The sequence below is a fragment of the Podarcis vaucheri genome, assembly GCF_965113315.1.
Source record: "Podarcis vaucheri genome assembly, chromosome: 9".
NCBI classification, from domain to species: domain Eukaryota; kingdom Metazoa; phylum Chordata; class Lepidosauria; order Squamata; family Lacertidae; genus Podarcis; species Podarcis vaucheri.
In genome coordinates this window covers 49,255,081-49,376,684 of record NC_138767.1, presented here as the reverse complement: position 1 = coordinate 49,376,684, position 121,604 = coordinate 49,255,081, and the positions used below count along the sequence as shown (strand labels likewise).

The 121,604-nt window shown below is 41.2% G+C and overlaps 1 long non-coding RNA gene across 1 annotated transcript; it reads left to right on the top strand.

Moving 5' to 3' along the window:
• The first annotated feature begins 26,441 nt into the window (after window positions 1-26,441).
• LOC309540468 lies at window positions 26,442-99,070 on the top strand. Its single transcript, XR_014223322.1, has 3 exons — window positions 26,442-26,488; window positions 55,343-55,427; window positions 98,999-99,070. It is a non-coding gene; the product is annotated as an uncharacterized lncRNA (long non-coding RNA).
• Window positions 99,071-121,604: the final 22,534 nt, after the last annotated feature.

Here is a 121,604-nt window from a genome sequence, read left to right as displayed (position 1 = left end):
TTCTATGTGTAATTCCTCTGCGCCAGACAAGAGTTGGAATAATTGCACAACTAGGCTTAATGTGCAGGCACCATTTGTTTTAAAATTGCATGCATGTCCCGTCTCGCCTTTAAGGACCGTGCATGGTATTCTACCTCCCATTTCATGCATGTGACAAGCTGAGAAGGCATGATTGGCTCAAGATGACCCAGTGAGCCTTGCAGCCTTGTTAGGATCTGAACCCGGGTCATCCAAATTCTAGTCTGCTCTAGCTCCTTTTTTTCATCCAAAGATTTTACAGTATAATGAAGGGAGCCCAAAAAACTTTCTCTCTCTCTTGCTTGAGCTCTGCTGTAGGTTAGCCAGTCAGCATATTGGAAAATATTAGCATGGAAGACATCAGCAAGTGAAGGATTCTCTGCCTTTCCTCTTAGTTTTCTGCTGCCAAGACGTGCCTCTTCTCTTTGCCACTGCTGCTATCCAAATGCCAGGATTCCAGGTGCCTTGTTGCAAGCCTTTATCAGCTGCTTGCATATGTGCAGCACTTCATTTTAATTAGCCTCGAGATCCAAGTCTCTGATGGAATAGCAGGGGTCCCTAATTATCTTCACAAACTAGTGATCTGCCCAGAAAATGAGGAATGAATAAGGCATTAGGCAGTCAGAGGCCAGTAGTACAATCAAGGAGAAAAGCAGAAAAAGTGGAGGATAAGGAAATCAGTTTTTCAATGACTTGTCGGATATCAAATTAGTTTTAACCATCTTTGCATTTATTAAAAAATTGGCTGATTTTAAACATTGTATGTCTGTCTTCTAAACATATTTATCTGTTGACACACATAACACACATGCAGGTAGCATCAATATCTATTATATAACTTTTAATAATTATATTCATTTAGCAATTCACATTGTCTCAAATATATAACTATATTAGCCTTGTTTTTAACAACTTGTCTAGTAGCCATAGGCAGAGAATGCAGATATAATACTGAAAAAAATAGCTGTTTGGGTGAAATAATCCTAAAATATTTTTATTTAAAGTGATAACCACATTGTCATCTGACAGAATCTGATGTCTCTCTTAGACACAGCAATCAGCTTGGATAAATTTGCTAAGTGAGACTGGTTTTACCCATTTAAGTCTAGCAGGCGTTAAGATGCAACCTGTTCTGTTGATATTGAGAGATCTGTAAGTCAGATGATCAATAAGCGCTACTCAAGAGGTCTGGTGTCCGTTGTTGTCAGAAACCATTAATATATATTTTCTCCTGTAAAATTATAGAGCCAGCTCTTTCCAATAAAACATCTGCTACACTTTGAAAGTAATCTGTTGTTTTTGTCTTTTTCAAACTGATTTCTTTTTCCGCTGTCAGATCCATGTGGGCCTTTGCTACTTTATTCCTGATTACCATGGGAACATCAGGTAGAAAACAGTAAGATTATTGGCTTATTTTAATTTTTTCTGGACATAATAGTCCAATCCTGTGCATATTTACTTCAAAAGACATATAATCACAATCAATTGGGCCTACACCACATAGGTGTGCCTGAAGTTTCTACAAGACTGGAGGGGGGGGGGAGAGAGAGAGAGAGAGAGATGATAGATAGATAGATAGATAGATAGATAGATAGATAGATAGATAGAGGGCAACTACTTGCAGGCTCATATTTACAGATTATGAGATGGCCTATTTTGCAGTGTGCAAACATTCAGGGGTAGCTAAAATGGCACTAGTAAAATAGCCACCCATTGGTGTAGTAATGTAATTTTAGATTCTGAACTTAATCATCTAATGACCCAGGTATATAAAGGGGTCTTTGAGTGGCAGTGTATAATATAGTACTTCACTCACTTCAGACTCTGATCATAATGGTCTTATGCATCCTACCCACCCTTCAGATGATAATGTGCATACTACATCCTTTCAAAAGGTAATGCAGCCCTGCTGAAATTGGGTGTGCTCCTGTCCATCCTGCTTAAGTGGGTCTCTGGACCTCTGTCCCAAAGCGCTACTCTCTGCAGTACTGGTGTGGGAGCAATGAACTCACCCATTCCTCTAATAAGTGTGTGCCATAGTGAGAGAAATCTGGCTAAATTAAACAGCCACGGTGTTAATCATTTTAAAAGGCTTTGGGAATCTGAGCGGGGTTTTTTTTTTAAGCATCTCCTCATGTGATGGCTGATCATTATAAATAGAATTCATTTTAAATGAATGAAGACTCTGGAGTTTTAATTATTGGTATTCACAGGCTGGACTTGACAAAGGGCCTGCATGCTCTCAGAAGCAACTAAGAATCAAAGCCATGTTATTGATAATGAAGCTTAAAAGGCTTAGCCATTCTTTATGTAATCAAAAGTAACTGTTACAGACATATCACAACATAGAGGTTGTGTAATTTTTTTGTGGGGGGAACCAGTGTAAACTCAGTAATCCCTTTAAAATGTCTGACATGCCATTGGAAGAGAAGCTGGGGAGGTAGATAATTTCCATAGGTAATTTTCAATTACCTTCATTTTTATCAGCAGACCAGTGATGATACACTGTAAAAGTTAAATGCATACACTTCCTCAGTGCTCTTCAGTTGCCATTTCTTCAGCAGGTGCAAAGCAGGCGTGGTGATGCTGTTTATCGGGCCATATTGGATTACTGCAGTGTACTTTATGTGGGGATGTCCTTGAAGATAACTTGGAAACTTCAATTAGCCCCAAATGCAGCAGCCAGATTACTGGCTGAGATTTCATTTAGATCTCATATAAGCTGTTTTAAAACAGCCACACTGGCTGCCGCCTTTTCTGGGCCCAATTCAAGGTGTTCACGTTAGGTTATAAAGTCCTAAATAACTCAGGTCCCAAATACCTAAAAGTCTGTCCCTTCACCACAGAGCTTCTCAGATGCTGAGATCGGCATAGGGGGGCCTCCTGGTCATTCCTTTGTCCTCAGAGGTTCAGGGAAATGGCAGCCTGGGAGACAACATTCTCTGCAGTGGACCCTAAGCTGCAGAACTCCATCCCATAGTGCATGGCCCCTGGATCATAGTCATGACACCTTGCACAATCAGCCCTTCACACAGCCCAGTTCACAGCATTGTGGTGAAAGGGAGCAACTTGTCTCACCCATCCACCAAGCTGTTTTGGTGCAACCTTCAGATGAATGGATGAAGCAGACATTGCCTTTGTAATCTGATGGGCACAAGGCTGCCATTATGGCCTGGCTGTAGGTTATAGCTATGTGGATAGACAAGTGCCAGTCCCAGTAACCTTTTCCTGGAATTAGCTTCCTCTATCCCTACTTTCCTCCCCCCCTTTGCCTATTTAGCCCTCTTTAAGCCTCTGCTTCAATCCTCTTCCATTCCTTATTTCTTGCTACAGTGGTGCCCCGCAAGACGAATGCCTCGCAAAACGAAAGGGTTTTTCGGTTTTGCGTTGCTTCGCTAGACGAATTTCCCTATGGACTTGCTTCGCAAGATGAAAACGTCTTGCGCTTTTTTTTTAAAGCCGCTTGAAGAGGCGCAGTTGCGATGGACCGTGCTTCGCAAGACGAAAAACATCGCAAGACGAAAAGACTCGCGGAATGAATTATTTTCGTCTTGCGAGGCACCATTGTACCTAGCTTCGCTGCCCTTAGCCCTTGTTTCATCTACTCTTTCTTTCCAGCCTCGGCCTACTGCCTCTTTTGCCCTTTTCCTTTGATCTCTCCCTGCCTCCTTCCTCCTGTCCTTTCCTGGGGCATCTTTATCTGCGCTCCTGTGATACCTGAGCAGCCCAAGGAGGAGATGTTGAGTCCCAGACCTTCTGTGACAGATCGGCATACATCAGACTGACTGCCAAAGACTTGGTTAATATATGGGCATCCTTGTTAAAAGACTTTCCATTAAATGTATGCACATGTATAAGCTCTTGTTGTTGTTGTTGTTGTTGTTGTTGTTGTTGTTGTTGTTGTTGTTCCCATCTGGCTGAGTTGTCCCATCCACTCTGGGTGGTTTCCAACACATATAAAAACATAATAAATAAATAATTATTAGTAAAGAGGGGTACAATTTCAGGAAGCCCTAGCACTTGTGCTTGCTTCTCCATCACATTCAGTTTACTGCGGTCACCTGATGGATGCATTCATCCAACAATGAAGAATGTACCCACCCCAATTTGTAGGCAAGCTGTTTCTTTGTGTTGTGGTCATTCTGATAAGTAAAGGTAAAGGTACCCCTGCCCGAACGGGCCAGTCTTGACAGACTCTGGGGTTTGTGCGCCCATCTCACTCAAGAGGCCGGGGGCCAACGCTGTCCGGAGACACTTCCGGGTCACGTGGCCAGCGTGACAAAGCTGCATCTGGCGAGCCAGCGCAGCACACGGAACGCCGTTTACCTTCCCGCTGGTAAGCGGTACCTATTTATCTACTTGCACCCGGGGGTGCTTTCGAACTGCTAGGTTGGCAGGCGCTGGGACCGAGCAGCGGGAGCGCACCCCGCCGCGGGGATTCGAACCACCGACCTTTCGATCGGCAAGCCCTAGGCGCTGAGGCTTTAACCCACAGCGCCACCCGCGTCCCTGGTCATTCTGATAGTTGTCATTCAAATTCCATGCCCATTATAAAGAAAGCAATAACTTAACAATGAATGGAGAAGGTCACATTCATCCCTTCACAGCCCTTTTTTGAAACGGGAACTACTGTATTGGTTTTGAGCTGCATCTAATCAAGCTGAAACTGAACAAATGGATACATCAGATGGACTAACACGGTCAGACTCATATGTGGATGGTTGGTTTATGAGTTAGTTTTCTTATATCTTCGAGCCTGTATGGTTTCTGTATGACTGTGAATTCTATAAAGGTGACAGTGTCCCCCCCCCCTCTCTCACACACACTGCTCTCTGGTCTTTGGATTTATGCTTTCATTTCATTTACTTACATTATTTCTTTGGGGGGGGGGGGAATTCACGAAAATGTCATTTTGGAAGACACTTTCGGAAGACACTTAAATTTTGTGTTACACAGAGCACGTGTCCACTCAACAGATTGCTTTGTATGTTTGGCACTTTGCCTAAAAATCTGGGCTTAGCCTTTCAAGTGAATAAGATGCAAAACCTTGAGGTGATCCATCGCTCATTGTCAACAATCTGAGTATCCTGAGTTGCAGCCAGAGACAAATAAGAACGTGGTGAAGATTTAAAATAATTGGTGTAATATGCTCCCTGTAGTTAATACAACTAAGCAGGTGGGTTGGCTTGTTGTGTATCAGCTGTATCTTCCAAGTAATTTCCAAGCAAAGAGTGGTGATAAATTGAGCTGCAAAGAGATGTCTAGTGAAGTTCCAGGGGGAGCAGTGTTAGTGATGGTCTTATTTAACACCTTCATTAATGATCTAGAAGATGGATTAGGCAGCTCATTCATTAAATTGGCATATGCTTCAGAGAAGTAATAGCCAGGTAAAAGTTCCCAGACAAATTTCAAAGCGTGAGCATATAACAGTAAGCTGGCAAACTCATTTTGTGTGTATATCAAGCATGTTTTAGCTATTATCATTAAATATTATGTAATTAAATATTTAATTATCATTAAATATTATAATTTAATATTTCCAGTGTCTTCCCATTTAAAAGTAGAAAATATGTATGTTTGTTATGAAGGAGGAGGGGAACACACCCCTGTATCCCAGTCCAGTGTTGCATATGGGTGTCTATACTATGAGATGCATATGCACTTCTGTATGCAAATGGCACCGTGAGTGCTTGGGTTTCCCCATTCTTCGTAGAAGGAATGGCTTCATATGTGCTCTGAGAACTGCTTCTGTGGTTGATCTGAAGGGGAGAAACTCTCAAGACAGGGAAGATCTATCTAGGCATTCAGAGAAGCAAGTGAGAAGCTCCATATTGCAGTACATGAGACTATATACAGTAAGCTGCTACAACTTTCTCCCTACCCACCCCCAAAATTATTGCACTTGAACCAAGCATGTATTGCAACAGTTGTATTCTCTCTCTCTCTCTCTCTGTGGTTTGAATTGTCTTGTTCCTTGCAAATCTTTTAGGAGAAAAACATTAAACAAGATCAGAAGAGTTTGCTCCTTTTTATCCCTACAGCCCCATCCTCTGTGTGTTTACTTGGAAACAAGTTCAAACAAGCTCAGACTCACTCCCTGCTAAGTGTGCATAGAGTTACAAGCTTCTTAATATAATTTCACAAAAGCAGGGTGGTTGTTTTGGTTTTCTAAAAAGGTGGCGGTTTTTTGCTTTTGTTAGTTTAATAAGTATAAACTCTGTTGCGATTTTTGCATTGGGAATAAGTCCAGCCTGCCCCCTGAAGTGTGTTTTTTCGTTTTTATTTCCTTCACTCCCGCCATTCTCATTTGTCTCGACTGGAGTAGTACGTATTTGGCAGCTCTGAAATGCAGACCCATGCAGTCTTCAAGATAGGATGCAAAGCTTCCTGACTGCTTCCTGCTCATGAATATATGGAAGATGCGACTCTCATCATGTACACACTGACTGATAATGTGAGGGGCTTAATACCGAAAAGAACAGGAAGAAGTACATTCTCTGCAGGGGGAGAAAAATGTATCACCTTAGACACAGAGCTCTCTGGTATATTGCAGTTTTAATGTGCAGTGTCTATATTTTTGCTCAGGGTAATAAATGGTCTCTGTGAATAAAAGTACAAAATCCACATCCTCCAGAGTGAGCTAACGTTCGTGTGTGTGTGTGTGTGTGTGTGTGTGTGTGTGTGTGTGTGTGTGTACAGCAAGCAGTTTTTATGCTGGGCCCTGATGCCTACCGTGGCTTTGGTTATGAGCAGAAGCTCAAGATGATGCAGCAGCGCCCTCGAGAGGAGGTTTGCATTATAGCACGAGCAAAGCTATGGAAAACCGGGGGGGGGGGGGGAGAGAATGCAGCCGAGGTTTCCTTGAGTGCATCTGTCAAGGAGGAGGCTAGAAAAAGCAAGAGAGGTGACAGGCTGGGCAGCAAGAGGAATGGCATAATATAAAGTGCGTTAATGATGCCAGCAATTTGAGCAGGTGAGGCGCATGAAGACAAGGTGGCACCTAGTGATTTATAGGAACAGTGGAGGCAAAGCAATCTTTATAATGCGTAGGTTTCAGGCCAGAGGGAGAAGCCCATGCATTAAGGGTTGTTGTTTTTTTGCCCAGGTGCTGCCCATCATTGCAATATTTCCCAAGATTCTGCAGTGATTTGCTTGGGCCTCTTTAAAAAAAAAATAAAAAAAATGGATGCCATTCACATGTAATAAACGTACTCACACTGTGGCCACATTCACACCCTGTGTTTAAAGCGCTATGATGCCACTTTGAATAGTTATGGCTTCCCCCAAAGGTTGCTGGGAGCTGTAGTTCGCTAAGGGTGCTGAGCATTGTCAGGAAACCCCTCTGCTATTCCCCCCACAGGGCTACACTTTCCAGATTTCCCTGGGGACCGGTTGTTAAACCGTTCTGAGAACAGTAGCTCTGGGAGGGAAATAGCAGGTCTCCAAAGAACTCTCAACACACTTAAGAAACCACAACCCCCAGAAATTATTTGAGAGAAGCCATGACTAAAGTGGTGCCATAGGGCTTTAAATGCATGCCATTTAAATGTGGCCATACGGAATGTGATAGACAGTACACTTCAATAAGTGTAACATATCTCATTCTCCTGTAATACAGGACCCAGAGCCAGAGAGATCCCTGTTTCCACGAATACGGCAGGCTCTGAGGCATAGGGAGAAGCAGGAGGGGCACTCTAGGAGGCTGAGGTAGGCAAAGGCTCACAGCCCAGTTCATTAGCAGGCCAGGTGGGACTCGTTAGTTTTGGGAGGAGGTGTGTGATTCCTCAGCTGGAGTAGGCTCAGAACAGGTGAGGGTCACTTGCCTCATCAAGCCCAGGTGCTGCAATCAGCATGCAGAAGAGCTGAGGTGCTGTGTCTGCTCAACTGCCTCTGTTGCTGGACCTTGACTTGGATGCTCCTGGGCCTCCACAGACTGTGCTTTTAGTGTGTTGAATGCTGGACTTCAGACTTGGCTACTTAGATTGACCCTGAACCTCTTTTCCTGAACTTCACACTTGGGATTTTGGACTCTGAACTTTGCTTGTGTGGATTGACCCTCAGACTTTGAACTTTGCTGCAAGGTGGGCCAGGGGTTCGGGACACCAGCATATCTTGAAGGCACCCTGTTCTGGATAATGTCCATAAGCACTGTTACATTGCTACAGAGATATCCACCTGGCAAGAGAAAAATATCTCATTTTTAAGTATTCAGAAGCAGTAATGAATGGTTTGCGAACCTCTTTTCAGGTAAGAAGTGCAAAAGCCATTTATCATACAGCATAGCAAGTGAGAGTGTGAGAAATGATTTATTGCGGTCACCAGTCACTTCAGCGAAAGTGGTTTTCACAATGACCAAAAAAATGTGGCTTGCATTCAGCAGGCAGTTACAGAGACGCTGGCATCATATTTAATTATAGTTCAGTTGTGTGAACATAAGGATACTGCTTCATTGTAAGGGAGTGTGGGCTCACCTCAACTGTTTGTGAGGAAAAATTCAAAGCTCATATTTTCCAGGAGGATTTTTTTTTAATGAGACTGTTGAAGAATTGTTAAGTGTCAAATCAAATCAAGAATTCTCAAGATCAGTGTAATCAGACGAGGCAAAGTATATATTTGCTCAGAGAAACATCTGTTGAATTTCTCCTGAGTGTCATCAGCAAGATGGCAAGCTTTATTGCTCTAACAGTGTTTTCTTTCCTGATAGGTCTTTGAAAGTATACAGTGTATTACACTGCTTCACTTTGATTCTCATTTTCCAAAAAGTGTAACTGCCTGCTTGTATTATGATAGCACACGCTTAAGTACCATTTATCTATATTCATAAGTGTGTAATCTATCAATCTATAATGGAAAAGGCGTTCTAATAACATGATCAGGTCCTATCAGACTGGGACCCAAAAGAGCCATTAAGCCTGAGGGCTTTATGCTCAAATGGCACCTCAGATTTCTGCACTTCTTAATTATTTGGTGTTCAATAAGTTTCACAATATGTTTTTATGCACCTTATATCGAAATGTGACACTCTCCCAGCTTAGAACTACAAATTTAAGGGAATAAGAAATGTGATTTGATAACTTACAAATTTTTGTTAAGTCATATGGATTTAGTCATATTAAAGAGCTTAAAATATTAACGACTGTGTATAAGGCCTCACGGCCTTCAAGGTTTTAATGTGCAGGGCTAGGTTAAATGTACCACTTGTGCCAGCCCTTCCCTTAAACAGTGAGGGCTAGCCAAATGCAGTTTGCAGTTGTACTGAAATGCAACTTGCATATCCATCCCATTTAGCTCTTTGCTGCAAATATTGCTCATTGTGGTCAACTGTACCCCACGAAAAGATCATGACATAAGAGCAAGAAAAGCCTTTAATTGAACCTCCTTTACAAATGCAAGTAAATAGACAAATCCCACAAGGAACTCTTCAAAGTTCATTGGGCTTGCATGAGGGATCGCTTTGGCCCATGCTTCTGGTGCTCAGCGCCAACCTATGCTTGCTGATTCCTTTATTAAGTTAATTGTTTGGGTCATCAATCTGTGTCAAAGAAGCTTTCGGAGGGCTTGATGAGATTTCAGGCACCAAGCTGGGAGGCATTAAAAAATGATAAATTTACATCCAGGTAAAAACGATGCCCTTCAGCTTCAATAATGAATCACCATTTTGTTTACAAATGAGGATTCCGTTTGAGACGCAGCGAGCAGAGACAGTTTTAAAGGGGAAATGGCACCACCGTTGTAAATGATATTGGAACTCAAGAAAAATGTGACAAGGAGAGAGTGGGAGAGATTGGGTACAATTATGTTTTTATGCAGGGAATTATGGATGCACATTTGAATTGATACTGCCTGCCCCATATTTAAACACTAATAATGAGGGAACTTGCGCATAAAATGCGTTCAGTGGAAATACTTTATCTGTGCTATTTTCCTTTTATAAGTGTTCATTATTACTTAGGACCTAATGAAAAGAACCTTTACAACCTGTAGTTAAATACTTGTCCTGTTCTTTATGTCCGCCTTCAGTGGCCCAGCAGAGATCGTTCTGTCACTGTAATAATGCCTCGGTCCAAGGCAGGATTCCAAAACTAAAAGTTTTCAAACCGAGTAAGCTGTTTTGAACTTTTCCTTTGCTGTTATATCATTGCTGGTCAGTACTATTTTTCTAGAAAAAGAAGTGCCGGAACTCACCTCGTTCTCTTACAATGGCAATGGTGCCCATCTGAAAGGTGCTGGAACTGTGTTCCAGTGAGTTCCAGTTGTGGGGGGGGGACAGTGTTTCCGGTACTAACTCCTGTAAGGGACAACATCTGCAACATCCACCAATAGAGGACCAATAGCGGTGAACTGGTGTGCCAGATATATTCTACTCTGAAGTTGTACATATTTGTAAACCAGTTTGGTTTTTTTTTTAAAAAAGACAGCTTTATAAAGTCATTTATAACTGCTGTTACCTGCCTTTCTTGCAAGGTCGAACAGGCTGAGAGATGTTCCCTCCTTCAATAATCAATAGTTACCACCAACACATTAAGTATTACTGAAGTCTGGACTTGTGGAATACAGAATATTCTTGAAAGGGGGCTGGACCTTATCACACCTCCTTAGGTCAGGGATGGGCTACCAGTGGCTCACCAGATGTTTCTGGACTACAGTTCCCATCAGCATTGGCTGTATTAACTGGGGCTGATGGAAGTTGGAGTCCAGCAACAGGTTCTCCAGTCAGATGCAAGCAGAATTCTGTGAGCGGAAAAAGCGTCTTCCTTTCCTGAGTGGCAACTGCTTCCATTCACAGAATGTAACCTTTGAGCCAAACTATGGTTGACACAATGCAGGCGGCAGGGGGAGGAAGCAGGAATGCAAGAAATGAAGTATGCACACATGTTCATATTTAAAACACTATATAAAAGTATTAATGCTAGTTTTAAGAAAGAAATCAGTGCTATCAAATCAGAGAGAAAACAGCATAGGTTCTGACATACTCATGGTGTTTGTACCGTATTTTTTGCACCATAACACTCACTTTTTTCCTCCTAAAAAGTAAGGGGAAATGTCTGTGCGTGTTATGGAGGGAATGCCTACGGGTGGCATGCCTACGGATTTTCCTCCTCTAAAAACTATGTCCGTGTTATGGTCGGGTGCGTGTTATAGAGTGAAAAATACGGTAATTATTCCTGAACATTTCAAGCATAGCTCATTTCGGAGGAGGTTTATTTTGTGAAGCATGTCCTTCATGTGCAATGTTTATAACTATATTCCATATCCTATAAAGCTATTCACATAAAGAAGATAGTTTTCTTCTAGTAGTGGGCAAGTGACTTCCAAATCAGTTTCATCCAGTACTATTTTTCTAGAAAAGGAGGTGCCAGAATTCACCATGAATGCCTCCCTCGTTCTCTTAGAATGGCAATGGCGTCCACCTGAGAGATGCCAGAACTGGTTTCAACTACCACTTGATTAAGGAAATGTAAAACAAAAACCACTAATATGCTAACTGGAGCATTTGAGATTTAATAGCAAATGACTGGATGAATATACCACAAGAGAGTTTTCCAAAATCTATACATTTCCAAAATCATTTTAAGAAACCTCAAGTTTTATGGCTGAAGAGATCGCAGGGATCAGGCATACACCCTACAGCACATGTTATGCCATGCGATCAGGATTTCTATAATAAGGCATCTGTGAAAGAGTCAAAAGGTTCATTTGAATTTAGCAAGTATGTGATTACAAATTTTAAAGCCCATTACTTGCCTGATCATAATAGAACACAAGGCTTGTTCATTGATATTTTTAATATAGTTGTTGTTGTTTAGTCATTTAGTTGTGTCTGACTCTTCGTGATCCCATGGACCAGAGCACGCCAGGCACTCCTGTCTTCCACTGCCTCCCGCAGTTTGGTCAGACTCATGCTAGTAGCTTCGAGAACACTGTCTAACCATCTCGTCCTCTGTCATCCCCTTCTCCTTGTGCCCTCAATCTTTCCCAACATCAGGGTCTTTTCCAGGGAGTCTTCTCTTCTCATGAGGTGGCCAAAGTATTGGAGCCTCAGCTTCAGGATCTGTCCTTCCAGTGAGCACTCAGGACTGATTTCCTTCAGAATAGATAGGTTTGATCTTCTTGCAGTCCATGGGACTCTCAAGAGTCTCCTCCAGCACCATAATTCAAAAGCATCAATTCTTCGGCCATCAGCCTTCTTTATGGTCCAGCTCTCACTTTCATACATCACTACTGGGAAAACCATAGCTTTAACTATACGGACCTTTAATATAGTACAGAAGGCTAAACTGAAAAGTAGATCCAGCTTAGCAATTTTTGAGATTTGTAATTCTTGCCATTGTTTTTGTATGATAACTGGACAAAATGCATCCAATGTATGTGTTTCTATGGATATAAATGAGCTTCTCTACAACAGCTGCAGCACCATTTGAAACATGCCTTCGTTGCTTTATTGTATTTCCTTCAAAATCATTTTTTTTTTTGGTAAAATATTTGCATTACTTGGTGTGATATCAAATAAAATATTTAAATGGGTAATTAAGCAAAAAAAGAAAATCTCGCTGTGAAGAAGCCTTAATCAGTCATTACAAGTCTAGTGGTCCATTGAAGCAATAAATGGTATAATATATAGTGACATTTATTGGATGAGAGAAACTGGGTAACGGCATTTACTGCTGCGTTGTCAGGAATTCTTTAATTTAGCAAACAACTCTGTTGGCGGAAAATTTCCTGGTAGAGATGTGCATGGGAAGATTCCCCCACCCGCCTCTGCTCATTTTATTAAAAGACCACAAGGCAGGCTTTGATGTACTCTATATAATTCCTACATTATACAGTATATCAAAGAAATTACTCAGACAGGACCGATGCATAAATTAGTTACTCAGTCACAAAAAGTTTTAAAAAACACAGAAACTTTGCTTATGGTTTGCTACAACTGACCATACTTAGTAAAACATAGTGTTGTCATAATGTCCAACTTTTCTCCTTAGTTTATCAGTTCATAAATACTATGAAAGAAGAACCATTGCTTGAGAAGATGCTGTGAGATAGTCGGTACAAGTAACACCCCTGGATCTCTGCTGGTTTCACTCCTATGACTTCTGCTCATCTTGAAGCAGGGACAGGATGTGGAACTAGAGATTTTCTGGCTTGTGGAGATGCATTTCTGCTCAGCACTGCCACTTGTAGTGTGGCACAGGGTGTGTTTTTCAGCCAGAACTCACCGGAACCCAGTTACGGCACCTCTCAGGTACACATGCCATTGCCATTAGAACAAGGGAGGTATTCGTGGTGAGTTCCGGCACCTCTTTCTCTAGAAAAATGACACTGATCTACACTGTACACACACACACAAGTTTTACACCCTTTGAGTGTCATTGTTTCCACAAAAGAATACTGGGAACTGTAGTTTGTTACGAGGGCTGAGAATTGTTACAAAATTTTACAATCCCTCGAGTCCCCTAAGATTGATCAGCTGATTGGTAAACCAGTTTATGTCTGTGGTATGGATGTGTTGTAGTAATAGCAGGTTTGAAGCAACAGAGATTTTCAGTCAGCTGTAGGCTCGCTGCCTGGAATGCAGTAAACAGGTGTGGCAGACTCCTTTCTAGAGCCAACCAGTCATTAAGAAAATCCAGGAACCAAAACATTGTTATTTTTATTATTTATTCTTCAGGGGATTTGTTGCCTGCCTTTTAGGGTTTATACCAGTGGTGGGGAACCTTTTTAAGACCGAGGGCCACATTTCCATTCAGGCAACCTTCTGGAGGCCACATGGCAGCACTAGTGGGTGAGGCCAGAAGCAATTGTCATACCCCCCAACACACTGTGATGAAAAGCACATGCCGTCACGTGTGATGACCCAGAATGGAACCCTTGCTCAAACCACAGGATTGCCTGTGTTTTAATTTATTGGTTCATTTCGTAACAGACTAAGTTGTTGTCTTCAAATGTATTTTCACAAGTTAAAGTTGACTGCTTTGGGGGTTGTTTACTGTGGGCAAGTGGCATATATATATTGATAAACCAAACCATGTCAGCAGCACATGGCAGTAAGGCAACTCTTGGCTCTACCCCCATGAACTCCTCCCACTGGTGGCAGCACTGGGCTCACCAGGATGGACATGGAGCAGGATGAGGCAGTGGTACGAGCAGGGGAGTCCCAAGGGACACCAGCTCCGCCTGTCCCCATCCCAGGGAACTCAGAGCCACCAGGAGGTGCTTCACCCACCACTGCTGCTTAGTGAAAATACTGGGTGCAGAAACCCCTTTCCTGCTCAGGGCCTATTTAGCATTTCCACAATCCAGAAGAGTGTCAGGAGGCAAAGCTTGCCTTAGTCCAGCCTTTCTCAACCTGTGGGTGAACTACAACTCCCATCACCCCTAGCTAGCAAGGCCAGAGCTCAGTTGTAGTCCAACAACATCTGGGGACCCACAGGTTGAGAACCACTGCCTTAGTCCATCACCAAGAGCTTCTGTTCTTTACTTGTCTCCCAGCTGCTAGACACTACCATGACTGCTGTGTCTTGGGCCTGCTGCTCATCCCTGGCCAATGCATATGTCTGGACTGCCAAGATCATGTTCCAAGACCCTAATTAAATCAGCTTGTCACCTAACCATCGCTTTTATTATGTGGTCTGCTTCTTTGATTTTGTGTTTCAACAATAATGCAACCACCTCAAGAGGGGATCTGCAGTGCAATTGTACAGTGGTCTTGGCTTCATGCGTTATCATCACTCCCTGTATTTGCTGCCTGCACAGAACAATCTTAATTCTTCTTGAAACTATGGAAGTGGTTTTATGATCTAGTCCATGTTTATTAGGATCTCCTGGGAGAACCTCTGTGTGATTCAAATGTATTTTGAATCACCCAGATATATACCAATATATATATGCCCAGTCTTATTCAACATCTTTATCAACGACTTGGATGATGGACTCAAGGGCATCCTGATCAAATTTGCAGATGACACCAAACTGGGAGGGTGGCTAACACCCCAGAGGACAGGATCACACTTCAAAACGACCTTGACAGATTAGAGAACTGGGCCAAAACAAACAAGATGAACTTTAACAGGGAGTTACAGATAGGTAGCCATGTTGGTCTGCCATAGTAAAAAAATAAAAAAATAAAAAATCCTTCCAGTAGCACCTTAAAGACCAACTAAGTTAGTTCTTGGTATGAGCTTTCGTGTGTATCTGAAGAAGTGTGCATGCACACGAAAGCTCATACCAAGAACTAACTTAGTTGGTCTTTAAGGTGCTACTGGAAGGAATTTTTTTATTTTAACAGGGAGAAATGTAAAGTATTGCACTTGGGCAAAAAAAATGAGAGGCACAGATACAAGATGGGTGACACCTGGCTTGAGAACAGTACATGTGAAAAGGATCTAGGAGTCTTGGTTGACCACAAACTTGACATGAGCCAACAGTGTGACGCGGCAGCTAAAAAAGCCAATGTGGTCTATTCCAACTCTATGATTCTATGATTCTATGATTTGAAGTGATGATTTCTGACTCACAGGGGTAACAACAAAATGAGCCACCACCTCCACCCCCAAATATACTTCTGATATAAAGTCAGTATGGTAGTAATAGTATCTGGATTGGATATAGCAAGAAACTGAGCTTTTAGTGTCATCAGCCAAGCCCTGTGGAATACTCTTCCAACAGAGGTTCAGCAGGTACCTTCTGTGTCAACGTTTAAATGTCTGCTGAAAACTTTTCTAGTCTGCCAGGGCTATGTAGGCAATTAAGACTACATATTTCCCCAGTGGTTAATTGATATATGTTTTTAGCTTTCTAATTAGGTTTTTATTTATGTATTATTGCTGTAAATTGCTCTGATATTTTTCTTTTTATGGCATAGTGCTATATAAATATTTTAATTAAGAAATCAATACGTTTCTGTGTGGAAGGACTACAAGCTCAGTTCAGTATTCACAGAACAAATTTCTAGGCTAATAATTCCTTAATTCCAAGTGTATGTGCCCTGTGCTAAGCTCTGGTTGGCAGATCTCAGGGTTCAAGTAAAAATGAAAACAAAAATAGATCTGGGCAGATGCTAGATGAGTTATCGTGCAATGGGATTTGCTCTCAGGTAAGTCTTAATATGTCTGCCATGCTAGCCTCATTATGATTTGGTTACATACAGGGTATACAAAATCTAAGTTGAAAGAATACCAGCCTGCAGCTGCAGTTGTCATCATAAAAGAAATAGGGGGAAAACTCAAGTAATACAGTAAAGTCTACACAGAGGGAGCTCCTGCTTCATATTTGAAAATTCTGTCTAAAGGAAGTTTCCCAGTAACTGTAAAGAAGCCCCAACTGCATGAAAAATAACCTAAACGGGGAACAATAGGAATATGGAAAATTGTATACAAAGCTACTATTGCTATTGTCTTTCTCATAATTTAAAACCAACATGATTAATTTATATAGGTAGCCTGAAAGTAAGAACAAAAAAGGTGAGTTTTATTTATTTATGCAATATTGTATTGCATTGAACTTCCTAAAGGACTGGGTAAGTAACATTGCTTCACTTGTGCACATACAAGTAAGTGTTCACCTAGCCTCACCCTTGGGAGTAAAAATTTGGCTTTACCCTCAGTTATCTGGAAAGCATCAGAGGACACATGAAGAGAAGGAAGGGCAACAGTTTTTCCGACAAAAGTCTACAGCCCTTCTAGGATGATACTCTGAACTTATATGGAATCACAGATTTGGAAGGGGCATAAAGAGTCATTGAGTCTAACTTCCTGACAATGCATCCCAGATAGGTGACCATCCAGCTTCTGCTTTGAAATGTAAGAAAGAAGGTTCCTGCCTGTTTCTTCCACTGTAAAAGTAACATGTATTATTGTCTATGTGACAGCATTCAAATATTTGAAGATGACTATCATATAGCTTCTGAAGCATCTCTTCTCTAGGTTATTTACCTAGCACTTTCAACTTGTCCTCATAGGTCTTCGGACCTTTCACCATATTGGCCACATTCTCATGTTCCAGTTTGTCAATATCCACCCTGAATGATAGTTCCCACAATTTTAAACAACTCTAGGTGTGTTCTAACAGAATAGTGAAGTATTATTACTATTAATGATCTGAGCTCAATACTTCTACTGATGCAACCTAGATTTTCCATAGTCCTTTTGTTGCTGCACCACAATGCTGACATGGTCAGCTAGTCTACTAAAACTCCTAGATCATCTTCAGATGTCAAGCCACTTGCCACCCATCCTAAGAACAGAGGAAGAGCCATTCTAGCCTGTCTAGTCACACCTAATCCAGCATGCTTTTCTCACAGTGGCTAACCAGATACCTATGGGAATCCTGCAAACTGGACCTGAGTGCAACAGTTGGGATTCATAGCAACTGGTATTCAGAGGTCTACTGTCTCCAACAGTGGAGGTAGAACATAGCTATTGTGGCTAGTAGCTAGCCTGTATTTGATTCCCCCCCCCCTACTTAAATACAGAACTTTAGGGCTGTTGAAATGAATGTTGGTCCAACTCTCCATCCTATTAACATCAACTTGAATCCTGCTCCTATCTTTTAAGGAGTAAGCTAACCCACTTGGTTTTGTTTCAGCTGCAGATTTGATGACCATCCAGGCAGAAACTGGTTGCATTCCACTTGAAACCCCCCAGATTGACAAAGAACCATTGATTTGCACTTTGGGGGTACAATCCTTCAACCTGTTACAACTCTCACTGAGAGCAAGTAGCTGGTTGTAACACCAGTGATATTCCACTAGCAGGGGTGGCGTGTCCTGTTTCGCTGCTTGAGGTGAAATGGGAAGTGCTGCCCCACTCTGCCCCCACCATGCCTCCACATCCCTTACCTAGGTTGTGTGGTGACAGCACAAAGCGAAGATGACATTGGCAGATTCTGGTGAAATCTCAGGGGAAATCAGCACCAAACCTGGTGCCATTTCTCTGCTGTGGCGGAGACGATGAGTCACCCATGGGTGGCTGCTTCACCCCCATGAGATGGGGGTGGGACAGGCTCTGCCATCAGGGTTCTTTTTTTCTGCAAAGCTCTCAGTGATGAGGGATAAAGCTGACATGTTGAGTGAATTTGGTGCGACCTCTGAATTTTTCTCATCTGCAAAATTATATCCCATACCTGCCTGAAACTGGGTGGGATATTCCTACTGCTGAATGTAAGAGTTGCCACTGTTGTGTTTGTAGTAGGGCAGGGTATGGTCCCTGATGCAATCCATGTTTGGGAACAAATTCTCAAAGACTGTACACAAACGGAAGCCATTTGTTTTCATTTTCATCCTTGGTACATACTTAGTGCAAAATATTCACATGGCCATCCATGTGTCAAATTAGACTTCTTTAAGAAACTTGGCAGAGCTGAGCTGAGCAGCTGCTTCTGAGTTTTTAGCTAATTCCACTTCTGTGCACCATCCACACGTCACAGGGTATTATTCTGTGCTAACATGAACCTGAGTATAAAAAGTAAAGTGAAAATTTGATCTTAAGACCACTCCACATAATCCGTACTTCTCTGTTCCACATGTAGCCCATTCCTCCCTTCTTTGTCTCATCCCATATGAAAAGTTATGATTTTTCTCTCCTTCCCTTCCTTCCCAGAAAATTGTGCTGTTCATCAACTTTCATTTATGTGCCTTCATTACCTGTTGGTTACATAAGGAATCATGTTCAGCAGCCAGTTTCTTTTGTTTCATAAATAGCCTTTTGTGAAATAGTTGGGAGAATGGGGTTTTGCATAACTAAAGAGCTGGCCAAATATAGGTTATTTGTTGCCATAATAGGTAATGGTCAGAGATTTCATTTGGAAGGATTAATATCAGCATATGGCATCTTAATGAATAATTTAAAAATCCCCTTTTTTGCAGAGCCAAAAATCTTTCAGTAATGCTCCACAAATATAATGGAGCATAGCAGATAAGGGGTTTCACTTCAAGGTGCCAGAGCACACCTATTTGTGTATAAATGCAAATTTCAATTGTTTGTCCAACATCCCTACTTCATGAATAATGCTTTAATTGCAGCAGTTGGGGGGGGGGAGCTTTTACACCATTTCATGAAATTGTATGCATCCGTAGTCACATATACACACCATAATAAAACACTACCAATTAAGGCTTTCCAGCGTTTGTAAAATAGATACGTGTGTTTCAGATTATACTAGACAGAACAACTATTCGTCCTATGCTTGAACACAAGGAAGGATTCTCAAGGAAAAGAGGGGGTACTCTTAAAATCTAAATAAGAGACTGGGGCGGCACAGCCATTAGGCAAGGTGAGGCCCCCTTCTCAGGCAGCAGAAGCCTGTGAGGGGCATCCCTAAGGGCTCCCTGGCTGCCCTACTGCCTCCACTGATTTCTGCTGGTATGCCCCGCGGAGGACCTTAAGTTCCACAAATGACAACATTTTGGAGGCCCCAGGTCACAGGGTGGTTAGATTGGTCTCGACTATGGCCAGGGCCTTTACAGTACTGCCCCGACTTGGTGGAACGCTCTGTCACAAGAGACTAGGGCCCTGCGGGACTTGACATCTTTCTGGAGGGCTTGCAAGACAGAGCTGTTCCACCTGGCCTTTCGTTTGGACTCAGTCTGACCCTTTTGTTTCCCTCCCCGTGTGGTTTTGATCTATGGACTACTTTTAAAATGAGGCTGCATTTTAAATTGCATTTTAACCTGTATTTTAAATTGGTGGGGTTTTTTTCCTATTACGTTTTTACTGTAATTTTACTGGTGTTAGCCGCCCTGAGCCCATCTCTGGCCGGGGAGGGTGGGGTATAAATTAAATTATTATTATTATTATTATTATTATTATTATTATTATTATTATTATTATTATTATTAATTTTATTATTTTATGCTGGCACAGTTTTTCCACCAGTGGTAGGGGTGGCAGAATAGGTGGTTCAGGTGGCAGCAGCAGGGCAGGGGGCTATTTTCCATTTTGCCTCAAAGGGGATGTAGCTCCCCTGTAAGAGACACTACTGTTTATTACTATTTGTTTCTTATGGAAGTTGTTTTTGTTAGCTGTTGAATTCTTTATTACTGCATAGTTTATTGATTAATTTTTAGATGTGTAATACATTTGCATTCAATCATAACTTCAGAAGGCTAGGATCATTCTCACATTGATCTATTGTTGTTCTTGGGGAAGAGAATCCACCATGATCCCAGTGCCACAACACTTAACTTATTCAGAAGAGAACAATGACTGGCACACACCCAAACTCAAACATGTTCCTAGTGGAGGCATGTTGTCAGCATGAAACGTTGCAAGAATACCACATCCCCGAGGGAGTGGTGACCCCACTCTCCCGTAGCACATGGCTGCTTTCTCATGTGAAGAAGGAGAAAGGAATGCTTTAGTAGATTTAGTTACACATCAAAAGTTATACATGATTTTTTAATCCTGTTTCTCAAGTGAGATGCTCATCCATAAATCTTCAAGAGTGCTTGTCTTGTTGCTTAAGCATTTGTCTTCAGCCATTCTGGCAGCTTTTCTTAGTGTAGTACCTCCTTCTTTTCTGTCCATTTTTAAAAAAAATTCTCACATCCCCCCTTTTTTCAGTCAATGAGTCTATTAATTATGTTTGTTCTGAACTTGCCATCTGAAGCTGAACAATGAATGAAATAGTTGGAAAGAAATATCTTCTCCCTCACTTTAACCAAACCAGAAAATCTAACATACTGATTATGAAGGAGCCATTTATTTTACAATGTCAGGGCCCTCTTCTAATGGATAAAGTTAACATGCTGCATCTAGGCACCTATCATGGAGGGGCCCCCACAACACTTGCAACCCTTTAGGTTTAATGTTCCTGGTGTTAGTGCAAAGTGACATAATTTACAAATAAAGTATTATTGTCAAAGAAAGCCCAGGCTACATGGATCCCTAGTGTCAACGAACAGGAGACTTGAACTGATGTAGAACAAGCTATAAGATTAATATGGAAAGCCATTGGCACCAGATCTGAGATGATCCATGTTTTGGGATGGGATTTGGGTGTATTATTCAGATCTTTTCAAGATGATCTCACTGAATACAGTAAGAAGCACCAACATCCGAGTATGGATGCAGGAGAAATTCAGCTGAGTTTGCATTTAAGGGCAAACCAACCTAAGCTGCACTTTCTGAAACAATACAGGAACTGGAACATTCTTGGAAATTCACAGTTCTCTTTAGTTTTCCAGTGCAGTCTGCCAGCCCAGTAATGTATAAGAAATGCATGCACTATGGTAAACTATGCATAAAAATGTATATATTAGTTGAAACTGCACAAAAATATGCATCAAATTAGGGGAAATTGCTTTGCAAAATTGTATATGTTGTACAAAATTGTACAAACATGGAAAAATCTGAAGGAGAAAATGTTTACAGTATTGACCCAAAGGAACATTTTGGACAGATTAATAGAGATTTGCTGATGAATTTTCATGAGGGCTTTTTATTTTTTAAGTAAACTGGTGTGTAAATGTGGAGAATTGAATTTAAGACTGGAAAAATGAGAAACCAAAATTGATAGACATGCCCATCCCTACACCTGTGCTACCATCCTGGAGGTTCTCCCACCATATAAAACTAGTAGGAATTGAATTTCCAGGCATTTATGAATATTAACCTTTGAATATAATGTCACACACTTGCAGAAAATCCAAGTCCTCTGTTAGCTGCCATGTAGCTTGATCCTGTGCAGATTTAGGTGCACCTAAACCTGCTAGAATCTGTGGGATTAAGCATACCAAAGTCCGCACAGGACTGCAGCCTTAGTCAGCGCTGTGAGAAGTCAGTATCAGACTGTCTTCATCAATATCTCTTATTTATACACCCTTTCTTTACAAAGAAGTATCTCTGAATAAACAGTGTGTATCTTAATGGTGATAAACATGCAATGAGGATGAGACAACATAACAAGCCGCTAATTCATTATTTCTGGGACTTGGAGAATCTGAGAGAGAGAATGTTTATCTTACTGCCCATAAGGAACAGTTTGGACATGTCAGTTATATTAGCAGAGTTAATAGGTGGATATGACCCAGGGTCCCTTCAGTTTAATTACACCAGCCTCTGAAATCTGTGAAAAAACAGTATTCACACAGAACACAGCTGGGAAGAGGAAGGCATTTCACAAGCAGCTGACTTGCCCACTTTAACAGAGGATTAAAAACCTGTTGTTATTATTTTTGAAAAAAACCATGATGAGCAGAACCCCACCCCCAATGTAAACTATAGGAATGTTCTGCTTACTCTCTCCTCTCTCAAGAGTGTTTAGAGATAATGAAAACATGTAAATCTTAATCTTCAAAAGGAGATGTGAGAGAGGCTCCAGCTCATTACTGGGGATAATGACTGAGTCTGAGTCTACTATCAGTTACAGGAGACATTGTCCCTGAGGCTGCTCCTACTTTACTCAAACCATGAAATCGTTGGAATAATTCCTTTAAACTAATGTTTGTATCTCTGGGTTTCCCACTAATTAAGTCAGTTCTGGGAAGGGAAAAATCCATGAGCACATTTTCGTCTAGTATGAGCCATTCATCCGGTGACACTGCTATATAGAAAGACAATCATCAAATGGGGGAATTTATTCCAGCTGTGCTGCACTGCTCCCAACTCCGCCGCCTTTCCTGATTTCTGTATGAAGCTTGTAAATTTCTATTTTCTTGTAAACGGTGATTTGTAAACTGAAGATTAACGTAAAGTCCTGGTGTATCAGGCCATTGGTCCTTCTAGTCCAGTATCCTGTTTTCACAATGGCCAACTAGATGCCCGTGAGAAGCATACAGGAAGGGTTTGGGTGAAACTGCACTATCCCTTCCAGTAGTTTCCAACAACTCGTCTTCAGACTGCGGAGGCAAGGTCGCTAGTAGCCATTGATAGCCTTATCCTCTGTAAAATTCTCTAATCCTCTCTTAAAGCCATCCAAGTTTATGACCACCACTGCCTCTGGTGGGAAAGAATTCCATAGTTTAACTGTCCTGTGAGAAAGTGTTTTTTATATATATATTTTGCTTGTCCTGAATCTTTCAGCAATCATCCTCATGGGATGTCCAAGAGCTGTTGTGTTATGAGAGAGGGAAAATAACTTTCTCTACTTTCTCCATGCCATGTATAATTCTATAGCCTTCTGCCATGTCGTTGCTTGCTTGCCTTTTCTCTAAACTGAAACATTTGCATTTAACATAAAACCATAGTTTAGTGTTATGTACACAAGTTTTGGATGCAGGTGGCACTGTGGGTTAAACCACAGAGCCTAGGACTTGCCGATCAGAAGGTTGGTGGTTCGAATCCCTGCAATGGGGTGAGCTCCCATTGATCAGTCCCTGCTCTTGCCAACCTAGCAGTTCGAAAGCACGAAGTGCAAGTAGATAAATAGGTGCCGCTCTGGTGGGAAGGTAAACGGTGTTTCCATGTGCTGCTCTGGTTTGCCAGAAGCGGCTTCGTCATGCTGGCCACATGACCCGGAAGCTGTATGCCGGCTCCGTCGGCCAATAAAGTGAGATGAGTGCCACAACCCCAGAGTTGGCCACGACTGGACCTAATGGTCAGGGGCCCCTTTACCTCTACACAAGTTTTGGGCTCATGTGCTCCTTCCTCCTCTCTCCCCCTCTGGTGAGGCTAAGAGAAGGAGACCAGAAGTGTTTTCTTCCACTTTCAACTAACCACAATTTGTAATTTCTAAACCAAGAATTGTGACCACTTTATTTATGGTTTATTCAAACAATTCAAGATCACGGGGAATTGTTTGGAGAAACCATAGTTTTTTAAAACTAATCACCATTTATCCCAGTTTGGGCATAATAGCAAACTGGGTATAGCTGCAAACAGAAGCAAATGCTATCAATCTCCTCTTAATAATCACACCAGACGAGAAGGGTAGGGAAACACAGGAGCCCAAGACTCTTCCATGTAATGTTAAACTGTAGCATTGCATGTGAACATAGCCAATATTACCTCAAACAGATTCTTAGACCCATTGCTAATAGCACACATGGGAAGTAGAATCTTAAGGTCAAGCTATGATTAGCAGACTAAATTGAAGAGTACTGTACTATTGATACACATTATTAGGGCTAGTTTATACACATGTTTTGGATGGGAAGACATCTCCTTGTGGTGACAGCTCCCCACCATTCTGCAGTAATTAAAACTTCTTCTGAATAAACTCCTCCTGGAGGAATAACTGCTAAGCCATGTCTTGGAAAATGTTTGCTATTATTTTTCACAAAAATAGCTTGAAGTTGATTTCATCATGCTGAAATGTGTTCATAAGAAATCCCAACCGCAAAATGACACAAAGCTTAACTTCACAGCATGGCTTCCCTGCCTAAAATTGTTTGTATAAAATCACCCTTAAATGTTCCTTAAACTTAGTGTACTAATGCTTTTCTCTTTTTCTGGTGCACTCTAAATAACTTTATTTGAACTTACAGACCTTTTCTTCACTGGCAAAACATAAAACTTTGATTCTTATTTTCCATTTTTAAAAAATGAATATCTTAAATGATGAAACAAATGAAGCAAAATATTATAAGCAAATTACAGTGGTACCTCGGGTTACATACGCTTCAGGTTACATATGCTTCAGGTTACAGACTTCGCTAACCCAGAAACAGTACCTCCTATTAAGGATGAGAACAGAAATCGTGCTCCAGTGCATGGCAGCAGCAGGAGGCCCCATTAGCTAAAGTGGTGCTTCAGGAATGAATTAAGTACTTAACCCAAGGTACCACTGTATTATAATGCTAATAGGTCTTGTCTTCTGTGATTTACACTTGGTCTAGAAGTTATCTGCTTGACCTAATGGGCAACAATAACATTGTTTTTGTGGATACCATCCCCTTGCCGCGTCCCTCTGTGTTTTCATGCCATTGAGCAAAACCCCCGCTTCCTATAAAACTGAACATTTTGCCGTAAGCAAAGTGAAGGGGAAATATGCTGGAAACAGTTGCTTAAGGCAGTGTCGTATAAACCTGTCACACAGACAAAGCAGAATAAATACTCAATAAACAGCCAATGTTGTTGATGCTCATGCAAACTTTGTTCAAACAGATCAGGATAAATGTTCAATAAACAGATCACCTGGAAGTGACCTATGACTCCCAGGTACTGAAGCATTACTTATTTTGGCAACAATAATGAAACATTAATATGAATGATATTGACACAAACTATACTACTCTCTTACACACACATATTTGAACCAGACACACATGACACTGACCAGTTCCTTAAATCATAGCAGTAGAGAATTTACTATGGTTAACATTACACGATGAGTGACATTTGCCTTGGTATTTTGATGTACTAATAGAAGCTGAAATGAATAATTTTGACAAATGTTCAAGCACCCAGAGAGTATTGCTTACCAAAGAAAAATACTAATTATAAAATATCCATCTTTCTCCAGGAGAGACAAATGACTTAAGAAACTTTAGATATTCCTATCAGAAGAAACCTGAGCAACTAGCAGCCACATGTATGTAAGCTTGCCAATGTGGACAAGCAGATAAAATTACATACTATTATAAGATGGACATCCACAGTCTTAATTTGGAGCTCTGTGGGATTCTAAAATGACCCTTTGGGAATTGCTAGGCATACTACAAACCTTGAAACATTATGGCTGCAGGGAAGGTATGAAATAATTGTGGAAAATGAATACCAGGGAAGCAAGGTGACTTGATATTGGTTCATCGGATGGATTGTGATATTTTAGGATAGGGAAGGGGAAAGCTAGGGTTCCAATGGAAGCAAAATATTAAATCCGGGGCAAATCAATTGACACTTTTGGGTGTAGTAACCCATTGGTGGAGTGCCTTCCCCTGAGTTTCATTATTATCTTTTCAGCACCAATATTCTATTTATTTGAAAGCAATGTTGTGATGGTGTACCTGAAAGGTGGGGCATAAATATATTATGATTATTACATAGACCCGCTGATACTATTTGTTTTTTTACACTCCTTGGGTCAGCTGCTTAGGTTTTTCAATTGAAGAAGATAAGACTTCTCCAAGAATGCAGCTACACAGGGATGAAAGTCCATGTTACCTTTGATTCTTTCATGCACTGGAAGAAAGATTTCTATAACCCTATTGAAGAGGGAAGATGTGTTTTGAAGGATTTTACTCCATGATGTTTGCAGTAGATTCCCCTACAATTTGTTATATGTATGTAAATATAATTACCAGGAATGTATAGAAAACCTCAGAATATCTCTTGAAAAACTGTACAGGTGAAGAATTATCCCTACTTAGGTCTTTATTAGGATGAGAGGTTTGCCTAAGAGAGAGACTGGTGTGATACTGTAGTTTTGTTAATAAAATAGTTAAATGCCTTGCTACAGTTACATCTTTTTATTAAACCAATGCAGATGGTGATAATTGACTACATGTGAGTCATCTTGCATTGATGAAATAATTGATTCAACTGAATGGGGGCAGATAGCAGGATACAGTCAGTTGGATTTCTTCATTGGAAAGGTAGGCTGCAATAAGACTTGTTTTTTATGCTTTTTGTGGTAAAATGTTTTGATAATTATTTTTGGTTTGGAAGTAGGGCAAGATAAAAGAATATGGAAGCTGCCTTTCTTTATCGGCCCTGAATGTTAAAGGTTGATGTGCAAAAGCGGTTGTCTCTGTTTTTAAAGACATCAAAGATGATAGTATTTTTAAAATACTTAGGGGGAAATCTTTCATTTATAACATACAATATAACAATTATGAATACGATATAAATTTCAAATTTGTTTGGGGATGTATTGTATATATTTCTAAAAGTTATATGATTGTTTTTGAAGTCTGTCTCTATAAAAAGAGTTCTGCAGCCCAGTCACTGAGTTCAATAGGTCTTACTTCCAGTTCCATGTAAGTTAGTGTAGTATTGCAGCCATGGATTCTTGAAGTATTCTTGTATACTTGGAATTCTGTGCCTTTCTTTTGGCTATGCATTTTGCTTGGCACAGATCTCCATGCTTGTGATGACATGGTTTGTCAACAATGGCAAACAAATACTGTGGTCCCAAAGGCATCCACACACACGGCCATGTTTTCTTAACTTGCATTGAGTATCCTCTTTCAAACTGATCATGGCTGCATGAAAGAAATATGGTAAATGGGACCTGTGGCATCAGACAGGAGTTGCAACTGGGAGGCTGGGCCTTCCACAGAAATTGTCACATAACTGAGTAACAAGGGCTTATAATTAACAAGCTGGCTGACCTCTTTGGCCAAAGAGCCACATTCATTCTTGACTAAAGTTCCAAGGGCTGCATCACAGAAGTAGGCATGGCCATCCTATACACTCTAATGCATACAAGAGACATATAAGCACACAATGTTCTCCCCCTCCACACCCAGCTCCTCTGTGTAGATCAGTTGAGCAAAGAGGATTATCTTCCACACTCATCAAATGCTCAATCTGATGTCTGTGGAGAGCACAATTTGTGCCTCCATCAGAACCCTGTGTTCTGCCTGCCCCAGTATTGAGTCTACTTTAAATTTGTTTTCATTTATTTATTTATTTATTTATTTATTTATTTATTTAGTCTTATAGTGCAACCCTATACATGTCTACTTGAGAGTCCTCTTCATTTAAATGGGACTTCCTCCTAAGAAAGGGAGTAAAGGATTGCAGTCTTAGTCAAGAATAAACAAGCATACTATGACCCTGGAAGTTACCGTAGGTCTATAATAGGATGCTGCTATATTTTATAGCATTCGGGAGTACTAATATTGTTGAAAAGGCTGAAACACTAGGTAGTATCTCAAAGATTATAGAGACATTCTCAGGAATTATTAGCTAAAAGGAAAATCTCTTGGGACTTCAACTTTTAGAAAACATTCTAAAAGTTCTCTTCTTTGTAATGTACCATAGATAAGTTTGGTTGGTGTGCATTTATAACATTCTGGGGGTATTAAAGCAAATGTTTTAATGGAGGAGTTAATTGGCTTTGAATTTACTAATCTTGTACTGGTGGATTTTCATCTTGCTCCAGAACTGACAAAAAAGTCAGAATGTGTATAGTTTGCAAAGTGCACAGCATAACACAATTCTTTTCATAATGCCATGTATGTGCACATATTCATTCACAATGGAATTTCTGGCATTTTTGGAGTCTGGTTTAGTAGTTCTTGAATTATGGCTTTGTTAATATAACAAAGAGGTGTTAAATATCTGAGCTGCTGATAAGATGTCACAAGCCAAGCCATCAGGGGGAAATGGTATAACAGTGTCTAATACAGGTTGCAAGTGCCTTGACTGCATGCTGAAAGTTAGCCTAGAATCAGCAAAGTAGCCTCCCCCATGCTGTATTCCTTTTGTGGTGTTGGATGAAGGCTTGCTTCTGTGTGGCATGCAGTTTGCAAAAACCTCCAAAATGACCTTTTCTCGTCAAATTTGAACTGAAATAACAGGCAGACGCTGGGGTTCTAGGGGAAATTAGTGGCTAGAGAACAAAGATTATTTTTCTTACAGGAAATGTATTATAGCTTCCACTTTTCCTTCAGACTTTTGAAACTTTGACTTTAGTGGTTAACATTAATCAAGTATGGAAATAGGATCAAATGCTGTAAGTCATAACTTTTATCCAATCTGTGACAGACGTGTTATCTTAGCTGGGAGATGCATATTCCTCTGCCACACCAAACTTGCAAAATAGCATTGGAATAGTATGTCTCATTCATTCGAATGAAATGTCAATAGCTTTCTGAGGTCAACGTGTTTCAATCTGGTAATTTAAGTGAGTCGTTTTACCGCTTGCTTTGGTTTTCTTCTTCTTCATTCAGAATGTCCCATGAAATCCAATATGGATTACAGCAGTGTTTCCCAAACGTATTTGGGCAACGGCACACCTGTTTACCGGAAAAAAATCTCGCGGCACACCACCATTAAAGCCCTGCCCCGTGACGTCAGCGCGCAGCATCACGCCGGGAGGGACGCACAAAAGTGAACGTTTTTTCCCTTCCCCTTGCCGTGGTGGGAGGAGGCAGCAGAGCGAGGGACTGAGGGACGGCGGCAGCTGAGGCGGCGGCGGCTGTTGTGGTGGTGGCGGCGATAGCGGGCAGAGGAGGAGCCGTCGCCGGGAGTTGCTGCTGCTGCTGTTGCTGCTGCTGCCCGGACATGCCGGCCTCCTCCTCCTCCGCTGTCTCGCGCTCCTCCCTTTTGCACGCGCTGCCCCGCCGCTCGGCACCAGCACCGCGGAGCCGCCCCCGGCTCGACGCGGATCCTCGCCGCCGCCGCCTCTCGCCGCCCGACTCGCCCGCCTCCCTCCCACGGCACACCAGCCGGTGTCTCACGGCACACTAGTGTGCCGCGGAACACCGGTTGGGAAACACTGGATTACAGCATCTATCCCATCTTGCAATTCAAGGCCTAAAAAGCTGCCAGATCTATCTTTGGAAAGCTCTGCAAGGCAATTGGGGATCCCCCCCCCCATAACAGTCTTTCTTTAATGATAGAGATTTCCCCAGTGATAATAAGGCTTTTATAAGGAGCTTTCGCTGCCTCCCCATCCTTTCCTTCAGTTGCCCTACTGTCATTCTTGGATTTCAGACCTTCCCTTAAGAAACTGCCAAAATGTTTCAGCTAGGATCCTGTTACATTGACAGTAGTAAATGGATGAATGTTAACTAAGAGCAAACTGCACAGTAAACTCACATTGCATCCGATTGATTTAAAGGGAGAGGTCTTACTTTAACAACAAAAAGAGCAGTCAAGAGATGAGCACTGCTCCCTCCCACCCCAACATCTGACACTCTGCCAGTTGCTTCAGTCACCTCCTCCCAATCAGGGGTGCCAACTTGAATAAAATATTTTTTGGGGGGCTCAGTAAGCCTTGCCCTGTATAATTGATCACAAGGTGTGGTGCATGCACATCATTTGAATGGCAATGGCCATCAACTTTGGGGGGCATGGCCTCCTCCAATATTTAATTGGGGGGAACTCAGGCCCTGGGAGTTGGTTCCTATGTCCCACTCCCAGATCACTTCTGGTATCAGAGCCAAGAAAGGTGGGCGAAGCAGGCACAGAAGGTGGAAGCGTTCAACACCCTTCTCTTGCCATCACCCTCTTTTCACTTTAAAAACAAGACTCCCTCATCCCCTGCTTAATATGGGAATGAGGGTACACGTGGATAATGGCACCCCTCCCACATAGTCTGACCCACATGAGGAGGAGGACCATGTACACCAAAATTTGGTCCTTGGAGGAAAGGAAATACCTGCACTGCATTTTCTAGGATTTTAAACATTAGGAATGCTAATACAAAGTCTCCAATCTGTACCTCACAGTACCTTGCAGTACATTTTTGGCCCCCAAATTTATAACAAAATGGTGATAGACATGCCTGATTTCCTCTATGTGGATGATGGTCCCACCTGAAAACATTCCAGTATGTTATTAGAATACTGATGAACAACTTATTTCTTAAGGCAGTGCCTGACTCCAAATCCATATTTCTGCGGCATTAGGAAAATGTCCTCATTTGCTGAAATTAAACAAAGACAGATACTTGTTTAGAATCCCTAGTAAGTGCAGCCAATAAATATATGTCGTCACTATGGTTGCGAAAACAAATACCCGCTATTGGAATGTGGTTAACAAGCATAACAAGCATTAAGTTACATGGAAAGACTTACTGTCTGTATTATCTTAACAACGGGGCCCTTGGATAAAGGGTGGAGTAAGTAGAATGAATTGATTAAAAACAAATCACTGATACAAAGTTGTAACTATTGGCTAAATCGTCAAAGCACTGGAGCCAATAAGTACAACTGGCTTGCTTCAGCCCCACCATATGCCTTAAGGACCAAATTCCCTTCCCCACACAGAGGCCAAGTCATAAGCCAAAGTCTGAAGGTCATATTGCATATCTTTGGATCCGAGCCTAAATTCTGGGGTTGTTTGTTTGTTGTTTGGCAGTAAAAGGGCCCTAAATAATCCAGTTGATTGATGGATTTACCCTCCCCTCCCCCGCTGTTAAGTATTCTGTTTGATGTTTTGGTTGCCAAAACCATTTTGAAATACTCTGCTTGTTCTAAAAGAACCACTTTTGTTATATAATATTTTGGATAGCAAAAAGTGCAGAGTGTGTATAAAATTATGTGTTGCGAAACAAATGTTAGATCAAAATTTGAAAACCATCATAAATGTTGCATTTTTGACTATCTCTAATTTGCTGAGATAATTTACTAAAATAACCTCTGATGCTCGTATATTACAGCACTAGCAAAGCGATGGGCTAAGCTGTTGGGAGAGTGTGGGATCCTTGCCATGGAACTTCCAGTCTTTTGGTAACATTCTGCCGTAGGAATTAACGTAGCCAATTCTGTTACATAGCAACTCTCTGCCCTAATGCTGTAATCACTATTGTCATGGCCCTACAGCTGATTATGCTTCCACCAGTGGCATTCCAGAGATAATGGCTTGCTGCACTTAGGGACATTACTGGGGTCATCTCAAAATTGTATAGCCTAGTTTCCACTGATGTGGTGGCATAAGAGATAGAATGCCACTCTACAAAAAGATCACATGGATGCATTATGTTCTACTTACATACATCGATACTCTCACACCAGGGCCTAGTATCACCTTTAATGGTGATAAGCATTTTGTGAAAATCATGTATCATATGACAAATCCCAGCTTCTGTCTATGAAGCACTATGGTATAGAACTACAGGTATTCCAAATGCGGTCATTGAAAATATGTGTGAGAACCTGTCAGGGGTGCCATCTTGCTCTCAGGATTGTGGGTGCCTGCCGCTGTCAGGCGGATGCGTCATGTTGCACATCTGCGTTGCGGTGAGCAGCGGTGGCTCCTCTTCTTCCTCCTTCTCTGCAGCCAGCGAGGTGCTCTTTTCTGCGGGGAGGGTGTCTCTGCCTCCACATCTGAACCCCACCCCCCTGGAAAAGGGTGCCTCGCTGGCTGGCTGGGGAGGGCGGAGCTGAACTACTTCTCTCTCAGAGGCAGGGCTGCTGCCACCCGCCGGCTTTTCTCATTGACTTTGTGGGTGCCCAGCCCCCACAATTACCGTAGTACCTCAGGTTAAGAACTTAATTCGTTCTGGAGGTCCATTCTTAACCTGAAACTGTTCTTAACCTGAAGCACCACTTTAGCTAATGGGGCCTCCTGCTGCCACCGCGCCGCCACTGCACAATTTCTGTTCTCATCCTGAAGCAAAGTTCTTAACCTGAGGTAATATTTCTGGGTTAGCAGAGTCTGTAACCTGAAGCGTATGTAACCTGAAGTGTATGTAACCCGAGGTACATACCCGAGGTATATTATTGTGGGTGCCCAGGCATCCACAGCCCCCTGGAGTTGGTTCCTGTGGAACCTGTATGGTATGTTCAGAGGCTATCTACACATACCAATGGGCACACAAAGAGGAACAAAAAAGGAAGCAGTAAAAGAGGAGTTGGGACGCGGGCAGCGCTGTGGGTAAAACCTCAGAGCCTAGGACTTGCCGATGGTCGGCGGTTCGAATCCCCATGGTGAGGTGCACTCCCGTTGCTCGGTCCCAGCGCCTGCCAACCTAGCAGTTCAAAAGCACCCCCGGGTGCAAGTAGATAAATAGGGACCACTTACTAGCGGGAAGGTAAACGGCGTTTCCGTGTGCTGCTCTGGCTTGCCAGAGTAGCTTCATCACGCTGGCCACGTGACTCAGAAGTGTCTGCGGACAGCGCTGGCTCCCAGCCTCTAGAGTGAGATGAGCGCACAACCCTAGAGTCTGTCAAGACTGGCCCGTACGGGCAGGGGTACCTTTACCTTTAAAAGAGGAGTCAGCCACATCTCCATACATGCCCAGCTATTGTGAATGCCTAAAGAGGACTTGAGTTGTGAGAGGTTTTGAACATCAAGGTCTTGAAAATTTAAATTTCTACCTACTCTTTTCATTATATTAATGATTAGCGTTCATAAAACCAAACAATAGAAAAAGGAAACTTATTTCTAAATGTTACTCTGTTGTGCTACTGGATTTGTTTTGTAACTGAGGGCTCAGCCACACTTACCTTTCTAGGCCCAGGTTGGTAATTTCCTGGTCTGTTTCTGAACACTTCCCCTTTGCTGTCCCTAGGAAAACCCACCCTTTAGGGTTGAATTGTTATGTGGATTTTCATAGGGAATCTGGCAGGGCAAAAAACTCAAAAAATCTCATTGCTTAATTTTTTGGTTATGGGCTGTGTATATTGCCAACCTAGGACCTTAGGGTGAAGGGCAGGTAAGTAATTAATCATCAGCCATTGGTAAAAGCCTTCCATTAAAGGAAGGAAATTGCTTAAAAACTGCTCATGGCATATTAAAATAGAAGGCTCACTACATAATTTTGCTTCACAGTAATATTTATCACAACTTTTGTTCTGTATGACATTTTCTGCCTTCATAGTCTTGATTGATTTAAACGATCAACCAGCTTGCCAGGGACTCCCCTTTCTCCCCTCCTCCCTCATGGCAATATTTCTAAAACGTTGTTGCATTTTAAAAACATCACACACACACACACACACACACACACACACGTTAGAAACATGAAGAAATTTCTCCAACTCTAGCTTTGTAGACTTCTGTTTCAGGTGCTGCTTGTACATTTCCTTACTCAGTCCTGAAACAGACTGGCAGTAACCAAGCAACAACTTGTCTTCAACTGGCAAATTAGTGGTAGGACTGTGATAATCCAGCACTTCCCAAAGGCATGAGTTGCAAATCTGCAAAGAGCACATTGGCTGCTGTGTCCTGCTTTATTTGTGTATATAATACAATCATAATAATTGCCAAAAAAATAAATAAAATCATTCTTAATCTGCTCTTTAGCTACAAAGCTTTTGTGTTAGCTTCTCTTCCAGTGCCAAAATCCAGTCTTTAGTTGTACCATATTCAACATCAGCCCACTTCAGATGTTTCCAAAACCTTGTAAAAGTCTTTCTTGCAATTGTCAACAGAACTCAGACTGATTTCTTACTGTTAAGATCCATATTTTGACCACCCAGAGTGTTTAGCAGCACTGAGGTGTTCTTTTTAAATGGATTTTCACAACTAATATTTCCCTTCCAAGTTCTGAATCGTCATCAACATGATTTTTTCACATCATATTGTATAACTTCTCTTGCTTTCAAAAAGGGCAGAGCTATCCTGTGGAAGTGGCTGGGTAAGAGTCCATGATGGAGGAACCACACTTCCTAAGCCCCACTGGATTTTTGCCAGTCAGAAAACGAGTGGGTTCTTCCTTTACTCCCATCCCCTTTCCCCTCAACATTCCCCTTTCCATTGGTTCCAATGGGAGGTAAAATAACTACATCAGCTTCAGGTTTGCTAGAATACTTTTCACATTCTAGGTGGGGGTGTCCAGGGAATCTCTGACATACACCTGAAGTGCGCTTTCAGGAGGCCATCTTATCCATAGGCACTAGGGGTGCGTGGCACCCGGGCGCTGGGCTCTCAGGGATGCCAGGCTGAGAGTCCAGGGCCCAAGAGTTGAGTCCGGGGAAGAGCCCACCCGTCAGCTGGAGCACCGTGGTGGTCTCTTCTGCTGCGGGTGGCTCTGTGCCACAAGTTCGGGGGCGACTGAGCCAGCAAGATGCTAAGGCAGCCGGCAGGCTCCACCCTCCTGCGCACCTGGCACTGGGCAACCTGCGGGGGGGGGGTGCGCCGCCATGCGGATCTTTGCACCCCAGCGTTGCATATGCTTAAGGCAGCCCTGGCTTTCAGCGATACAACTGCAGTGATTTGAGTCTTCCACTTTTAGTTACAACAGGATCTCTAAAGCAGATTTCCCTCTCTATTGGTGAATCTCCTTCAACTTATTATTAATATATTATTAATTAAATTTCAATACCGTCCTTCAGTCAAAGATTGCAGAGCAGCTTACAATATAAAAACACAAAAATGTATAGCATAATAACAAAGAATAACAACAACACTCCACCCTAACACAGTTACTTTTATTTATTTAGTTTCATCAAGAGTATCCTATAGCTCCAGGAACCATAGGATTACAGCCTTAAAAATGTGGTGGTTAAAATGTTGAGGGCATTTCAAGAATAGCATTTTTTCTCTGAAAACGGAAATTGTCTTTCATCCAAAACTCTTAATAGAGCATTTGTTCCTATAAGATGTGGTTGTGCGTACACACACCAGTGTGGGAGACAAAACCTAAATAATTTTCAATCACGACTTTGCTTTCTAAATCAATACTTACTAATTATATTTAAAATACCATGTAGTCCGAGTTGTTTACAGCTGAGAACACTTGCGGGATGTGTGTGGAAGGGGCAAGATGGCTACGAGAAAGCTGCATCTCCTTTGAGCTCTGAAGTCTGCAGTTTGTTTATACTTAGCTTTTAGTCTCTAGTCTTTAGCCAGATAAGTTTTTATATAGTTAATCTTATTCTAATACTTCTTGGAATGTTTTGAAACCCACAAGGACCACTGGTGAAGTCAAACAGCTATCTAATAGATAGATTTTGAATTTTTTGCTTTCTTTAGCCAATGTCCTTGAAAGCAGCAAACATCTGACCATTGATGACTACATTTCTGGAGACATTTGAATCATGCTTCCTATCCTTTGTGCCTTATAAGGACAGTTGTTAAATGCTGGCTATGAATATAATCCTCAAGATCTTTATCACAGCAAATTAAATGCAGTCATCTATTTGCATTTTGTTTATGAAGTTTTGTTTAGCAACACACCCACACTTAAAATATTTAGGCTGTTTACTCCAAGATGTTTCCTGAAAGCAGGCTGGCATGAATGCCTTACTTTGTTGAAACAGATCCAGCTGCATTAGAAATTGCATTTATAAAGGAGGGGAAATGGTGAAACGTGCATGGGTGAGGTTCAGGGAGTGGTTGTTGTGCTTACCATACTTTTGAGGTGGCAAAGGAGTGTTTTTGAATGTCCCTTACTTCATTCTGCAAATCATTTCACTTAGTGGTCTGCACTCTGCAGCCTTCCTAGGTGCCCCTACTTCAGTTAAAGCCCAGGGGAAGACCTAATGAGAACTACTCCCATGGGGCTTTCTCAAATTGGGAAGCTTGGACACCTGCGGAGACTACAGCATGCTAGAGAAATGTTTACTGGAAAGAGAAGCAGACAAACCTTGCAACACACACACACCTTGCAACAACCAAGCTCTCTCCACCACCACCCTCCTTTATAAATTTTAAAGTACTCTGAAAAAGTGACAGAAAAATGGAAGCATCATCTGCAGGGGAAGAAAATTTATGAGAAATTAAAGACAGATTTTGGCACATCGCTACCTGGTGCACACCTATGAGACCCTAGGCACATGATAGCACCTAAAGGCCTCTGCAAAAGCCTAATGATGCCTAAAGGCAACGCAGGACTCTGGCACTGAACAGAACAGACTTTTAGTAGGAACCATTAAACATCTGCAGCTTCTTTTCACCTATGATGAACAGCATAATATGGCTAGAATTCCACCTGTAGTGAAATTCCCTAGCAATTACAGCATCCAGCATGTTCGGTTACTATAACACTTCCTTTATTTGCTGAACACACTTGGAATTTACATGCCATGAAGGGAGACCCCAGTCATGCATTATTCATGATCATAGGGAGAATTTTAAGCATGCTAAGCCAAATGTGACCCTTCACGCTTTCAGACTTGCCCCAAAAAAGTGTGTGTGTGTGTGTGTGTGTGTGTGTTCGTGTGTGTAAGTGTAACTATAGATTTACCCCTTAAGTTGAAGACTTCCTGTGGTAGCTTGATCTTACAGCACTTACAAGAGCATGAGACTCTTAACCTCAGGGTCATGGGTTTGAACCCCATATTAGGCAAAAGATTCCTGCATGACAAGGGTTAGACTAGATGGCCCTTGTGGTCCCTTCCAACACTACAATTCTATGATTCTACTCGTATTTGATTTCCTTGGTGATAGGGGCATGGACTTAGCCCCCTTCAGTGGTGCCCTCCAAGTATTTTGGACTCCAATGTCCATGCTGGGTGAAGCTGAGAGGAGATGTAGTCCAAAACCTCTTGAGCACACCATATTGGGAAAGGCTACACAACCCACCACATATATAGGTTGCTCGACTAATGAAGTTTTATGTCCCTTCCTGTCTTTCTGCTATTTGCCAGTTGTAAAAGGCTGAGTCTATAAAGGCAAATTGCAGCACCAGTTCCATGTGGCAGAACTCAAAGCATTGGCAAACATTATTTTAGAAAAGGGAAATGTCCATGGGGGTGACGGCGTTTGAATCATTACCCAGTTAGTCCAAAGTTACTGAGAGAGAGAGAGAGCTAGAGCTTGCCCACCTTTGCCATTTTTTGCTTTTTGGGATGCCATGCTGAAATTTCATTAGTTTGTCATCCTTTATGGCTCAGAAAGTAAATCTCTGCATGAGGAACGGATGCATTGTCTTTTCTCTAATGGTACACATCCATGACCATGGTCAGAAAGACAACATGTAGTGCATAGGAACACAGGAATCAGGTCAGTGGTTCTGTCTATAAGGTGCTGTGCTAATTACTGACAGTGGGTCTCCCAAATTCGAATCCCTAATTTCAGTTTTTCCTAGCCTTACTGGATATACCAGGGATTGAGGCTGAGACTGTCTGCATACAAAGCAGTTGCTCTACCTGTGAACCACAGACCTTCCTGTTGGAGTTTTAAATTTACCAATTTATTAATTTAAAGGTTCAGGTTGTCTGAGCATTATAAGGTTGCTTATAGCAAGGAAGGATTGTAAATGGATTTAGCTGAATAGGGCAGAACTAGGTAACAGGGAATAAGGTGACAATGGGAGATTGACCCTGAGGACCCCCCCCAAAAAAAAAAAATATTATTGATTGAAATTATTTGAATGCCAGAGTCTTGTATCTTAAAGTTAAATTGAACATTAGTCATTGCTGTTGGTAGAAACAGGGTTGTCCAGATGCTGAAGGATACAAACATTGTCCATTGTTGAATGAACCTAATTAAATTGAAAAGGAGATCATTAGCAAGAGAACTTGAAAATTACCCCAAAGCTAATATAAGGGCATGAACAGCTGTGGTTATGAGAATGTTCTAGCACATTTGGGCACACGTGTTAAGCAGAACAGGATGGAAACACAGATGATCAAGTCAGAATGGGGAATTGAAATCACCATGCCAAGAGGAATGTTAGAACATGAGAGGATGAGTCAGGATATCAGTTGATGTGTCAGACAGATAAAAAATGAAGAAGAGTCCGTTTTGAGGGTCTCTTTTAAAAAAAGTGTATTTAACCCTCTGGATATGTGGTGATCTTTGAAAGGTCTCTGACTGATCAGATACTGAAGGTTAGTGACAAGAATCTTGGGGAATAAGAGTGGGAAGAGTAGGACACATAACTTGTCTTTGGCCCCACAAACTACCTGCTGTGAGGTTGAATTCCCATCCCCAGAGGGGTAACGTGTCTTCTTCTGCTTGTGTTTAAGCTCTGGCTGTGTGAGAAGGATGTTTGTCAATTGCCCAAAAATAAAAAATGCCTTTCTCTTCATTTGTTTGCCTTCTTGTGGTCCAGTTGATGTTTCTACTGTTCCTTCCACACCTACATGCTCGAGGAGTTGCTGGTTTTTCAGCCTATTTGCAGCTCTTGAATAATCAGTAGAACTAACTCTCAACATTCTGTGGCAGTCTGCCATTTTGGTATAATGTGGAGACTGGACTAGCCAATTTATGGAACTGAAATATAGCAACCTTAGCATTGGTGTCTTTTATTGTGCAATCAAGAACCACCAGATAATATTTGCTTGTGGTCAACTTTCAGCCCCATTCTTAACTTGCAGCAGGACAAAGCATCATGCCTCAAATATTTCAATAGTTGTATAAAAGGGAAATACAAGGTGTAGAACACACAAAATGAGTCTCACCCCCCTTGCTTGGCCCATAACAGACAGTATCAGTTTAATTTCCCCTGCCCTTCCGCATGCTCATATTTGGTTAATGACTCTTCATTGGTTAATAAATTTCCACAGAGACACAGCCTCCTTCAATATTAAGTTGATATTTGGACTCATTAATAGTATGGGGAGGGCATTAGCACATTTGGACAATGCTCTATTACCTCAATGTATATGGATTTAATAAACCTGCAGCGACTGCAAATGGAAAAGGGAAACACAGCATTCTGTGAAATGAGTATCAAATGTGTATTCAATAATGTCAGATTAATTCAAGGCAGGCAGGAGGTGGAGACTGGATAATGCATCTGGCGTGTGTAAAGAGGAATATCCAAATTCTGTAAAAGGTGAAGATCTCAGCTTTCCTGTATGGTTTACATTAAGTAAATGTCTAGCCCCTGTCTAATTTCTTGACACTTATTTAGAAAATAAACAGTGCAATATTCATTCCATATTCAAGTCAAGCCTGGTTGAATTCAGCATAGAAGCTCAAGTGTTGGACAGAACCTGTGCACAGATAATAGTTTTTGTAGAACAATGGGAGTGAATTTTCTGTTATTGCTGTTGTGGCCCTGATCATCCAGCATTCATAACTTGAAAACAGAACAAATATAATGGGCAGGGGGAACCTCACAAAAGCAGAATTTCTGTTCTTTATTGTAACTGTTTCTTCCTTGAGCTTTGCAGGCCAGTATAGTGGCAACTAGATCAGACTGCAAGCAGCTTATGGCTTAGTTGATTTAATGAGAGAGAAGTTCTGTGCATGTGATCATAGGTACAAACAGGTGGAAGTAATGGCAGATCATTTTCTCTGGCCCCGTCACCCAATCTTTATGCATTCGTCAAAATATTATATAACTGCTGCATCCAATTCATGTGAATGATAAAAGTGTGAAATGACAGAACTAAATTATAGAGAAAGGGGTAAGAAGCAACTTCATTAACACAAACTTGTGTAAAAGGTACAATGTACAACATTTCAGAAAATGTTCCCCAAAATGTGTGAACTGTTGGATACAACAATTTATCCTAGAAACTGCAATGGAAATTGATGGAGTGCTTTGCATTTGTATCCAACACAATGTATTAGCCATTAAAATGTTCTCTGCTGTCCTGATTATACTGAAGGTTCAAGCAGAGTGAGGCATTTTGCAGCAACATGGTGGGGAGCTAATGCTACTTATCGTTCCAAGCGGGAAGTTTTTTTTTAAAAAAAACATGGGAATAAAGAATCCACTTGACTGTTTTGAGTTAAAAAAATAATTAACCTCTGGGAATGCTTTTGCTCTTTTGTAATTGTGACTGCTGCTGTGAGACGTTCATTTGGGAAAAGAACGGCCTGGCCGCCAGTTAAGGACAAAGCCTGTGATGGGATGTGAATAACCCAAGCAAACATTTATAAAGTGTGTTCACTTGCAGAGCGGCCTTTAGAAAAAATCAGACCCCCTCAGTTTCTAATTAAAACTGCCCATGAAAGCTCCTTTCCTGAAAGTATAAGGAATTTGTGGAAAAACTCCAAACTGGTTATCAAACTGTTCAGCACTTTCAAGACACTTGTCACACATCATTAACAACACCCTTGGATAATGCCCAAGGCTGGAGGGAATCTCTCTCACACACACACTCTTACCAACATAAAAATGGGAAAGGGGTTTGGACTCTCTGGTCATGGACTCTAAAACCAGGATGGGGGACAGCTATCAAAAAGAGAGACATATGAGGATTGAGCCAATCGCCTTCTGCATGGACAGCATGCACTCTTACCACTGAGCTATAGACAGTCCTTGTGGCTTTTCTTCTACCTGGTGTGGAAATGCTCCATGAGATATGGAATAATGAAGTACTGCATCACATTACACATTATGGCAGGGGCATAGAGTCCTAGAGGAGGCTCCACTTCTAGGCTGTGGCTGACCATTGGCTGTGTTGGCAGGAGCTGATGGGACTTGAAGTTCAGCAACGTCTGCATCTGCTCTAAGAGGCCATCACCTTTCACAGGGATGCCGTTCAGGACATGAACACTAAGGAACTGAAAGGAAGTCCAACTGACTCCACCCCATTCCCTCTCAGTAGCTACCTAGCAGCTTTCTGTATTAAGTATTTTAGCTACTTCCAAATGAGTCAGCCTTGTACCAGCAACCCCGACATGAAATGCATTCTTTCATCTTACTAATTTCCTGAGCGTGCTGTCTCTCTCAAACCACCACTTCAGTCAGACGTGACTAAGCTAAGCCTTCTGTTCCTGATGTATAAGCATTGTCTGAGGACATTGAGGAAAACGGGGTGATAGTTCATCATTAGGGCATTGAGTTTGAAGGCTCAGATTTTCAGGGTTGGGTGGTAATAAGCCACATTTCACTGTGTCTGCAAGAATGTTTACTCCCCAGTGGACACCAGCAAATTATCAGCAGAATGTGACAGTACTGTGTTATTGCATAAATTTCATTCCTGGATACACTTTGAAGCCTAGATTTCGCCACTATATGATTGTGACATTCTGTTTCTGCAGAAATATTAAGCAACTGTGAATGTCAGCAACATTATTGAAGTCTGCAGAAAAAAATATCTATAATTTGAAGGAAATGTGTTTTGTTTTTTTAATTGTTTAATTTTAAAGCTTGTATCCTTCCTACATCTGAAGATGCCAGGGCAAGTTACAGGAACAGATGCATAAAACCGTCAATAATAAAAGATTTAAGAACAGCAGTATAAAGATTAAACCATCTATCATTTTCCCTGCTGCCTAGGCATCACTATTCATGGAAAAACCTGATGGTAAGGCAGGCTTTCAGTTGCTGACTAAAATTAAACAGCGATAGCATCAGCCAAATCTCCAGAGGGAGTTTGGTCTACAATAACATACATGTCGTGCCCCTGCCAGATGATGATTCTTTGAGAACATCTAGGAAAGGATGATCTGGAGCTCTCGTGAGCATAACTCTTTGCAGAAACCTCTAAAAGACTGCAGATGGGCCTAGGTTGGAGTCCGGCAGCTGTGGCTTAAACACCTCAATGTGGCAGAACTTCTGGAACAACATCTTGCTATCCATACTGAGTCTTGTACTCAATCGTGACTGGCTATTTATCTGGGCCTGGAATCTGGAGTGCCCCTTGCCAAAGCCCTTGCTGGAACCGCTGCTTGACTGGAATTGCACAATGGATGTTATTGCTGTTGCCTATGCCCACAATAGATAGCCTTGGTTATCTGGAAGATTCCCTGCAACCTAGGACCCAGCTAGGACAGGACAATTTCACTGAGATCTTAGATGTTGCATTTAAAATGGAAGATGTATCCCCGTTTTCTACTATTAGATGTAACATATTGTAACGCTCCCCTTAGGACAGTCAAGGAGACACACTGCCTTAAAAATAATATTGGGCACATTTATGAAAGATAATTTGCTTTGTTTTGCTTTTAAACCACTTCTCGTACATCCTTTATGATGCACCTTGGTACAGCATAATAATAATAGTAATTTTATCTCTTAAACTTCTGGGCAGCTTTCAGCAAAATATAAAAAAATAATAAAATGTCAGACATTAAAAACTTCCCTGAACAGGATTGCCTTTAGATGTTTTCTAAAAGTTGTGTAATTCTTTATCTCCCTGACCTCTGATGGGAGGGCATTCCACAGGGAGGGCACTACTGCCAAGAAGGCCTTCTGCCTGGTTCCCTGAAACTTCTCGCAGTGAGGGAACTGCTAGAAGACCCTTGGAAGTGGACCTCAGTGTCCAGGCTGAATGATGGAGGGGGAGATGCTCCTTCAGGCTTCTGCTCACCTGAATTATGTCTATGACAGTTCTTCTAGTTGTGAATAATGTTGCTTGTAGACATAATTACATGCTGATGAACTTTTTTCATGTCCTGCCCATCTGAATTTACTAGGCTTTATTATGAACACTTTCCTATCTTGAAAGCCAAGGAGGCACACACACAGTTCCTAGGCAAAAATCTGCTTACCTTTAAGAAAATTGCTATATGGCCATCAGACCACATCTCTGTTCACTGTCATAAAGCGTCAGCTCCTACAGTCCCAGCTACTCCTAGCTGTCTTAGAGTCATTATTTCTTTTAACTATATGTCAAGTTTGTACACTCCCTGGTTGCAAAAGGTCAATGAAAGAATGAAAGAGCTTTAATTAATAGAGCCATTTCAGCTTTCTACTAAAATCAGTGCAAATCTGAATTGAAAACAAATGCTTAGAATATTTCCTATAAATTACTGGATGCACTCTGACAAATTATTGCAATCAGAGAGAGATCATTAAAGGGAGAACATTGCTTCATTTTGTTCAGCCAAATATTTGTGACCTGGAGTGCAACATTTTTGGACACTGGCTGTCTGTAAGTAACCACAACATACTTTGAAAGGCCATCTGAAGTAAACTCTGAAGGAAACTTCTTGTGTCCTGTGCTCCCATTTGTTACTTAGAAAACAACAATGTTTCTACAATGAATATTTATGAGACTACAGCATAGGGCAAAATGCTATCTTTACACAAATTTTTCCAATGTTAAAAAAAAGTTCCATCTGTTTGTTTATACTTTGGGAAATCAAGTATAGAAATATTCTTTTGCCCATTTTTAAATTACTATCTCCAGGGAATTTTTATTTATGATATATAATAGTTTTCCTACATGCCTTAAGGATCTGAGGCCAGTTTTAATAAAAATCCATTTGCAGATTATACATGTAAAGATAAGAATCATTGCATGGGCGGACTCTGATATGAATGTTGCCGCTGACTTCTATAACCATATTTTAGTGCTTTCAACTTGTTATTCTATACATGTGCTGCTTTACAGCCAGTACTGATCTGACATATTGCAAGTTGTCTGTGAAAGGCAATCTTACATAGTTTGTGCTACCTCTCTCCTTCCATACACCTCAAAGGAAAAAAATCTAAACCTCCTCATCTCAGTGCAATTATATATATATATAAAACAACTAATCTTACTGAGAAAACCTTCCTTGGCTATTACACTGATAGCAATGTCTAAATCTAAAAAAAAATCCTCAATGAACTATTGATTCCGTTATGGTGGTCTAGCCTCCAAGATGAAAGGAATAAATGTTGTTCAGTCAATCTGCACTGTAGGAAAGGGCAGCAGCTTTCTCAGAAAATAGAGTTAAAGAGGAACACTTCCACCCATCACCATAATATGAAGGACCATAAACATGGATAGAGATGTGCAGGAGTGTGAAATAGGAGGAGGGATCAGAGATCAAGGCAGGAAATTGATTTGGGTGAGTAGAGTCCTTTCCTGACTCTATCCTGATTTAAGTAGGGAGTCCCTATCTTTTGTTATAACCCTTGTTGTTACACCTTTTGACAGGTCTTGTGCCAGCCCATTCCATATTGAAATTATAGTACTTTCAAATTCAAGCTGAAGAATTAGTAGATTTCAGGGGGGAAATAACATAGAATTTATATTTATGCATTGCTCTTGAAAGCTTCAATAGCAAACAATATGTCATTCCTTATTTCACTACACTAGATCTTAGCCAAAAGGTCAAGAAGCATTGTGTAAAATATTTTTTTGATATATCAAGCACTGTCAAGCTCCTATAGAGCCTATATTTTGCAAAGGCTTCATTCCACTATCAGAAAGAAGAAAGAGAGCGTATGAGATTTGGAAAATCTAATTACCTGCCATCCAGCTGCTAATCTTCCCTTCTTGGGCAAGGTTCTTAAGCAAGTGGTCGCAGAGCAGATCCAGGCACTCTTGAAGGAAACTGATTTTCTAGATGCATTTCAATCAGGGTTTAGGCCAGGTTTCAGCACAGTAACTACTTTGGTCACCCTGAATTATGACCTCTGTTGGGAGAGAGAGACAGGGGAAATGTGTCCCTGATAATTTTCCGTGACCTCTCAGTGGATTTCAATGCCAGTGTGGTGTAGTGGTTAAGAGCGGTGGACTCGTAATCTGGTGAACCAGGTTCGCTTCCCCGTTCCTCCACATGCAGCTGCTGGGTGACCTTGGGCTAGTCACACTTCTTTGAAGTCTCTCAGCCCCACCTCACAGAGTGTTTGTTGTGGAGGAGGAAGGGAAAGGAGATTGTTAGCCACTTTGAGACTCCTCGGGTAGTGATAAAGCGGGATATCAAATCCAAACTCCTCCGCCATTAATCATGGCATCCCTCTCAAGCAGCTGCCCAAGTTATGGATGGGTGGCAATACTTGGATGAATGTTTCCAGAGGATCATGCTGGGGGAGTGTTCTTCAGCCCTGTGAAGCCTCCAATATGAGGTTCCTCAGGGCTCAGTTTTATTCCCCTCTGCTGTTTATCATCTGCATGAAACTTTTGAGTGGGGTTATCCAGGGCATTTGAGTACATTGTCAGCAATATGCTGATGACATACAGCTCTACTTCTCTTCCACACCTGCAAGTGTGGCAGTGGATGTGCTGGATCATTATCTTGCTCTCTGGATGAGAGCCAACAAACTGAAGCTCAATCCAGACAGGACTGAGGCACTGTTAGTGGGTGGTTCCCTAGACCAGATAGACAGGAGGCTGCCTGCTCTTAAGAGGGTTATACTTCCTCTGAAGGAGCAAGTATACAGCTTGTGGGTACTTCTGGATCATTTGCTGTCACTTGAGGCTCAGGTGGCCTCAGTGGCATGGAGTGCCTTCACCACCTCTGGCTGGTGGCTCAGCTGTGCCCCTATCTGGACAGGGATAGACTAACAGACATACTGTTGTCTATGATCTGGTAACCTCTAGATTAGATTACTGCAAAGTGTTATACGTGGGGCTGCCTCTGAAGATGATTTGGAAACTTCAGCTGGTAGAGAATTCATCAGTCACCAGGGCAAGATGGTTTGAGCATATTACACCAATCCTGGCCTGACTGCACTGGTGGCCGATTAGTTTCTGGGCTCAATTCAAAGCTCTGATTTTGACCTATAAAGCCTTAAACAGCTCAGGACTGCAATACCTCAAGGACTGCCTCTCTCCATATGAACCTACTTAGACTCTTCTATCCTAACCTAAGGCCCTTATTTGTATGCCTTGTCCACAAGAGGTCTAGAGGGTGGCAACATGAGGACGGGCCTTTTCTGCAGTGGCTCCATGTTTGTGGAATGCTCTTTCTAGGGAGGTTTGGTTGCTGCCTTCATTATACACCTTTAGGCACCAGGTGAATTCTTCAACCAGGGCTTTGGCTGATTAACATCCTATACCCTTTTAATTGTGTTTGTGGGAGGGGGTGAGGGATGAGGGTTTATTGGTTTGTGGGGGGGGGGTTGCTCTTGTTTTTATTCTGTATTTTGTGTTTCATTATGTATGTCTATGTTGTGAACCACCCTGGGATTTACAGATGAAGGGCAGCATACAAATTATAACAACAGCAGCAACAACAAAAGGTAGCATTAGTTGCCAGAGTACTCTGCTTTGTGCAAACTTCATGGAAGTCTTCTAATGAGGAGCAGGTTATAAAGAAGAAAAGACTCTTATAGTAGTAGTTTTGATGGTATCGCTCTAAAGATTTGACAGTAGGAATGTTCTTTGGTTGTACAATCCTTCTATAAATGGAAATATCTATAGTAGTAGAACAGGGTTGCCAAGAATGCTGAGTTATTCTTATTTGCAGCTAATATGATGATAGTTCCCAGCAGTAAAATGGACAGCTTGAAATTTGAGGCTGTAAAACTATTTGATGCTGTAAGCAAGTATCCCCCCCACTCTTGGAGAAACAAATGCTTTAATAAAGGAAATATACCACAATACACGGGTGGCGCTGTGGTCTAAACCACTGAGCCTAGGGTTTGCTGATTGGAATGTTGGAGGTTCGAATCCCAGCAACGGGGTGAGCTCCCATCGCTCGGTCCCAGCTCCTGCCAACCTAGCAGTGCAAAAGCACGTCAAAGTGCAAGTAGATAAATAGGTACCGCTCCACCAGGAAGGTAAACAGCGTTTCTGTGCTCTGCTCTGGTTTTGCCAGAAGTGGCTTAGTCATACTGGCCACATGCCCCAGAAAAACTGCCTGCGGACAAATGTCTGCTCCCTTGGCCAGTAAAGCGAGATGAGCGCCGCAACCCCAGAGTCATTTGCAACTAGACTTAACTGTCAGGGGTCCTTTACCTTTTTTAATATCACAATACAGTAAAAGTATAGATCCAAATGGTGGAAACGTGGGCATTATTTAAGCCATCTATATTGTCATGTGCCAAGGGGTTCTAGGGTATGCATTTCTATGTGAAGCTTCTTCCAGCCATTGGCTCAGCTGCTATGATGTCATGGAATGCTTGTGGATGTTTTAACTCTTGATGAGTAACAGGTCAGCTTCTGTTGTGAAAGCATAGTTTTCCTCTCTCCCACAAATACTTGACAGCAGAAAATAAGGTCTCACGTGTCACACCACTGTTTTCATAATCACTTTGGATCACTGCTAACACCCTGCCCCTACTATCACACACTGTAGAAAGGTCTGCTCCATCCTTTCCCATTAGTATCCTTCAGATATTTTGGACTACAACTTAAGCATCCCTGAGCAGTGACTGTAGTAGCTAGCAATACTGGCAATTCTGCGGCACCAGGTTGGGAACGTCTGCTCTATTCTAAATGCTGCATTCATTTACACTGTCCTGCAAATTTAAAAGCAAAGGAGGATGTTGCCTAAAGGTATATTTTAAAAATCACACCTGCCCTACAATATGTTTTCAAGGAACCAAAACATATCCCAGCAGCTGCAACATGTAAAGTGAAACAAACAACATGTAAATGAAACAAAAAAAATCCTGTTGAAGGGGAAAACAGAGGAAGAAGGGGTTTTAATTTTGATGGGAAATGACAACCATATAAAATCTTTGCAAGGAAGTATTAAAAGAATAGGCCCAAGACAAGGCTGCTTGGATGGGTGGTCTAGTCAGTTGGGTCAGTTCACAGTAATCATCAAGAGTTCACTGAGAGTTATAGCTTCACATTAAGGATTTCAGTACATATGCCAAAGCAGCTGGCAGGGGCATTGATTTCTGCTTTAGACTCAGATTCTTAAAATATGAAATAAAAAAAGACTCATTAAATTTGCATATGGTAAAATATAGATGTAAGGATGCACATTCTGGCTGCCTTTCGGAGTGAATGCTGCCATATAAGTAAAACAAAAATTGTGTTTTTTACAGGGGAGGGAAAGACAAAATATCTAAGGTCTTGTGCAAAAGGTTTGGTGCTCAGCCCACTTCCTAATAATGCTCCTCCTCCGCCTCCCACCCCCTCTGTATATAAACTGCAGACTTGCACACATACTACATAAAAATTAATGTACCCAGTAGAGCTTTAAAAGAAATATATATCACCTTTAACATTCAAAATATTAGCAGCTTGACAGATTCATTTACTGAACTGGGTAATTGCAAACTTTCTGTGGCAGCTTTATCCTGAGACTCAACATCCATTTTTCAACATAATCAGCTATGTAGGAACATGAAGGGTAAAAGAACAGAGCCTTCTTAAATCAGTGCTCTGTCCTCTGTGATGTGTTGGGGTTTTTTAATCAAAATGCTGAGTCAAAGTAACCAGAAGAGGAAGAAGAATGCAAATCAAACCAATTTGCCCAAGTGTGCATATGTGGAATTCTTTCTTCTTCTAGCCATGTGGACTAGATGCGATCTAAGGCTGTGACTACTGGAATCCTGCTCAGACCACTCACCTAGGTTTCTGAGATTGCACCAGGAATACCAATGCTGTTTGAGCACTATCTTTGCATCAATACAAGCTTGAAGTTTATTTTCTTAACAAACATGAAAGCTGAGGTTTATTAAGGTGCTAAATCTGCACTTTGTACCAGGTTTTGCAGTTGCATAGACCAAATATTTATTCTGACTATGCAGTAGAACAGAAACTTATTCGATGATTGGCTTTCACAGCAATCCTGGCTAAGGACTGGCTGTTCAAAGAAGAAATATAATGGGCTGATCTCTGGTTGGCTGTGTGTGTTTAACATTAACTTACACAGTACACCTGTTGCTCATGGTCTCATGGACAGTATTCATACTATGCTACTCCTCCTGAACTTCAACCTTGGGTATCAATCCTTCTTGTGTTTCTTCCTTCCCTGAGTTATTTGACTCTTTATCTCTTATTGATATGATGTGGAGTTTTCATAGTTTGTCTGGAAGAATAAGGAAATATATAAGCAGCTACTTTTCTCCCTCAAATAGATATACTGTGTTGATAAATTAAAATGAACCATGGCATTCAGAGACTCTTCTAATTAAGATGGAAAGAACTACAAGTTTCAGTTTATTATTTTTAAGAATTCATCACAGTGTGAATGCACTATGAGCTCATTTGAGCTTTTGGTCTGTAGATGGGATTTTGTGTGGAAAATATTTTCATTTCTAGTCATAAAGTTAAAAATGGCTCTCTTAATTGAATTCTGTTTTTAGCAAAGAGAGCTTCAAAGTCTGAAGCAAATAAATGTAAAGGTCAGTGATTTATGGCACCAGTAGTTCTTTACTTTGGAGTACAGAAGCTTATTCTCACTCTCACTCTCAGTAGATTTTTCTCTCAACAAATTATTCTGCTTTCCAATTAAAAGATGTAAGAAGGGAGGTTACATACAAGGCAAACAAAGATGACAAGACTGGCCACAAGTTTGAAAGATCAAATAGAGCACTCAGATTACAAATGTGTTTGGCCAAGTCAGGTCAAACTGTTGGTGTTTCTGGACTTTCACCTTATATGTCCCAAGTCTGTGTGATGGATTAGGTGCTGATTAGGGTCAATATTACCAAAAGAATGTTTGAAGCCTTGCACAGTTGTCTACCTCTGATCAGTGAAGGATGTGCCAAGATTGTAAGGTGCCATAAATGTTTTGGTTCCAGCAATCCATTGAGAGGGTCACCATGTTTGAATCTTGAGTTTTATGGGCAGGATGGATAGATGGATAGATGATTGATAGATATAGATAGATAGATAGATAGATAGATAGATAGATGATAGATAGATGATAGATAGATAGATGATAGATAGCTATAGACAGATAAAATTCAAACTTATAAATGCAAATAATGAAGTCAGTTGTTTTTATCAAACTGAGCACTGCTCTTCTTTTTCAGTTAACTGAAAAACACAATTCCAGAGAAATGCCTGTGCATTCATAAACTCCATCAGTGATTAAAGCATCAGTTTCAGGTTTGCACAGCAAGTGTACTTCCTTAGAGAGTTGCTAGGTTCTTCACAAGGTTCATCATATTTAGTCATTGAGTTACTATTAGGAACATTGGTCCTTTCAGTTCATTGTACGTATGAAATAGTCAGCTGGAGCACCTTGCATAGGAATAAGCCCACTTGTGAGTTTGACCAGCTTGGACCACACAGATCCTCTAATCTGGATACAGAGTAAAGTTGGTTTGGACACATTTAATGTAGCACTAGTTTGGGATAGCATTTTATACTTCTTTTACTATTAGGTGTGTGTTTTGTTTTTTACATGATTTAAGTACTCCACACAGATTTGACAAATTGTCTGTTCGGCTCAATTTCTTTTTAGAGATTAACTTTCTCAAGATGCAAATCCTAGAAATTATTGTGCTTTAACTGTATCCAATTTTTATCCCAGGACACATGCTCACAATTTATCTGACATTACTCATAGATTATTTCAATCCAAAATCTATTAAACTTGTTTTCCTCAGAATTAACAAGTTTAAGACTGTAATGGGATTTGGGGAAAATTACATAAGTCTGACTCTTATCAAATATAGCATGCATTTTCTAATCAGTGATTCATATCCTTTTTGCATACCATATGAAGAATTGTTAGAATATGGTTTTATTAACAGGAAAAAAGGTCTTAAAGTGAGTCCATAGATGTTTCTTTTAAAAAATGATTTTGAAAAATAAAATGAAAATTTACTAGAAGTAGACAAGAATCTGACAGGCAAAAAACAGTATAAAAAAGTTGGAAAAAGATTTAGTGGAAAGGGATAAATCTGAATCGGCTGTTAAAATGAATTGCATATTTGATGGTACTTCTTTCAAAAGGTTTTTCATAATCACTTCCTAAAGCTGGTAGAAGAAAATGAATGAAAAACCTAGAAACTGTATTAAGTTTAGTCTCTCTGGTTCTGATGGTACATTACGGGAATAATCACTTAATAGGAATGAAGAATGGATTCTGCCTCTACTCTGTGCTTACGAGTACATACACCCTCAGTCTGTAAGCGACTGAGGAAACGAATTCTGGATACACACGTCCTTCCACAGTGGGGACATAGGTTTCCGGGTGGGAGTTGATCATAGTGAGGGTTTGCCAAACGTGCCTTCCTCTTAGCATGTTTCTCCCTTTCATCCTGAGTTCAGACGTCTTCAAAGACCATGACACCTCTGGTAAAGGCGGTTCTCCAATTGAAGAGCTCGCAGGCAAGTGTTTCCCAAATGTCGGTGGTGGTGGGTTGGCTAGGTAGGAGACCTAAGAAGGTGCCACTTGACCAGGAAACCCCTTGACTCTAGAACAGGTCCAATTGATATACATTTTAAAAACAAAAAATGCTAGCAATTCTCTTATGGCATGTTGGTTTGCTCTGGTATACACTTTGAGAATTTTGGGTGGAGGGATCATAAGTCAGTGGCAGAGGACAGGATTTGCATCCAGAAGATCCCAGGTTCCATCTCAGGCATCTCCATCTAAAAAAAGGACACAATAGCAGGTAATAGGAAAGACCCTTCTTCCTGTGATCCTGCTGGCTAGAGTGGACAACACCAAGCTAAACAAATTGTCTGACCTGGTTAAGATAACCTCCTACTGGCTTAATTCCTGTGTTTGGGGTGGTAACTTGGATCAGCCTACAGTGAAAGATAAACAAGCACTTCATATGTGCTTACGGAGGCATATTCACATTTTGGATATATTTGTACGTTCTTGTCATTTTATGACTATGTCCTCTGTCTGGATTAGAAAAACACAGGGAGTACGTTAACTCAGAACCAATACAATAACCGATTCAATCTTTGAAACTATCTCTTCATGATTTTCACTGTGTTCTCTCCTTTATGTTGACTCTGATGAAAGAAATCCATTCATCGGTCCCAACTGCAACCTTCATTGATTTTGGTGGATCCAAGATGAAATCCACCAGGCTTTGTTTTCTTCATAACCAGACAAAATACTCATAGAAGAAAAGTCATTTTGCTTTCACCTCAAATTTTTTTCTAATTTCATCCCTTTGAATGTGTATGAGTTGGATGCTTTGGTTGTTGGGATGTCCTGCTGTACTAACCATTCTACATGTTTCAAAGCTAGATAATGGTGGTAGTCAAATAATATATGAGACAGGATAGCCAGGGTCAGATTTTTTAAACAACAACCCCACCACCTGACCCATAGCCACCCAAAAAAGAATGGCTCAGGGCTATGGCACTGGAGGAATGGGATCTTCCCTTCCCCTGTAGTGTTTTTCTGATCTAATTAATAGGCATATTTCTGGAACTCCTGTTTGGTCATCTGGAGAAAACAAAAGGGTATATAAATGTTTTTCTGAGTGAGGCAAATAGCAGCTATGGAGGCCAGTTTCATTTAGGAAAATGGAACCAGGAAAGGGTAGTATTTTTTTTTTAACAAACAAAAAACCCTCTGCCTGCATAATGCCCCCGATCTAATTTGGTTGCCAGCCATGGTTGCTTAAAAAACAAAAACAAACATCAGAATGTTGGATCATAAGTCTTCTGTCTCTTATCAGACTTGGTCGGTCCTCAGAGTGCATAACTGTTAAAACAGCCTTTATTTGTATTTGCTACTGAATCTCTGAAACTGCACCACCATATAATTACAAATAAAAATACGATATCCCAGCTATAAATAGTACATTAAGCCTTAACAGTTAAGGTACATGTAAAATAGCACCACAAGGTATGCATTTAATAGTGCACAAGGAAACCAATTGAAGCTGCATCATGTAAGGGAGATCAATACTTTTCTGGATATTTTTTCAGTGTCAGCCTTAATCAGATACGTTCTTTGTGCAAGATCTCAATCACTGAGCTGAGCATATTGAATTGATCAGTGCTCCAGCACACAATGCACATATTTACTTGATTATTTCCAGATGACTGGTTGCCCAGCATTTCCCTGAGACGCTTCAGTGTAGCAATCATTTCCTACATTTCCCCTTTTCCTTCCCACTATGCAAGAAAGCAATCCTTCCTCTCAAGTGTCAAATATGCAGTCTAAAGCAAAAAAAAAGGTCTGTGAAACCTTCATTCTCATCTGTATAGCATCCTTCTGATTCCCTCAAAAACTTCAGGCAGCAGACACATAAGCTGGTCATTGCAATAACTTCTCACCTCCATGCAACAACTGTAAGCAGTTGTTTTTCGTTGCATTTAACATATCTGCATTTTCATTTTAACATATCTGCATTTTCATTTTAACATATCTGCATTTTCATTTTAACATATCTGCATTTTCATTTTAACATATCTGCATTTCCTATGAACATTAGAAGAACCCTGTGAGATCAGAACAAAGGCATATTTAGTGTTGTTTTTAGAGTGGTCAGTTGCCTAAGGGAAGCCTACAAGCAGCACATGAGGACAATTGTATGCTCCCAGTATACAGCCTCAGATACTGCAGGTAGCACACATTGGTCATCATGACTAATGACTGTTGATATTCTTACTTTGCATGAAGTTGTCTAAACCCCCTTTAAAGCCACTCAACTTGGCGGCCACCACCACATCTTGTAGGAACAGATTCCATAGTTTAACTGTGAATAAGTACTTACTTACTCTGAATCTTCCCCAGGAAGATGGATTGACCGTTAAACCAGTCGGAGAGTTGCAGGCCCAGGTGTCATGCCCCTAAGTCCCCTACCCTCCAGAGAATTAAAGGACAACTGAGACTGGTTTGGATCAAAACAAGCCACAACTTAATTGAATACAGATGAAAGAGGTTTGGATTCAGCATGGGGCAATCAAATACACATAGGTCAATCTGTGCAGGGATTCCTAAGACATACATCAAATAGGGTGACCCCCCCCCAAGGGACCGCCATCTGGAGAAGTACCATCGACCCTGGTCCCCCACCTGGGCATGAGGACATGGCAACTTCCCCCGGATCCCTTTAATGGGACACACACACACCCCATTTGGAGGGACAGGCAAGACTCCATCCAAGACTACAATTGCCCCAATGCCCAACCCAGTTGTGATTATTGCCATTTTGGTATTCTAATACTACAATGTGGAGAAGGGGACAGAAGGTGATGGCTAGACTATATAACCAAGGCAACCATCATATCCTTGATCAGGAGGGAGAGGGCAAATTATAAGTGTATTTTCTGAGGTTGGTGGGGAAAGAGGCCTAAGCTTTGTATGTTGCTGAACAAAGTACACAGCTCCATATCCAAGATGGAGTCTGCTATTGGGGTGACACAGTTGGAATATAAAGAGAAGCTGGACTGTAAGGGTCCTGATTTGGGCCGCCTTTGTGAAGATCTCCTGAGAGGCGATCAAGTATCAACAGTACTGCTGAGGTGCCTGCCAGGCAAGACCACTGCCAATTCCCAGTAGTAAGAAATTATCTGAGCTCTCAAAAATTGTGAGTAAAGACATTCAGAGGTGAAAGAGGGAAGACACTGGGGGATAACTCCATCTACACCCACTCAACTACTTCAGTCTGTGGAACTGGTGCCACATAATGCCTGTTTTGTGTTTGTAAGAACTTGGATCTTTTAGTGTGGCAGTACCTACACGTTGGAACTCCCCGTCTATTGATATCACGCAGGCGCCTTCCCTGTATTCTTTTGGCACCTGCTTAGAACAGGATTGTTTAGACAAGCCCACCCAGATATGTAGAACATAGATTTGTTTTAAATCCCTTTTTAGTTTATTGCTGATTTTAACTTTTCAGTGTTTTCATTACTGCTAATAATTCTGGATCAGTAATTTTATTGCATTATCTGTTTTGTAAACCAGTTGGAGGGTTTTCATTTTTACAATCAAGAGGTGTATAAATTTTATGAAATAAAATAAATTAATAACATTACAGGGTTTGTTTTTGTTTCAGGTTTGGTGAGCAATGCTGTTCCATTTATTCCTCCTTCCATTTTTCCTATCAGCTTGTGGCTACCCCTTTTGCTTTCTTGTTATCGCAACTGCATTGGAACATAACTATTCATCAGCTTCCCTCCCCCCTTGATTTGATACCATATTACATGACAACATTCCCTTGCACTCCTCTTCTTGCATGTTTCACCATTGGCATCAGTTTGGTATTTTAGCCCCATGCTTAGGATAACAGAATGGGGCTCTTGAGGCATTAAGAGTAATTCCTTTCCTTGCCACTGACCTGCCTTATGACCTTTGAGAAATCAATCTACCATTTTCTCAGTGTCCCATTTTCATCAGTCATGCTTGCGCAAACTAGAAACCAAGTCCTTTAAAACAGAAATCCCTTACTCTGTTGTCTCTCTGTTTTTCACTTAATAGTTGAATTTGTTTTCCAGGATTACAAGTCAGTGAACAATATGAAATACACTGAAGGCCACAGCAGGAGATCGATCATCATGGCTTGAAATTCAGAGTGCTGTGGTGAGTACATATTTCATCTAATAATTCCTTTCATATCCCATCCATCTTAAATTTAACACGTCCCTGAGTGGTGTCGCAGAGAATTAGGGAAGCTTAAATCCCCAGGCCGAAAAAAAAGGAAAGAAAAGGAAGTAAGACTTTAGGGATGTCAGAGGAGGCAGCATACCAGCGTAGCAAGTGAGGAATGGTGCCCAGATTTCTTCAAAGACCTCCAGGGCTATCTCTCTTTCTTTCTTTCTCTCTCTCTTTCTTTCTTGATAGACGACCTGCTTCTTGACAGCTAAACTGCCAAGCCAGTCTTCATTATCGGTGGAGAGGGCAAACTGTGCACTACTGATGATGGAATGCTTTGCCACAAAGAATGCTTTCTGCGGCCAAATTGCTTGAGGACATAGCTAGGCCAATAAGGCCAAGATCTCACCTAGGAATTAACCTAGTATAAAACTGAAATATTCATATTGATATACTTTGACTGATAGGGCGCTCTAATACATATGGGATAGTGTTGCACCCACTACAATACTGTCAATAAATAGGTTGGTGGGAAGGTAAACGGTGTTTCCGTGCACTGCTCTGGTTTGCCAGAAGCTGGTTAGTCATGCTGGCCACAGGACCCGGAAGCTGTCTGTGGACAAACGTCGGCTCCCTCGGCCAGTAAAACGAGATGAGCGCCACAACCCCAGTGTCGTCTGCGACTGGATTTAATGGTCAGGGGTCCCTTTACCTAAGCACTCTTGAATTCAGTTGGACACACTTCTGAGCAATCATGGCTGTAAGGTGCCAACTAGATAAAGCATGAAAGATTGATAAACAGGAACTCATATGGTTGTTTCTTTAAAAGTTTAAAAGCAGTCACAATGTGGAGGCAGGCGTCAAGAATCATATTGATATAGAATTGTGGGGTTGGTCTGGATCCCTTTTAGGCCTGTGATTCTGTATCTGTGAGGTTTAGAATCCAGCAGAAGAACCTGCTGTTCTGGTCAAACCAGTCTCTAGGTTAGATAATGGCCTAACTTGGCACTTAAATACCATAATCTTAAACAATAGGGGGTCCAGCAGTCAAGAAGGCAGTTTCTGCACATGCTGCAGAGAAAAGTGAGGGGCAGGTGAGACAGGTGAGGTTCATCAACCTGGGAAAGTAGCCCATCTAGGAGAAGGAAAACTCTGATCCTAAATCTCTGCAGCCTTGCAAGAGATCTTCAGGAGAAGAAAAGGAATAAACCCAGTGTGGAGTCCCTAAGGCAGTTGGATAGCACCTTGTGTGCCTCCTTCTGGCAGCTCCTACAGCCAAGCTGATGCCAAACGTATTCCTCTGGTTTCCTTTGGACCACATTAGCGAAGCCGAGAGAGGGGTCTTGTCGTCTGGTCAGCCCAGGACCTCCATACACCCTGCCCAGGCTTGCACCCCGGGAAGGCCACTTTGGTGCTGCTAACACAGTGGTTTAACTTCATCCTCAGAGGCACACCCCCTTGTCTCCTTAGACAGATGGATGCCAACAGCAAAGTTTTAAACAGTGAGCCATGTTGCCAGTGGCGTAGCGTGGGGGGTGCAGGGGGGGGGCCGGCCGCACTGGGCGCAACATCTGGGGTTAGGGTTAGGGGGCGCAAATCCACGGTTAGGGGGTGCAAATCCACGGGTTAGGGGGCGCAAATTACTTGCCTTGCCCCGGGTGCTGACAACCCACGCTACGCCACTGCATGTTGCCACAGCAACAATTAAATGATGGTGGTCTCCAGAAGGAGAGGATGGGCCTTTTACCCACCTTAGCTGGCTGGATGCCATGTCATCCTAGGAAAGACGACAATAAACCTTGGAGGGGACTGTGTGAGAGAGAGTTTGGCTGATGCTGGGATACACAGAGACTTGACTTTCTCTGTGGGTTGAATGCCAAAGCTATGCCTTGTCAGATAGGCTTCCCTGGAAACCTAATGGGGAAGCAAGATCTGTTGTTGTGTTACTGCTCAGAGTCCTTCCTCCTATGCTCAGGTTGTATATATGTGTAAATACAACCATATATCCTAAAGCTCAAATGGTCTTCATTTAAGGAAACCAAATCCTGAACTTCTGCTGTCTCTCACCACTTGGAGATTGGGGTACACACACCAATATCATATCAGGGAGGGGAGATTCAAGCCTTTCCCCATACACCATTTCTCCAAAGCTGTTGCTGTATTTTATTAACTATAAGTTCATGTTTAAGAAGTTTTTGCTGAGCATGATCAAGTCCTTGAGAAAAGTGATGGGAGGGCTAGAGTAAACAGGGAAAAAAATGGCTGAGAATGTGGCCGGATGTGACAAATAAAGATCTGCTTGGGCATCACTAACATATACTAACATGGATAAGGGAGAGATATCAAAGCTATTCATGTTTTGGAACAATAGTGAAGATGAGGATGTTGATAATGGCTGAGCTATACATTTTTGTTTCTAACAGTCAAAATATAAAATGCCATTGTGTCTTCTTATGCCAGAATGGTTTCTTAAATGCTTGCCTCAGTCGATTGAGAAAGAAAATGGCATTTATCTTTGTAACTTTGCTTAAATGACCCAGAGTTATATGCAATGTTATTCATACTCAGAGTAGATCCATTTAAATAAATGGGCATGACTTACTTAGGTCATTAATTTCAATGAGACTGTTCTAAAGCTTTGTTGGATAGAGTTCCAAGTTTCCAAGGATCTGTGCCTAAGACCAATAGATGTTATCTGTCTGCTCAAAATTATGTCTTAAGGAATGCCACCAAAGCTATGTTTATTGTTGATTTGTGGTCTTTAGGGAATACAGCTGCCAAGTCCTCTCCCACTGCCACCACAATGAACTAGGGAATGTGTCTTCACTATTACAAAAGTCACTCTAACAAAAGTTCACTTAAACGGAGACCAGTTCAGTTGAATTCTCCAAACAACTAGCGCCACATTTACCATTGTTTACTTTCTCTGTGTTTCAGCTGCCTTGTCTCTTAGACCGAAATCCTGTACCAGCTTAGGACTTTTGCACACTTACATTTTGCCCTGCACTTTAACGCTGTGTCCAGGTGCTTCCTCCCCTCTTTTTTTCTTTTTGCCCAGACCTTGCCCCATTTAACCCCACTCTTTAAAGTTGAAGCACAACAAATGGCAATCCAGGTTTTCCGCAGATTGTTTTTGGCTGCAATTCAGCTTTAAAGAGCAGGTTTTCACAGGTGAAGGGTGGGATGGGAAGAGGAGTGCTTGACCGCAGAGCTTTAAAGTACAGACCATGCCTGGAAAGCATGGAGAAAAGGTAAGTGTGGATAAGCTCTTAACTGGCAGTGAAGCCACTGAACTTCCTTTGACTTACTACTTAGTACATATGCAGAGATTTGTACTTAGTTCCAGCTTCTGCCAGTCACCTCTTGTCAAGGAACTGTCCATTGACATCTTTCCACTATGGAAGATGGAACTAGTATGCACAACCAAGGCAAAATGGATCCTTGCCCATCAGCTTATGTCAAGCCCATTGGAATGACATCAGCTGATTGGTAGCTGGTTTTAGGGGGTTTTTTAATGGCCTTGTGGGCCAGATTTGATCCCATGGTAAGCCAAGATTTGTCTGTGAGCCAGAGATTCCCCACCACTATAGTAGATGTTGTACATGCATGGCAAGCATGTACAAATGACTTTCCTACCCACATCTCCAAGTGAACCATAATATTAATCATGTATTCACTTAAGGAAGTTTCTTTGGACCATCATAGTTTAAACTGCACAAAATCCTTAAAATGAAGACTTGAGTTCAATATACTACATACTGTAGCATTTAAGGAAGCTTCCTAGAAGTGAGTTGTTCTACATACTGGGCATGCTATGTATTGCCATTACTTTATACCTGCTTGGTTTGTGTCCATTTGCAGACTTGCTCTGTCCCCACCCCACCCCATTTTCAATTCCCTAGAGGAAGAGAAAAACATGAACAAGGTTCCCATATCTCCAGCTGTACAGCTGTGGTAAGCAGGGGTTGGGGTGGAGATACATATGCCATACTGTAATGGATGACTTCATGACCTCAGAGACTTGCCATGGTCCACCAGGGCCTAGTTCTCACAAATCTCCTGCAGATCTGTTGTGGTCATGGATCCTGTGAGGCTCTGGCTTCTGAGAAAAGCAGACGCACACAAAATGCTGCAAATCAGTGTGAGAAAGGTCACTTAGTGAGCCTGAAGCAGCCCATCTGTTCTGGCAAAGTGCATGAACTTAGAATAATCAACCCACTTTGCCAGATATTTTTAGAAACACTTGTAGTAAATAATGTGGAGGATTCCATTTAATAGCCCTGACTTTTAATGTCTGTCTTTTTGTGAGGTTACTCCTGTCCTGGTTGACTGTGAGATAAGATGCTGAATGAAGTACAAACAACGCACAATTCTTGGAAGTGTTAAGCAAAGTTGGAATATTACAGATATTTGCAACATCGGGGTGTAAGACCTATTGTATTTAAAAAGGTGATTGCCACTTGCCCAGTCATATCTTAAAGTTGGAAAGATGCTTCAATTATTACACTGGACAATTGGTTCACAATAGCCCTGTTTGCTGCCATTTCAAGAAAGTCAACACACCCATTGCAGGTCTGGAGGAACTTCATTATATATATCATTAGACAGCCATTCAGACAATTAATTTGTATGTTCATTTGGTCAAACCTATAGGTTTGTTTTTCACCTGATCAGCATGGGTCTTTTCTTAATCTCCATCATCCCCTTTTCATGCCCACTCCTGCTTGCTTGCTTGTTTCCCTAACAGATGAGCTATACTGTAATCCCATGGAATTACAGTTTGTGTTGTTTTGTTGTTATTGGACTACATCAGCCATCACCCCTGACCATTGGCCATGCTGACCTGAGCCTGATGGGAGTTAGACAGCAACATAATCTTGAGGGCCTTAGTTTAAACTCAATTATTATTTGATTACACCATTTGCAAGTCGTTGCTTTTATGCTGAGTTTTCTAAAATAGTGATCACTGCTGCCCTTCCTTAATGTAAGAAATAGCAGGATAGATGATGTTTCTAGAACTATGTACAGCCTGAAACATATTGTGCACTGGCAATAACTCCATTTAGCTGCAAGCTGCTCTCTGGAAATCTACCAGATTTGTCTGAGCATGATGTGCAACCTGGGCTGTTGTGTGGGTGCTTTGAATTACTGTGGTTATGAGAAAACTACATGGCATGAATCTGGATGTAGCCCAACCCTGAAACATTTGTTTTTAAGCTTTTGGGGAAATACACTTGTAGTGGAGAAGTGTGGGGAGAGCACATTAGTGGCACATAACCTTTTCCTTCTCCACTGCTTTCCCACTCCAAATCATGCCCCCCGTCACAGCAAACATTCCCACTCCCTGGGGTTGTCAAGAACTTGTCTTCTCTCACAAGCCCATGTTAGATATCACCTCTTCGATCATGTTTACAGTGTCCTCAAGCATTTGCATGCCACTTGTACTAAGCATCACAGCTGTAGGTACTGGTTTGCTGGAAGCTCTAGACAGCTCTTTAAGCGACTGTCCTCCATTTGCAAGGTAAATAAAAATATATTGGTGCATTTACTGTTGATTTGTAAATTGTGTTGAAATGAAACCTCCCTATTAAATCTGTTTCATAAGCATTAGCAGCGCAGAACATGAGGGCAATCATCTTGACAACCTGCTTTCATTTATTTTAAAGTGACAGAAAGGATGGGGTAATTTTCTAATGTTTTGTAACGTTTCAGAGATAATTTCCTGCATTGAAATCCAGTCTGCCAGTTCAGAACAAGATTCCTGGCATTCTTCTTCAAGACGTTTAATACATTTAGGCAGTCTCTGAATATTTTCCTTTCCTTTCCTTTCCTTCGCCACCCCCACCCCTTATTTATGCATACTATATTCGTATTTGGTGAAATAAGATACAGTCCTTATCAAGGAGTAACACCCATTGAACATGGAGGAGTTTGCTTCTGAGTAAAAATGCATACAATGTTAGTGTTCCTGACGTGAATTAAGAGTGCAGTCTTGGGCTCTTTCAGGCACGCTCACTATTCCATGGGTGATGCAGCGACCTTGCATGAGCAATGACACCCGAGGTGGGCACCAGAGAGGTGCATGGGGGTGGGCGCAGGCACTGGGGGACAGGGGGCAGAAGGTGAAGGAGCCTGCTGTGGCACCACCGTCCTCACCAGACCAACCGCACCCTGCACCAGAGCTAAGCAAGGGTGAGCTCAGCCACCTGGCCTCCTGACACCCTCACAGGAGAGAGCCTGGCCAGCTGACACAGCTCCTGGTGGGCACAGAACAGGCACCTCCACGCCCACTCCCCCAGTGCAGCCTGTCCTGGTGCTCCTCTCTGTGAGCATTGGTAACTCCAAGACTGGGAGAGGAGCGCTAGGTGGGACCGCACTGGGGGCACCCTAAAAAATCCACGCCCGGGGCCATGTCCCCTCTGGCAACCCTACGCTATGCCCCTGGGGTTATGGATGGCTCCAGGTTTTTTCTTTGATCCTACTGTCCATCTTACCTACAAGGTCTATTATCAGTGGAAGGAAAGCTGGTGGGACCTTCAAGTAAACATGGGGTGTGAGGAGGACATGATGACTGCACTGTTGGAGGAAGTGGTGATAGTGTTGTTGAAAGAGAAGGAAGGAAAGTGGCAGGATCATCTCTCTCATCAATACATTTGCCCATATGTGCTGCAGTAAGAATAATATTTCATCCAGCTTTGTGGTAAGAACTGAGGGGCCTCTAAACAGTTGAAGGAATGACAATAAAGAAGTGGATATGTTCTATTCTGAATGCCTTTTCAAAGGTCGTTTCCAAGATGAGTCCTGGTTTTCAGCATCTGGAAAAGAAAGGAGGAGGCTGACAGGGTCGAAAATAAAAGTTTTACTAACTGAAGCATATAATCTAGCTATACCTTATTTAGTCCATAAAACCCTGTATGCTTTCATTTTGGTACGTGTGTGTGTGTGTGTGTGTGTGTGTGTGTGTGTGTGTGTAAGTTTGCATTTGTATATGAGTGTATTTAGCAGATCCATAAAGAGTATAGGTTCAGAACATCTATATGGTAAAATGGAATTTGTGAAACTTGTGCTTGTGTGTTGATTTATTGTTTGTAACATTGCATACATCTAGCTATCCAGGAAGAGTTGACTGGCTTATAACCAATAGACTTGAGCCCCAAATATGTAGAGGGCCACCTCTTTCCCTACAGACCCTCTCAGGAGCTAAGGGGCCCCCTTGGTAGTTCCTCTACCCTCAGAGGTCCAGGGGCTTATGGCCTGGGAGAGGGAATTCTCTGTAGTGGCCCCTTTGGAGTGGAACTCCATTCCCTCAGAGATGCATCTGGCACCTTCATTACACAGCTTTCGGGAAATGCTTAATATGCACCTGCTTACCCTGGCCTTTGAAACTTGAGGTGTATGTTTTTAGGACCCGCCTTATTTTTACAGTTGTAAGTTGTTTTAAATCGTTTTTATATTGTGTTTTAATACTGTAACACACCCTGGGACTTCAGGGTGAATACTTAACTCTCAAGAGAAGTTCTTCAGGCCCTTTGTATGCTTTTGAACAGGATCCTAGACTATTCTAGCAGGCTTGGTGTTTTTTAAAGTTAACTCTTCGGTATGTTTTTAATCTGCTGCCATTGATATGTTTTTATGATGCTGTTTTACTGTTTTATTTTTAATTTTTTACTGTTTCATTTTTTATTGTTTAGTTTGTTTGTAATATACTTGTGACATATTTTTGTTGTAAGCCACTTTGAGTTTGATTTATCATGTAAAGTTGGAGTATAAATGTCTAAACAAGCAAGCATATAAATTAAAACTAATGTACCTATATTCTTAAGAGGTGTTAGACGCCATATTCCTGAGTGGTAGCCAAGGGCCTTCTTCCACTACAACATGGGCAACATCTTTCTTTGTCCTCTTTTTATTCTGATTGCATTTCAGTAGACGGTCTGTCAAAGCAGCATCTGTAGGGAACTGGCATGTGATAGGAGATGCCTGGGGAACTAAAATAACCGGGGATATGGACCTCCAAGCTGCTATAAAAAATTGAGGCCATAATGAAATGAATAATTAATGAATACTAAATTATTGAATTAATAATTAATAATAATGAAATCATGAATACCAAATCATTATGAATAATGATTATTGAAATGATGTTCAAGAAAAGTGCAAAATTCATAAAATGTATTTTCTATAGAATGTGAGTACTCCTGACATATTGAAGCAATACAACAAATATAATTGAGAAAATACAATAATTTCAGTGAGAGTAAACGGACTGTTTTGTCATCAGTGTCAGTAGGGTGGCCATTTACACATCACTAAAAAAAAGAGGACAAGGTCAATAAAATGACGGGTCACCTATTACTTTCAGAGTCCAAAATAATGTTTTTAAGTTACTTGAAATACTCAGTTCTGGAGGTTGACCTAGGAGTAACAACTGCAGCTGTATGAATCTGTATAGCCAAAAACTGGAAAAAGAACAGTGCCCCATCAATGGTAGAATGGTTTGAGAAAATCTGCAACGTGGTAATAAAGCTAAAAGTAGCATACTTAAAAAGACCAATCACAGAATAGTGGTCCCTATTTATTATATTATGGAATTGCTTTGTTTCAAATTCTTGTCAAATATGTACAATTGATGTACAAATAAAACATGCATTTTTAAAAAAATCAGATGAGGACACAAATTTGCATAAAATTTGATGGTGCTAATAGATAGATAGATAGATAGATAGATAGATAGATAGATGATAGATAGATAGATGTAGTTGTTTAGTCGTGTCCAACTCTTCGTGACCCCATGGACCAGAGCACACCAGGCACTCCTGTCTTCCACTGCCTCCCGCAGCTTGGTCAAACTCATGTTCGTAGCTTCGAGAACACTGTCCAGCCATCTCGTCCTCTGTTGTCCTCTTCTCCTTGTACCCTCCATCTTTCCCAACATCAAGGTCTTTTCCAGGGAGTCTTCTCTTCTCATGATAGATAGACAGACAGACAGATAGATGCAAAATTAGAAATATTTATTGTAAGTTAAAGGAAAATGCCATACTTTTCACCATAGCAGGGAAGACCAGATGACCTTTTTCTGTGCTCAGTCTGCTGTCCAGGTAGCTAAGTGTTGATGGGAAATTTCAAGGCCACTGCTGTTTCTTCTTAGGATTCCTTATCCATAAAACATACTTGGACCTGACAATCCTTCGGATCTAAGACATCTTCAGATAGAGGGTTATCCTCTGTAAGATAAGATACATGGCTGCCCTAAATGTCAATCACAGACTTACAAACTGATCCTATCACATTTACTTAGTTCCATTGATTTCAGTAGCACTTACTCTTAACGTAAGTGCTTGAAATAACGTATCTCAGCGTTGATCAAGGCACCAAACTTGAATTACTGAGGTTTTTATTCCACATATCATGATTACTATCAACTAGCTTACTAGCAGTTCCAGAAATTAGAATAATTGTTTCAAGTAAAAAAAGTGGGCCTCATTTTATGTTGAGAGTGATCATTCCAGCTAGTGGCTATTTTAACTTTCTCTGTCTTCAAGGCATCCATAATTTTAAAAGTTCAGAATAATTTTTAGTTGATATCATCGTGCTACAAAATTTCAAACATTAGGTTAATGCATTTACTGCTGCTGTACTGGAATAGTAGCAGAGATCTGTTCCTACCCTGTTGATTAGATTTAGCTCAGCTTTCAGTATATTACACTAGAAACATTCTGGTAAGAGTAGCTGATTTGGCTATGAAGACGTGTTTGACAGGCAACAAAAACAACGTTAACTTCTCCCAAGATTCCAAGAAATGTAAAATATTTGTATAAATGTTAAAAAGTTTGGCTTCAGCTTTTCCCAAAGGAAGTTTTGTTTGGGAATTGTTAATAAAATAACAAAAACTGGCCAGTGGAACACAGCATGCTTAAGTATTGATGATAGAAATCCTAGGCATTCATTCTCACAGCCAGGTAAGGCCTTATAGAACTGGCTAACACAGGACATTACTGCTGGAGAAAGGAATTGACACTGCAAACGTTTCCAGCATATTATATTGTTCTAGTCTTGTGTAAATATCCCAAATCTAAACCAGAAAGTTTATGTAACAGATGCCAAATCAGTCTCTCTGTACATATTCGGTTCCCAGTGATTTGGAGAATGATATGTTTTTCTGCTTAATGACACCAAAAATTAGTCCAAGGAGAAAAAGCCAAATATGCAACATACCCTTAATGTCTATGGTGTCATTTGTTTATAATTATTTATTTCTGTCATAGGATGTAAACATCCTTTTGAACCGTTATAAGGATGAAAGACCATTACCCAAGAGAAAAGTGTTAGGGACATTATCTTCAGGGCATGTGGAAAACAATTGACAATAGAAAGAGAACACATTGTGTTGTTAACGATGCTCTCTTTGAAATCCATGTACTCTTGAATAGTTCCTATTGATTTCATTGGAGCCTGCACTGGAAATCTCTGGGTGGATTATATTCCATATCTTTTCATGAAAATATATGTATTGTTTCAAGGCTCACTAATGGTGATATGATTAAACAATGTTTTTTTATTGCTATTTGGATTATTATTTTTTGCTGTGTTTCTGGTATAGGTTTTTATTAAGTAGTTGTAGGAATGTACTTTCATAAACTATCCCAAAGAAGATTTTAATAATCTATATCATAGTCCAAAATCATGCAGATTTTCCTTTAAAGTTACTTTTGATGATTGTAATAAAGCCCATGGGAGCATAAAATCATTTGCTGGTGGAAAGAATGCATATCAAAAACTTTATTATGAAAATAAACTTATTTTGAAAGTCTACGCTTTTGCTACATCTGCATCAGTTTCTGAACCTGGAAGCCATGTCACATCTTTCCATATGCCACATTCTTGGAGCCAAGTCACGGCATCATTTTCTCACTGTACAGTGATTTTTTCTTCTTTTTTGGCAGTCCGTTTGCGAGGAAGATCCATGTGGATCCCATTCTTTGAATGAAGTCTGTTCACAGGTGGATGCTTCTATTGTGTACTGCATCTTCAAGAGTCAAACCCAGAAAGCCTTACCCACAGGTGGACCAGATGACCATGGGTCAAGTTGTGGTGCTGTGCTGCTCACCTGAGCTCCATCCAGCTGAGTAGTTGTTGCATATCGAGATGCAGAGGAGGGCCGAGGTTGGCACAGGACAATTGCACCAGCAAGAGACCTGGATTGGCTGCCCCATCATGTTTCCACGGCGCTGTGGGTTAAACCACAGAGCCTAGGACTTGCCAATCAGAAGGTTGGCAGTTTGAATCCCCGTGACGGGGTGAGCTCCCGTTGCTCGGTCCCTGCTCCTGCCAACCTAGCAGTTCGAAAGGACGTCAAAGTGCAAGTAGATAAATAGGTACTGCTCCGGCGGGAAGGTAAACGGCATTTCCGTGCGCTGCTCTGGTTCGCCAGAAGCGGCTTAGTCATGCTGGCCACATGACCCGGAAGCTGTACACCAGCTCCCTTGGCCAATAAAGTGAGATGAGTGCCGCAACCCCAGAGTCAGCCACGACTGGACCTAATGGTCAGGGGTCCTTTTACCTTTACCTTTAACCTTAGCATCAGCTCCATCTGCTCAGCTTCCATAACTGCCTTCCACTACTGATGGTGTCCTATTCAGTGGACAATCCTCTATATTTTAAGTTTTTTGTTTGAAGGGCTGCCCAGGTCTAAGTCCAGTTTAAGGATAGAGAACCATAAAAGGGGGGTGAGACATTTGAAGGGGTCCATCCTAGATGGCAGACAAGCCACCATGTAGATCATCTGATCACTGTCCTCCCCATTGTGGTGAGATGTATTAAATTTCTATTTAAAACTAGCAATTATTGCTAAATTTGCATTTACATATATCCATTAGCATATGCCACTTTTATACAAAATAGTGCCCTCTTCTGTCCTCTATTTGGCAATGTGTAAGTGGCCACCTTTATGGGTAAGAGAGCTGGCAGAAACAATTTGACTTTTGCAGCGAAAGCCTATATGAGATGCTGGGTCTTCATCACATTTTTAGGAGCTTTAACAATCCTGGACAATGGATCAGTAGCCGAAGACAATTCTCAATTAACATTTGTCCCACCCCCACCTGGAAAATGTGTTTGGCTTCCTTTCCTTTGCACCAAATCTTGATCACATCCCACCTGCTATTTAACAAATACAAAACAAAAATCATATGGGTTGCATCTGACTAAAGTGCATCCAAATTTACTGAAATGGATGGACTTAAATTAGTCATGATTGAAGTCTATTCTGAGTATGACTTAGGTACCGTGGTGTGAAGATATATAAAGTGCAGTTAGACACTTCATATATCCTCTCTGTTCAGTTGAGTTTTTGTTTAAATTGTTTGTGTATGGTTGAAAAATACAACAAAACATTTCAAAACTGGGGGAAAACTATTCTAGATAGTCACAAAAATAAAGTGAAAGTTTTTTAAACCAAAACTATCCTTTCTGTAGCTGTTGCTTAATTCATGACATGCTAAGAATTAAAATATAATACAAAAGCTATTTTTTATTAGTGGTCACTCGGTGCTTAGGAAATGTTACTGAAAGCCCCAAGGTTTCTCATTGCAAGTATAGCCGAGACTTCCTTATTTTGAGTTTCCTCTGCATATCTTTTGAACTAATGGATCTCAGCATTAATTTGCAATTTACTTTTTTCAAAACTTTATTACATGAACTTCCAATGAGATTCTTAATATTTATCTGTATCTGCTTTTCGTCTTGGTCAAGCAACTCACCAAGCACCCTGTCACCATTTTGAATTCTCTTTTACTGTTATTCCATCTACATCCTGCAAATCCAAGCGGAATCTACATATAGCTTTGCATCTTTTCCTAAACTACTCCAGGATATATCCTTTCCTGTTTAACTGCATTGTGAAGTTTTGTTGAAGCTGTCAGCATTGTTGTATCAGGCTGATTTTTTGTGTGTGGCTGAAGTTTACAACAGATTTTACAATCATTTTAAAGCACCTGGCACCTGCGTGCAGTTTTTGAGCAGCAAAGATACAAGTTGGCTCCCTGCTGATCTCACAGGGACTGGTGTATGTGCTTATGCGGTTTCACAGGTGTATATGATTCCAGACAACCCCAGGTCAGTTTGCTGTACTGTTTCATCAGTTGTAAAGATCTGCTCTGTATCTTTCCAAGGAGCTACAAAAGCAGTTCTGAAATAGTATCTTCCCTTTTTTAAATTCTGGGAAATTGTCCTGCTACTCTCGCAACAAAATAAACTCTTATCTAATTACTGCCCCTTTCCTTCACAACCACATAACCTATATTGCATACACAAATATAGTTCTGGGCCTATATTCAGAACTGTGGCCATTGCTCATGAGTTTGCTGCTTCCTGTTGAGCTCAGATGGGTTGTTGCAGAAAACTGAAACTTTTCACCTTTGGGATTCCCCCTTCATGGAATGCTGCGATGATATCACATTGCAAGACCAAGTGATAACCAAAGCTATTATTTACAGAAGTTTAACAGAAGGAAGGGAGCGGTTTGAGCTCTGGATGTGAGTCTGATTGGCTGATTGAATTGGGATCTGATCCAGCTGTGTGTCTCCTGGCTTTGTAAACAAAAAACCAAATACTTGCAGACAGCGATCATAGAGATTTGTCACCTGCATGATTTCTGGCTGCAACCTCTGTGCCAGGAGATGTCCTGTAATGCTGTCATGGAACTGGGTGGATGGGAGCAGAATAAGCCAGGAATTATTTCTGTTATGTGTGTGTATAGATGCTAAAATGGGACTCTAGTCCATAATGGAAAATTGGGGTGCTATTGCACAGCATCTTGGTGGTTTTTTCTTTGTTATGAGTACATGTGAATATAGGGAAATTTGCACAAGGTTTTGCTTGTTGGGTCTCTTTGCCACAATAGGATGCTGCTTCAGTTGCAGTAGCAACAGACTCTGTTTATTCCGCAACAGCTAACACAAACTTGTAGGAATGGGGTATCAGTAAATAACCCTTTGCATTTTATATTCAGATCCTCAATAATTAAATGCAGTCAGCTATTGCCACTCCCGCTGTCCAGAACCTTTCCCATAGCCAGGAATAGATGTGCTGATAAGATCTTGTTCTCTTGTAATGCAGATCAGCATGGGATCATAGTAAATCTGTATGTTGCATACATGGTTTTCCAGAAGAAACAAGCCAAAAAGTTTTATGTGATCAGATGTGCATGAAAGGCCAGAGTGAGAAAATGTCTCTGTGTTAATAATTACACTGTTCTTTAAGTGCTCTGAGTGAAATGAATCTTAACTTCAAATCATTTTTTTCTACACTTGTGAAGAGTTTCTTTTTTATATTGCATGACCTCATCTCAAGTGAGCAATGTTCTGCAGAGCACCACGCAGTTGTAAATTATCAATATCTCTGCAATCCTGAACAAAGACTCCAAAATTCTAGTTTTTCTACTGTTGAAAATGAGAGGCTCTTTAGCTGGAAAAATTAGCACCACAATGATTCACATAAAGCTGACGCAATTATCTTCTTAAAAACCAAGCATTTGCTGCTTGGCAAGTTTTCATCTATGGGCCAGATGATATTGAGTAAAAGATTAAGTGCAAGCATATGGACATCAACAAACTGATCCATCCTCAAGAAAGAATTCTGAAGGCAATTTTTATAGTGTTGGCTGGCCAGTTTCTATCCTTGAGTTCATTTTAGCTAAGGGATGTGCACTGGGTCTTTGTCAAAGAAGAATTTGAAGTTTAGTCTACTCCATTTCAGACACTTTTCAGACACTTATTCTCAATATATGTATATGGGTAGAAATGTGCATATGGGAATATCTCTATTTCCTTAAGAGCATGCAAACCATGTAAACTAAGTTGATGGTGAGCTTGGGCCAGCGTAGCTCAATAGCATTAGAATTTTGGCCTGAGACTAGGTTGAGAGGACTAGATCTCTGATCAATGAAGACTTTATTACCGTGTATGGCTTTCAGCAAATTCATCCCCTTCAGCCTCAGTTCCCCAGTTTAAAAGTGGAATATTAGTGACTGCAGGGATGTTGTGAGAATGAGTGAGGTTACTACTAAGAAGCACACAAGTGTGTGTGTGTGTGTTTGTGTTTCATAGAATCATATAATTGTAGAGCTGGAGGGACCCTGGGGATCATTTAGTCCCATACAGTGATCAAACTATCAACCTTGGCATTATCAGTACCATGCTCTAATGGTACTGAACTTTCCAGGCTGACACATACACATATATACTCAGGGCAGACCCACACCATACATTTAAGGCACATTCAACGTACATTCAAAGCACATGTCTCCCACAAAAGAATCCTGGGAATGCAGGCTGGATTACTGCAGTGCAATCAATTTGGGGCTGCCTTTGAGGATGACCCATAAACTACAGCTAGTGCAAAACTCAGCAGCTCAACTGCTTACTGGGGCACAATATTATCATCCGATTATGCCACTTCTGGGGGGAAAACTGCACTGGCTGCCAGTTGGCTATAATCAAGGTGCAGGTAGTAGTAGTGGTGGTGGTAATAATAATAATAATAATAATAATAATAATATTCCACCCAACTGGCTAGGTTGCCCCAGCCACTTTGGGCAGCTTCCAACAAATATAAAAGCACAATAAAACATCAAACATTAAAAACTTCCCTATACAGGTGTCTTCTAAAAGTTCATGTACAAAGCTCTATGCATCTTGGAACAAGGATACCAAAGATCATCTCATCCCCTACATACCCAACCAATTACTACAGGTAACATCCTATTAGGTGGCCCATTCTGCATGACATTGGAATCAAATCTTTAGTGTGAGGGCACCTTCCCTTTGAAACCACCTTCCATTGCATATCAGACAGGGACTCTCTCCATTGTCTTTACAGCAACTGCTAAATATGTTCTTCTTTCAACAAGCCTTCTAAAATTCTTATCTGAGTTAGGTTCTGCCTTGGAACTGAACTGATTTTATGTATGCGCTGTTATTTTAAATTGACTTTTATATTTACAATTGCTTTTTTAAAAAAATAGGATTTCATATGTGCAATCATTTCAAATGTTGTTTATATATGCAACTGCATATATCTTTATATTGTTAATCACTTTTAAAAAATGAATTATTATTAATATCGCATTGGGAGATGAGCAGGTGGATGAACCTCCAGTGTTGTGGATGACATTATTAAAGTTCTATTAATACTGTTGTCAGAATAGACATTGGGATGGAATTGGCATCTGCGTCTGCCACCAGTAGAGGGGTAGGGCAGTATTGGTACCCTCCTAGAAGCAGTACTGCACTTCCAGGGTGGTAGAGTTCTGCACTGGCAGTGGCAATGCTGGTATGCATGTGCCTGTGTGGCCACCAACAACCCAAAGTTCCCTCCCAACCTGACTGCTGCCATATCCTACTCTGTCCTGGTAAACACAGTGCTGCCACTAGGAAAGCAGCCATTCTGCCTGCCTTGTACATTGCTGCTGTCTGCTGCTGGGTCTGCTCCTTGTGTTTTGAATGTTGTGGCCTGTTTTTGCTAATAGGTGGAGAGAAGGCTTCTTGTAAGCAAATAAGGGGCTGCCACCTGCAAGGCAAATGTGATATTGTCCAGGATGAACTGTAGATCACTGATGCTATGTTTGAGTGGACTTAACTGGGCATTGTAGTGGTCTAGTTTGCTCTTCTAGATCTGTCCCGTAATAGGTTGGTACCAATATGGATTTGTTTATTCCCCCCTCCCCCCGCCTACACACACATTGTTGGGTGGCTACTACAGTCTGAGGAATACCCGAAGTAGATTTTTTAGTTGTGAGTCTCCGGCAAGTTTAAACAGATTAGGTTGTATTGTAGGACTTGGCAGGAGACAATGAAGTTTGTGTTGCGTGCAGGGGTGGAAGCTTGTCATTCCAAACAATGTTTATTAAGGAGTCACAGGAGGAGTTCTATGGTTAAGGTGTGTCACATTCTTGGTTAAAAAACATGATGATTCTATTCCTTATTTAGTGATATCACTGTTAAATTTGTTGTGGAAGATGTCTTGAGTGAGGAAAGTACACACTTTTCACATTTCATAAAATCTGAATGAAGGGCAGCTGAGCTGCAGCAGCTTAAAACTGGACATATTTTAATGCCGCATAAACAGTGCCAGCTGCAATTAGAGAGTAAAACTATTATTAGGGGGTGCCATCCTATCTGATTCTGCCAGACTTCTCCCAAGTCCTGCAGCCTACCTCCAATGCTTAATTAACTGTAATTAATAAAGACAACCAGAAGCCGCCTGCTGCAAATATTCTGTGGGTGTCTGCACCTCCAGGCTGCACAGATGCAAAAAAAACATGCATTGCTCAGGGATCTCCCCCCCCCTGCTTTGAGCACATTCAATGATAAAGCATATGGAAGGCCCTTTGCAGGTAAAAGCACAGGTTCTCACCAGCTGTTGAAATGAGTGTGCAAATATTGGGGACAGAGCCAATCATCACACTTTCAATACCTCCTGCACAGCAGCTATTTTTTCACAGATGAAATGTTTACAAAAAGCTAGGGAATAGATGTGGTAGTAGCAATGATTAGAATTTTTTGTACCAGTGCAGGGAAGTGAGAGCCTTTCATATGCATTACGGATGGTAGCTTAGTTTTAGGACTTTAAATCAGGGTAGCCAATGTGGTGCTCCCCGTCCTGCAATGCAGCTTCCATTATTCCTTGCTGTTGGCCATGCTGTCTGAGAACTGGAGGGCACTGGAGTCTAATAATATCTGAGGGCATTAATTTGACTATCACTGGTCTAAGTCTTTCCCCAACAAAACAATACTAGAATGCCATTCTTTAGCCTTTAACCCTATACCCACTTACCGGTAAGCCCCATTGATCTGAGTAGAAAAATATGAGATCACACTGTTAATATTTTGCAATGGGTGTGGAACCTCCACATGCTATTTGACTCCCCACTCCCAGCCAGGATAGTCAATGGTTGAAGATGATGGAAGCTGCAGTCCAACAACATCTGGAGGAGCACAGGTTCTCCAATACAGTGGTACCTCGGGTTAAGAACTTAATTCGTTCTGGAGGTCCATTCTTAACCTTAAACTGTTCTTAACCTGAAGCACCACTTTAGCTAATGGGGCCTCCCGCTGCCGCTGCGCTGCCACTGCGCGATTTCTGTTCTCATCCTGAAGCAAAGTTCTTAACCCGAGGTACTATTTCTGGGTTAGTAGAGTCTGTAACCTGAAGCGTCTGTAACCTGAAGCATCTGTAACCCGAGGTACCACTGTATATGAATCTCATCTATGAAGCACATGCTGTTCCTCACAAAATCCACAACGCTTGAAACCTATTTCATCCCAGAGTAGGAGTTTAGAAATAGGGGAGCAATAAGTCTGCATGATAGACAACAATATAGTGCCCAAACAAGTGGAACAACCATAAACACCCATCCCATTATACCTGAAGCAAAACTGATATGAATGAGTGTTTGAGATTTAAATGCAGTGACAGACTTTACTTTTAGCAGACAATGCCCATCCATTTTGCCAAACCTTTTGCAACCATGACCTAGGATTTACATTGGCAACTTGGAAATAAGCAAATTATTAGTTCCAAGTACTTCAGTGGTTGAAGTAAAATGCTTTGTCCCTTAGCCACAATTGTTTGAAATGAAGTAAGGCAAAGAGAAGATCTTGAACTGATTGTTGAGTTTGAGTTACTTTTACTGTTGTCATCTTGGAGCTCAACATTTCATTGTGCACTATGCAAGTATAATAATTTCTGCTTGTAGATTAAATCAAAGTGACAAAGCAGTCACACTGTCAATTGAAGGGGCAGTGTAGTGTTTCCCTCCCTTTCAGATAGCAATCTGGTATGAATTACCTAGGATACTAGGGCATGTTACCATGATCCTTACAATGTTCCTGTATGGTAGTTACTGTTGACAATTCTGTGAAATAATGGAAGAACAGAAACAAGAGGAATAATAGCCACTTTGGCATTCGGGATGAGGCAGGCTGGAAAGTATGAAAGTGAAGGGATGTATCTGGCTACATTTTTTAAAAATGGAAGCTCTCCTAGTAAAACGAGCAGTAAAGACATTTCTTTACATTCTCTATCACCAAGATTGCCTAAAAGTTACTAACACATTGCCAGGTACATCATGCTGTTTCACTTGAATGCCAACAGCACAGCAATAAAGAAATTCATAACAGCTGCATGGTAATTTTATACCGACTCTTTCGGTACAAGTTTAGGTATGTGCATTTCCTGCCAGGTACCTGGGGAACCTCAGTATTAAAACTCCACTTAACAAGAAACTCTATCTTTATTGTGAAAAGACAATGGGAGCCAAAAGTTTAGGATAGAGCAGTATATGGTGGGGGAGTTAGGAAAGGATAAGAACACACTGTTGCAAAACCAATGGCTGCGAGAAGCCAACCTCTCTGACACAATGACTTTTGAAGAAGAGTGAAACGTTCCAAAGTCATGTAAGATGACATATAAAACCCAATTCCAGCACTGCATCTTTTGGTATGTCAGGGGGATTGAAAAAGTTAAACTTTTATTCCCATACTACAATACTGTACTGCTTTTACTATATAGCCTAAGGAACCTGTAATGACCTGCAGATCTGAGAATCTGCCCATCTTCTCTTCCTTAACTGATTTGCCTTTGGCATTGTATCATCCTTCCATGCCCATGACTCTTTGTATCCTGGACAATGGCTTCTGGACTTAATTGTAATAAATAATATAACTTGTAGCATATCAATTTTTTCTTTGCAACAGCTGTTCAGAGTTAACTTAGGTTGTGATCACATTGTAGCTTGCTAAAATTCAGGGCACTGTTTAACCATAAACTAACTATGTTTTGGGGTTTTTTTTGTAACCTTTAAGCACAGTTTGGATTGTAACAATGAGACACGTATGCTTAACATGCAGCTATAATCTTGAAAATGTTAAGTTACTAAGCTTTTATGGTAGCTATTTAGCTGGAGTGATGTTTGAACGCTCATCAGTTTCTTCCTTGTCTTTCAAGATAAAACAGGTAGCCTAATGATTAAGTGAGGAAAATAGTAGAAAGTAATATTTCAAGTTTATTCTCTTTTTATCAGTCCCCTTAGACAGGCTTTAAAAAGCAGGATACATCAAACACAAATGCTTTTAATGGTAGAGGTGTGAAAACCCCAAAGATTTCTTAGGGAACAGTTAGTACAGAGCTTGATGTTTTAATAATCCATTTTTTTTACTAGTGAGCTGGAACTGGTGATATTTTTTTAAACACACACACACACACATTACTTTCGAATTGTGATAAACAGTAGTTCTCGCTCTTCTTTCATTTTCCTGTCTTGTCTATTTAGAGTTCTCTTTAAAAAAACAAAACAAAAAAACAACACACATTCTCTCTCAACTTTTTATTCTATAATACTTTATTATTCCTAGAACTGATTTGTAACTTGACTGAAAAATGTCCCTGACAACCTGTCACACAAATATCAGGTGCCCCTACTTGTGTGAGCAGAAATACACTCCATTTATGTAAGGCCTCCACTGAATACATCCTAGTGTTTGTTGTTTTTATGCACCATTTCTATACTTTAAAAGTATCAAAGTAGAATACATTAAAATGAATAATTAAACTGTAAAATATTACAGTATAATAAAATTCATAACCTAATCCAGTTTCCTAAAACAAACTGAAAACAATGAGCCATACTAAAAATAGCACATTTGCAATCCCCATATGAAAGCTGATCTCACACCAATGAAATTGAAACAAAACCCTTCTGAAATAGAAATAACTTCTGCAGGTGGCATATTTGATAAGGAAGGTAACCATACAAATTTCCCTTGGGACCAAGCTGTACACTGTGGGTGCCACAACAAAGAAGACTGCACTTCTTCCCTTCTCAGACTGGTAAAAACTTGATTCAAAGGCAGAACGCAAAGCATTGCCTTCTTGACAGTTATCACATGGTGGGGAATAACATATGGGAGAACTTGTTTCGTCAAATACAAAGGCTATTTTTAACAACCCTTTGAAATGTACACAGAAACATAGCAGCAGCCAGTACAGTTCAACTAAGATTAACAAGCTTTGGTCATTTCACCCTCTAGAAAATGTGCAACAGAATTGTCTTCAAGCCACAGTATCTGGATCACATTCACATGTCACCACATTGCAGCAGTCTACCTAGAAGGTTATCTGTGTCCGGTGGCCAGTGGCTGGTGGATCTGATTACAAAAATGGGAATCGTACCAGTTAAATCTTTTGAAGATGGAAAAAAAGGAACCAAATATATTCAATAAAAAAAAATGCCACAAAAGGAGGGGGGGACACACTATGGAGACTCTAGATTTTGATGCTGGAAAATCCATTTATGAAATATGTTTAATTAATTTTCCCATCAAAAGCTATGGGTTGCTATTGTTCAGTTTTGAGATCTTTTGCAAACGGATATCAAATGTTCTGAGAAGGGTCCCAAATAATTTGTTTGCTATAGTCCTACATATGTTTAATGGTTCTGGGTTAAAACGTTAACCCCACACTATACAAGTTGTTGGACTGGAACATGGATACATAGAATTCTAACAAAGACCATGTGAATTTACTCCATAAGAAGTTGACCATTTTCGGTGCTGCATACATTACATGCTCTTATTGATGGCTGTTTTCCAGAAGTCCATTAGTTTTCTGGAAAATAATACTGTGTTAATGCAACAGAACTTTATGATGTGATATCGTAGAGCACATCAGGATTCAATGACATAAGGAAAACAGTGACCCTCAAGCTAAACAATCTGTTTTGCTGATTTAAAAAATAAATAAATCTAAAAATGTTGCCTTGTTTCCCCTAATAATGCTTTAAGAACATGAGATTGGTTCATTTCAGAATCCACCAATTCAAATGCCTACTTAGGAATTGCCAACATGGCAGCCGCATGCGCTCATCAGTCCTTGCTTTTGCAGAAGAGGCACACTGTACCTTCAAAAAGAGGCTTTTCACTCTTCCATGCTCTCAAAGGCTGAAAACTCCTTCTTGCCCTGCTCAGTCCTGATTGGGTGGGATAAATATTTGATGTTGCCCCTTCATTCTGTTCTGGATGCAACATCGGCAAGAGGAAGTGTCTTCCACAGAGCAAAGAGTGGTGGTTTTGATTTGTATGCCATTCTTCTGTGTAATTTCACAGACACTTCACTAGACGTAACAATCGCAGGATGTTTTCCCTTTTATATCCCCTTTTTATTAAAACCTTCCATATTTGCATGATTTTGAGGTCCTGTCTCTTTTGTGATATAGCACAGCCACACAGCAGCCATTTTGTGACTGGCACCCAGAGGCTCATAATTGTAATTGCTACAGTCTTAAAAATGTCCTAACAGGTTCTGGATTGTTGTTACTTTTTCTTTTTTGGATGTACTTTGAAACTGTAACATGACCAATCCTCTCTATTTTGCTTCTTATTGTGGGAAATTTTATATTGTGTTGATACTTTTATATCAAAAGCAAAATGACATAAAAAAGTAGGTTCGAAATTTTGTTCTCAATAGCTCTGGGGTATTCTAAAAGCATTGACACCAGGATTCTGGTATATATCCTTGGTTGCAGGAAATGCAGCAACACATTGCCACTTCATGGAGGAAGTACACTAGTTGGTACTGTACTGTGTGAGTAAGAACAGGGTATTTACAGAGTTACTTGGATACACACTGCTAGTGCCTAGAATATTTCCTGATAACACTTGCAAGGAGTGTGAACAAGCATAGGCATTTGATAGGTAGACTAAGTTTCGGTAGTCAGTTTCAACTTGGATAGGAATGAGTTGAAGGCACTGATGAAGTTCAAGAAGGTCAAACTGGGGTGACAATGCAATAACCTTTCTCCATTCCAGAAACTATGCTGTTAAATGATAGAAAGGTACAGTTCCTGGAAAGGTGTGCCAACTGAATGTGCGATTGATGACTGGTACATAGGAATTGGAGGTGCATTCAGGTGGAGATGCTGACTTTACAGAAACAGGGAAGAGTCTCAGTTTGGGATATGAACGACTTGCTCTCATTAAACAATTCATTGACAGAGAGGTTGCAGGCATAGATAGATAGGTGTCCACAATATTTTACATTGGGTTTCATTACATCCACTTTTTCTTTTTTTAACAGTTGCTTTTGTTTGCTGCCACCACCATGGCAGTGCAGGCACAGGTAATTTTGGGCAGCCACTTTCTGACAACGGAACATTCTGGGGTTGGGTGTTTATGGCCAGTATTCCCCCACCCATCAGAATGTTCTTGAAGAACACAAATTCTAGCACATTCTAAGAAAATAAAATGGCAACCTCCAGGACAAAACTGCTGAAATTAGCTGCTTCTGCAAGAGAAAATGAACCCCACAACACCAGTGGGCCACATTTGGTTGACTTTACCATTCCTTATTAAATTCATGCATATCTCTAATATATAGCAGGCATTCTGGGATGTGAGCTTCTTGTGCAGGCAGTAACACTAATAAAAACTGATAGCTGCCATTTAGCAATGAATAGTTCCATAACTGGTATAGCTTGACTTTGGCCTCTAACCTCTGAACGGTTTAGGGCCCATTGCAAGTGAATTCTCATAATCACTCTGACCATATACGTCACAGTAGCAGAAGCCAGATTTGGAGGGACATATTTGTTTTGATTTCATTACCTATCATATTGAAAATAAAAGTACACACTGAATTTAATAGAATTTGCTTATGATTCTTAGTCTAGAGATGGCATTACACAGAGTCACGCTATGTGCTCTCTAAAATTACAAGGAACCAGGAATAATTGGGTGTGCATGTTGGTTCTAGCTGGCTGCTGAAGCATTTCAAAGATGATTGTTTCATGTTATTTACTTGCATAATGGAAAACTGAGACACTGTTTTTTTTGTTTATGTAATTTTAAGCGTCTAATTGAGTGAATGGACCAGTGATGACTCAACTTTAAGAATGCAAACTTGGAGCGTGCAGCTTTTCTGATGAGTCAAATACTCATGTCTTGAAACATAGTGTGTGTTGATGTCTCTCCGTTTGGCTGGCATGGTGCCTGCATGGATGCTAATCACATTTTGCCTTGAGACATGGAATCTACGTGGTGTTTGTTTATGTCATGGATTTAAAAAAGAAGAAGATAGGACTGCCAACCAAGTTATTTTGTCTTATTATTTCTGCCTCCCAGCTGTCATTTTGTTTTCTTTATGTAAATGTGTGTAACAACTTACTTTCTATGGTTGGTCTCTTATAATTCCCTATGAATCCCCCTCTTAAGTTCACTGACATAAGGAGAAGAAGAATTCTACTACATCAAATTCAGGATACATCTAGTTCAAATCTTCTTTCTAATACAGTGGTACCTTGGTTCACAAACTTCATCTGTTCCGGAAGTCCGTTCCAAAACCAAAGCGTTCGAAAACCAAGGCGTGCTTTCCCTTAAAAAGTAATGTAAAAATGGATTAATCACTTCCAGACTTTTAAAAACAACCCCTAAAACAGCAGCTTAACATGAATTTTACTATCTAACGAGACCATTGATCCATAAAATGAAAGCAACAAACAATGTACTGCAGTCACACAATCAATCAATCAATCAATCAGTAACTGAACTGGCTTACACACAGTCACAAAAACAAAAAAGGAGCAGCAAAAACAAAAATGCAAAATAAACAGCAAAAACAGATGGAACTCAGCGTAACACTCAAAACGGAAGTGTGGCACTCAAAACAGAAGCGTAACACTCAAAACGGAGTATATTTGGCTTCCGGAAAAAAGTTTGCAAACCGAAACACTCATTTCCGGGTTTGCAGTGTTTGGGTTCCAAGTTGTTTGTGTACCAAAGCGTTTGAGAACCAAGGTACCACTGTAGTGGCCAACACAGTACTGACTAAGACTTACAATGGGCAAAAGTGGAGCTCCTTCCTAGCCATCCTGCCTGAAATCCTAACTGGAGATGCTGGGGGAACCTTAGAAAGGACCAGCACACTTAAGTTAAAATCCTATTTATACATTTACCTGGAATAAAGCTCCATTGACTAAGTAGACTTGTATAGCACTGCAGTGTTAGGAACGTCCTTTTGTTTAATTTCTTAATTGCCTCCTAGAGAAAACAAGAACTAACATAGCACATATCTTTTAATATACATTGTGGTTCTTCATTGTCAGGTAGAGGTTGAGGTGTCATATTCAGGCCAAAGACCAAGTAACATGTTGATTGTAGATGAGGACTTTGGTGATAACCTGGTAAAGCATTAATGAAACCATGGTATTAACTACAGCAATGGCTTGGCCAGTTGACCTATTGAAATTAAGGGACCTAACTTAGGCATGTTCCTTAATTTCTATGCCTTTACTTATACTTAATTGAGTGCCCCCCACCATCATGGAAAAGGCATTGTTAACTCCCACTGAAAGGAAATCAAATTGTAGTGACAAGATTGTACAACTTTTTAAACATTCTATTTATGGGGGCCCTTATAAGAACAAGCAGCCCTGGATTATAGCAGAGTTTTCCAAACTTAGGTCCCTGGCTAGCAGGATCAGTGGCCAGGGATGATGAGAATTGTAGTCCAAAAACAGCTGGAGACCCAAGTTTGGGAAACCTTGGATTATAGGGTTTGGTTCTTTTTACCTTAAGGTTTTGTTGTTGTTTGTTGTTTAGTCGTGTCCGAATCTTCGTGACCCCATGGACCAGAGCACGCCAGGCACTCCTGTCTTCCACTGCCTCCCGCAGTTTGGTCAGGCTCATGTTTGTAGCTTTGAAAACACTGTCCAACCATCTCGTCCTCTGTCGTCCCCTTCTCCTTGTGCCCTCCATCTTTCCCAACATCAGGGTCTTTTCCAGGGAGTCTTCTCTTCTCATGAGGTGGCCAAAGTATTGGAGCCTCAGCTTCACGATCTGTCATTCCAGTGAGCACTCAGGGTGGATTTCCTTAAGAATGGATGTGTTTGATCTTCTTGCAGTCCATGGGACTCTCAAGAGTCTCCTCCAGCACCATAATTCAAAAGCATCAATTCTTCGGCGATCAGCCTTCTTTATGGTCCAGCTTAAGGTTAGGATCATCTTTTTTAAAAAGGAGGAGGAGGAGGAGGAGGAGGAGGTGCCCATGATTCTCCAAGTTGCAAAAGAGTATTTTACTGGATGGGAGGTCTGCTCACCTTTTTAGGTGGACGGTGTTGTGACCAGGCATCTGGGCCCCTGCAGTTATCCGGCATGGGGACGAGGGGTTGATGCCCCCACATGCCGTCCCAACCATGTCACTGGTGCTAGGCAGGGCCCAGTGTGGCCCCACTGGGCAATCAGCGCTGGTAGGGAGTGTGGCCGTGGGAAATTTAGCCCTTTTGCTGGATCTCCCAACTCACCCATCCTCTTTTTATGCTTTGCTATGACATGACCTTGCTATGGACAAATGTCGGCTGCCATATTGTTGGGGCTGGGTAGGATTTTTTTTCCACTTGGCAAATTAGCACCAGCCATTTGGTTTTTGCCTACCTTGTAGCAATCACCACAACTTTGTGAGGTTAGGCATTGTGTAAGCCTTTGTTTGGATGGAGAGGAGGTTGTAGCCTCTGCCTGCCCCTCTTCATTAAGGGTATCCTGTTAAAGGGATCTGGGGATGTGGATCCTGTCCGATGCCTGGACGTGGGCTAGGGCCATGCCATGACCCCAACAGGGACCCCTCGGGGTGCTCCTATTTGATTTAAGTCACAGGGTTCCCCCTACTGGTGGACTCCCTGAAGATGGGCAGGAGACGAGATATAGCCTGGCTTCACCCAGTGTCTAGGCCAAACTGCTCACATCTGTAACCAATAAAGTTGTGGCCTATTTGAACCCATAACCCTAAATACTCGTGTCCGTGTGTTTATTAATCACTAGGGAACAGAAGGTCACAGGGCCCTGGCACAAAAGTAGTAGCAGTGGTGTGTCCAGTCGCTTCACTGTGCAGCTGCTATATGCTCTGCTTGCCCACACTTGACTTACCACGACTTTTCCCCGCTAGCCTCTTGTTTCTTCCTGAGTAACTGCTGGGACATTGTCACAATCTCTCAGCCTCCCAGCTGGAACAAGGGAATGATAATACTGACCTGCATTATAAGATTGATGTAAGATTTTACGGAATAATATAATCAAAGGAATCTGAACATTCCCAGGAAGCACTCTATAAATGCTAAATAATATCATTACTAGAGAAGAATTTTACTGCTTCCACCCATCCCAGAAATGTTCACTAAGAAGGTACTGTGCACAGTTCTCATATTCAGCTTCATGATCCAAGTAAATTCTTTGTCACTTCTTTTCTTACACAATAGACAAAGAAGAGGTTCCCATGGAATCCTATGGACCTTGGATTAGGGAGTTGGTATGTTGCCTTTTCAGTTTAAAATGGTATGGAAATAATCTTTCAGTTCCTTTCTATTGACTTTGGCAGAATATAGTCATAATATGGCATACGCTCAGAAATCTAGCATAAGTCTAACTTAGTCTAAACCTATGAGACATCTCATGTTTTTAATCTTACTGAATACTTACGGATTTACAATTATTATTTATAAGGTAATATAATCTGCCATGTTATTGAATGTAAAAATGGTTTCCAACTCTGGAAGGAGGTTTTGATTTCACCATGTAGTTTATAGCTCTCTCCAATGAGGTACATATTGACTGTAAATTCTCCAGTCAGCTGCTTCTTTAAAGGAAGATGCAGTTCTGATTTGTGGAGGGTTTTCTCATTATTATTCTCTTTGTGTCAGTGCAATTGATCACTTAGAACAAACAGGGCAACATCCATAAATTTTCACTGATGCCGGTCACCGAAACCAAAGCCACACATATCTGAAAAATATAAAAGAGGTCAGCCTATTAGCAGAAATAATATTGGTACAGTTTGACAGTCAAATCATAGTCAACAGCATAGTCTGCTCTTAGTTCAAGACATAATGATGTGAAAAAAGAGCCCCTTAATGTGTTATGACTACATCATAGGGTTGCTGAGGCTGTCCCTGTCTTCACTGGAATGCTGATGTGGTCTTTATGTAATGATAACTCAAAATAAGTTATTAATAACTACTATGCAGAGAGCAAATGGAGACTGTCTGAACTAGATTACAGATTGATATCAGGGAGCTAGATGCATTAATATGCTTTTGAATTACATGGTTTAAAGTGGATTTCCATGTTTAGCCATGACCCTGGGTTTGCTTTTCTCCCTCTTCTCCACCTCTTAGATCTTAAATTGACTTTCCTTCCATCTCTTCTTTGCTCAGCTCAAAGCAGAGGTTTGCTGATGCTGCCTCTGATCTGTTTCCATGCTTCAGTGAATGAGGGCAGGGAAGTGGAAGGAGCACCTTCAGGCCAGATAGACCCCCAAGCCAGATATATGTCCTCCTCCCTCCACATGAATTGGGGGTCCCCACCTTGGACTGAAATCCACTAATCTCTTCCAAAACAGTCAGTGGAAACCATTCATTATAATGGAAGTAAGTAAATGTAGCTCATTATTGGCAGATACTTCAATATTACCAATATTTCCATTTTGCTAGCTATTTAATATCAAGGGGTATTGAAGTCCCTAAACAACTTGGGACCTGGATACTTGCGTCTCTCCCTATGTAGACTTGCCCTGTCACTGCAATTACCAGAAGAAGCCCTGCAGACATCCATCTGGTGACAATCAGGAAACACCTTTTCTGTGTTGATTCCTATAAACTGGAATGACCTCTCCCTGAAAATAAAGCATATTCTGCTCTGCTGCAGTTTAGGCACTTCTGACCCACCTTTGAGGACTCCTTATTATAGTCACTATGTTTTTAAGCTTTCGGCTTAAATTATGTTGTATTGCTCTGTTTTTGTGTAGTGTATATCTTTTTATTGCAGGCATAGGCAAACTTGGCCCTCCAGATGTTTTGAGACTACAGTTCCCATCACCCCTGACCACTGGTCCTGTTAGCTAGGGACGATGGGAGTTGTAGTCCCAAAACATTTGGAGGGCCGAGTTTGCCTATGCCTGGTTTATTGTATTGTAATTTATATTTTTACACTACCTGAATACGTTTTACATGATAGGTGGCATATAAATATTTTTAAATAACTAGGGGCTGCCCACCTGCTTGCTTCCACTCATCAATCCCTCACCATTTCCCTCATGGCAATGCCCTAGAGCGTCACCTTACCTGCCCACATAATGACTAAGCTCCCTTTTCATCTTCCCATCCCCATTTCTGCAGCAACCAATTTCTTCTGTTCCTTCTTCCACCCACCAAAGGAAAGGGGAGCCTTACATGGCTACCCCTAATAACACAGCTGCCCCCGGCATCTTGGCAAGAAGGTTGGTTGCAGGCAGACAGGCTCTCCTCAGACCACCTTGGCTCACTTGTTTGCCTCTCCCACTGACTCTCACACACATGCATACGCTGCCCCCTCCTCTGCCAACTGTGCCTGTGCATAAGAATACTAGCATGATGACAGTCTTGCATTTTTATCTATATAGGAAAAAATAAATAAGGGTCAAGTTTAGAGAATTGCCTCATAATTTTTCAAATATATTGCAAATGAATGCTTCATTATTGTTTTCAAAGAGATCTCATTCGTATTTTCAGCAGGTACATTGTAGTCTTCTTTTTCAAGTTCAGTATTTTAAACAAATTCCAAGCAAACACCAACTGGCAAAATACTAACTTTTAGTTTCCCCATAGAATTTTAGTTTAATGGGAGGAGGGGAAGATCTGGGAGGAGATGTGTTAGCATTCAAGCTAAAGAAATGTTCAAGAACTGTTCTATTTGGCTGCTTTTGCCTATATCCTTAATTCTTCAGCCTCTGTATCTCTGAAACATTTCTCCAGCAATTTCAACCTTATGTAAAAGTGAATCTAGCTTAGAGCCTTTGGATCCTCTTATGAGTCCTTTTTTATGTAGTCAATCATGAACACTTGTCCACTGATTACAATAGAGATAAGAAGGTGAGCAAAAAAAAAGGTAGGGAAGAAGGAAATATAAAAGAAGGAGGAAAGCACCAGGGGTTCCTCAATATTGCCTCTTTTTCACACTGTGTATTTCTCTACAAAAATTGCTTGTAATATTTATGTTTCACTTGCACAAATTGACTTTTATACTAAGGTTACCAGATGTCCCCATTTCCCAGGGACAGTCCCTGGATTTTCATATCAGTCCCCATGCAAAATCCATTGAAGTTGAAAAGTGTCCCCAGATTCATTGAAAAAAATCTGGTAACCTTATTTTATACATTACTTTTTCCTTGGTGCTAATTGTATCATCTAAGTATCTATGGCTGTTTGGGCCTTATCTTTCCATTTACACAGTATCTGCCTCTTAGCAGTTAATGTGTGGGAAGAAATAAAAACAAGTGATGAAATGGATTACTTTAAATGTTTTTTCCAAAAACAAAACACATACCATTTTGGGAAAATCCATATGGATATAATTTAATGCAACAGCAAAAGATGAAAACTAGTGGTAATTGAGCCACAGTAACTTATTTCTCCTTGTTCATTCTTTGGGCCTGCAGGTGGTGTAAAAGTACCTTTTTGCAGTTGTGCAGCTAAAATGCTATCCCCTTTATATTCTGCTGAAGCTAATGTGCAGTGCCTTTTAAGATTTGTCTTTTTTAGAATCCTAGAGCGAAGCAGAAATGTTATCAGAATCAAGTCATGAACACCTTGAACAGAGCTAGGGTCAACTGAATAGATCTCTGTTCACTTTCAGTTAATGTGAAGTGCACACACATTGTTAGTTGCAATGTGTGCTTCATGCTATGGCTGAAATACTTGAAAAGACTTTTTTTTTTGCTCTAGAAATAAACAGCTGATTAGAAGAAGATATCATTCCTCTCTAGAACAGAGACCTACTATGCGTACAAGGTCCAAGTCAAATTATATCACATCAAATCCTTTATCTATAGTTTCTTTAAGAAAAATGTCATTTCTTTGTAACACATGTGAACAGTCATAATAGCTAGAACCTGAAGGATTACAGTGGCTTTCCTTGTATTTACATTAGAAAGCCATGGGCTCTCTGCTGTTTGTGTAGCCAGTCAATTAATGTCACAAACGTCAATTTACATCTCAGATTAGCTTATCACAGAAGGCTGGATTCACTTACGTTGTTATCAGGCTGCATCAGAACATGATTTGCTTCTTGGGGTGTTGCAGACATTTTAAATATATTCTGCCACTTACAGGAATCCATCTGAAATTCTAAATATAATATTCAGCCTTATTTCTCTAGAATGTTGTGCTTTTTATTCACATTGCACCAATATTCAAATACTCTTTCTAAAAGAAAAGCATGTTTATAAAAAGGCCTTGCCAGAAGGGGCACTGTGGCTTAAAGCAAGTACAATTACTGAGAGCAGTGACATCCTTATGATGTTTTGTCATGATTATCACAGAACATCCAAGTGTCCCTATTTTCCAGGGACATCCCTGATTTACAGAAGCCATCCCAGTTTCTGAATTGATCTCAGAATGTCCTACTTTTCCTTAGGACACCCCTGTTTTCATCAGAGAAATTTTGGAGGGTAAGGTAAAGATAAAGGGACCCCTGACATTAGGTCCAGTCGTGGCCGACTCTGGAGTTGCGGCGCTCATTTTGCTTTATTGGCCGAGGGAGTCAGCATACAGCTTCCGAGTCATATGGCCAGCATGACTAAGCCGCTTCTGGCAAACCAGAGCAGTGCATGGAAACGCTGTTTACCTTCCTGCTGGAGCGGTACCTATTTATCTACTTGCACTTTGACGTGCTTTCAAACTGCTAGGTTGGCAGGAGCAGGGACCGAGCAATGGGAGCTCACCCCATCGTGAGGATTCAAACCGCCGACCTTCTGATCGGCAAGTCCTAGGCTCTGTGGTTTAACCCACAGCGCCAACCACGTCCCTATGGAGGGTATGGTAGGATGTCCCTATTTTCATCAGAGAAATGTTGGAGGGTATGTTATCATAATGTGGCTCTCCTTAATCCCCATGTTCAGGTGGTTGCCCTCATCATCCTGACTTCATCGTTACCAGTTTTATGTCCCCTGCCCCTCTCTATAGTGATTGTCTTTCCTCTCAAGATTCTAAGTAGTCATTGAAGTCCCTGCCAGCTATATTGCTAATGCCCTGATTTTCTTAAAAAGTTCAGCAGCTGTTATTCGCAGGTCCTTTTGTTCCCTCTCTGTGGTGTCCCTTGGAACACAAATGGTATCTTCAGTGCTATTTTTCTAGAAAAAGAGGTGCCTGATCTCACCATGAACTTCTCCCTTGTTCTCTTAGAATGGCAATGGTGCCCATCTGATAGGTGCCACTGAGCTCTGGTGAGCTCTGGTGGGGGGGGGGGAGTCCCGGGTATCTTCAATCCAAAACTTTGGTCTATGGCCCTCCAGGTGTTACTGGACTACAACTCCCATCAGCTTTGACCCGGGGGCTGATGGGAGGTGGAGTACATCATCCTCTGTTGGGCCATATTTTCCCCTCCCCCTGATGTACAGCAATATCTTGCCTTCATCCTAAGTACTTTGTGCAGGTTGTGACAGGAAGAGCATTTGGGGAGGAGCTATAGCTTGCATAAAGCCTCTGGTTTGATGTCTGACGTCTCCAGTTACAGTAAAAGGAAGTGGTAGCAGATGAAGACTTCTACTCGAAAACAACTGTCGGTCTGAGTAGTGAATACTGGGCTAGATTGAGAAATATTCTGACCTGCTATAAGGCAGCTTCCACAAACAGACTAAGGCATTTGGCAGTAGTAATAGAGATGTAGGTTGCAGCCCACAAAGAAACATCATCTCAAGTATGTTGCCATAGATTTGCAATGTAGAACCACTTTTAAGACAGTGGCTAAAACTCTGCAATCCATTTGTCATCACAGCCCTTTGCTATTATCTTGTTAGGAGTACATGATAGAGGCACTGAATTCAATGAGCTGGCATTTAATTTCTATGTGCTTTTCATCAACTTACACAACAATCCTACACAGATCTCTTCAGAAGTAAGTCCTGTTGAGTACAATGGTTCTTCCTTCCAGGTAAACGCATGTGGCTTTGCAGCCTTAAATTATTTTGTTTACCTGTAACATGATGCTGAGGCTTACAGGTTTCTTGAAACTCTCTTGACTTCTTGAACTTGCCAACAACTTCTGACCTTACCACCTTGTCTGATGATAACACCGATAACATCTAAGTACACGGAGGAGCAACAAGGCTTTTTCTCACCGGAGCCTTTTTCATTTGTTCATATTGAACAGTGATAGACAAAACTTTACATCTTGATTCAGACAGGGCTGGGTCTTTCTGAGCCATCATAAATTCTCAGAAAATGCTTGCACTTTTGCCAGGAATTGCCGAAAGACGATAAAGACTCGGCCCAGAGTCTTTGGCTCCTGCATGCCCTTTAGTTTTAACATGAAACTAGTGAAGGAGGCCATCCATAGATATGCAGTAAAATGCTCTGAGTCAGTGCACTGAGGACACACAGTTCTAGTTCTCTTTTTCATCAAGTAGTGGTGTGAGTCAATGGATATCCTGAACAAGTGTCTGGTGCTGGACTGGCTGAGAGCCAATAAACTGAGGCTTGATCCAGGTGAAACTGAGGCAGAAGCAGCTTGACCAGAGGGGGCAAAGCTGCCATGCTACTGCTGCTTACTGGGAGGGAGATGGGCATGGTGAGGCAAGGTGGTGGGGACATTGGCATGATGATACTGGTGAAGCCAATCTGGTGATCCCACTGCTCTACCCAACTACTTCGTACCTGTGCCTACCTGCCCCAGCCAGCTCACCCTTGTCCCTCCCAGTAAGTAACATCTACACACCTGCTGAGAAGGTACCATTATGGCTCTGCTCCACTGGGCAAGCCATTTCTGGAGTTAACAAACAAACAGGGAGCGTGGGAACTGCCATGCCTAAAGATTTATTTCTTACAAATCTGGATCAAATATCTAACGTAGCAATGCCGGCAGTTTGAAGAGGTTGCGTGTGCAAACTCAGTGTGCCAGTGTAAGGAACATACTGAGTTAATTCTCCACTTCAGAAAATAGTTCTGTGAGGATCTCTGTAATTCAGTCACTAACAGAATTCTCAGTTTCCTTGCCAAGATGAAATATCCTGGATTTTGGGAGGGAAATGATGACAGATAAACTTACATAAAACTGATATGCACTCATAGCATACATATACACTTAAGAGTCATTAACAGTACAATCCTATGCATGTCTACTCAGAAGTAAGTCCCATTGAGCTCAATGGCGCTTACAGGTGTGAATATAGTATTGTAGTCTAAAGATGGGGGGGTGGAACACGATGACCCTTATGTTGCTTAGGCTGCAATCCTATACAGTGGTACCTTGGGTTACAGTCACTTCAGGTTACAGACGCTTCAGGTTACAGACTCCGCTAACCCAGAAATAGTACCTCGGGTTAAGAACTTTGCTTCAGGATGAGAAAAGAAATCGTGCAGTGGCGGCGCGGCGGCAGTGGGAGGCCCCATTAGCTAAAGTGGTGCTTTAGGTTAAGAACAGTTTCAGGTTAAGAACGGACCTCCAGAACGAATTAAGTTCTTAACCCGAGGTACCACTGTATTGCTAACTTCTGAATAGCTATGCATGGGATTGTAGCATTACAAGAGTACACCACTCCTTAGGTTGTTATAATGCTTTAAACTCTCTCCCCATCCTATGGTTACAAAAACTTAAAGCTATTTCTGAAGTGGGTCCCCCCCCCATATTTCTGGGCCATTTCTTTTAAATGTGAATGGTCTCAAGGTTGCTTACATGCAATGAAACAACTTAAGCTCTTTATAGATGAATTAGAATAATTTAATAAAATTACTCAAAAGCAAAACAACAACAACAACAACCCACAAAACACTAAAAGCATAGCTCCAGTTAAATGCTAAAATGCCTGGTAGAGCAGAGATGTTGTCTCTTGTCTCTAAAAGGAAAACAAGGAAGAACGTAAATGAGCCTTTCCAAAGATTGTGTTTCGCAGCTCAAAAGGGCTCTGCTCCTAGGAGAAGCTAATCTTACTCAAGAAAGAGGGCGCTCAGAGAAGAACCTCATCAGCAGATCTTAACACCTTTGGGGACTCATATGGAAGAACGTGTTTGCTGAGTTCCCGTCAGTGGCCAGGCTTCACAGGGCTTTGAAAGGTCAAAACCCATTTTTGAATCAGGCTTAAGGGGAAAAACTTGGTAACCAAGACAGATGTTTCAGAACTAGCGTGATACGTTGTTCTCGCCAGCGCACACTCAATAACAAGTGTACCAGTTGAAGTCTCTGGACCATTTTCAAAGCATTTCTGGCATTGTGTACCAGTTGTAATTTCTGGACCACATTCAAAGGCAGCCTCACAAAGAGTGCATTACCATAGTCCAGTCTTTAGGTCAGCAACACTTGCTCACACGGGAAATCCAGCTGCACACATTAAACTCCAGTGCATACATGAACCCCACTGGATCACTATCTCTCTCTGTATCTCTAGGGTTGTTTGGAGCTACACGTTATGAATATAAATTACATCATTCCTTTGTTTAGTGCATTGGGGAAAAACAATAACGCATATTGGACAGATTTTTGTAAGGCATAAATAGAAATGTTTCAAAAATGCAAATACATGAAACTGTTCCTCCTCACTTAGACTTTCACTTGATTTCTCTGTGCAAAGTGAACATCATGGCTATTTCTGAATATGCTGTTTGAATATGCTATCGAACACAAAAAAATAGGCAAAGGAAGAGGAACAGTTAACTGTGTGGCTTTGCCTCTTGGCATGAACTAGCAGTCAAAAGTGCATATTTATCACAGTGTATAAAAAGCATGTACTTCAGTATGAAAGATGGTAGAGGGGAAGGTTTCTGCCAAGAAAACATTGATATATGGAGCTGTCCAATGGCACAGATCCCAAGGTCAAGCCACCAGATGTGGGCTGAATGATGAAATGAAGAACACTGAGGAAAGATGTCCAACATGACTGCTGCATACTCAGAGCAAAGGGGGAAAATATGAGCAAATTATCTTTTTTTATAGAACCAGGGAGAATGGATAATTTTAGGAATATAAATTTTGTAGAGGAATACTTGTTCTCAGGTGGTCTGAAAGGAATGCACTTGAGAGAAATCTGTCTACGTCACTAAAGAATGCCATACAAAGCCTCAAAGTGTTATGACCATTGAGATTATTACTCTGTCTAGAAAACCATTTCAGCTGAGTAGATTTTATATTAACCCACTTAAGAATGATAAACAAAAGGAAACTTTTGCCAAGTACCCATTTCTTTTCAACCTAAAACTTCATGGATCCAAAAAATAAACAATTTTATTTTCTGTTTCTGAACTATAAAATAATTATTCTGTGATAAAAATCAACAAAAACAGCCATGGCATAATTATATATCTCTGTTTTCATGCCCAGCCCTCCCCACAAAAAATATTGGGTATAGAAAACAATTAACACATTAGAAGATGAACTGTCATGTTTTCAATGCCAATTAGTTTCCAGGCCAAAATAAAAGTTCTGCTTTTGATGTATAAAGCCTTAAATGGCTCAGGGCTGCAATAACTCAAGGACCACCCCTCCACATATGAACCAACCCAGACCCTTCAATCATCATCTGAGACCCTTCTTCTTGTGCTCCCTCCATGAGAGGTCAGGAGGGTAGAAACACGGGTACAGGTCTTTTCCAAGGTGGCTCTCAGCTTGCGGAATGTTCTCTCCAGCGAGGCTCACCAGGCAAAAACATTCCTCTTCCCCCAGGCCTTTGGCTACTTAAACAAACTATGATATTTTAAACTGGGGTTGGTGGTATTGTTTTTTGTTTATTAGTGTGTTATGCATTTTTGTGTTTTTATATTGCAAACCGAGCTGCGACCCTCAGATGATGTTTAATAGAAATTTAGTAAGTAAATTAATAAATATATACATACATTTTGGTTTATTACTAGACACAGGGTCAGCTCCAGGCTTTAGAGACCACCAGCAAAGTGACACTTGTGTGCTCCTTCCTACAACAGGTCTCCTTCCTGGGCTTTCCTGCTGGTGGGACAGGCGCAGAAGCAGCATGATCTGCAACAGATGGCTGCGAGCTGCCCACCATTTTAATAACACAAGTGTTGCTCTGGGTCGGGATATCATGGGCCATTAAAGTAGTTGATGGCTCACAACCCCAGCCACCCAGTGTAGTGGGACCTGGAGATAGACTAGGACCTTAATAACTGCCTGAAGATGCCAATCACTGATTCTGGCCTTGATTGTATTACATCCAACCTCACATTTCTGCTTTTTCTCTTAGTGGAAATCTGTTCTCAAAAACGTATCTGGGCAGACCTACTTCACAGACTTGCAGACATGAATGGGATTGCATTATTATTATTATTATTATTATTATTATTATTATTATTATTATTATTATTACTTTGCTCTTAAGGTATATTGAAAGAACTGTAGACTTTACACACTTTACACTCCAGATAGAGTACAGCTCTTTATACACCCAAACGATGTCTATAATCACTGTGCCGTTGATCATTATTTGATGCTGACATATGAATGCTCAAGCTTCTGCAAGATCAAATATGGTAATCAAACCAAAATAGTAAAACATATGTCTATACAAGGCCAGAAACAATCATCAGGGGTTTTCCCCAGATATCTTGTACTGACAGACAAGAGTGCTTTAGAGCAGCTCTTCAGTTTTTGTAGATCTGTCATTAGAGTTCACTGTGTAGAAATTGCCAGTCATACAAAAATGCTTCTTTAGCAATTAGGTCTCTGAAGAGCAGTTTGCTTCGTCTAAAAAAATAAAAGCCCACACATCCATCTTCCTTTCAGACAGTTGCGAGGAACCCAGCAATATAATGTGACATGCCGCTGTTTTCCATCAGGCACCAAACACAGTGTCACTTTCCAGCCAGTACTGAAACTACTGTGCTGAACATACTGAATATGCTTTTCTGGGGTTGTGTTCTATTGTTCTTGGAAGTGTTAGAGTGGGTCACTTCCGTTTTCTTTTCTTTTTTTAAAGAGACTTATTAATAAAATAAACGATTTTCCATTTACTGTGACTTGGAGTGTATTCTCCATATTTGTCCCATTGGATACTGTTTTCCACACCGTAAATGCTACAAAAATATTTTGTTGCGCATAAAATTTTGAAAAGCCCAGTTAATTACACCAGTTAAAAACCTTGCTTTGTAGGGTTGCCAACCTGGGAAGAGGGAATGGTTTCCTGTTTTGCCATTCAAGAGCAGCCTGATTCATAGAAATTGTGAGTTGAAGCTTTTGCCACTTGCTGATATCTGCCAATCAGATCTCTATTAAAGGCAAGCTGCAAAGGCCAATACAAATGTTGGCATTCCTGCTGCCTAGCTATCCCTAACCCAGATGTACTTTTATGTCACTAGGTCCCTTCGTCTTGGGAATACAAATTATGATTTTCAACCCTCTCCATTTCAGTTTCCTAAAATTAGCAGGGATTAAGCCTGCCAGCAACCCTTCCATTCTCGATAAGATTGCCAAGTACTGGACACATTTTGCAAGGGAAAGCAGCTACTGTTATGACGCTCCAAATGCCATCTGGAAGTCTGATTAGTAAATGCTCACGTCCCTGCATTTCCTTCCTATATTTTCCCCCTTGAGTTTTAAGGAGAATTAAAAGAGGAGGTGCTGCAAGCCACACCCAACCAATTGGCTTTTTAGAGAACTTTGAAGGAAATGACATTCAATTTGTGTTGCATCTGAGCATTACGAGCTAGGCAGTTTCATAAACAAAGTAATTATGAGTTTGGGTGACATTATTATCTATGACACTTTGGATTAGACCCAGCCTGGGAGGGGGTGCGCAACTCAGAAGGTTGTTATGTTATATAAGGCCAGCTTTTCCTTTAGTTTGGGACAGATAAAGGTAAAGGTAAAGGTAAAGGTACCCCTGCCCGTACGGGCCAGTCTTGACAGACTCTGGGGTTTGTGCGCCCATCTCACATCTATTGGCCGGGGGCCAGCGCTGTCCGGAGACACTTCCGGGTCACGTGGCCAGCGTGACAAAGCTGCATCTGGCGAGCCAGCGCAGCACACGGAACGCCGTTTACCTTCCCGCTGGTAATCGGTACCTATTTATCTACTTGCACCCGGGGGTGCTTTCGAACTGCTAGGTTGGCAGGCGCTGGGACCGAACGACGGGAGCGCACCCCGCCGCGGGGATTCGAACTGCCGACCTTTTGATCGGCAAGCCCTAGGCGCTGAGGCTTTAACCCACAGCGCCACCCGCGTCCTATCTGGGACAGATAGGAAAGAGCAAAAACAAAAAACCATTTGGTCTGTGCTTAATGGATTGTTTGGTTGTATATGTGGTTTAATTGGTGTTCTGAGTTTTAAATGTTGCAGTGCAGCATCAAAATTACATTGGTCAAGCTAAATTGTTAGCTAACTTTTGTTTTGAGCAATGGAGGCTTCTGACTGTATCCTTCTGGTCTCCAGAGAAGTTTGAGGGTGAAGAAAGGACATGATGTATGACCACTGGCAGCCTTAAAACATCAAACAGAATTGGGGCCGTATTCAGCCATGTTTCTATCCAGAGTAAGTAAGCCATGTCCATTAATTGCAATGGGCATGACTAACACTGGCTATGACCTGTGGTTGTTTCACAGACCAATCTTATGTTTAGCATGCCACAACAGGACTTTGTGAGGGAGTGAGAGGAAAGTGAATTGTGCCACCTCAATGCACAGCTCATGGCTCAGCCTTCCCTCACCCACAACAATTACCGTATTTTTTGCACCATAACACTCACTTTTTTCTCCTAGAAAGTAAGGGGAAATGTCTGTGCGTGTTATGGAGCGAATGCCTACGGATGGCAGGGGGATCTGCTGCAGTCGTGAGCAGAGGATCCATGGTTCCCCTTCCTTCCCTCCTCCGTGGCTTGCTTTGACACAGCAAAGCGGGAGAGGAGAGGAGCCTTCTCCTCTTATACCCCTCTTCTGCATTATTAAGAGCATCCTTCTCCACCCACCCCACGCGTGTTCCTTGTCCCTTGGGTGCTTTTTCTTCCCTCCCCACTTAAAACATGGTTACAAAGCACGGATCCACATGGATCCTCAGGATTTTTGCACTGGGTCACCCCAAATTCACCATCAGATCACATAGCATGTCCATGGCTACAGCCTGCACCAAAAAAATCACGCACCCACTGTTGCCTGGGGCTGCAGTGGTGCAAAAACGTGGTTACAAAGCATGGATCCACATGGATCCTCAGGATTTTTGCATTGGGCTACCCCAAACTCACCACATGTCTGTGGCCACAGCATGAACCACAAAAATCATACATCCGCTGTTTCGTTTAGAATATTTTGTTTCTTGTTTTCCTCCTCTAAAAACTATGTGCGTGTTATGGTCGGGTGCGTGTTATAGAGCGAAAAATACGGTAGTAGGGAAGGGAAGACTTGTTGTGACTATAATCTTCACTTCCCACTTGCAGGTGAACACCATGTATTCAGTAACTATTAATTCTGCTCCATGGATCCAGCAGAACATGTGCATTCAGGAAGGACTGGAGTGACTGGCATTTGCCAACAGAGAGCTTATTTGTGTGCACAGATGAGGCCATTTTCCTTGGATATGAGAGCTGTTTCACCCCACTGTTGAGAGATGGGGAGTTTGAGAACAATGCAGTTATGTTGAGATGAAGTGTTCACATATAGCAGCAGTGGCTAACCTGTGGCCCACAGGCCAGATCCAGCCCACCAAACCACATAAGGTGTCCCACCTGCCTTTGCAACTTTATCTTGCAATCTCATTGGGTGATAAAGTTTTCTGTTCTTTAGAGAGTGGTTTTTAAAGAACAGGCAGATTTCTTTGTCTCCCAGTCATAAAAAGTATTCTAGCTGCCCTTGAACATTCCTCTCTAAAGGGCAGCCAGAGGGATCATCTATCTACAATCTCAGCACTAATCACCACAGTGCTGAGATGTGAGAGAAGTCCAGTCAGGAACTAAAAGATGCTTCTGGCAGCCCTTTAGAGAGGAACAACATTCCATCTACTCCTTAAGAGTAAAGAACATGCACATGCTTCTGCATGGGTGCTTGTGTCTGAGAGTGTAAATATGAGTGTTGCTGGCGCTGTGTGCGTGCATGTAAGATAGAGAGTTCTGTGAAACTATATGTGCTCTGTTTGTGTGTGCTGCATGTGCTGTGAATGTGCAACTATTGTGAGTGTGAAAAATGTTTAGAAGTAAGGCACTGGAGAGAGCAGCAGCTATTTGTTATGTGTCAGAATGCCAGAGTTTTGTGGGTACAAGGCACTCATAAGTCTTAGAATGAGTAAAAGTCAGAATTAAAGTTTGATTAAACTGTGCCAAACATGGAAATTCCTGAGTTTACCTTATGCTAGCAAATCTAGCCAGGCTGGCAGAGCTAGCTGAGTGCAAGCCATTAAGAAACAAAGAACAGTGATGGCCCATCATGGAACCCATCAAGAGAGAGTGAAGACAAGGAGGGGAGGGGGTTCCTCATCCAGCTGTGTGTTGGTGGGCAGAGACAGGGTGGATGACATTAGCGAACAGGAGGCGGTGTCAGTTTTGCAAGCGGTTTGGCAAGCAGAGAAGAGAGGGCACAACATGCTGTAGAGACTGACAGTGGCAGGCTGTGGAAAAGGAGGCAGAAACATGGCTTTTTGCCATTCTTTGAATCCAATGCTGCGCTTATGGAGGACTCCAGACCTGCTTTGGTTGTGAATGCTCTGCAAGCCCTTCATCTAGGCTCAGGTTGTATACGAGAGTAAATAAACCATAAAGACACCACAGTCTTTATGCCTCATTGTCCCAAAGCAATTCAGGTGTACTGTGGATTGCCATTTGCTCTGATTCAATAGTAAAGAGCGGGTTTTCACAGGGACCTGAGCCTAGAAACAGGGCACAAAGGGAAGTCTGGATGAGCCCTTGGTGCTGAGTTACACCACATTCTATGAGTCTATCCTCTATCATGGTGACATGGGCAATGTGAGACTAACTAATTCCAACCCCGCTTTTGAAGTGAATGGGTGGAAAATGTCCTCTTCTTTGCCTGGCGCTGTGCAGTCAAGCTGCACTGTTGATGGGAATGTGGTCAGTGATTGAAGTTTCCCTGTGCCACCATGCCCCTGCTGATATCTCTGCACTTTTTCAGCCATTCTTCCAGTGCCTCTTTGCTTACAGAACAGCCCTGGCAGTGGAGTGCTCTGCCAGTATATCTAGAGCATTCCACCATGTTTCTGGGGCTTTGTCAGCGAAGCAGGGCTTCCTCCAAACCCTGCAACTCCTCAGCCAGCAAATCTTCAGTATGTGATTGCTCCCTTAGAGAAGCGAAGTTTTACTACATTGTTACTGCAGCATGAGCTCTCTCAGGAGGAGAATCCATGATTAATCACAATGAAAGTTGATTCCTTAAGTTGGCGATAGTAAATGTGTATTATATACGCTTTTGTTATCTTACATGTCAGTTTACAGTATATAGGCCTCTCCTGAGTACCCAATAATTAAATTTTCTTTTCTTTTTTTACACATAAAGCGCCCAAGAGACACTGGGCAGCTGAAAATCATTTGAGAAAGTAATCAAATTTATTTTAACTTCCCATTATTCAATCTACTATGGGATTCGAATTTGTTCCAAGGCTGAAACAGACAAGAGACAAGCAGAATATCCTGCTGAATGAGTTCTAAAGAATGGATCTTGCACCAGTAAGAGCCTTTGGAGGACTGGAGTCAGATGCTTGAGCTTGATGACATTCACAGTGTTTGTGTCAATGATGGATACATTCTTTTAACCACCTGCAGGTGATGAAGCTCCCAAATCAGGAACCTTGTTTTTCATCGCCAAACCTATATGTGTGTATTTTGGAGCCCAGCCTAATTGTAGCTTTCATCGCTTTCACACTATTTCAGTGGTGCTGAGAGTAAATTTGTTATGGCTGGCACCCAAAGGATTTTACACTGTAAATCTTGAACTCATTTATTAAAGACCTGCTTTGCCTTTCATTAGGGCTTTGTTTGCTTATGCTGAAGTACAAATATAGACAACGGTTTGGAATGATTGTGATCTTGGGATGCCTCAGATTTTGTGATCCATGCCTTGTGAATTCACCCTTACAGTTTTGTGCTCAGCTTGCGGAACAAGCAACACAAAGCATGGCAGCTATCTGGAGCAACAGCACAAAATGTGTTGCACCATTTGTGTGGGTAAGTTGATCCTGGCTTGAGTGTCGGCAAAGGAAACCAAGTACTGTAGGAGGTTCAGACATGGAGTAAAAGGTTATCATTGGCTGCTAGTGATGGTTGCGGTTTACTACATGCACTATCAGAAACAGCATGCCTCTTAATACTAGTTTCTGCAGAACATTAGTGGTAAGAGTTCTGTTTGTGGGCTTCAATAGGTATCTGATCAGCCACTGTGAACTTAACACAACAGAGCTCTTCTTGTGCAACCTGTTGGATTGCTCTGGAGGAAAAAATCCACTGCCTTACCGTTGTGTAATAGTGGGGCAGTTGCATCACTTAAGAACATGTTATAATTATTTTAGTGTGCCAATTCTTCCCTCATTATACACCTTGATGGTCTTCCCTTGCAGTGCTGGGGAAAAGGATCCATGCCACAAGAAATGTGTGACCCCAGCATTGTAACCCTCTACAAGAACAAAGGTGAGCACCATGATTGTGACAATTACCTTGTGTCCTGAACCCCTGGCTTAGCTGGCAGCAAGTCAGTATGTCAGGTCCAAAGTTTTAAGCCCAGAGTTCAGTCCACACAAGCAAAGTCCAAAATCCAAAGGTCAGGAAACACAGTCCAGGGTCAATACAAACGGCCAAATCTGAAGTCCAGCAGTCCAGAATCAAACCGAAAGCACAGTCCCATAGAGGTCTAGGTGCATCCAAGCCCAAGGTCCACCAACATGGGCAGTTGAGCAGACACAGCACCTCAGCTGTACTTTGCATGCTGATTGCAGCATCTGGGCTTGTGAGGCATGAGACCTTCACCTGTTCAAAGCCTTCTCCAGTTGAGTAATTACACACTTTCTCCCAGAGCTAGCGAGCCTCACCTGGCCAGCTAGAGAGCTGGGCTGTGGGCCCTTGACTGCCTCAGCCTCCTAGAGTGCCACTCCCTACACCTCAGAGTCGACCATGTTCATGGGGACTGGGGCCCCTCTGGCTCTGGTGATGGGTCCTGCTGCTCTGGTTCCTGTGCATGTGCACCATCTTTAGCTCCTTGGATAAAAAGGTGAGATAGAAATTCAAACAAAAAAACAAACAGTTGTACCTACCATGTAGCAGAAAAGGCAGAAAAGAGGCCCCACTTTCTGTTTCCATCGCACTCTTATGTGGCTGTTGAGCAGAACTATAATGAGTGAGGAAGGACCTGTTGTCACTGGTCCTGGCCAGTGCAAGGTTGGAAAACTCAGACACTTGATATGATACATTTGCAAGTATCAATTGCAAAATCAAAGGATTTGTATGCTCAATGTTTGTTCTGCAGTTCAGTTGTTATAATATGCTCCAATCTTATGTTATGCTGCTGTTTTTAATTCTAATTGGTAGTATCAATTACATTCTCATTATTTTTTATTATATAATGGTTATTGTTTAAATTGCCGTAAGATGCTTTGAGTGGAGTTATGGAGGAAAGTGTTGTATCAATGAAATAAGCAGGAAAAAGTGCCTTTCCCTTCAAAATATTTGCATGTGGAAGCTTGAACCTCTCTTGGCCTTTGCTTGCAAGTAGTTTGAAGGAGAAGCCATGTACGAAACATGTGTGCCCTTCAGATCTGATGTGATACATGTTGTGTACTTGCTCTGTAAGTACTTGCTTACAGAATATACCCTGAGAAGTGGCCCCTAATGTTCAAATTTACCAGTACATGATAGAAAGTAGGGTGGAATTTAGCCATTGGCCAAAGGCACTTGGGGACTCCTGAACTTTCTCGGTAAAGAAAGAAAATACATTTTCTAGTACATCTGGGATAAACTTCTTATATCAGCCTGCATAGCCCAGTTGGTTAGAGTGTGGTGCTGATAATGCCAAGTGAATATTCCTGCCTTGCAGGGGGTTGGACTAGATGATCCTCAGGGTCCCTTCCAACTCTACGATTCTATCTTTGTTCTGCCCAGATACCAACAGCCCTCAGGAAAGTGGATGTGTGTTTAGGTGGATGCACAGAAGCTTTTAGGAGCCACGGAACAATTTTCCTGGTGATGCTCACGTAGGGGTGGTAATGTTTAAAGCAGCCCTCAGCTGCTGTCATATTCTCAACTGTACTTGTTGAAGTAGCCTTGTGGAATTTTCTTCTTGGAAGCCTGATATTTCCCCTCCTGCAGGACTTGTTCTTGGTGATTGTATAACCAAGCACACTGGCAGTTTAAGGCACAAAGTTGTGGGTTGCTGGTGAGTGGAAGTAAAATAAAAAACCACCACCCTGGAATTCAATATATAGTGCAAGACTGAGCTGCCTGAGAGGAATGAATGGAGACCATGTCCAAACCAAAAGTATCTGGACCCTCGGAGGCCTTTGGAGAAGAGATTATCCTCATTATAGTTCTTTGCTGGAGCCAACAATTTCCTCTACGCTAGATTGAGATGTGCAAGATGACCCCCATAAATCTGGCAAAGAGTTACAAAAGACCTGCCAAAGGGTAACTGGAAGGAACAAAGTAGGAAATATAATTACTATTACCTTCAAATCACAGAAACAGATTTTAAGCAGTTACTGGTATAAAAAACAACTTTCAAAGGAAGCACTTTTTTGAAGAAGGGGAAAAAAGAAAAAGATTATAAGGTCACCACATGTTCCTAAGAACTTAATTTATCATCTTTCACAGCATAATTTAACATGGGTTAGTTAACTTAAACCACACTCATAACTACACTCGTGCTCTTAAAACAGGGTAGTTACAAATGTGGTTGAAAGGACACTGTTTTTTACTCTTCCGAACCCCATAAAGACGGAGTGGAGGGGGGATGGCTTTAATATATGTGAGTGAAACAAGCTTCATTGATCAGAAGAGCAAACTGCATCAGCCTGGGACTGTGAGAATCCTCTCCAACATCCAGTCATGTAGGGAAATGGTCCGCCTTACGCAAACAAAAAGGATGCATAAATTGGTATTCAGAACTGACCTTGAAGAATAGTGTGTGAGCAGTTGCCAAACTTCCTAAGGCTCATGCTCACATGAGCAAATGTAATATATGAATTGAGCAATTAGAGATTAAGCTGGCAACAATTACTGTGCTCACAGCAGGTATTTTTCCAGATGCCATGATCCAAGAATTGCACTGGACATATCCATGATTGCTCAATTAGCACATTTTAGTCTGCGCAAATGCATACTAAAACAAAAGGCTGCTTAAGCAAGAAAAAAAAGTGAGCTGGCTCTGAGTGATTTGAGATGGTGAATCATATTTATGATTCAGATATTTATATAAAATTAAAACAGGATGGAAAATGACCTCCTAAATGAAAGAACTGATGGAAGTCAGAACTTTATTTTTAAAAGGAAGGAAGGAAGACTGTGGTAGTCATTACAAGTAAATTTACAGAGGGATTTATGGGGTGCTATTAATCCCCCAACATTTTCACCATTATAGTTGACATAGCAAAGCATGATTTCCCCTGTTATTGGGGCAGCTGCTAGAAAGTTTAATCCTCAGGTAGGTGGCTTCAGCCTTATAAATGGAAGATATGACGGAAGGTTTCTGCAAAATAATGTTGCAGTCATTGTGCCAATTTGAGTTCTCATGGCAGGGGAGGATTTCAACATGAAGGCATTTCCATGTTTTAAATTATTAGGATCTGGTAGATAAGCCGAGTTACAGTTTGGCACATAGACAGATTTATTTAGGATGATAACCATATATTATGAAGGCAATAAATGTTGCATTAAACCAAGGAAAATAGTTTATCTTGGGACTGAGGTGTAAAAATAAATCATCTTAAGCATATCAGTAGCGTTTTTGCCAAGGGGATTTATAGATGATAAGGTCGTAAGACTTTTTAAAAATGTTTTATTTATTGCTAGTACAATAGACTCTCAAAAGACCGTGGTTTTGCAATAGTAAATTATTTCCTTCACACTGAGATCTTGGAAATTTTTAAAAAGAATTTGCTCGCAGGGCGCTCTGCCTTTTTCATTTGACAATTGCCATTAAAAATAGAAGATTTGAAAGCATAGGCATTTGGACAGAAATGTCTTATTTTGCTCAAAACAACAGGAATCTCCAGTCACTCTTGGCTACAATCCAAAGTCCTGCTCCTCGGATTGTGGATTCACTGCTGCAACCAACTCCCTGATGCTTGCAATGGTCAGGGCAGAAGGTGAGGTGGAGGGTGGATACTTTTAACTTGTTTTGCTACTCTGTTTCTAGGTTGGCACAGCAGAGGTGTCCACATCAGGTCACACTCTGGAAAATGGGCTGGTTTGGATCCAGTAGCTCCATAACCAGGCCTGATCCACCCATACCCAGTATGGGCTTGCACTGATTGCCACCAGCGGTAGCACGTGGTTCACCATGCTTTCATCATGCATGGCATTATAACCAAACCAAGAATCATGGTTTACCACGCTGTGAAGTTTTCTAAGTTGGCTTCCTGGTCATGGTTTGAGTGAAACTAACCATAGTCTCTGGCCTGGATGTAACACTAAGCCAGGAATTGTGGGTTGTTGCTAATACTAGGGAAGCAGTCATTATGTTCAGTAAACAACTGGTTATGGTGAATGCACTAAATGTGTACTGCAGGTGTGGACATTTTGCCTCTAGCAGCCAAAATGGGGGGGGGGTAACCCCGATATAATGCATACTGTGCTGCTAGGATGTGCCTTGCATTGTTTCCGACATCTCTTTCATATGAGGCATAAAACTGTTCTGTACACCCAGGAATTTCTTTCTTGAATCCTCCAAACAGCCATTTCTATGAAATGGAATCCCAGCATCAAGGGGTTTATGTGTGAAAATAGGTTTCACTGCCAAAGGGAAATTCCTTGGAGGATTTTGTGTGCTTTACAGAGCTCTAGTTTGGGTTATAAAGTGACCTGTGCTAAATCAACAATTTTGATTGGAGGACCCATATTCAATACAGTTCATTTCTTGTTGCTCCAGACTAAGTAATTTCAAGGGCCAGATTTTGTGTGTGGGTTTCTGTTAGAATATATTGTTAGAGTATTGTTTGTCCTGATTCTAGTGCCTGAGCAGAATAGGGCAATGCAGAGGATAGATTTACACAAATATCTTGCTTTATGTTGAAGGCACACATTTGGCAAAACTTCAGACGCTGGCCAGGAACCTTTCTTACATTGCATTTTCATGCATTTTTAGCATCAGTTTACACATTACAGCTGTGAAGAGGAGGTTGTGCTAAATTGTTCCATATGGTGGCTGTCATCATGTGGTGAGCCATTTGTAAGCATTGTTTATCCATGCAGATGCAGACCCATTTGCAGTGGCATGGCTGCAACCAAATACCAAAATAGCGGTGGAGTTATTTGCACAGTTGCAAATGATGTGCCTAGTTTAAATATATATATTAAATAGCAGCCTCACCCCTTCCCCAGTTAAGATCAGCACTGTGACAAGTATCAATCATTTTTGCCAAACAGTGGTATAGTAATGGAAATTTTCTCTCAACCCCACCCTTGCCACAAAGGCTGCTCTTTGCTCCAGGGAAGAAGACTCCATTGGTGGACACATACATAGTACTCCAATTCTCTTGCTTACCTGCTGACAGTGTCATAAGTAGCAGAGCATTTGAACCCAGGAAAGATGTCAAATCCAGCTTGAGTGTCATTGAACCAGTTCTTTCAACAACCAAGGAGAAAATTGTGATCTGTTCCCCCTGCCCTGCTTCACCTCCCATAGATGAAAAACAGTATCATTGGCCACACAAACTATTTAAACAACCAGATCCCAGCCACACACAGAATATGAATGCTATACTGTGGATACTGCTTTCCAGATGGCTTCCAGTATATGTTTTTGTCCACATTGTGCTTCCATTCCCCCAGTCCTTCATTCTTGTCAGCGGCACACTGCGTAAGATAAGTCTGCCACATCTGTATTAGATAAAAGCAGTGGAAACAGAAACAATGCTGTATCATTCTCATGAATGTGTAAAGCATAACACATATGACTTAGAGTTATCAAAACGGGCAAATTCTTATCACATTTATTTATGATTTACCACCTATCCAACAACATAAATGAGAGCTTTGCCACATAAATATTTTTCACAGGGAAATGCTATCACATAATGATTTCTATTACATTTCCTCATGTTGTAGACCAGGAATTGCCAGTGTTATCTCCACAGGTGCCAGTGTGCAAACCAGTACTTCCGATGGCACCTGCAAAAGGTCTCAGTAGATATACCTTCAAAATAAGCAATATATAAAATACTAACAAATAAAATGAACTTAAAACCAAAAAATAAATAAAAGAACAAACTCCTAAGATATCCATCTAACAACACAATAAGAAGGGCAAGCCCTACCCCACCCCCTAAAAGATGAGCATCACATTAAAGGCTAGCATAGCTACCAACAGTCTGAGTCTTAGCCTGGCATCAGTGTAAAGGCCCATTCTCACCCTCTGCACTTCCCTCAACTGAGGGAAGGGACTGTGATGAAGACCACAGGATTTGGGCTGGTTTATGTGGTGAGGGAAGGTACTTGAGGGTGTTTGGGGTTTTTTTGCTTTGTTTTTTGCTGTTTTAGTGCCTATTTGAATGAGAGGGAACAAGATAAATCTAGCTGTGTTGGAAGAGTAGGATTTGTTTGTTTGTTTCTTTGTTTATATACTCTGCCTTTTCCCCTGATGGGACTCAAGGTGGTTTACAGATAAAGCTAAGGACTGCTAAAAGGATACAAATTATTATAATAGGACCTCATGAGTCCTGAGAATTCACAGTAGTTACAGGACCCAGAATCTTATAGGTATGTGACACTGCCACCTCCTTCCTGCTTTCTGCCCCCCACAACACAGCTGGATATGTTTGGAGAACCCTGGTGGCTAATGTGGCTTACTGGAATTGAATGACTTTCTTCCATGGACTGTAATACACCTGCCTCTCCTACCCCATGTGCAAATAGACTGACTTGTGCCTTTCTAAAGGATGGATGTGGTTGGATTTTTTGGGTTTTTGAAACCTCAGAGAATTCAGATTTAGTTTCCACCAGCACACAATCACCCGTTCATTCAGTTTGGATGGGCAGCTAGTTTGCTTGTCAAGAAGCAGCCAAAGGTGGGTGGCTGAGTCACTCTTGCTCCTCCTATCTGCACTTGTAGTCAACACATTCATGGGTCTGCACCACACAATATGCACTAGACTAGATCTCACTGTGTGTAGGACTCATCCTCCTTGCCATGGGGAGAGATTTACAAGCCTACCTTCGCAAGTTGCCCAGAAGCACAAAAAGGAACTGTCAGTAAATCACACACCTGCCTATTGCTCCAGTTATCACAGTGTAAATATAAAACCTGTCTATGTAATGAACGTGTTATCAGATGTTGTGCTTACCCTAGCCAGGCAGTTCAATGAGAGACCTTCTAATTATCTATAGTAAAGCATGCACTGTTGAAAAGTCTGAACAAAACAGATTATAGAGTATAATACGGTGAGCCAAATTCTAATCCCTGTAAAGCCATCAACACAATTCCCATGAACTTTACTGGGACCATAATGATATAAGTATGGCAAGCATCCAGATGCACTACTGATGGAGTGTATTGACAATTGACCTCTGTGGTACAGAAACATCTCTGTTTCTATGAAGCATAGAAACATGGCAGCTGTATTGTAAATAATGCATTCCCTATGTACAGACACTGTCAATATTGGCGTTCCTATTGGACCCTCTTGGAATTCGAGGCAATGAATTATAATTTATAAAAGTGCAGAAGATGACACTTGGCAGTGGACAACAGTGTATTGCTGTTATTTTCCACAGTTCATTGGAAAAATATCTATAATGTGTTTGACCCAATGTAACTTTACCCAAAATATAAACACACTTTGTTGTCATGGGGAACATTTTTCATTCACAAGGATGAAAAGCACATGGAACAAAAGATACACCAGTTTAAAAGTAAGCACAAAAATGCTATAACAAACACTATTTCATTCAATAAATCAAGCAAACTGCCAGACAGACAAACCTATTCCTTTCTGGGTACTTGAAAGCAAGTGAGTTTTGCAAGGAAGCTCTTTTTTTGTTTCTCTTATTTCTCATCCAGCTGGCAATAAGGCCAACTGTAAGTGGTATGCAAACAGAAAGCTCAGATGAGCTAGTTCCAGCCAGAGTCGACCACTGGCAATGTTATGCCTTTTATTTTACTCGGTGATTCTTTGACATTCCTACATTTAGAAATGTATACTGCATCCTGCCCAAATATTTGGTAGGCTTTCCTGGGATGTGTGCCTGGCATTCAGTTGTAGGACATCATCAAGCCAAAGTTAAGCACGTTTTAGTCAAAGTTAGTCACACTGATTTCAGCAGAACAGATTTAGGCACATGCGTAAATCTCTCTGTTAAACAAATAGGATTTTTGAAGGTTATCCATTTGTCTAAATTGTGCCCCATATTTGCACTTTGCTATTAATGCACAGTTGATGAGTGTGAGGATCTTCCCATTTTTTCAACTTGGAGTGGGGGTGTCACGCTAGGTCTGCAGAGCGTAGATGATGTCATTCTGTAGAGGGCCACGTTTAATGTTTTATTATGTATGTAGGAAGTAGCCCAGAGTGGCTGGGACAACACAGTCAGATGGGTGAGGGTATAAATTATTATTATTATTATTTATTAATTAATTAATAATGATTCAAAAGAAATCCAAAGTGCTAACAGTTCTGAAAGGAAGATATGACTCTGTGCCCTGAGCATAGCAATTCCTCTCTCTTTTGTTCACTCCTCACCTTCCACACACCTTGGAGAACTGCTTCATAGTTCTCTCCAATATCTTCTTTGTGGTTGCATTTTTTATTATTGTAAGTTTTAAAACACTGTTTTTAATGCATTTTAAATTGTTATAGCCTGCCTTGGGACCTTTTCTCCAAGCCAAGGTTAACCATTGTCTGGCACAATGGGCTGATTCGTTCCATCTCAGCTATTTTCTTTCTTTGATGTGGACACCTAAATTAGATCCCTTGAAGAAAAAGGTAACTGATGGGTCAGGTTTTTATAAAGAGTCCCGAGTATCAACAGTTCTTAGAGGTAAAACCACCTCGCAGATTGCATCTGTTTCCACCCATTTAAGGTGTAGTACAAACTAAACATTCCTTTGTAAGCATGCCCAGAATGCTAGATTAACTGCAAAGGTCCTGACCTTTAGCGACGTTTGGTGGCTGAGCACTTTCATTGAAGTCACTAGAAACTAAGCCTGCGTCTCATTGCCACACAATTGCTGTGCACCTGGCAGGAAAACAAGGCATAGCAAAAAGACAACGTGTGTTTTCCAGGTTATCAATGCCTCATTAACACCCACAAGAAGGTCCTAAGAGTTCAGGTTTATTAAAGCTTTTGTATGCTTCATTATGCATCTCACAATCAAAGCCAATTTCATGCATTCCGGGGATTTGGTTGTTTTGTTTGCTGTATACAGTGAAACTAATGTGAGAATTTAAACTTGTGACTCAAGCAAAAAGAAGTCATTGCTGGCTCTAACTAGTGGAGTGTTTCTTGGGTTCATTAGCTAATCCCTCGTCACAAAAACTGGGAAGTCAAGTTTAAATCTCTGCCTTTAAAAGCAGCCATTCAAAACCCACTTGCCAGATTACCCTCTGAATGAAATATTTGTACAATCTATTCTAGGACATTTGTTAGAACTAGGTCTAAGTATGTCCCCCAAAGTGTTACATGGCACTTTCGTGATTCAAACATCATGCAATTAATACAGGTAACAAAAAATGGAAAGACAAATTGCATGTTTCTTTTTAAAAGCACACTTAAATTGGCCATTTTTATTTCAAAGAGAAAGCAAGCCAGAGAAACCAGATCAAAACTGTGCTCTGGGTTTGGATTGAGCCTGAAAATGCTGCCATTGCTATTTGCTCCTGAAAAATGCTATTTCTATCCTGCACTTCCTCAAAAAGAGCCCAGAGCAATGAACTACAATGCAATTTAACATTAAATAAGGAAAAACGTTTAAAAGCATTAGCAATGTTACATATTGTTAGATGCACCCCCCCGCCCCAATTCTTTGCCTAGCAGTGCATGAAATTCCTGCAGCATTGGCCTCCACTGGGGTCTGTGTTCCTTTGGAGACATTAAATGTATCTTAATGATATAAGGTCTATATTATACACATATACAACCTTTAGTTGTATAATAAGGCACAATATGGTTGATAACACTCTGGGGCCAATTTTAGCCCTTTGAAAGTAGTTTTGCACCTTAATCTTGAATATTTGTGTCTTGTGTTATCTTAAAGCAGTATTAGAGCAGCATCTGTATAATAACAGGGAGGCCATGGTTATTGGCATTGCATTGGCAATGTGTAAAGCACATCTTCATTGATTGAGAGATGGAGCAAGTCATAGGATCAAGCTGCTGGTCTTCCTCTCGCCGCCCCCTTCTCCCGCAACAAAACCATGAAAGTGACAATCCAGCATAGGCAAACTCGGCCCTTCAGATGTTTTGGGACTACAACTCCAATGATCCCTAGCTAACAGGGCCAGTGCTCAGGGATGATGGGAATTGTAGTCCCAAAACATCTGGAGGTCCAAGTTTGCCTATGCTTTGTCTAGCAGTTTCATATTCAGTTACCGGTATTTTGAGAAAGGGAGAATATACGCACTTAACTTTCTTATTTTATATGGAGAAAGGTAGCAAAAGGGCATGTCAGATTGATGGTACTAGTGACATCTTAAATTCAATCTAAAGTCTAGAACAGTTATTAAAACAATAAAAAGCAGTGCAGACTGTTGAGCTCCACCCAAGTACTCCATCTGATTTTATTTTTTTATTTTTTAATGTCAGAAAGCTCCAGAGAAATGCCAGAAACGAAGAATTCATAATCCTGTGCTCAAGTATATTGAAGTGTAATGGTACTGCTGGAACATGATTAAGACAAAAATAGAAGTTACATAAACAACACATCGTGACCTCTTTTTAACTTGATTAGAGTTTACTAGAATACCATCCTTCAGCAAAGGGCCCATCAAGCCAAAAAGAAATGACTAAAGCTATGACTTTCATGAAAAATATGTGGCTTCGAGAAGATAACCAGAGATGGATTAAAACTAGATTGTGCACCTAGATAGTTAAACACAACTAGATTAATGTGTAAGCAGAAATTTAAGGTCTTTTTTAAAAAATAGAGTGTATTCAGGTCTACTGGGAATTTTGTGGAGAGACTGACAATGAGGCTGTATCTAGACACATCAAAGAAGTGTTTTGGTTTAAAGCGTAAATTTAAACAGGGAAAACAGGCAGAGAAAAATGGAATTCCACACGGCACAGTGTTATGTCGCACATACAGCACATATAAATCGCTTTTTCTTTACCAGTCTAGCCAAGTCCTGGGAGAAAGTAGAAGGGATAGGTATAGACCACTGAGATCTTCTCGTGTGCATGTAGATTTGGAGCAACATCTGTTGTAAAGGAAAGGTTTTCAGTGGATTGTGACCATTATCTAGATCAAAGATTCTAGTTAAGCTTCTTTTTCTGATTCCTTGTTGCTCAGAAGTCAACAGGGAACACATTTCTGTAGATTCTCCAGAAGTTTTCCTAAAGGCAGGTCTTGGCATCCCAGGGCCCCATTATGGCAAACACTCTTGGATGAAATGGATTGGATGATTGCAAGCAGTCTTGGATGAAATGGATTGTCCTCACCCATTTCAATCTGGGCTTCCAGTCTGCTTAGGAAAGGGCCATAGCTCACCAGTAGAGCATCTGCTTTGCATGCAGAAGGTCCCAGATTCAATACTCACCATCCGCAGTTAGGATTGGGGGTCTTCTGCCTCCCAGGATTGCCACTGCCAGTTAGCATAGAAAATCCTGAGCTAGATGGACCAGTACAAGTCAGCTTCCTACAAGTCAATCCTGTGGTATAGGACTAAATTGACCTTGGTTGCCCTGATGGATTACCTTAATCCGGAATAGGTCAGGGGAGTGCAACCCTGTTGTCTTTACTTGATTTCTCAGTGGCTTTGAGACTATTGACTAGGCTATCCTCCTGAACCAACCAGGTGAGATGAGTATTGGAGACTCTGTTTTATTATGATTCCAGTCCTTTCTCGGGGGTCAGTTTCTGGAGCCATCTCTAGACTAGAGTCCCGGGTGACCTCAGTGTACAGGAGTGCCTTTTACAAGCTTCATATAGTAAGTCAGCTACAGCTGTGGGGCTACTCCTGAGGTTGGTCCATAAACTGCAAGTTACAGCTAATGAAAAACACAGTGGCTTAGCTGCTCGCTGGGATAGGTAATCACCATATCATGTTAAGCCACTGATGAAAGAATTGAACTGACTGCTTATTAGCCACCTAGCTAAGGTCAGGATGCTGGTACTGGTATACAGGCATACCCCGGGGATATTGCAGGTTTGGTTACAGACCCACTGCAATAAAGTGAAGATCGCAAGAAAGTGAGTCACACAATTCTTTTGTTTCCCAGTGCATATAAAAGTTATGTTTACACTATACTGTAGTCTGTTAAGTCATGCCCCCCTGGCACAGGGATGGTCAGGGGGAAATCCAACCCTAGCATGCTCCTCTCTCATGTCCAGGAGAAGGGGGCCAGCTTGCCTGCAGCTGCAGCTGCATCCTTATAAGGAGCAATATTGTGTGAAGCACAATAAAGCCTCTCCCACCCTAAACTCTCAGCTTCATTCCCTGAAAAAGCAGAGTCTGATCCCAGGGTCATGAATACACTATCCATCTTCCGTTGCCTGACTAGGCTCCCTTGTAAAGGTGAATCCTAATTAATGGTAGAATATATAGGAGGGGGGAAGACTAATAAAAGTAACTTAAAATGCCATATAACTGGTGAGGTTTTTAAAATACAGTGAAGAATTATGTACCAACTTTGCTCCCAAGATAACAGTTAGATAAACATGCATATTTATACAACCCTGGGAAAAAATATAGATGCCAACTTCCCACTGAATGTCTGGCGTAGTCTCTGGCCAACAGTGTCACTAAGGTTTACAGACAGTGCAACTATGGAAATCAGAGTTTCCCAATGTCCCAAACTCAAATCATTTTGCTATTTCTCTGATGATGAAAGCCTGCAGGCCAAAGATCATTGCCAGGATTTTGGCTAAGAGACATAAAAAACTCATGTGTTAGAAATGCCATCCTTAAGTGATTTTGAAGTGCATTATGATACTAATACTTAATCTGGGCTTTGGGCCTAATACCTATATTTCACAAGGGAGATTTCTTTAGCCCCAGTTTCACATTTAACCCTCAATAGCTGCAGTCTCAGTCCTTTGTACAGTGGTACCTCAGGTTACATACTCTTCAGGTGACATATGCTTCAGGTTACAGACTCCACTAACCCAGAAATATTATCTTGGGTTAAGAACTTTGCTTCAGCATGAGAACAGAAATTGTGCTCTAGCGGCGCGGTGGCAGCGGGAGGCCCCATTAGCTAAAGTGGTGCTTCAGGTGAAGAACAGTTTCAGGTTAAGAACGGACCTCCGGAACAAATTAAGTACTTAACCCGAGGTACCACTGTATATTGAACAGAAGGTCTGAAGGGGGATTCTTCACAAATACATGTAGTCTTCTCCCTGCCGATGGGAACCCCAATTACACAGAGTCCCCCAATCATGGGGACTTTTCTAAGCATACAACCTCTGCCAGCCACTTCCACTCCAAATGGCAAAGTTGGGGCAGCAGCCAGCAGCGCCAGAGCATGCATTCCCCATATGCTCTACCCACCCCAGTCTGTTCTTTGAATGCCCCAAGAGGGCTATGATTGGCAATTATTCAAGTGAAAGGCAACCACTTGAACATGATCCAGCCAAAATGAAGAACATTTCAGCTCCCTTTGTTTCAGTGGGGGAACATGCTTAATTCTCACATTTACTCAATAGGAATTAAAAGTGTATTGCTTTAGTTGAACTATGACCGTTGTATTTTGTAAAAGCATAAAAGAAAGAAAGAAAAAAGCAAGTTTAGAGCACAATTCACTGGGAAGCCTTCCTGCACAAGCACATTTGAAATGAATGTGGCCTTCATAACACCACAAATCCTGTTTATTCCCATGGAATAAATATATACCTTTATATATATTTATATATTTGGATATTTTTCATATATTTAAGGCATTCATGCAAACATTGCAAAACTCTACAGCATTAAAGCCACCAGTTTTGAACTACAGTGCTTGAATTCTCTTAATCATTACATTCAGAATCTGCTACTATTGTTTTATGGTTGTACCCAAAATTAATAGAACGCTTGTTTTCCCCACACATGCATAAGCACAACATGAAACTAAACATCTGGGACTAGGTAGTGAAGTTCTTTCAAGATACTGAAATTCTTATGGTCCCCAGTAGTTATAAATCAGCTCATTACTTTAATGCCTTTTCATCACGTTACCAAGAGTACTTCTACTCTGATTACTACAGCAAGAGGTTCCCCCTCCCCGTTAGAGATTGTTGATTGATTCTGCAACATAAAGAGTAATGAATTTGCGTGCACTGTGAGATGAGTGATTTACTAGTCACACAGTACTGTGTGGCATTGGTTTTCATGTTGGATATTTGTAATATTTAACCTTAGTAGCCCTCATGAGGTCAGACCAGAATGATGGATGGAATTGAACAGAGGCTTTTAACATAAATTGTAACATGGGACAATATTAAGAGATGCAAGATATGTACACCATATCCATTGGTATCTGAACTATGGAGTACCTGTGCTGTCAAATAATCACTGAACAATTTGAACAATCTTATACTCAAAGTAGAGGATATGGAGAAATAGATTTCATAACAATTGATAATATTAAGAGTGGTTGATTTGTTTTGGCCAGCTGTAATTGAGGAATGCTCATCTGCTGCATGTTTTGGCTTTATTTTAATCTTGTTTTAATTTCTTATACTGTGTTTTTATTGTTTTAATGTAGAAGCAGCTGTGGTTGTAAACTGCTCTGAAATCACCTGGGATAAAGGGTGGCATAGAAATCTAATAAATAAACTATATGGCCAGTCCAATTTCAGCTTGCTTGGGTTACAGTTCTGCTTTATCCCTTCAGTTCTTCCAGTAAGATTCCAGTCAGTCTCTGGTTAAAGGGAAAGCCTGGTAGAGAAAGGTCCCAAAAATATTTGCATTATTTGAGTAAATCGCTCAGAGGACTGTCCCATGAATTCTTGGAAAGGATTGCTGATATAACCTAGGAACTTTGGGGAAGAATTTGTGCTTTTGAAACCCTGACATACAGAATATCACAACAATATATGTGGGTGGGGACTCCTATCATCATGTTTCCTTTTATAGAAACTAATCTCTACCTCAGCAGCCAGTTTCAATCAAAGAAGATATGTTCATAAGAACGTAAATCTGTATATGACTTATATACATGCACGTGCGTGTGTGTGCGCGTGTGTTTTGATATAAATATAATCCCTATATTAGCATGATGACTAAGAATGCAGTTTGAAAGGTGATTGTATAACTACCTACATTTTAAATTATCACTGGTGGTCGTTTTTGCTTTTGCTTTTTGCTTTTTCATCACTGTGTTCTTATGATAATGTCAGAAGTGCTTTGGGCAAATTATGTGTTTGTCTCTCAGCAGAACCCATGGGTTTTAAAGGATTTTGAAACTTGTATTTCCTTCTTCCTCTGTAATAGTTTTTGACAAAATGTTATGGGTACAGTTAACATGTAATTGACACACATACAAGTTCTGAAACAGATGTGAACAATCCTATTATATTAGTATGGAATTGCAAGATATGCCTACAAAATATAAATATTGCTATATAATTCTCAGTATCACTCCTTGAAAAATTCCACAGTGGTTTTTATAGGGGGACAGGATGGTAGTTGTTTCATGGATTGTCTTTTTTGCTGGACATCTGTAGATAGTGTTCATGTTTCTTTCCTTTCAAACGCTATATTCAGTACATCATCTTCTTCATTATGAAAATACAAATATCAATAGAAGTTTCAAATTTATCTCCCATCCCTATGTCCAACAGGTGTATGTGTGGAGGGAACATGCAAAGATGTTTGAGTATCATTTCCAAATCCAAGTGCATGTGTGTATACAACTGCAGGCCTACACAAGAAGAAAACCAGTGATCAGTATTGCAACTGGACTTTTCTTGTCATAAAGGGTATATCAAGGAATAATCCTTCTAGAGGCACTCTGTGCTCTTTCATTGTCCTCTACATTTATGGTACATCTGACATGCCTATGTCAGAAAGGTACCCTGCCTTTCATTTCTACTACCCTTCACGTTACAATTAAACATGAGGATTATTATTTGTAAACAGACTGTAAGACTGAGAAAACGGTGACATGAAATACTACCTTCATTGTTCTCTGATAAGATCAGTAGTTCAAATGACACACGCATTGGAGCAGCTTTTAAAGCAGAGTTTAATATACAAACCCATATGTACCCATTATGATGGGTTCTCTTATGTACACGGCTATCAGGTGCCCTTTCAGAATATAATTGGGTTGAAGTGATTTATATCACAATTTCATTAAAAATGTATCAAACTGGGTGAAGACATTATTATTATTATTATTATTATTATTATTATTATTATTATTATTATTACTACATTCTATTTTGGTCCAGAAAAGGTTAAAGGGGAGAGAAGGGTTTGCAAGCAAGGGTTTGTGTAGGAATACTTTTTCTTTCTTTTTTTTCTCAGTCTCAGTCAGTTTTATTGCACATAGCCAAAGGCTGCCGCAATGTACACAGAATTATTTGACAATTAAAAGAAAATATGCTGAATTGATAAGACTTTAAACATTTATATTATTAAATACAAAGATTTTTGTTGTTACTGCTGACAGCCCACTTATTTAAAACCAGAAACGTCAAATTTATACAGCACAATTAATAACAAGATGGCAGATAAATGCAGCATTAATATTTTCTAAAGTCATGCCTGCAGAAGGAAAGATGGCAGGAACCCCAAAGACATGCCCTATGGGGAGCTGGCTTTGGGCACCAGGCCCATTGGCAGACCAACTGTGTCTTACAAAGATGTCTGCACACATGACATGAAGGCTGGCAACGTTAACCCCGCCTGTGGGAATCCCTTGATCACAGTGCCTGGAGACAATCAAGTTGTGTATCCATAACTTTCGTGTTTCACCGCACGAGGCCACCCCTGAGTAGGACTGAGTGAACACAGATATATATATATTATTTTCCATTTTACAATATACGTTCACATCATAACACTCCACTTTATGTCCCCATCTCTTTAGAGCCTGTCAACTTCCTTCACTCCCACCTCATGGCTTTCAGAGTTAACCTTTATATCATTGCGATTTGCACGTTTTCCAATTCTAGTTACACACATTACAAAATAACTCAAAATTTAAATAAATATAAAGGTAAAGGGGCCCCTGGCCGTTAGGTCAAGTCGCAGACAATTCTGGAGTTGTGGCACTCATCTCACTTTACTGGCTGAGGGAGCTTCCAGGTCATGTGGCCAGCATGACTAAGTCGCTTCTGGCAAACCAGAGCAGCGCACAGAAATGCTGTTGACCTTCCCGCCGGAGTGGTACCTATTTATCTACTTGTACTTTGTGCTTTTGAACTGCTAGGTTGGCAGGAGCAGGGACCGAGCAACAGGAGCTCACCCCGCCGCTCGTGACAAGTCTTCAGACAACCCTGCTAGTGATGTTAATTGCTTACAATGATCTTTCAGATATCGTATAAATTTACTCCAGTCCTTTTGGAATGCTTGATCTTGCTGGTTTCGGATTTTTCCTGTCAGCTTCACCAGTTCTGCAAAGTCCATCATCTTCATCTGCCACTCTTCTTTCGTTGGTACTTCTTGTTGTTTCCATTTTGGGGCTAAAAGAATTCTTGCCGCAGTTGTTGCATACATAAACAGACTTTTATCTTCCCTTGGTATCTCTTCACCCCATGAACACAGCAGTTTCATCTAGATTCTGATTCCCCATTCTTCAATGTCTACCCATTTTTGCCTTTTCTGTTGGCAATGCTCATGTAACAGCTTGTTTCATCAGTTCAGGAGAATTTAGCAGCAGTCTTATCCTACCCAGTGGGGACTATAAATTAATTTCCACCTGGGAAAAAGTCTACTATTTGGCAAAGTGAATAGATTATATATTTAGGTTCTAAATATAACCAGAATCTGTTTCATGCCAGTTTTCCCTTGTAATCTAAACTATAAATGAGTGTTTGATGATTGCCTTATAGACTGTTAAAACAAGTATAATTGCCACATTCCTTTCACAGGACACGTGCCTTGAATGCCTATTTTCACAGGGCAGGCTCAAAAAGGAAATTGAAAGAGAACAGATCATTCGAAAACTAAATACATTCAAAGTAAATTAAATACACTCACAGAACAACATTAATAATCCCATCATTCAGGGCTTTGATGCCTTGTGCTCACTAATGGGTGAATGGAGAAGCTTGCTCAAAGTCCTGAATGGTGGGATTATTATTGTTATCCTATGAGTGTATTTAATTTACTTGAGCCCTTTTCATGCATGGATCAAATGCCTTTTTCACTGTGCTATTGCCCTCATACAATTTGACAAGTGAGGTTCTTATAGTTTCTAAATATAATGCTTAACACTAGACAGTTATAGTTTTTGCAGGCATACTTTGTGAATGACCCAGTTTATGGCATAGCTCTAGTTACTGCTTTTTTTTCCTTTTTTTTTGGGGGGGGGGAACTCCAAGTAAGCAGTAATTAATATAAATTATGGAAAATAAATTGTCTACTCCTGCCAAAAGCAATTTTCACATTAATGGAAATATGCAATAGCTTGACAAAGTAGCTCATCATAAATAGAACTATGATAAGATGCTAGTTGTGTTGTCTTTATGTGCACATACATGCAAAAACAGCCAATGGAGCTGCCATCTTTACATTTTTATTATTTTATTTTTATTTTTATTTATTAAGTTTGTCAGTTGCTTTGTCTTGCCCAGGACAACCCAAAGCAATCCACAACCAACCAAATAGACAATAAACCCCACATAGGTACATTAAAAGCAAGAGGAAAAAGAAATACATTTAAAACATCCCACCCACTTCTAAAATGCCACAGATAAAGGCCAGAGGCCTGATTATAGAGGAAAGTTGGCACCTAAAGTTATATAATGTTGGCCCCTGGTGAGCCTCCCTAATGGAGAACATTCCACAAATGGGAAGCCACTTCAGAAAAGACTTGTTCTCATGTTGTCACCCTCTGGACTTCTCATGGAGGGGGCACATAAAGAAGGGTATCAATGAACAACACTACGTTATGATGCAGTGTGTTTCCCACACAGCATTTTGCAAGTAAATATGGGTGCCATTGGGTCATTCAGGCTGTTCCCCTCTCCCTTCATATGGCAGCAAAGCTTTCCTTTTGTTTTAAAAAGCAAAAGGGAGAATACCTCAGTCAATGGTAAGCCACCGTCACCACCCTAAAAAAATTCACCTCTGAAAGTCGTCAAAGATCCCCCATACTCAATCATCAGGGCAGAAATTATTCAAGAGGAATTATTATTTTTCTGTGTACTCAAGTTTATACATGTCTGCCAAATGAAGGTAACATTTTGTGCATTTGATGAAGTGGACCCTGTGGAAGCTTATGCCATAATAAATCTGCATGTCTTCAAGGGAGCACCAAATTCTTTGTTGACTAACAGGACAACCCCTCTGGAAGTTGCTTCCCATCCCCACCCCCAGTAGCCGTCTGCAAGTATTCAAAGTTTGAGTTTATTTTGCATCACCCAATGCATGTGCTATGATGTGGCTTATTGCCTTTGGTAGAAGGACAGACCTCGTGTTCTATTACCTTTCCCTGCTACTCACACCTGAGACAACTGCAACACAAGAAAATAAATAAAAATGTGCTACATATGCAATTGGGCGACCAATACTGTTTCCAAGATTGAAATAAAACCAACCACAGACTGTATTGTATGTTTTTAAAGTTGTTCATATTATAACACCGGATGAAAATGTTTAGTGACGCATGCAAACATTTCATTTAGATTTATTTGTTAGAAGGGAGGTGGGGAAGCTTGATTAATTGTAGTGTCACCTGAAAAAAGTGACCACTCCACTTACTACAAGCATTCAAATTGCTGGTTGCCAGGAGTGGAAGATTAATGTCATCATGTTTCCTGTGTATTACAGAGAGAAAATACATGCTCTGCATTCTTTTAAGTTTTATTGTATATGTTGCAATGGCCATAGATATCACACACTGCTGCAGCATGGGGTTTTCATTACCAGGCTTCACAAGGCTTCTACTGTGTTGTGTTCAGAATATTCTTTTAAAATTTGCAAGGCAATTTAGATGTCTTTCGCAAGTTAGTGACAGTGTGGTTAGTGAATGGACAAACAGGCCTGTGATATTCAAGAAAGAAGTCACATGCCCAATAATAGTATTATATTTACTGAGTATCACTCTCCTCTGTCTTTTTCCCTGCTTGAAACGGTAACAACATATTGACCATAAACTATACAACGTGAATCATCGTAACATGCAATGTTGTATCTAATGCAGACCCGGAAAGTTGTCTGTGGACAAACGCTGGCTCCCTCAGCCTGAAGCAAGATGAGCACCCCATAGTCGCCTTTGACTGGACTTAACTGTCCAGAGGTCCTTTACCTTTACCTTTTACCTACAGCGTTGTATCTAATACTGGCTTGTGCAGAATGATTTCCATAACTTCCTCTCCTTTTCCTCCCCCTCATCTGCTTGGGGAGGTCCACCAAATTCTCTAGAGCAGATTTGGGGTGGCATGGGGACATCCTCTGGTGCCATGCAGGTTTGATAAAATGGGAGGTCGCCTCAAGTGCAATTGTGTTGACATTCTCCTGGCAATAATTACTTAATTATGTACCCGTTTGCTGCATCTAATCTGAACATGTAGCATTTAAATAATGTTTCTCTAAAGGAATGTGCCATTTTTCCAGCACTAGAAAATGATAGCTTGTACCAGGGTAACATTCTTCCGCTGTTATTACTGTGTAATTACAAAAGCACCATGGGCATAGGAGCCAACTCTTATCTATTTGATGGGACTGCCCCCACCAAGTTGATAGGCATTGCCATTCAAATGGTGTCCGTGCACTGTGTCATGCAATCGAATATGCAGCACAGGGCTTACTTGCACACACACACAATATTTTATTCAAGTTGGCACTGCTGACCATGGGCATCTCTTGGATACTGCTTATGATACTGATGGAGGTGCATTATTTAACTCCCTCCAATGTCAAGTGAACTTTATTATTGCTTATGATGAGGTTGAATGCTCCTCCCCACTGAACTAGAAGTTTGTCTCTAAATGCAGATGTTTTTGACTATTATGAGTGTGCAAAATTGCAATGGTGTTGCACAGTCCCTTATCATCTGTACACAACCCATAATTCTCTACAAGTGTCATTTGGGAGACCGAATGCTGTCTAGTACCTCTGGATGGTGCTCAGAGTCAGACTTTGGTAAATGCATAGAGAAAGGAATCTACCAAAGAAAGATTTCTATAGCAACGTCTGAGAATGCATGTCTGTGTACCCTTGTCCCTCCATGAATGGCAGCAGGAAGCCCCAAGATTAGAAGATTAACTGCTCATTGTTTGTTCAACATTTCAGAGAACTCTCAGAAATACATGCTGCAATGTCTTAGTGACAAACAGTTACCTTTATTAATTTGTGGCATTAATAAATGAATTGATGTATAGTGTCTGAGATATATTGCTTGATTTGGCAAGGGAAGTTTTGATAAGATGGAATGGAATCTGTGCCTTAATACTACTTCTAAGGTGTCACTGCCTGTCACATCTCCATAGTGGCCTCATAATTCTAACAAGCTGCCAAGCGAATTGTATAAAAGCCAGAATACACTGTTTTGATAGCACAGTGAATTGGCAGTTGCAATGGTGCCAGACATTGTACCTTACTGTGAGCTATACTTTCTGGAGACTTTCATCCTGTAGTTTTGCCAATGTAGAACTCTTTGTTACTTTGGTAGAAATGTTAAAAAGCAAGCCCTTCATTAGTAGCTCCACTGGTTACTCTCTCCCCTGTTGGAGACAGTGTGTCTCTGAATATCACTTGCAAGGAATCACAATATTGCTCTCAGGTTCTGCTTGCTTCCCATAGGCATCTGATTAGACACTTTGTGAACAGGATGCTGGACTAGATGGACTTCTGGCCTGATCCACTAATGCCCGTCTTACATACTAATGCCCTAAACTACCCTTATTTGCTGCCTTTGAGAGCAGGCACTGACCATTCCTAGAGTCTTTTGAGTGACAGGAACACACGGTGCTCCTTCCAAGAACTGCTGTGTGTTTCCTGTGTTAGCCTCCCTTTGGCCAGAATGAATGCCCCTAAGGCTGACCTCACTAGCTCAGCTCTGTTGTCTACTCAACAGCAAAAAGATATTGCACTCAAGAGAATGCCTTTCACAATACTGCTGTGTTTAGTGAATAAAACTACAAATATGCATACACTCCAGATATGTAAGTGGTCATGACAGCTGTTTGTATCCCTTAGCCTTTTCAGTGACTATGTAATGGATTGTGACACTTTTACAGCTGTGAAGTAATTCTGCACTAAAAGCTTTTGTAGAACAAGGCCATGAGTGGCCCAGAGCAGTTCCTTACCTTGCTGTACAAAGCACACAGGACAAGAGCTGTGGTGGTGTAATGGCTGAGATTGGGAGCCGAGAGCCAGGAAGTCCTCGGTTCACATCTTGCTTCAGCCAAGAACTGACTCTGGATTCACTCTCATAGATCCAGAGTGTGGTCAGCACACCCTTGTGGAAAGGAGAGGTTGCAGCCATCTTGAAAGAGGTGGTGATGCAAGCACTCCTGAAAAAGCCCATCCTGGACCCAGTGATTTCTGATAAACTACTGTCCAGTTGCAAGTGCACCTTCTGGGGAAGGTGATCAAGTGGGCTGTGGCAAGACTCTTGGGTGAAAATGATTTTCTTGGCCTATTCCAGTTGAGGTTTAGATCTGGTCATGACACTGAATTGGCCCTGGTAGCCCTGTTGAAAGTCCTC